This window comes from Notechis scutatus, chromosome 2 (genome assembly GCF_049901735.1).
Source record: "Notechis scutatus isolate UNSWTSFEM ecotype Mainland chromosome 2, rNotScu1.2, whole genome shotgun sequence".
Lineage (NCBI taxonomy): Eukaryota > Metazoa > Chordata > Lepidosauria > Squamata > Elapidae > Notechis > Notechis scutatus.
This window is the reverse complement of record NC_142010.1, coordinates 87,077,010-87,221,188: the sequence shown is the minus strand read 5'-3', so window position 1 is coordinate 87,221,188 and position 144,179 is coordinate 87,077,010. Positions and strand designations below refer to the sequence as shown.

The following is a 144,179-nucleotide window of genomic DNA, read 5'->3' as shown; positions in this document are numbered from 1 at the left end:
GTAGTCCTTGACTTGCAACCATTTGTTTAGTGACAAATGTTCAATGGCACTGAAAAAGTGACTTATCACCATTTTTCACACATACGGCTGTTGCAACATCTTTATGGTCATGTGATAAAAAATCAGTCACTCGGCAACTGGCATATATTTATGGTGGTTGCAGTGTCCCAGGGTCATGCGATCACATTTTGCAACCTGATGCCTTAATCACTAGATCAAACTGATCTGGTCAAACTTTACAGCTGCATTACTTACTGACAGAAATTCCAGCCTCAAGTCTTCTGACTTAATAATGATGTGTATGTGGGGCCTATGATCAAGAAAACAGAACAAGGGAAGGATTAACCTTCCATACACTTCCGGTAATCCTGCCCCAATCAATCTAAAGCCTCCAGAGGCTACTCTGAAGAAAAATGTTACATCTATCCTTGTATCACACACAAGATAGCCCTACACTTCTTATTTGTACTACATGTTGACATTTTGATGGTAATTGCAAATTCTCCCTTATGTCAACATCAGAAACAGTCAGGCCCAGGCTTCTACTGCCACATTGAAGCTATGTTTACACAGGACAGATCTCCTAGAATTGATGCTGATGTTTGTTAGGTTTTTTTTTTTTAATCTCCCAAATTGTGCTCCCTAGTGTGGCCAAGTCCATGATTATGATATAGAAGTTTGATACTTTGTACAAGCCACGTGAGGTTTTTTTTTTCCTGCTGTGATGCTTTTATTATATTTTTGAAAAATTGTTAAGTCGTCAGATTTCCTGCTGGCAGTGAGTAGACCTCAAGCTTAAGGAATGCCATTTTGTATTTGTAGAGAGATCATTTATCCTAGCATCTGAGAATTATTTTTCCTATTGCCTACATCATATACAAAAAACAGGATTTAAAACCCAGTGTTCCACTACAGGGTAATAAAGTTGGCCAAATATTTATGCAGAGAAAGTAAAAAGGAAAAAAAAAACCTTTGCATAATAAGTTGTCTTTTTCTTATGAAACTGTTACTGCCAGTTTTATACCGCCTTTGAATTTTTTTCTGTGGTGCCTAGATGTTAAATGTCTAGCAAAACAATAACTCCCTGAGGGGAAGGATACATACAGCATTTCTGCTATTTCATGATTTTACATTGCATATGTATGTTGAAAGAAATCCCATTGTCTCTAGAAAATTTACCTTTGTTTCATTTCTTTTATCTACATGGTTGCAGATTTCCTGTCAAATTGTCTTAAATCCATCTTGAAATATAGCTGTTTGCTTCAAGCTTTCAAGAAACCACCCATCTCTCTCGCAGAGCCACTGTTTGATATTTAAGCATACATTTTTAAATGAAAGGACAACTTAGGCATCTTTTATGTAGCTAAGGATTTAATGTTTGTGAAATATACTTTTCTCAATTTTTGCTGTGGTGTGATTGACGATGTTAAATAAAACACAGACAAACACACTATGGTTTAGCACAGAAATTCACTATTTTCATCAGCCTGTCAGTTGCATCAAACTTTGCCTCATGTGCTGAGGCCATATTCCTGATGTGGACAGCATTCATTTTTCATTGATTTTAAGGGAGTAAGTAGGGGGAAGTTTGTTTAACTGACCTTCCAAAACATCTAAGCAGGGCCTGAAAAATAATGTTAACCAGCCATCAGATATTTGGCTTCCCTGATTTTAATGTGCTGTGTTGTTGTTATTATTATTAAATTTATTATTATTACATTTATTTGCCACATTATCTCACAGTTCAAAGAAACTCTGAACAGCATATACACTCATGCTCTGGGTTTCTCATTTTAAAACCAGATCTGTACCCAGGGTTTGGTATAATTTTTGAAAATATATATCAGAGCCGAGACCTTTCCATATTTCAAGAATTTGTTTTAATTGTTTTATTTCTGTTGAATCTTTTATTCAATAAGGAACATCCTCTTTAGTTGTATCACTGTAGCTGTCTCTAGTGCCTTTTCATGATACATAAATAATGATGTGAATTTATTTATATAGTGTTCTTGCTATATTGTCAGGTGGACTTAATATTAGCTAAAAATTAAATCAAATTCTGTGATATGAAATAACCAGCTTAATTTTCCACATCTTAAAACACAGCAGGTAGAATTTAGTCATGACTAAGTTAAGCTCCATTGCTTTCTATGGATCACTTGAGCTGTAAGCATGACTAAGCCTGCAGAAATGTATGGTGCTGCTTTCTGTATTAAACTAATAAATGAAATAAGGAAAATTAGTATGGATAAAGGTTTGAGTTGTGAGCACAACAGCCTCAAAGGTATTGCATCTAACGTGATCATTTAGTTTCCCAATGAAAAGTCTTTATCTGTGCAATTACACTCCACTGATTTCAGTGAAATTTGCAGTATAATTCTTAACGCTTTCTACTCCAAAATAAAGGCAATTAAGTCCAGGAAAACTTATTTTCCAGCAAATATGTTAAGTCTTTTTTAGGGGGTTTTAACATGTATTTGCAGAATTTTCCTTATGACTGACCATGTGGGAAATTCAAATATTTTCACAATTTATCAAATTAAATCGAGTGATACAGATACCTTGACTATATTTATGTTGTTTCTTTTGTGTGTGTGTGTGGTTCATGTAGTTTTTGAAGAGCCTGAAGATCCAAGTAACCGATCTTTTTTTTCTGAGATCATCTCTTCAATTTCTGATGTAAAGTTCAGCCATACTGGGAGATACATCATGACCAGGGATTATCTCACTGTCAAGGTGTGGGATCTGAATATGGAGAACAGACCTATTGAGACATACCAGGTATTTTATCTTGATCCTTTGTTTCCTGGGATGTGAATGAATGGTGTAGTAGGCATTAAATACAGTGTGTGAGAGTATGGGTGTGTTCACAACATCCTTAAATGCTTCAAAACCATTTATTTTTTACATGTATTAATTTATTAGCGCTGTGAGATCTTGGATTTGGCCTACACATAATTTACTGATTTCAATTATGTTGCTAATGCAGAAAAAGAAAAAACCAGACTCTTGGTGGGTTTAAGTAGTAAGAGCAACAGAAACCAAAACACTGAAATTAAAACATCCATGATAGAAGTCCCAAAAGTGGTTTTTTTCAAGAGGCAACTGGACTTTCTTGTTTTTCTTTGAAGACATTTTGCTTCTCATCCAAGAAGTTTCTTCAATTCTGACTGGATGGTGGGGAATAGAAGGATTTATATTCCTTGCAGACAGCTGGTCATTTACATTCTTTTAGAGGGCACTTGGAGGCCACTTGGAGGTTACTTGAGGCCATTTGGAGGTTTGTCTGTGTCCTCAGGGTCACCTGAGTAGTGTAAATAGGTGTGGAGCCTTCTTGGAACTAGTGAAAGGACTGTGTTGTAAACTGGAAAAGCTTCTTGGATCAGAAACAAACATTTTCAAAGAAAAACAAAGTCCAGTTGCCTCTTGAAAAAAGAACCTGTGGGACAACATGATCTGGATGACTGAGAATCTCTGAAGACATCCATGAGAGAAACAAAGATAAAATAACTGTTGCTAATAACTTCAAATTCTTGTCCTCTGAAATCTGTGAGCAGAATTTGAATTAAACTTGAACATGATGTTCCTTCCGAGTGCTTCTTTCCTTTTATTCTTTGTGCCTCTTTTTCTCCTAGGTTCATGATTACCTCCGCAGCAAGCTGTGCTCCCTCTATGAAAATGATTGCATTTTTGATAAATTTGAATGCGTATGGAATGGGTCAGACAGGTGAGGAGTTATATACAGGATTATTTTTTATTTCATTTTCTGATTCCTCAAATCCACCCACTTTTATCTTTTCTGCTCTTTGCTTCCTCATCCAGTGCAGAAAATACTTTTTGTAAATGAAAAAAAAATCATTACATTTCAAATTTCATTGAAACTTCTATAATAAATCTCATGACTTGTTCAAATGTCACTCCTGTCATCCAGAAAACTAATATATGACATACGAGGAGCAGCTGCAAGCAATTTGAAGAGAAGTTACTTGAATTAAAATAGCTGAATAAGTACTGCTTATGTCGGGCCAAGCATATAGATCCCAAAAACCTGATAAGCATAGGACTGTTGGTGAAATGAACTGCACACAAAGATGCCAACTTATTAATGTTCTTATGGTACATTAGCATTGGGATGAGTTGTGGGTTTTTTTAAATGACAAGGAACTTGTATTAGCTTACATAAATTAGAATTTCTGAAACTGCCAGGCATGCAAAGCCAAGATTTAATTGGCTCCATTTATGAAATTGAAATGAAATTGAAGTGACCTATATATAGTTGCCTAATTCTTCCTTGGAAACTATGGCTAATGGAATTAGGATTTTTCTTTTTGTCAACATTATACTTTCAGCTATGGACAATTAGAAAATTAAAAAGTAATTTGAATATTGCTCATTTGTAACATAAAATTAAGCATGAAATTAACTTTCCATTGTAATTAGTTTTTACATTTTCAGTCTAAATATTGGCCTGCAGGATTTGTGGACTGGAATATTTCTCTGAGTCCACCAGTCCCAAGAAAGGCCCTAATCTAAGGGATGGTGCTGCACTGGGATCATTCCTTATTTGCAAGCAGCATTCCCCTTGATGTAAATATTTATGAGGGCAACCCAAGCCAACTGTTGAATTTGCTGAAGCTTTTAATTGGATGCATGTATCATCATTTTTTTTTCTGGTAGTTAGCGCTTATTTGATGGATCGCTATTTTGATATTTAACATTTTTTTAAAACAAACATCTTGCATTTTGTGAATTGGAATGAACACACAAAATAATGATAAGAAATGAGATGAGTTCCAACAACTGTCCCCATGCTGCTTACCAAAGTGTGGTCCAATTTAGCTACCTTGCCCAAATATAAATGGAAATTGCAGGAATGAAGAAGGAAGACTTTTCTCATTGCATAAATGCATGAGTTATAACTGGCCTAACTACCAATGGTAATTATAGTCCCCCTTTAAGTTGACATTTACAGAGCTAGCAAATTGCCTCCTGACCTGCTATTCCATCCCACATTGCTTTGGGGTCTCCTCGTAGTGGTTTCCCAAGAAAGGAGATAAAGATAAAGATAGGTTTCTTCTGTCCAGTCATGTCCAACTCTAGGAGGCAGTTCTCACCTACATTTCTTAGCCAAGAGAGTCAACATTGTCCCAAGACATTTCTGTGGTCATGTAGCCAGCATGACTATATGCCAGGGAATGCTGTTACCTTCCCACTGAAATGGTACCTATTTATCTACTCACATTTGCATGGTCTCAAACCACTAGGTAGACAGAAGCTAGGCAAGTAACGGGAACTTACCCTGTTGTGTGGCGCTCAAGTCTCGAACTTGGGCTGTCAGCTTTGCAGCTGACAAGCAAACTACTGAGGCATCATGCATGAGTTATAACTGGCCTAACTGGCCTGGTGGGGATGTCTTAAAGCTGTATCTGTCCTGAAATGGGGTGTGGTTGAGAGAAGTAAGAAAACTAAAAAAGCTATAAATTTCACTTGACGCTGTTTTTCTTTTTGTGTGTGTGTGTGTGTGTGCTTCTTCTCAGTGTCATCATGACTGGCTCCTACAACAATTTCTTTAGAATGTTTGATCGCAATACCAAGCGTGATGTGACTCTTGAAGCCTCAAGAGAAAACAGCAAACCCCGTGCCATCCTGAAGCCTCGCAAAGTTTGTGTTGGGGGCAAAAGGAGGAAAGATGAAATTAGCGTGGACAGTCTGGACTTTAGCAAAAAGATCCTGCATACAGCTTGGCATCCTTCAGAAAATATAATAGCAGTGGCAGCAACAAATAACCTGTATATATTTCAAGACAAGGTTAATTAGAAAGGAGAAAAGATGCTCCTTGGGAATCTAATATTCTGGAGACTAGCAAACAAATGTTTCTTAAAGGGTTTTTTTGGTCCTGTTTTCTTCTCTTCCTTGGTTTTCTTTTTCTTTTTTTTTTTCATCATTCCTCTGCAGACACTAACTGTGTAGAGGTAAACTCTCAGATTCCAACATTTACTGCTTCCCCCCCCCTATATAAATTGGGTGGCAAAGCAAATTAGGAACAGTTGAATTTTAAGTACTGAAAGCAACCAAGCTGTTACTACCACAGTGAGCTTGAATTCTGTATGCTTTCATTTCCCCAGTAGTTGTTGGTAAATTTAGTTCCTTTAAAAAGATAATTTGTAATCTAGAATAAAGGTAAGATTACTAAATTATATTTACAAAAAAAAAAAAGAAAACAAAACTCAGCCAAGGCCATGAAACAAAGATGCATTGTATTAAGCCAGAGATCTCCAAACTTGGCACCTTTAAGACTTGTGGACTTCAACTCCCAGAATTCTCCAGCCAACTATGCTGCCAGCTATGCTGGCTGGAGATTTCTGGGAGTTGAAGTCCACAAGTCTTAAAGTTGCCAAGTTTGGAAACCCCTATATTAAGCTATCTCTTTTTTTAAAAAAAAAAAAATTACTTGGAGATTTTTCTTTTGTTTTACATTATTTGAAAACAGGACTTAGGATTCCTGTTGGTTCAGTTCTTGTAATTGACCATGTACCTTTTTAAAGTGGTATGTTCCTTTTATTAACTCAGGGCCTTTCCAGATGATCATTTATTGTTATCACACAATGAATGTTTTCCTGTAACTCAGTTCTTGTGAGAGATACATCTTCTTTTTTTTTCTCCCAGATTGCACATTGGATTAAAAACAACATAACAGCATAAAGTTGCAGCCTGTAAAAACACTTATCTTCAGGTTTTCACGCCTTCCGCAAAGGACTCACTGCCTTGAAAGTGCCGTGAAGTCTAGGTGCACAACTCTCATTGTCACCTGTTGAGTAGTGTCTGTGACATCAGAGGTGACCTATGAGCTGTCTTCACTTTGGCCATACCATAACCTACTTACATTAGGAATAGGTGAAGACCATTAAAGCCAGACTAATCCACCTAAGGCTTGCTGACTTCCTTCTCTTTGTCTTCTTCTTTTGCATGTAGTTCAGTTCTGTTGACTCTGGTTCCAGCATTGATGCAACTGTCCCTTTTTTAAAAAAAAATAAAAAAACTTATTTTTTAAAATTTAGGAAATAGGTAAACTTCCCCAGTGATATCCCGCCCTATCCCATCCCTCTCAGCAAAGAAGAGATGTTTCCTTTCCACAAATGCAAATTCTCTTCTACTGCGGTTGGAAAGGAGACCGCCCTACTCTTACTGAAGGCAGGCTAGTACAACTTTGTTCTTAAAGGGCAGACAGGCCCTCTTTTCTTATCTGGAAAGAGCCTCAGACAGGAAACAAAAAAACAAAAAAATAAAGGCAAGACAGAAGGAGCAGGGACATTTTGACTCATCGTTCGTGAAGGGGTAAGGATGCTACCACGAGCTGCAACCTGCCGTCAGGATCCCTCACAAATGGTCTCTGATGGATTTGGCTGAGTCAATCCTTTGGTGCCTTTTGATGGTATACAAAATACCTTAAAACACAATGCTTCCAAAACATGGTATTTGCAAACCAAATTGAATCTGAGCTTGCTTCTGCAATTCCTGCAATTTTATTTTTGAGTTTTTCTGTTTGTTTTTATTTTTATTTTTTTTAAAATTCTGATTTGTTTTGGATAAGAAATCTCAGAACAGTTCTCTTTTAATCTCTTGCATGTCATAAATATATATGTGTTGGTAGGGAGGGAAGACCTCCTTTTTTTCCTTATAGTCGTGTATTTTTTAAAGTATTGTTTGTTTGTTTATTTATTTATTTATGCCAAGTGTCATTTTTCCCCTTTCTTTTTTGAGAGTAAAAAACAAAGAACTCTTTTGTTAAAACTGTATGGCTTTTAAAAGAACTCAAACAAAAATAACCACCAAACCATCTTGTAACGCTATTATTATTCTTAGCACTTGGCTGCTTTCTAAGAGAGGTTGCCCCATAGATGGGAGGTATGAAGATTTAACTCAAATAGCTCTTCATCTTTGCATGGTAAACTGTCCAGTTCTACTACAAGGATAACGCCAGTCCTGCCTTCATTTGATCAGTTTGGGAGGCAAAAAAAAAAAAAAAGAGGTGAGTGGGTGGAAGGAAGGAGGGAGGGAGGGAGGGAAAAATCAAATAGCCGATTCTACAAAAAATAAACTTAATTCTTTCTCTAACAAGGCAGGTATTTGAAGATCAATGTGCTTTGCATTTTTCTGATTGTAAAATGGAGGTGATAGCTTCAACTTTTGTGATTGTTGCAGTGAAGCATACAAGAATTCCCAGATACGTTCTCTGCAGTAGTGGAATTCATTTTTTTTTACTACCGGTTCTGTGGGCGTGGCTTGGTGGGCGTGGCAGGGGAAGATTACTGTAAAATCCCCATTCCCCCCACCCCACTAACCTGCTTTCCAGCTCCATACTCCTTTGCAGGGCAACAAAAGAAGACTCAGCCGATCAGCTGGGCCTCAGGAGGCACAGAATAGATGGGGGCTGAGTCAGTCAGAGGTGGTATTCTGAACTACTCAAAATTTCCACTACCAGTTTTCCGAACTATTCAAAATTTCCGCTACCATTTCTCCAAACTATTCAAAATTTCCACTACCGGTTCTCCAGAACTAGTCAGAACCTGCTGAATACCATCTCTGGTTCTCTGGTAGAATGATTCGGGGGGGGGGACCTCACTTATTTTCGTGTTCTGGGCTAACAATGCTTTCCCATTATAAATGAAACTGCCCACAGTTTTCTGAAGAAGTTATCACATCCATGTTGGTTATCCAGAACACTAAAGGGGAGGGGACATGACAATCCTGGGAACAAGAAGAAGCTTAAACATTTGGAACCCAAACTTTTCATTAATATTAGACTGCTTGCAACCTTGTCCTCTCTTCATAAGACTGACCAGGACAGGGTCACGTTGGTGGTTTTTGCCTTGTTTAAAGGAGCAATAACAGGACAAAAAGTATGCTGGCTTTTAAATGTATGGCAAGTAATGGCTTTCAGAAGTAGCCTCTTCTTTTTTTAAAGAAAAATGATTTTAAAAAAGAGTAGGTGGGTCATTTTTCTTTAAAAAGAAACAAAAGTACCAAGCCTAAGTTATGGTACCGAAAGAAACATTTTGTCCAAGATGCTCTGACACAAAGCTACCCATTACTAAAAATAGAGCAACTCAGTTCAAAGATCTGGCACAACCCCAAGCATTGTCTAGATCAGCCTACCCCAATCTGGCTCCCACATTTGAAGAGTGGCAGTTTGGGAAAGGCTGATGTAAATGGAGAACTTCTGACTTCACTTAATCTCACGTGTGCTCCTATGAAGAGAGAATAAAGGTGACATGTTTTGTGGAAAGCAATATCTTTGCTGAATGCCAAAATAATGGAGCATTTAACCCTCTTCGGAGAAGCGCTCAGACAGGATTCTATCAAGGGCCGTCATCCCTCAAGGTTTGTCATCCAAATCTGGTATTCTTATTTTTATTTACTTATCCCATTTTTATAGCCATTCATCTCGGAGTCTGGGCAATGTACAAAAGTGGAATTCTTACAAGGAAGTCAGTGATGGCGCATCAAACATAGTTACGAACCAGGGAAAGCTGTGAATGTTTGCAAAGAGTTCCTCCCACTCTTTGATTTTAGTTCTTCTCATGCATCATAAAGTACCGTTGAATCTCTTAAGCATTTTAAAATACCTTGTCAAACACTGCACAACTCCTGTTAGAATGTTATAGACTCAACTGCATGGAAAGAGCTTACAGGAGAATTCTGTGATCCATTTCATGCACATATTCCCTTGGTGGGCCTGCTGCAATGTAGTCATTCACACTGTGTTTCATCATGCACAACTGGGTCCAGATTGCCTCAGATTATCCTTTTTTTTTCAAGGGTCCCCCAGAGAGTGTAGCACAGGGAAGCACTTAGGGACTATGAAGCTGTTAAATTATTGGACTACAATGTTAAGGAATTCGAAAATCACTCGCATTTACTTTCCCTTATTATCCTATGATAATGCCCAAACTTAATACAGAGGACCTAATCCTTTTCCATGGGCTGGCTTAAAATAAGGCTTAACTTTTGCATTTATTAAAAAGGTTCTTCTTAACGTCAGGCACATTCAACTCAAATAATTTACAAATTAAATGGGCATTTCTGGTACCATTGAGTGGTACCTTTCCACTCAGGTCCAAAAATCTGCTCCACAGTGTATCAGATTACAACAGAGATGAGGACAAACAATATTATCCTTCAGTCTACGAAAGGTCTTCAGCTTTCTTGTTGCTTCTAGGTAAGTCTTGTAGACACTCTAGGAAACAAAAAAAAAATCTGAAGAATCAGGAAGGAGGGAAAAAATAACCCAGGTTATACTCCAAAACTTCCAAGGTAGAAGATTTCTGGTATACTAGAATATCAGTCTAGAATACTTCATAAGTTGGTGCTTTTCAGGAGCTTCAGGACTACAATTCTTGGAATACCATGGAATCTAGACATTCAAGATGTTGGACTCTCAACCTAACTGGAGCTGTCATACTGCAGAAGATGCCAAAAAAAATGGGGGCTGGGAGGGAAAAATAAGTGGATATCATATAGGTCATATGTCTTTTTTTTTAAGTAAAAGTTTTATTGGGTTTTCACAAAACATAATAGAAACAAAACATCTTTTTTTGAGAGCAGCATGATTCCAGGTTATCACATCTCCATACAGATATAATCTCAGTTACATATTCATCTTTGTATTCAATTTCATATTTCATCAATTTTTCAATAATTCTTCCCTTACTTTCCTCCGCCTTATTTTATAATTGTCTCATTCCTTTCTAATTCAATTACATACTTGACAGACAAAAGTACTTGTACTTTTGTCTGTCCTACTTACAATTTAATGGATTCTTTTCCATCATCATCCCGAAAGGGAAGAGAAAGAAGAAAATTCCCTCCCCTTCCAGGCATTAAAAAGCAAGGTTCCCCCTATAATTACCAAATAGAGAGTATCACCTTTATATTTTTAAATTATTATCCTTTCAAATCTCATTAAACATTTATACATTATACAATTATAACATTCAATTTCCAATATCTATTTTATATCATATAACTCTTATCAACCGAATTCCGCTTGGTACTTTCCCTTAACAATACACACTTAATTCTAAAAAAAGAATATATATATATATAAATAATTAATAAAATGATTAATCCATTCAAATTCATCCTATATAGGTCATATGTCTTAAGAGCCATAAGAAGGCAGAAGGTAATCCCAGAGACTATGACTATGGTTCTTAAAGCTATCAATGTGGTTTCTAAGAGAAACCTGTCAACCTATCACCTAAGTGAAAGACTATTCTTGTATGGCAGTATTATAAAAACAAACTCATAATTTCAAATGGCTTATGGTTGTAGTAATTGTGTTACGTTCCACTACTGGCTTTGTTTGTTTAAGAATTGCAGTGAATTTGATGAAAACTGGTGAAACTCAAGATTTTTCAGAGTTTAAATATTGTGTCAAGTTCACATACTACCATACTTCATATAGAGAAACCTGTTAGCTTTTGCTTTATTTCTTGAATTTATACCCAAAATAACACTCAAGCTTACTAACACTGTACAAAAAAAAAAGTGGGGGGGGGGGGACAGGATATAGTTGGTATATACAACTTGCTCAATTAGAAACATGATAAAAATGCTCTACGGTTGGTGAGAGAAGATTAAGAGGAACAAGCTTTCTTGTTCTGCCTGTGATGGTTATATTTGTTTCTTCACTGTTGAAAATTGTTATCTGCACCACCTTTACATCAGAAATTCTAATTTATAATCACACAAATGAATTATTCTTGGTTTTTTTCCAAGTACAAGCCCCAACATATTAGGGGTGCAGCTTGGCTGATTTCCTGAATACAGTACCTGCAATAGTGCATCAGAGATCTTCAAGAAATATATTATGGAGAGACATGGATGGTTTTGCTGGCTGTCTTAGAAAATATAAGAGAACAATGTGGCATGATTCCTCATTAAAAACAGGCACCCAAATCATGACAACTCACAATCAATATTAAGTTCATTGAAGCAAGAAACATTTCTCATCCTAGTTACAACCCCAACAGCTCAGCCTCAGCATTCAATATTTCTGATAACAAGACTATGTGAACCTGTGATCTAAATCTCTGAAAATGGAGAAACCAATATTTTCCCTTCGAGCTTGTTGGGGCCAGTTTCTCCAGATCCCACATCAGGAATGGGTTTCTAAACAACCCGAGACTGGCAGTTCAAATTAGTGGGCCTGACAGTCAACACGTTTTGTTGGTGAAAGAAGTTAATTGTAGCGTTTCTCTTATGGTGTTCATATTCATCTCCTAAAAGGTGGAAATTTGGTTTCAATGTATCAGAGAAAATGAACTCTAATAAAGGAAACCTTGGATTGATTGACTGACTGACTGATTGAGTTGATCTGCACATTGAAAAAAACGTTTTTCAGAGATTGTAGTTCTCTAACCATAAAAGAAAAGCCACTGAATGAAATAAAAAATAATCATTTTTTCAATACAGATCATTATCACAAAACCTTGTGAAAACACAGGCACTTTGTTTTCTTTTATGCTAATCTTAAAACGTAATAAAGAATAAGAACAAATATAGAAAATATTGTATTCAAAATCTTATTTTACCATGACTGAAATTTCTCTATTTGATAACATCTTACATAGTTTTCCTGGCCAATTTGCTGAATCGTTTCTGAATGAGAGTCCTGATATAAAAACTAATTCCACAAGGCACAAACTGGAGATAATCTATGGAGTTTCTTCCTTCAAAATATGATCACACCCAAATGTCCATCACATCATTCCACATCAAAATTTAATGCTCATGCACCTTCTTGAAACTGATAGGGCAACGGTATGCAACAGTATATCCTGAAATAAAAAATGAAGATCATATGTCTTCATTATACAACTTCTTTGATTTCTATTACAAAATAAAGAACTTTCATCAGTAATTGTAGACAGTAGAGAGAGAGATGAAAGAAAGAGAAAGAGAAGTGCTAGATGTGTGTGTGTGTGTGAGAGAGAGAGAGAGATGATAAATATTAAAGTTTTTAATAGGTAACAAGGAATAGTGAAAATGGGTGGCCCTGCTCTTTATATAGCCAAAACTATTTGCATGGCAGGCCTCTATTAAATCAGGCAATTTATCCATATGTTTCTCTAATATGGTTCTGCCCTGCCCTGCTATGCAGCTGGGTCTAGGAGAATTTGCCATGTCTGACTTGCCACAGTCAACTTGGCGCAACCAACTTGCCGTGGCCAAGTTGTCACAGTCAACTTGCCACAGGACAATTCACCATGATCAACTCATCACAAGACAACTTGCTGAAGGACAAGAATTACACTAATATTGAGGAAATAGCAACAACACTTAGCCTTATATACCACTTCACAGTGCTTTACAGCCCTCTCTAAGCAGTTTACAGAATCACCATATTGCCCCCAACATTCTGGATCCTCATTTTAGAGATCTCGGAAGGATGGAAGGCTGAGTCAAAGGAGTGGAATAGAATCATTAAAAAAAGGATGCCAAAGGAGGGACAAAATGAAATGTGAATGATAAAAATTGAAATAATTTTTAAACTATTTTAAATAATTGAATTGTTCAATTGTTCCGTGCAACCACCCTATTAGATTGGATGAAGCTATAAAATACACATATTCTACACTCACCTGTTGCCCTTTTCAAACAGAAATTCCCATGACAGTATATGGGTAGCTTAATTGAAAGCCTATTAAAGAGGCTAATTATTAATTTGGGGACGTTTTTACTTCTGAGTTTAGTGTATAGCTTTCCTGGTACTATCTGGACAACCCAGCTCCATTGTGTTATACCAATATGGCTAAGTCAGATCAAGCTAGCTGCATCAAGGTCTCTCTAACAATGCATTATGTAGATTGCAAATTTTGTTGAGTATTTATTATGCCTCAGTGGCATCCTTCTGTGATGACCCGGGGCATGGCCACAAAGGCAACACAATCAAATAAGCAAGAAGAGTCCCTTTAATACCTCCAACTTTTCCCCCAGTGTCCAGGTTACCTTCGGCTGGAGAAAAAACTCTCCCAAGAACAGTCTTTAAGTGGAGGAAATTTAGTCCGGAAAATTTTTTCATGCAAACTGTAAATAAAAATCCACACAAACCACACTGCAGCAATTAACTTGACAGGGCAGGATAAGGAATTGCAGACTTGAAAGGCCAACAAAACACACACAGTTGGGAAGACTCCAGGAACCCAGATAAGCCTCGACAATAACAGATAACTCATGATTTGCTTCCAACAACTTTGCTGTGCATAGCTTTTTAAACACTGTGTTCCCAGCTGCAGCTCATGAAGGGAATCAGGGCCCTTTCCTCCCCCGTAAACCATGCAACTCACATTGCTCCCTTCTCTGTTCCTCCCTGTGTGCCCTAGGATGAAGAGGGGGTGGCCCTGAGTCTTCCTCTGAATTCCCTCTGCCTTGCTCTACCTCTCCCCTGCTCTGCCCAGCTGGACTTTGCCCTTCCCCAGTTTCTTCCACAGCCAACGGAACCACACTCCCACTTCCTGTCAGCTGTTTGGCCTCCCAATCTGAATCAGATTCAAACACTTTCTGCTGACTGCTGGCTGCCTGCAATTTGGCAGTTTGAATCTCACCAGGCTCAAGGTTGACTCAGCCTTCCATCCTTCTGAAGTCAGATAAAATGAGGACCCAGCTTGTTGGGGGCAATAGGCTGACTCTGTAAAACTGCTTAGAGAGGACTGTAAAGCACTGTGAAGTGGTATAGAAGTCTAAGTGCTATTGCTATTGCTATGCAAATTGGATTATCCTAATTTACAGTGAGCAGGATTTAGGATGAACCCTTCCTGTGCCCAAAGTTTATTTGGGCTACATTCATGGAATATTGAGCAGTATTCCCTGGTCCAAATCGTAAAGAATATCTGGAAATCTGTCTGTTGTGGTTTAAAGATACCCATTGTTTCAACTGAAAACAGTTTAAAAGAAAACAGCAATTCAGTGGTAGAGTATATGTGCAGAGTTTGGAAAATATTTGCTGGCATCCCTCTTTGTTATAAGCCAGCAATCTCCAACCTTTGTGGTTCGGTGGACTAGTAGCAGTGACAGCAGCGGTGGGGGAAAGGGGATGGTTTCACACATGCAAACTAAGTCCCATGCACACACAAATGAAGCTTTGCACACTCACCTGCCACTTGCGTGGCCCAGTTCCCAATGGGCCACTGACTATTGGGGACCACCGTTACAAGCAGCCCAATAAATTGAAGGGACAAGATATTTGAATCAGAGAGTATTGGATTTTATTCAAATGCTCTCTAACGTTCAGTATTGACATTCAACTGCAGGGGGGGAAAAAAAAACCACATAACTTTTATCGTGCATTCATCTTCCTGTGATACTAAGCCATGTACAGTATATTCTGCTGAAGCAAACAGATTATTAGGGTAAATATGCATTTCAGTGAAAAGAAATATTCCTTTTGTGTTTCATGAAACAGCAAAATCGGCTTTTTGTCTCCGTCAGCAAGCTTACTCCTTCCTAAAGGGGAAAAATAGTCACAGGTGTTCTCCAGCTTGTACAGGATCATAAAGAAATAATAGACACCTTCCCCTTCCAAATTCAGATTGCGGTGCCTAAAGAAATACCTGTGCATCTGACTGCCAAATATAATGAGCTCAGAAATTCCCATACAGCATGATATTTACTACAAAAAAATGGCAACAACAATAACAAAAAAAATCCTCAGGAGCCTGTTTTGATGCAGTTTTATCAAATGAATCTGTAAGTGGAACAAGACCGATAATGGCTTGGTTATTACAAATCTTAAAACAAGTTTAATGAGCAACTTTAGGGAGATTGGGCGCCTGGGTGGGGCATGTGTTAGTCAAAGAATTTACAATGGAAGAAGCACAAGAAAAGGCAGAGGTTGGTCTACTTCATTCTATTCAACTCTTAACATCTTCCCTCATTAATGAAAGGGAAATCTATTGTACCATTATGAGGGCTAGTGTAACTGTTTCTTACTCGGGCACCCTATATTGAGAAGGCGGGAGCTTTGAACTTCCAATGACATTCGAACCTTCACTTCTCCCTCATATCTCACAGTATCTTGTGGCTTCTGAGTCACTCTCCCAGATTGGAGTAGTCATCAATACATGCTGTGTTTTTTTCAGGGGTGGTTTAAAAATAGTCCTCAAGGTTACAATAGATTTGAGGCCTTCCCAAATTTGAATTAAAACATTTTGCAAAGTGCTGACATACCCAATCTAGGCAAAGTAGCCCACATGTTTGGAGCATTTTAAAAAAATTAAAACTAAAACTTTACTGCTTCTTATATAAGAGATTTATACTGTAATTGTGACTAGAAACCTTGAAAATAAGTTATGCTGGGCTCCTTGTGGGCAAATGAAAATATGGTATGAGTACAGATGAGTTGGAAAGTGAATGATAGACCATACTTCTGTTTTCATCTTTCATCATCATGAAATATACTACAAAAAATAATTATCATCATTGTGTCTCAGGCAACAACTTTAAAGGAATAATAGGCAATGCTTTGGGATGATCATTTTAAATACCTCTTTATTACATTCTTTAAACTCTATTCATAACAATTTCAGAAAAAAAAAACCTTCTGTTTATTGTACACAAGCTTATTTTTATTCACAGCTAATAAGAGCATCTGCAATTAAATATTGACTAGAAGGAAGGATAGTCCAGAGCTGGATTTAACTCATGCCTACAAAAAGAATTATAGTAACTTTTTCACTGTGCCATCAGAAGGGTGATGACTTTAAGCAACTTGATACATAGGCCTTCTCCAACATAATATTGTCTGTCTTTGTGGTTTTCTTGATACAATGTAGGAGTAGTAACTGTTGCCATCATCTTTGAAGTCTAAAACTATTGTTTTGTCATTTTCATGACAATGATCATCCACTTCTAACATCTTCCTATGTCACTACTGTCTGATATAGGTGCCTGCTTGCATTAGCTGAATGCCTGGGTTGGTCTTCATTCTTTGGATGACCTTATGGGAGTACTTCCTCTTGACATACAATCCTGATGACCTTTACTCATCTCTTCCAGGAACAACCCTCTGTCATGATGAGGCATCAGAGAAGGAACTGAGGAGGGATGTCCAATAATTCTACAATAATGTTCTTACTTTGATTTTTCAGAATAACTAAAAGCTGGGGACATATTTTGGCCCAAAGGATGAGCATGGTTCAAGCCAGTGCTTGGGGGAAACTTTAAACAATAAGTGTATACTTTTTGTTTCCCCAACAAAATGGTTGAGGTCCACCTGCTCATATTTCAAACGTATACAAGAAAAGTCCTTCTTTCAATAATTAAACTTTAAAACAGACTCCTATGACACAAATACTGCAATTTTAAAACCTGACTGAAGCATGGAGCTGGCATTCAACCTTTCTTTCCTCCCTGTCTCTTTCCTCCCTATCTCAGGAATGTAAATGCCCCCATGATGCCTTAAAACTACACCCACTGATTTCAGTACAGGACATTACATATTTTGGGACTCTGGGGACAAGAGCTGTTTTCCTTTTAACCAGACCCAAGAAGAGAAGGTATTCAGAAGAATGTTAAGGATCAGACTAACTTTGGGGATCCCCATGAGCTATCCATAGCTGGCTTATGGATTAAAGGACAGCTGGTTAAATAACAGGAGAATGGCAATAGCAACTGCAATAGCAATAACACAGACTTATATACATAGTACTTTACAGCCCTCCTAAGCAATTTACAGAATCAATACAGCATATTGCCCCCAACAATCTGGCTCCACTTTTACCAGCCTTGGAAGGATGGAAGACTGAGTCAACCTGGAGCCAGTCATAATAGAACCGCTGACAGTGAGCAGAGAATTAGCCTGAAATACTGCATTGTAACCACTGCACCACCACAGCTCTAGGGATTATTGTGAGCATGAAAATAAAGTCATTTGGCAGAAATTTTTGAATGGTCAAATTTTCAGAAGTGAGCACTACTGCCATCTATATTTTTCATTCTACAATTATTCTGCAAAAACAAGCTCTACATGTTTAAACAGAGGCTTGCCAATGTAATGTCACAAATTCAAAAGTAAATGGACACATTTAAGACTTAGGTGGGGAACTGTTTTTCCCCTGCTCATAATTCTGTCTCAGCTACAAGGATGGACACCAAATTTAAATATTCAGTTTAGTAAATTACCTATCAGTCTGTAAAAACAAGAAACATTGGGGATACACTAGTTTCATCCCAATATTCTCACATGGTATTTTAAATCAGTCATAATAGCAATGCAAACATTGTCACCATGTATTTGTGAGGTGGTTTGTAAATTACCATCCATTTATATAGTAAGGCATATTTCTTTTGTTACATTCACAAAATGTGCAATATGTGAAGGTCAAAATGCAAGTCATGAATGAGCCATATAATTAACTGTACTCGGATGAAGAGGCATCAAATGCACTTCCAATGGAGCAGCGTGAGCCACGCTTGACTGTAGAGAATTACATTACTTCAAGGCAAGATTTCTGATCTTGTTCATGCTTTGAAGTTTTAGAAGATGTATCATGAATGGGGGAATAAATTATTGTCTTGAAAAATCATCGTTCCTGAAAATAACAGCTCTTCAAGGATGATGCTCCATGTATTCCTTCTGACCACATCACATAGATACTCAATCAGACTTACAGGTGTGTGAGAAATAATTGCATTCTGGGCCAAGACAGTAGGAATTATATGTCCCATAATTATCAACCATCATAGCCAATGGGAATTTGGGGAATTCTAGTTCCAACACTTGGGGAAGATGGTACCTGGGCTATTCCTTTCCCACACAGTGATTCATTTACTTATAAACCATTAGAAAAGTGAATTATCCAGCAGCAAAAAAGGAGAGTGCCAAAACAGAATTCAAACCATACAAATTTCCATACCTATAACATATGCTACTTTACAAATATTTGCAAATTTAGAAATTATTATCGATCATTTAAAGCAGGACTTCCCAATGACTATTCAAGGCTGTGCTCACTGGTGGCTGATCCTGGATAACACTGTCTCTTCACTAGCCATCTCACCTTCAGGACTAGGGATTAATGTGGAGCTCTACAGAGACCCCAAAAGATTAATTGATCCCAACTGACCTTCCATCCTTTAGCAACTGCTATTGACCCCCAGACATTTACTGACCCTCTTTTGACCTTCAGCTGTTTATTGACCCCTGAATAAACCCATTGACCCTTGGGTTCAATACTGACCACTTTGGGAAACCCTGATTCAGTGGAAAATTAAAAACTATTTTACCAGAGTGAGGCCATGCCAGACCAGAGTTATAGGAAGCAATAAGGAGTGGACTATAGTAGATTCTTTATAATAAGAAGAGACTCCAAGCCATATTCCATGGATAGACTTTAGGTGTGCAGCCACTGAATCCTACTTCTACTTCTACATGCAGGTCTGCCCTTAACTATCACAGCTGCTGTCCTTAACTGTCATAGCTGTTCATGCTATTCTCAAGTGGGATGGACCAGAGCAGGGGTCGCCAAACTTTTGGACCTCGGGAACCACCAAACTCATAATTTAAAATCCCATGGACTACTAATATGAATTTTGACTGATGGTGGCTTGCTGACATTGGTGGGAAAGTCAGTCCCATATTCCAGAGCTGAAGTAGTCACAAAATTGGCCCTTTGGTCACCCTGGAACAGGTCCTCCAGTCCATGGCAGGCCGGTGCATCTGGGTAGAGGAGCAGCTGCTTCAGGATGACCAAAGTGCCAGTCCTGTGATTACTGCAGCTCTGGAATATGGAACTGACTTTCCCACCAATGTAAGCAAGCCACCCCAGGGCAGATTTCCCTCCCCTGCCATTGGTCTTACCTTCCAGTTCCAGCTCACATGGCTCTACTCAAGGTAAGGTTTGCGCTTGGCCAAAGGATGGGGGCCAGCAGGTAGGTGGGCCATGTGGGCAGCACAGCCTTGTGTTCCCACACAGACTGGATTAATTGCTTTGGGGGGGGGGGCACATTTCTCTGCAGACCACCAAAATTTTCTCATGGACCACCAGTGGTCCCTGGTCCACAGGTTGGTGACCACTGGATTAGAGGACCTCCAAGTTCCCTTCCAACTCTGTTATTCTGTTATTCTGACTCAAAATGACATGATGGCATTATACAAACAAGATGCAACCTAGCTTTCCTTCTGCAATTCTGAAATAAGCAGTCATTGAAAAGTAGAAGCGCATGGCCAAGATTAGCTTTGGAGTTCTTGAAGTCTCAGCCTTTGGATATAAAGACAGCCTGACTAAATGGACCAAACCCTACCTAGTCCACAATTGTCGTAGAATTTTTGCAGAAGTCAGCAAAAAGCCCCTGCTTGTACACATTGTACTGGCAATGCATCCAAAAGGAATCTGTTCAGGAAGCAAAGAACCCTTCCTTCAAGGGTTCAAGCAGCCACATTTTCAGGAGCTGAAGATGAAAACCTCCTAGAATGCATATGGGTCAATATAAAAGAAAAAAGAATGACATGGCCATAGGTGTATATTATAGGCCACCCAATCAAGCAGAAAAAATAGATGTCCTTTTTGCCAGCCAACTAACAAACATATGCAGGAAACACACAACAATAGTAATTTGCAGATGATACTAAGCTGGCAGGAATAGCTAACACCCAAGAAGATAGGCTCAAGATCCAGATGGATCTTGACAGACTAGAACACTAGGCCATATCTAACAAAATGAAATTCAATGTAGAGAAAAGTAAAGTCCTACACTTAGGCAAGAAAAACCAAAAGTACACATATAGATTGGGTGAAACCAGGCTCAATAGCAGTAACTGTGAGAGGGATCTTGAAGTCTTAGTGGACAACCAGCTAAAAATGAGCCAGCAGTGTGCAGCAGAAGCCAAAAAAGTTAATGCAATCCTAAATTGTATTAACAGAGGGATACAATCAAGATCAAGGGAAGTAATAATACCACTCTATAAAGCCTTAGTAAGACCACACCTAGAGTACTGCATCCAGTTTTGTTCACCACATTATAAGAACGATGTCGAGACTCTAGAAAAAGTACAGAGAAGAGCAACCAGGATGATTAGGGGACTGGAGGCTAAAACATACAATGAACGGTTGCAGGAACTGGGCTTGGCTAGTCTAGTAAAGAGAAGGACCAGGGGAGACATGATAGCGGTCTTCCAATATTTGAGGGGCTGCCACAGGGAGGAAGGAGTCAAGCTATTTTCTAAAGCGCCTGTAGGCCAGACAAGGAATAATGGATGGAAACTGAATAAGGAGAGATTTAACCTGGAAATAAGGAGAAACTTTCTGACAGTGAGAACAATCAACCAATGGAACAGCTTGCCCTCGGAAGTTGTGGGAGTGCCATCAGTTGAGACTTTCAAGAAGAGATTGGACTGCCATTTGTCAGAAACGGTGTAGGGTCTCCCGCTTGGGCGGGGGGTTGGACTAGATGACTTGCAAGGTCCCTTCCAACTCTGATTATCTGTTATCTGTTAGGAGCGGCTGCTTTGAAAGCAATCCCTGGTGGAAGGTGCACAGAAAATATTTCTATTGGGATTGACAGCCAAGCAAAGAGCCATGTATGAAAGCATGTGCAGGTACATATGCAGTCATTCACACACATGCACACACATTTGTATGGTTTCTCTTTGTGAATTAGCCTGAGCCATCAAAGCTCCCTAGCTTATTGTAGTACAAAAATTAAAATGTGAAATAGGTGATTGAAGCCTAATTTATTATTTTTCAAAATTAACCATATTTAACTCCCAGTGCCAAAAAAAATAATAATGAGGGGGGGCAGAGACCAATATTTCCATCTCTGCCCAGAGGGATGACATGGCATCACAGCCTCCTACATTTTTCAGAGTTTACAAAAATTTAAAAGAAGAATGCAGCTTCTGGTTGTCAAGGAGTTTTCTCCTTCTCTTTCACAGGGTATTAAATCTTACACTAACAATACATATTTTTCAAGCATTAGAAGTACTAAAAGTACTTTCTTTTCAACGATGGAAAATGACACCAATAAAGCTACCCAATGTTATAGCCTTTTTTCAGTCATGCTGAAAAATTATATGAAAAATATGGAGGCCTCTAATGAAATCTCTATGGGGTCAATTTATATTCCCTGACACTTTCTAAAATCAAGCATTCCTTTAAAACAGGGGTCTCCCACCTTGGCAACTTTAAGACTCGTGGACTTCAACTCCCAGAATTCCTCAGCCAGCAAAGCAAAGCAAAGCAAAGCAAAGCAAAGCAAAGCAAAGCAAAGCAAAGCAAAGCAAAGCAAAGCAAAGCAAAGCAAAGCAAAGCAAAGCAAAGCAAAGCTGGCTGAAGAATTCTGGGAGTGTCCACAAGACTTAAAGTTGCCAAGGTTGGAGACCACTGCTTGAAAATGAATAGGCCTTGCATATGTGGGAAACTGACGATGTTTAAAAATATCTGTTGGCTTTCATATGCTCTAAAAAGAAGGACAGGAGATATGTAAGGAAGGAAGAATAGCAATAGTAATAGCACTTAGACTTACATACCCCCCATAGTGCTTTACAGTCCTCTCTAAGTGGTTTACAGAGTCAGCATATTGTCCCCAACAATCTGAGTTCTCATTTTATCAACCTCAGAAGGATGGAAGACTGAGTCAACCTTGAGTCTGGTAAGAATTGAACCGCTGTCAGTCAGCAGAATTAGCCTGTAATATTGCATTCTAACCACTGTGCCACTAGGGCTCTTAATCCTCAAGAATCTGTAATCCTCAAGAACCTGGAAGAACTTGGTTGGATTGGGGAGAACATCCTGTACAACACAGTGAGAGAGAGAGCGCAAATCATGAACTTGGTTGCTATAATCAGTTCAGGTTCAGTGTTCCTGAAGACTAGCTCTCTAATTCTTCATTTCATTCTAGTGAAGCCATTTCCTTTTTGGAGATGCACCCTAAATATTTCAGACTAATACAATGTGAAAGCTGGCTACCTCCATAGCTCTTGACAACCTTTCCTAAAGTTGAGGTGGTTCATCACCCAGTGATGACAGAAATGCAATTAATACTTCTGGTTTGTTTTTAATTTGTGGACTTTCTCATTCTTATCCTTCCTTAACAGAATCTGTCACTGGAGCAAAACTGCCACACCAAGGCTAAGTGACATAACATACAACAAGGATCATGGTTAATTCAGCAGAATGGCTGCACTATCCATTTTAATGCATGTTTCTCCTCATTCTCTCCTCTCCCCTAACTCTTAATCCAAGTTTAAGACCCAGTTGCTTTCCATGGAGAAGATCAGGAAGATGAATTTGGGAATATGAGGCATCTACTATACACAGCCAGAGATGGGAGCAAAAGAAAGAGCTTTCAGCTGATGGAGAGAACTTATCATAATTCACTCTTATCCATTAGATTTCCAGTGGGTTTAGGCTATGTAGCACCTTGTTAAGGCTCCCCAGGGAATCATCTTGTCAGGCTAGGCTGCTATTCCCAATGATATATGCACTTCCCTCTTCCTATTAGACTCTGCATTTCTTCTTCCCCTATCAGAATGAAATGGCAGATTAATGGTTTGCTTTTGCCACCACCTAGATTTAAAAGGGATTGGTTGTTTTCACTGGCAAGTTTTTCTTAGGGTCTATTTATTTGGGTCATTTTCATATGGTTGGAAGGAACCTTGGAGATCTTCTAGTCCAGGGATCCCCAACCCCTGGTCTGTGGAACCGCTGTCAGTCAGCAGAATTAGCCTGTAATATTGCATTCTAACCACTGTGCCACTAGGGCTCTTAATCCTCAAGAATCTGTAATCCTCAAGAACCTGGAAGAACTTGGTTGGATTGGGGAGAACATCCTGTACAACACAGTGAGAGAGAGGGCGCAAATCATGAACTTGGTTGCTATAATCAGTTCATGTTCAGTGTTCCTGAAGACTAGCTCTCTAATTCTTCATTTCATTCTAGTGAAGCCATTTCCTTTTTGGAGATGCACCCTAAATATTTCAGACTAATACAATGTGAAAGCTGGCTACCTCCATAGCTCTTGACAACCTTTCCTAAAGTTGAGGTGGTTCATCACCCAGTGATGACGGAAATGCAATTAATACTTCTGGTTTGTTTTTAATTTGTGGACTTTCTCATTCTTATCCTTCCTTAACAGAATCTGTCACTGGAGCAAAACTGGCTAAGTGACATAACATACAACAAGGATCATGGTTAATTCAGCAGAATGGCTGCACTATCCATTTTAATGCATGTTTCTCCTCATTCTCCCCTCTCCCCTAACTCTTAATCCAAGTTTAAGACCCAGTTGCTTTCCATGGAGAAGATCAGGAAGATGAATTTGGGAATATGAAGCATCTACTATACAAAGCCAGAGATGGGAGCAAAAGAAAGAGCTTTCAGCTGATGGAGAGAACTTATCATAATTCACTCTTATCCATTAGATTTCCAGTGGGTTTAGGCTATGTAGCACCTTGTTAAGGCTCCCCAGGGAATCATCTTGTCAGGCTAGGCTGCTATTCCCAATGATATATGCACTTCCCTCTTCCTATTAGACTCTGCATTTCTTCTTCCCCTATCAGAATGAAATGGCAGATTAATGGTTTGCTTTTGCCACCACCTAGATTTAAAAGGGATTGGTTGTTTTCACTGGCAAGTTTTTCTTAGGGTCTATTTATTTTGGTCATTTTCATATGGTTGGAAGGAACCTTGAAGATCTTCTAGTCCAGGGATCCCCAACCCCTGGTCTGTGGACCGGCACCAGTCCGCAGCATGATAGCAACCGGGCTGCGCAAACAAGCGAAGCCCCATCCGCAAGATGCAGGCAGCATGCAAAACCATACCCCTTCTCGCATATACCCACAGAATGCTTTTTTTAAAAAAAATGGAGGTGGCATTCATTGAACACCTCAGGTCCTTCCGGCCCTTAATCTTCCTTATCACATCCTTCCAGGTTCAGACTTCTCTCTGATATTTATTTATTTTATTTATTTTATTTTATTTTATTTGGTTTGTCAATTGCTTACAAGATAATAGGTATAAGTAAAAACATAGTTATGAATACATGGATACATATAAGAAAAATTTAAAAAAATAAAAGAAACAATAGGACAGGGATGATAGGCACGTTGGTGCGCTTATGCACGCCCCCTACAGACCTCTTAGGAAAGGGGTGAGGTCAATAGTAGACAGTCTAAGGGTAAAGTTTTTGGGGTTTGGGGAAGAAATCACAGAGTCGGGTAGAGTGTTCCAGACATTGACCACTCTGTTGCTGAAGTTGTATTTCCTACAATCAAGTTTGGTGCGATTAACCTTGAGTTTTTTTCTATTGTTTGCTCTAGTGTTGTTATGGTTGAAGCTGAAGTATTCATTGACAGGTAGGACATTGCAATGTATGATTTTATATACTATACTTAGATTGGACCGAAGGTGGCGTAGTTGTAGGTTTTCTAGGTCTAGAATTTCGAGTCTGGTGGCATAAGGTATTCTGCAACGAGTAGAGGAGTGGAGATCTCTTCTTGTGAAATATTTCTGGACTTTCTCAACTGTGTTAATATCAGATACGTAATGTGGGTTCCAGACTGTTGACCTGTATTCGAGTATGTTTTGTATGCTCTAGTTAGTATTGTAATATTATCAGAGAAAAAGCTGCGTAAGATTAGGTTAACAATTCTTAATGCCTTTTTGGCTATGTAGTTGCAGTGGGCTCTAGCACTTAGGTCATTAGAGATGAGTACTTCAAGATCCTTGACAGAGTTTGGTTCATCAACAAGGTCTTGACTATTCAGTCTGTAATTTATTTTCTGATTTTTTTTGCCAATATGTAAGACAGAGCATTTATTTGTTGAGATTTGAAGTTGCCATTTGTTTGACCATTCTGATACATAGTCGAGGTCTTTTTGAAGGGTAGCAGTATTGTCTGTGGTGTTGAATAGCTTTACATCGTCAGCGAAGAGAATTCAGTTGCTCTTAATATGAACACAGAGGTCATTTATGTAGAGTATGAAGAGAGTTGGTCCTAGAACACTGCCTTGGGGGACACCACTGTTGACAGGTACAGAATTTGATATTCTGCTTCTCTTTTATAGCAATAGCACTTAGACTTAGATACCGCTTTACAGCCCTCCCTGAGCGGTTTACAGAGTCAACATATTGCCCCCAACAATCTGGATCCTCATTTTACCGATTCAGTAAAAGAATGGAAGGCTGAATCAACCTTCCAGAGAATCGAACTGCCAAACTGCAGTCAGCCAGCAGTCAGCAGAAGTAGCTTGCAGTACTACATTCTAACCACTGCACCACCACGGCTTAGTGTCCCTCTTTTCAGTTTTTAATCTTATCCTCTTTGTTTCTCTTATCAGAGAGCTCTTTGTGCCACCACACCAATTTCATCAGTTGTCTCCCAATTTTCTTTCTTTAAGGTATTTTTTGGTATAATTTACCCTGCCCTGCCAGCTTGTTCTGCAAGTAGCTTGTCCTGCACTGGCAGGGCAAGCTGTTCTATATAAGCAGGCAGCAAACACTCATTTACACTGAAGACATTACCTAGTTGGGTAATGAAACTTCTGCAAGCAAACGACTAAGCTCCCAGAGCACCAGGAATTCCACAGTATTACAATCTTTGCTAAAAGTTGACCTTGTTCCTGTTGTAAAAGAGTGCTTTTTTGGCTTCCTTCCTCAGGATTAATCTTCCATATTGGGTTTGGCTTTCCAGGAGCCTTTACTGGCTACGATGTGTAGAGAGCAAAATGTTATTATGGTATTATAGAGGAATATTTCATTCCTTTGCTCTTGCTACTTTGCAGCTTCTAGCTGTAATTCTTGCTTGCTCTGCATAACAAACCACCAGGGAAGGAGAAAATGCAGTGTTAGTTTAATTATATTGATGGGAGAAAACTGGCAGCTGTACATTTCTGAAGGATGGGATTTTTCCCCCCCTGCCGTTTCCTTGATATTTTGGATATGGGTTTCACAACATTCAGTTCAAAATGACAGCAGTCACACTGTATCGTTTATTACTTACAAGGAGAGTCAGTAATATATTTCAGAACATGTTATTGTGCATCTTTCAAATTGCTAGGAGAAACAGGATGCATGACTATGATTTGATAGTATATTTCTTATTTAAATAAGGCTGTCTGTGTATCTGGTATTTGCATAGAAATTGCCAAAAGCAAAACAAAATTCCAAAAGGTAGATAGGTGACTAATTTCTAATTTCCTCAGATTTGAAGATTGCGTTTATAAGGATTGAATCTGACATTTTGTTGTGGGGTGGTAGTGTGGGTTGTAATTACAGCACCTATGATGATCTCTGTTGTATGTACTTTGCACAACTCTTCCGAAAACACAACAAAGAATTTGCATGTTTTTTTCTGAAACTCCAGCTTAGCTGAAAATAAAAACACAGTTCACATTTTAAAAAAAATCTATACATATCCACTGCACATATTCGTTTCCATCTGCTTATCTGAAAATTGTCAGAAAAGACAGCTGTTTTTGCACATCACATCTAATTCTGCCAAATAGGAATGGGTTTAGCTATTTACTGATTTCTAGGTGTAGTGAACTGAAATCATGAATGAACTTAGACGAAGTGAGCTTTTTACTTTATTTTTTTTTAAAGCAGATTTAGGATTGGATCTGAACCTTGTGGCATCTTCCATATCTTCTGTGTATCCTGTTATCAAGGAATAATATCACACTTTACCCACAATACAAATTTTAACAAGCATAATATAAAAAATAATCATTAAATAAAAAAACCAAGATCTTGAAAACTATTTTTTTCACATGACTTGCTAGGCTATCACCTTCCCTCATCTTCCCTACTTACTTGTGACCAGTCTGCATATATGAGCAGCTTCCTGAGCTGATAAATATTTCTAATTTGTTCTCTGAAAGTCAGCATTTCAGCACTGCTTCCTGTCTTGATGCTTGTAAACTTGAAATTTTATGCTGTTTTTTTTTTAATTAGGACTTTAGAGTTGGAGGAACAAACAACTTACATTTAATTAAAAATCACTCATGTGCTTCCATTAGCTGAAATGTGCTGAATGCAAGACTCCCAAACGGACCAGGGAACAGTCTGATAACTAGAAAGAGAAGAAAATATCAGACTCTTGTTTTAGGGTAGTAACAAATACATTACTGTAATAGTAAAAGTTTCTCTAACTGCCATATAGCCTTCAAGACAAGGCCTAATGCAATGTAGCCATCCACCTTCCTGTCACTGTTTCTGAAATATTTTAGTCAGCCAATACTTTGAAGTATTATTTACATAATAATGAATAAATTCATTATTCCAATTATTCACTAAAGTAGACTTTCACAATAAAAGTGTCCTACACATTTTTGTCTTAAAGCTCCCAACATCCCCAACCACGTAGCCATTGGCTATCCAACACAGATATGGATGCCATAGTTATTCAAACAAGACAGCATAAAATTCATTCTAATTGTTGATTCACATTAAAATTCAGATTGCAAGGAATGGTTTCCTCTCTTAATATCTTAGTTAAATCAAACTTAATAGATTACTAGGAATTTTACTTTTTGAAAGTTATATTTCAATTGAAAGTTTTCTTCTGGATGTAGTACCCAATGTCATAGGTTGCTTAAATCTACTCTTTATCTGCAGCCAATAGTTTTGTATTAAATAGTTCTAGCTATGCATTTGAACCAAGAACGTACTATAGTATTTTTTAAAAAAATATATAAAATAAATATACTTTAAATTTGAACCATTGCATTAAAACACTTTTCATGCAGTATATAATAAAACTAAAAGTAGTTTTGTCCTACAAGTATGTTCTTCAGTGGAATGATCATCATTAAAACATGATGCATGTAAGCTTCAAAAATGAAGCCTGCTAAATTTTGAACAGTTGGATGAACAGGTAGTATGATAAAATAAAAAAAAACAAGGAGCCCCTGACCATCTCCTGTTACCATAGTTGCTAATAGTGATGTAAATTAGATGATAGATAGATAGATAGATAGATAGATAGATAGATAGATAGATAGATAGATAGATAGATAGATAGATAGATAGATAGATAGATAGATAGATAGATAGATAGATAGATAGATAGATAGATAGATAGATAGATAGATAGATAGACAGACAGACAGACAGACAGAGATAGATAGATAGATAGATAGATAGATAGATAGATAGATAGATAGAGATAGATAGATAGATAGATAGATAATAGATAGATAGATAGATAGATAGATAGATAGATAGATAGATAGATAGATAGATAGATAGATAGATAGATAGATAGATAGATAGATAGATAGATAGATAGATAGATAGATAGATAGATAGATAGATAGATAGATAGATAGATAGATAGATAGATAGATAGATAGATAGATAGACAGAGATAGATAGATAATAGATAGATAATATATGTGGTTGAACAGATTATTTTCCTTTCTTCAGTTTTCTTAATCAATCACAGAATTAAGAAACATCCTGGTTCTTTTTCATTTTTTTTCATTCTTTACAGGGAACAACACTTTTCTTCAAAAATCCAAAGGATTTCTTCAAACCCACCCACACCAATCTGATTGGGATATAAGATACCCAAACAGGAGGCATGCCCTACACTCCAGGGACTATGAAAAAACTCCAGTAGGGAATATAAACAATGCATCTGAATAATATGAAACAACTACAGGCATTGAAATCTATTACTTTTCAAATTAAAATTAACAGATTGGGAAAATCATTGGGGGTAGATATGTAGACAAGAAGGAGGGAGATAAGTCCCATGAAGGTTTGGCAGGTGTGTAGTGGGAAGACTGGAGTGGTGGACAAAAAGAGGAAGAGGAAGTGAAGGTGCTATGGCAGGTGAGAGGCAGGAAGATCAGGCCTGAAAGGAAAAAGAGATGGAAGATGCTGTAAAGATTGGCAGACATGAGGGCCAATAACAATTTTGGCAGCAATCAGTGGGAAGATGGATGAGGAGAAGCCTCACACATACTTTGATGCAGTCTTTTTTGGAACTGGGATATAAATATAATGCTCTTATGCTTCCACAAAATAGGAGACAGAATTAACATACATTTGGGAGGGAGCAATTAGTCTTTCTAAATATTTAGAAAGCGAACTTGATGCTGAAAGATTTGGGAATCCCAGGTAGAGTGTATTCCTGCACTATCCTTGCCAATCTTCCGTATCTGTCAAAAGGACCTGATTTTATTCCTCACTTGAGAAGTGAGACAGAGGGCAAAGTCAGTGATATTGGTTCTGCCATATGAGAACAATTCTTCCAGTCATATGTGAGACAAATTCCCAACTAGTCCTGCAAGTTCAATGCAGCCAGGAATTTCTCTAGCCTCAAATGCAACCATAGAATTAATGGTCATCAGGAATATTTTGCACTATTGGGAACTTTAATTGTATTAGGCATCTGAAACAGCATCTAAGTCATGTTTCAGTCCAAAGTATCCCTGTGTAAAATGCTGTCAGTGCAATTTCTTTCATCTGTATTTTACTCATCAGAAATTAATATGTACCTTAATGAGCTTTACTTGCTGAACTTGATTATCAGTGCAGAATTTATAAACTGAAAATTAGCACAGTGACCCTTGTCATTGGTGTCATTTATTTCTGTACTGCGGCCTATAGAAGATGCTTGGGGTGCTTTGTTCCTGTACTTCTCATCTTCTGGATTATCTGAAGGCCTTTGTTATTTTCCAATTATTAACAACCTTTTGCTCCTCATTTCCAAGAACCAAAATTTATATAAATTACAAGCTAATTCACTAACATGTGTCTCACTGAATTCCCTAGGCAAACAACACCTTTTCAAAGAGGAAGGAAGAGTAGAAACAGAAACCTTCAACGTGCTAGATACTAGAAACAGAATAGTGTTGGAATCTGTTGAATTGTTGGATGGGCCCTATCCAACAACATGAAATTTAATGTGGAGAAAAGCAAGGTTTAACACCTGTGCAGGAAAAACCAAAGATACAAGTACAGATTAGGCAACACCTGGCTCAAAAACAGTAACTGTGAGAGGGACCTTAGAGCCCTAATGGACGATCACTTAAACATGAATCAGCAGTGTGTGGCAGCAGCCAAAAAAGCTAATACAATCATTAGTTGTATAAACAGAGGCATAGAATCAAAATCATATGAAGTATTAGTGCTGCTTTATAAAGCCTTAGTAAGACCACACCTGGAATACTACATCCAGTTTTGGTCACCGCGTTACAAAAAAAGATGTTGAGGCTTTGGAAAAAGTGCAAAGAAGAGCAACAAAAATGATTAAGGGCCTGGAGACTAAAACAAATGAAGAACAGTTGCAGGATTTGCATTTGGCTCGTCTAGAGAAAAGAAGGACTAGAGGGGACACAATAGCAATATTCCAGTATTTGAGAGGCTGCCACAAAGAGAAGGGGTTCAATTTATTTTCCAAAGCACCAGAGAGCAGGACAAGAAACGGTGGATGGAAACTAATCCAGGAGAGAAGCAACCTGGAATTAAGGAGAAACATCCTAACAGTGAAGACAATTAACCAGTGGAACAGCTTGTCTTCGGAAGTTGTGGGTGCTTCATCACTGGAGGTTTTTAAGAAAAGTCTGGACAGCCACCTATCTGAAATGGTGTATGGTTTCCTGCTTGAGCATAGGGTGGACTAGAAGACTTTTTATTTATTTATTTTTGTCAATTGCTTACAAGATCATAGGTGTAAGTAAAAACATAGTTATGAATACATGGATGCATATAAGAAAAATTAAAAACTATATAAAAGAAACAATAGGACAGGGCCGGTAGGCACATTGGTGCGCTTATGCACGCCCCCTACAGACCTCTTAGGAAAGGAGGTCAACAGTAGACAGTCTAAGGTTAAAGATTTTGGGGTCTGGGGAAGAAACCACAGAGTCAGGTAGAGTATTCCAGAAATTGACCACTCTGTTGCTGAAGTCGTATTTCCTGCAATCAAGTTTGGTGCGATTAACCTTGAGTTTGTATCAATTGTTTGCTCTAGTGTTGTTATTGTTGAAGCTGAAGTATTCATTGACAGGTAGGACATTGCAATGTATGATTTTATATCCTATACTTAGATCGGACCGAAGGCGGTGTAGTTGTAGGTTTTCTAGGTCTAGAATTTCGAGTCTGGTGGCATTAGGTATTCTGCAACGAGTAGAGGAGTGGAGATCTCTTCTTGTGAAATATTTCTGGACCTTTTCAACTGTGTTAATATCAGATACGTAATGTGGGTTCCAGACTGTTGAGCTGTATTCGAGTACTGGTCTAGCAAATGTTTTGTATGCTCTAGTTAGTATTGTAATATTATCAGAGAAAAAGCTGCGTAAGATTAGGTTAACAACTCTTAATGCCTTTTTGGCTATGTAGTTACACTGGGCTCTAGCACTTAGGTCATTAGACATGAGTACTTCAAGATCCTTGACAGAGTTTGGTTCATCAACAAGGTCTTGACTATTCAGCCTGTATTTTATTTTTTGATTTTTTTTTTTTGCCAATATGTAGGACAGAGCATTTATTTGTTGAGATTTGAAGTTGCCATTTGTTTGACCATTCTGATACATAGCCAAGGTCTTTTTGAAGGGTAGCAGTATTGTCTGTGGTGTTGAATAGTTTTACATTGTCAGCGAAGAAAATGCAGTTGCTCTTGATATGATCACAGAAGTCATTTATGTAGAGTATGAAAAGAATTGGTCCTAGAACACTGCCTTGGGGGACACCACTGTTGACAGGTACAGAATTTGATACGATGTTCCCAATTTTTTTGTTGTCTGTTTGACAGGAATGCTTCTATCCAGTTATGCAGTTGTCCAGAGATACCATAAGATTTTAGTTTTAGGAGTAGTTTGTCGTGTACCACTGAATCAAAGGCTTTACAGAAGTCTATGTAGATTGCATCTATTGCTTTGCCCTGATCGAGTTGTGTAGTCCATATGTTTTTGCAGTGTAAGAGTTGCAGATTACAGGATAGTTTTTTCCTGAAACCAAATTGTTTATTGGAGAGTAGGTTGTTTGTCTCTAAGTAGAGGATAATGGATTGGTTAATAATTGATTCCATGACGTTACAGGTGACGCAGCATAAGGAGATTGGTCTGTAATTTTCAACTAGTCTGGGCTCTCCCTTTTTGAAGATGGGGATGACCGTGGCTTGTGACCATAGGTTAGGCAAGGAGCTGGTCCTGAAAGATTTTTCAAAGATTATGCTTAGAGGTTCGGCTATGGCAGTGGATAGCTTTTTAAAGAAGTAGGCACATATTTCATCCCGTCCAATGAGATAGAGATAGTTTTAGATTGTGTAGTGCTTTTTCAACATTGTCTTCTGTAAAATCGATATGTATTAGATCATTGTAGTTGTCTGTGGTTCAACTAGGAAATACTGGGCATGATCCATTGCTGTTTATAAATACTGAGCCAAAGAATGTGTTAAAGAAGTTGGCTTTAATAATGTCATCGTTGCAGTCTTTACCATTAGGTCCTTTCAGGGGTGGGATGGACCTTGAGTCTTTTAGTTTATTGTTTACAAAATTGTAGAAAGCACGGGTGGAATTGGTGCGTAGAAGGTTTTCTTCTTGTTTAATGTGATAATTGGTGCATTCAGTTTTTATCTGGTGGCATAAATTTTTGTATCAGCTTTTGAAGTTGGCAACGTGACCAGATTTGTTTTTCCGCCAAAGTGATTTTTTTTTTGGATTGAAGCTTCCTTATTGTTATGGGTAATTTGTTTTATTCTGGTTTTGGGAGTTGTTAATGGTACATATAGTTTGATGACTCTTTTGACTTCAAATAAAAATATGTTGTAATGGTCTTTTACAGTATTGCATCCAATGAATAGAAATTGTCAATCAAGGGATGAGAGATCGTTGTTATTAAGATTATAGTTGCCTTTTTTGAAGTTATAATTGGGGATTCCGTTGTTGTGATTATTTGTGTGTGGACATATGTTGAGACAAAAGTTTATCATGTTGTGGTCACTGTTGGAAAAGGGTTCTTTAATTAGTATTCCGTAAATTGAATTCAAACTATTGCAGAAGATGAGATCGAGGCAGTTGTTAAGTCTAGTGTTGTTGGTTACTAGTTGTTCTAGTCCCAGATTTGTTACTGCATTGTAGAAGTTTGCATGTGTGGGTTCAGTTGTACATTCGTTAAGGGTCCAGTTAATATGAGGTAAATTGAAGTCACCAAGAAAGATAAAAGCGTGTGGGGAGGATGCTGCCCATGTTAGTAGTGTATTTAGCTTGTTTGCATGTACGATGTCATAATCAGGTGCTCTGTAACATAGTAAGAACCGAAATGTGATATTTTAGGACAGTTCACAGACGATGGTCTCAGGAATAGCAAGCTCCTGGGTAACTTGGATGTTTTTTAGATGTACGGACTTTTTATAGAAGATAGCAACACCACCTCCTCTACAGATTTCATGATCTGATCGGTAAACATGATAGTCTATTACTTTGGTAATGGAGTCAGGGAGAGATGCGTTGAGCCATGTTTCACAGACAAATATAATGTTGAATTTAGCCGCATTTAGTAAGAGGAGAAATTCAGGTATTTTATTTACAAGGCTTCTTGCATTGAGTAGCTTGCATTTAAGGCCAGTTGTGGTTGGAATAGAGGTAGTTAGGGGTGTGCGTGCCTAGTTTTGAGTGGTGTTGGATTGGATGGGGTGAGGTTGGATGCAGAGTTGTGGGTTGTGTGACTTTCTTTTGATGCAATCAGCTCAGTAGTCAATGTATAGATTCTTTTCTCCATTGTCTAGACGGTTTTTGAGTTCTTTGTGGAGTTCATGGGAGCGGATTCTTTGCAGTATGGATAAGTCTGGTCTTGAGCAAAGTTTTTTGTGGTTGGGATTGGTTTTTGCAATGGTGTTTATTGTATGAATGAATATGCGTTTGCTGGACTCATTTGTGCATACAACTCTACAAAATCTTGGGGCCATAGAGCCATCATTGTATTTGTACCCAGGGCCATCTCTGATTATTTCAATGATATCTTCCAAGGTCCCTTCCAATTATATTCTGATTCTTTATTCATACAGCATTACTGTGTATGAGAAAGAAGCTATAGTGTTTTCAGGTAGTTTTAGTCGCTGGATAGAAGTGTTATATGATGCTGTCTTTATTTTAAAATATAGAAAGTTATCTTCCTTATTTGGGCCATCCTGTTTGCTCATTTGAGGATGGCTCTAGAGCTATGGCCCCATATTCTTTCCCAAAAGCTAAATTGTTTTTTTTTTTAAATTAGCACAAGGAGGAAAGCAGGTAGAAAAGAAGAAAACAGCTTACTTCTGTCTCAAATCATCCATAGCTAATGAGGAATTGTGATGTACAGAAGAGCTGAGCAAGCACGTGCAAAGGTGATGTTTATGTGTGGTTTTAGGAGAACAATCAGTAACTGATGTGGGAGGGGGAAGAGGAAGGGGAGAAGAAATGGGAACATAAAACAATATTGACAGGCCAGATGCAATAATTGCAGAGAGTATTTTAATTTAAAATAATATAATATATTTTGTAAGTGAAATATGCACCTGTCATGTAACTCCCTGCGGGCATTTGAAGGGTAACATGTATAATTCACAGGATAGCATTAACAGTTAAATGCTACCCATCTTTCCTGGAATAAATTATGTCCATAGCTACAGCCTCCTCCCTGGGGTAAAAGCTGCCTGGCAGATAGATAGCTCGTTCTCTTCAGATGGCAACAAATCATGAAGAATGGAGAGCACATTCCAGAGCCAAAAGGATGTGGGAACATCCCACCCTAACTTCCAGATGCTTGTTTGAAAGAGTCATGCAAACTTGGCCCCATTTCATTAGAAGAGATAAAGTGGGACAGGAAAGAAATCAGGGAGGGAAGAAGGTCTAACAGAGAAAGGTCTGGATGAGACCGACTTTATGGGCTTTTGGTATGATGAGGCCTCAACAATGATAAACATGTGGTTGAAGTAAATTGTGGAAATTAAGAGAGTTCTCACAGACTTGGCATACTTTTGAATTGGCTGATAATCAATTATTCATTTGTTTATTCGAATTCATCCTTTCCCTTGGGGGCTCAAAAGGATATTGGAATTGCCATATCTTTGCAGCGCAGCCTTGAGGCAACATGGTTAAACTTTCTGGAGATCAAGCACAAGTGGGGAGGCAAACCTGGTTTGCATTTTGACTGGGCCTGCACCAAGTTGAAGACTTAACTAAAGTGTCAGGAGAATGTACAGGGTTAATATTGGACTCAGTTAAGTATAGAAGTGGCCTTAAGTTGCACCAAGGATTCTTCTCGATCCATGCTGAGGAGAAGAAACAGCACAATTATTATTGGTGTCACATTATGTCTTCTTTTCTTGTTTTTTTTTTTAAATTAATCTTGTCTGATTAAGAGCTTTTGAAAATGCTATAACTTACAACTACTTTGCAATTTTTTTTGGTTGACTTAAAGAGTTTGGTAGAGATTTCAGTCATATTTTCATAAAGATGCTTTAGCTTTAGTTTGCTAGGAGATGTTTCGCTTATACACAAAGGATTTTGTTTTGTTGTGCCCGTCAGTAGTCTGACATGTGATTTCTTATGAGTATCTCCTTTCACCATCTTCTAAATCCTGTTTCTTAATAAATGTGTGCACCTCCTCCCCTCTGCCCATTTAGAAACAAATAGGTATGCTTTGATGTCTCCAATTTACAAGAGAATTAATGGGTTTTTGGTTCAAGCATAGTTCCCATTGATAACCATGTCTCTCTCTGTTCACAAGTGCTGCTAATATGTTGCCTTCCTCTCTTTCAAACAAATATCTATGTACAATATCGTGTGTGTCTGTGTGAATATGGATATGAAATATGAATTTGTTTGGAGACTGAATAAGCTGTTGTTATAAGCTATGGAATGTACATTCCTGAAAATTAATCTGCCTCCCTAAGCGAAGGGATGAAGTTCATCCTATTGTGACCTCTGGCAAATCTTATGAGTTGATCCTCTTGAATGTGTTAGCTTTCAAAATTGACTTTTCCTTCCCTAAAGTGAATTTCATTTAAACCCCAATCTATTGGACCTTTTCTGACAGCTGAAGGAGTAAATAATATCCATGGTTTTCAAGGAATGAACTGGCAGAGTTATTTCCCTTCAGGGAGTGTTTAGATAATGTGATGCTCCCTTTTTATACTGAGAGGGTGTTCCAGAGAAATGCTGCATGAAAAGATATGGCAAAGTTGCTCCCCCGTAAATGGTTTTATTTTCTCAGTTTGAAGCAGTCAGCACAGATTATTATTATTTAAATGTAAATTAATTAATTTGTTTAGGTAACATAATATTAACATTGTGGAAACAGAACCTTATTTGATAAATTAAACTCAGTTATATATTTATACCAGGGCAAGGATATAAGATAAATGCAGAATCTAATTTACTAAAAAAAAAAAAAAAATTCTGCTCCCAGCCACTTTGTGTCTGCGCATACAAGATTTTTTAAAAGTTGCCTTGGAGGCTCACATGTTTTGTAAGTAGCAAAGCAATGATTAGCATTCCAGTCCGTACATTCACTCTTCTTGCCCTTGTTTTAAGCATGGAGGTTTGGATCCAAGCCATCTATAAGTGGAGATCAATTTATGCTAGAAGAAAGAAAGGACTTGCTGGTTTCTCTTTTACCTATAGCCACTTGGAAAGCTATACCATACTTTTTGGAGTTTACTGGAATAGCATGTGATGCAGTGTAGGAGATGCAGTGGGAAGGAAAACGGACGAGTCTCTTTTTCTGTTTCCTCCAAGGATTGTGTTTTCTGCTGGAGCTTAGTCTTTTCCATAGGTCTGGCTTACACTCCCTTTTTTTGCATTTCTTGCCAATATATTAGATAATCAGCTTGCTGACGCATGGACATGTCCTTTTCATTTATTTGCTATTGCTAATTCTTTGAGACACTTATTTATTAAAAGTATACTAATACTGGTTTTATTGCAGCTATCTCTGAAGCACTAAAATGTAGAAGAACTAAATGAGGTCTCACTGATAATATTAACTCACAAAAATTGATTTTGTGAATCCATGGAGTCTTCTAAATTGAATCATGTTAGAAAAAAACCAACCTCGGCAGAAGCATTTTTTTGGGGGGGGGGACTTGTTTTTTAAAGTTTCTTGGGGCAGACTGCCTGATCATTGTGTGTGGGCTCAATGACCCAGAGAGTGACATCAACAAGAGCCTTAGCAATAGCACTTAGACTTATATCCCGGCCCATAGTGCTTTACAGCACTCTCTGATTGGTTTACAATATCAGCAGTATTTGCATATTGCCCCCAACAATCTGGGTCTTCATTTTACTGACCTTGGAAAGATGGAAGGCTGAGTCAACCTTGAGCTAATCAGGATCTAACTCCTGGCAGTGGGAAGAATTAGTCTGCAATAATGCATTCTAACCACTGTGCCACCAGGGCTCAATTTAATAGGATCAGTTTTGCTGCTTAAGGAGGAGCATCACGCCTACATCATAATGTGCAGTGGGGGCCAGCACAGAAGAGGCTCTGCAGATTGGAGGGAAGTTATTATATGTAGGTAAAGGAGTTCCAAGGTCAATTCCAGAAGAATATATTAGCAAATTATATATTTATTATTGCCTGGAAAAATATATGGACTTGGTTTCAACATTTACACAAGTCTGAGTGGAGGTGATAAATAGTACATTTCTAGCTCCTGGGGAAGAAGGTTGAACTTCCACAAGCAAATCTGGAGGTGATGCCATGACTTCCTTTTATGAAGATCATGTAATATTAAAATTAATATTTGGAGAAAGTACAGTCCTAATTCTTTTGAGTAAAAGGTATGACACCATTGTTTTCTAGATCCTTGATGTTCTCCTCTATCTACATGCCACAAGGACACCTTCGGCTTGACAGAGAGCTCAAAGACCAGATGATGCTTCACCCAGTTGTTTTATTCCTACTAATGGACTGTGCAGCCAAAACCCACAAAGCCTTTCTGGGCATGATGCACAGGCATCTTTTACATAATTGGTTTAGCTGCAAAATAAGCAGATAAATAAATGTTAATGAACAGCTGGTCTCAATAAACAAGATAAATTAAAATTAATAATAAACTTATTCATTTAATGAACATGCTAACCGTATTTTTAAAGATAGGGATAAAAAATGCATGAACTCCTGCAGGGTGGTGAGAAGTCAAGCGAAAGAAATGTGTTTCCAGGCTCGGCAGGGCTACTTTGAGCTACTAGAGAGTGGGCATTTTGCCAAGGCTTGGGGCGGACAGCCAGCTTTCAGCTATGGTAGGAAGAATTGCTGTTCCATCAGTTGGTTAGCTTCTTGCCATCAAAAATATGAAGACAGATGTAGCTTTTTATGTTTTGCTTTGTACCAACATACCTATCCAGCCAACTATCCAAAGAAGGCAGGGCCTACTCCTCTCACCTTTGCAGCCATCATTTCCCTCCATATTAGGTGAGGTTCTTTTACCACATGTCGGAACCCTTTTCTTGCAGAGGTATCTTAGCATCCTATTTATTTATTTATTTTGTTGATTTATTTAGTGGAGCTGCTTTGAAGGCTATCTTTTAAAAGTTATCTTCTATCTAGAAATGCAGAAGTGGTAGATTCAGCAGGGTAACAACACGTTGGTAGCTCAGAAATAAAATCAGTAATGAGGAGTAATGTGAAGAAAAAGCAAGGAGGAGACTATTGGAAAGTCTAAATGAGAAGAGTAGTGGGTTTGCAACTATTTTGTAAGATATAAGCTTGATGAAGCAGGCTTTTTAACTGTGTAGAAAGTTACCCTATTAATGGAAAGTAGACAATTGTTTAGAGATTTTTTACAGTGCATGGAGAGATAGAGGTGATAGTGATAGTGATAGAGATAGATAGATAGATAGATAGATAGATAGATAGATAGATAGATAGATAGATAGATAGATAGATAGATAGGCAGGCAGCGGTAGATAGATAGATAATTAGATGATAGATAGATAGAAAATAGCACTTAAGTCTTATATACTGCTTCACGGTGCTTACAGCCCTCTCTAAGTGATTTCCAGAGTTAGCATATTGCCCCTCAACAATCTGGATCCCCATCTTGCAGCTGTCAGTCAGCAGAAGTAGTCTGCATTCTTACCACTGCACCACCATGGCTCTTTAGATAGAAAGATGGTAATAGATAGATAGATAGATAGATAGATAGATAGATAGATAGATAGATAGATGATAGATAGATAGATAGATAGATAGATAGATAGATAGATAGATAGATAGATAGATAGATAGATAAGAGAGACAGAAGTAGACCTAGACCTAGACCTAGACAAATGTGAATAATGCTAAGCAACATCTGGGAAGATTCAGATAATTTCTTGGGAATACCACATAACCTATACCTGGAGAGAAGACTTTATCCCTGAGTGACCCAAACAAAAGAATTTCAATTAACCCAAGAGCTGAAAAAGAATGGAAAGGGAGCATGGAAAATTCCCCTTTATATATGAATAGGATCAGGTCCAACCAATGTTGACTGTTTAATTTGGAGGCCTCCATCATTTCTCTGAAGGTGGGAAATCTCATTGCTCTCATTAATGTCAACGACTGCATTAGCAAACACTGAGGGGGGAGGTCAGGGTTGGTATTCTTCCTTATTGACACTCTTTTTCCCTTCCACTAAATTAGATTGAGAATAATCAAGACGATGAGTCAAATTTCAGACAAAATATGAGAAGTTCTGGTTCAGTTGTAGCAATTTGCTCACACATACTACTCTTTACTTCCTCTTGTGTTAGTCAAATTAAAATATCATCATAAGTGAATAGGAATATTTTGATCAATATTTTTGAATTATTTATCACAGGTTTAGCTGCCACTAAACAATGCCTAATATTAATTGGTTACTTTGAAATGCAAAGCTGGGCAGAATAATTACAGGAGTCTTGTTTGGTACAACCTCAATCTCAGTATAGATTAGGCTGTTAGTTCTGAAAAATATCATTAATAACTTTGCAAGGAAACACAATCTATAAGTCTTATGTAATTAAATTTAGGACTAAAAAATAATCTATAGCTATTTCACACACTGCAGAACACTTGCACTGTAGGTTCCATCTTAAGAATACTCTATCATATTTAAATCCTGAAAACTGAACCATTGGTTATGTTCCTTGACTCTAAAATTAGAAGGGCTGCATAACATCTGTATCATATTCTTGGTGTGGTGTTATTGGGGAAATTGAGACAAAATTAATATGCCTTTCATTAAACATTCTACATTAGTCATTGCCAAAAGTTTGAGATCCTATGTTTGTTCATTTCAAATAATGAAACAATGTGCTCTTATTTTAAAATATCCTCCCCCACCAAGGAAATACCCCATAACTATTTTTATACCTTATTTTCTTCATCAGTGGATAATCATGATTGTGACCCAACTCACTGAGAGAATACCAAACCAAATAATTTAATTATATATTTAATTATCTATTTTTATTCAACTCATGATTTTAAATTTATAAACAATGGATTGATAGAATCAGTAAACTTGGATAGTACAGAGCATTTACTTATTATGATAAAGGACCTTTAAAAAGAACTGAGCGAGATTAAAAATTTATATAAGATTTTCTAACTGGAAATTGACCTTGGTATCAGAATTACTCAGAGCTTAGGTGGTCCTTCATTCTCGGTCTGACCTCATTTCTTTTTTTATCAGTAATCTGTGAAGAAGCAATGCCATCTAGTGTACCAAGTCATTTTTTCATTGGAAATAAAGGCCAAACTGGCTATAAACAATTGCAACCAAAAAAAATATATGTACAACTCTTCCTTATTTTGGTATTTAATACATTTTATACATTGTGCCTGTGCTTTCATGATTAAATTACAATTACATTAAAAACAGTTAATATAAAAACAAATCTTGAATGATGGGTGAAAAGGAGAAGAAAAAGAGGCAAATTTGTGCATAATATTCATGTAGAAAAGAGGTATGTCTGCTGAAGTGCGTTAAAGATGTGATTGTAGACTCCTCGTGGTTATTGAGGAAGTTATTATACAAGAGAGCAAGTTTCATCATAAAGAAGTTGTAGCATAAGACAGACTCTTTTGAATGATCATGGTGAACAGAGGTGAAAGAATGGTGGTTGCAAGTGATTTAGTAAGCTGATTGGCAAACAATATAATGGCGGGGGGGTCAGATGCAGAGGTCGTATTCAGCAGATTCTGACCAGTTTTGGAGAACCAGTAGTGGAAATTTTGAGTAGTTCGGAGAACCGGCAAATGCCATCTCTGACTGGCCCCGCCCCCATCTATTATCTTCCTCCCGAATCCCAGCTGATTGGCTGGGTCTTCGTTTGTTGCCTTGAACAGGAGAACAGAGCTGGAAAGCAGGTTAGTAGGGTGGGGAGGGAATGGGATTTTGCAGTAACCTTCCCCTAGGAGTGGGGAGGAAATCCTGCCCCTGCCACACCCATCAAGCCATGCCCACCAAGCCACACCATCCCCACTGAGCCACGCCATACCCACCAAGCCATGCCCACAGAACCAATAGTAAAAAGTTTTGAATCCTACCACTGGCCAGATGCCCTCTCAGTTTTCTGGATTCCACTCCAGCTGCAGCTTCTGGACATGATAATCCTACATACCAGTGGTGGGATTCAATTTTTTTTATTACCGGTTCTGTGGGTGTGGTTTGGTGGGCGTGGCAGGGGAAGGATACTGCAAAATCTCCAGTCAGAGGTTCTCCAAACTACTCAAAATTTCTGCTACCGGTTCTCCAGAACTGGTCAGAACCTGTTGAATACCACCTCTGCTACATACAATACATGACAGTAATCTGAATGTCTAAATCTAATTTTCAAATCACTAGTAGCTAAGCTATTAATAAGGTTTTAATAAGAAATTAAAAGAAAAAAAATTAAAAGACTCTTGCTCCTGGGGAGGAAATTTATGGCAAATCTAGATAGCATACTAAAAAGTAGAGACATCCCCCTGCAACAAAAGTGCATATTGTAAGGCTATGGTTTTCCAGGTTGCAATGTATGGCTGGGAAAGTTGGACCATAAGGAAGGCTGAGCGCCAAAGAATTGAGGCCTTTGAACAGTGGTGCTGGAGAAGACTCCTGTGAGTCCTTTGGACTGCAAGGCAATCAAACTGGTCAGTCCTAGAAGAGATCAACCCTGACTGCTCTTTAGAAGGCCAGATCCTGAAGATAAAACTCAAATACTTTGGCCACCTAATGAGAAGGAAGGACTCACTGAAGACGAGCCTAATGCTGGGAAAGATTGAGGGCAAAAGAAGAAGAGGATGACAGAGAATGAGGTGGCTAGATGGAGTCACTGAAGCAGTTGGTGTGAGCATAAATGGACTCTGGGGGATGGCAGAGGACAGGAAGGCCTGAAGGAACGTTATCCATGGGGTTGCAATGGGTTGGACGCGACTTTGCGACTAACAACAACAAGAAGAAATAGCTAAGCTAACAACCACCAGCTAAGTCAGCCTTGTCCAACAAGATGAGTTGCTGGTGTGGCAACTAAAGTTGGTAGTATTTACTTATTTACGTTGAAGTCTGCCATATCAAAAGACTAGGAAGCTGCTTTTGGATGACTAAATGATGCAACAAAGGTCCAATTGAGGGGTCCTTTGTGTTCTCTGAGCTTGCTTGTTTTCTTGCAGATGTTTCATTACATTGTCTTACTGCACTTTGTAAATCCTTGCTTCACCCATGATTAAACAAACCATGGCTTTGGAAAGTGCTTGAAGATGGTCTTTACTTTTTTAAAAAAACAGATTCATCTGGAGCAAAGCTTGAATATAAATGAAATGGGATCCCAGAGAGATAATCATTTCCCATATGATATTTCTCATATTTATGTTAAATGCAAATAAGAAACTTCCTGGAATATTGATAGATGAGAGAATGTAAGCCGTACAGTTTGGAGTAAGTTAAATGATCTCAAGATGAATGTAATTCCCAGGTCACTTTCTATTTTACTTACTAAACACATTTCTAGATGTTATTTTCAAAAGCTTGGCTTCTATGGGGTTCTTCAATTCTGAAGATATCTTTGAAAACGATCTATTATTTTTTATAGATGAAAGCTTTGGTTTCCCAAATCTTGCCACTATAGATATCTTTTGACTAGTACTACATTTTGGATGCCTTTATATAGTACAAATTCTCCTTCCTGCTCTCTTTTTGAATATTCATACATAGCAGCTTCAACTAACTGGACCATTTGGGATTCAACAGGTCAGACACATTCTTGTTAATATCAGTTTGAGTTTGATATCAGTATCAAACTCAAATGAGTTTTTATTATTGCTGATGTTAAGATAAATACTATTTGTCTGTTGCCATCCAGTGGCAGTATTTATAACTACACATTTACTGACATCTCAATTTAGATCAGACATTTTCTGCATCAAAGGCATCTACTGTATTTTCTTAGAAGTGATCACTTAAATAAAAAAACTTCCATAGTTATAGAAATCATAAAAAACTATATGATACCTATTATCAATAAATAAATTTGATAAGCAAATTTTAAAGTCTGAATGGAATCAGTAACTTGAGATTCTCGTTTTGTCTAAATACTAGAAAACTGTTTAATTTAATCTACAAAGTTTTGATAGATTTTTTTAAATTGCAGATTATTTAACTAAAATATTATTCAGATTTATTTGATCCTTTTGTGTTTATATAGAAAAGGGAATCAATAAATACATTATTGGTGAAGATACAGCGAGAGTACGGTTTTATTATAACTTATCTCATGTTCTAAAAGAATTATGTTTAGGAGAATAAATTGCATATACAGGTAGTCCTCAACCCCAAATTTCCCCAAATTGAGCCCCAAATTTCTGTTGTTATGTAAGACAGTTAAGTGAGTTTTGCAATGTTTTATGACCTTTATTAAATGAATCATTGCAGTTGTTAAGTTAGTAACACTGTTGTTAAGTGACTCTGGCTTTCCCATTGACTGCTTATATGGAAGGTTGCAAAAGGTCAATTGCCAAGCATCTGAATTTTGATCATGTGTCTATGGCGATGCTGCAATGGTCATAAGTATGAAAAACGATTATGTCACTTTTTTCATTATTGTTGTAACTTTGGTAACTAAATGAATGTTTGTAAGTCAAAGACTACCATTATTTTTGAGTTTGAGATAAATAATACTAATAGTTATGGCTTAAAATCTTCTAAATTACACACCTATTATTTGGAAATTGATCCTGGGACACAAAAATGGTATCTTGGTATCCTTATTACTAAGACACTGATCCTTCAACAGTGAAAATATAAATTTATGGCCCAATTACTCAGTGGATTGATGACCTAATGTTTCTTATTTATGATTTATGAATGAGTTACAATCATAGTTTTGGTACAGACAATTACAATGAAATATGAAATCTTTTATGGAAATGGATAAAATATTAGTCCAAAATCAATCAGGGTAAAGCTTCTTCATTGAAGTTTATGGACTGCAATCTACTACATGGTTCAGTGCAATTTTAACATTTTTTCCCCCCTCTCCATCAACTGAAGGACCCAGCTGGTTTCTCTGAATCCAGATGCTTAACCATTCAACCTTCTCTCATCCCAAAATAATTAGGTACTGTTATGTTTGAGATGATGGACCAGACCTCACCAGTACTTACTCTTTACAAAAATAGAACGGCAAAACTACTGCCCTCTTTTTAGGGCTGGCTGCTTCCCAATGCAGTGCATCAAGAACCTAATAACCAATAGGGCACTTACTGGCCATAGGCTTGTTTAACCATCATCTGGCTTCCCCTTATAATTTAGGTTAAGAATTTTTAATATACATAATGTCAGCTTCAGTTCATCCTTAGCTCTAAAATGGATGTGACTTACTTTGGCTGGTTTTAAGATGACCCCAAAATTGTGTCACGCAAATGATAAATAATCAGTCACATAATTGAATTAAATCTTCATCTCAGCCTGGGAAAATCTGGCATTCATGCCTGATATATTCCTGTCTCTTAAGCATTTTTTTTAAATGGCTTTTGCCGTAATGTGCTTGAGGCTTGTTTCCCTCATACACCATTACCAGTAGATCATTTTTAATGTTAGTCGCTATACCAGAAATCCCAGCTTTATGGCAAAAAAAAAAATCACAATGAAGATTCCATAAGCAAAATTGTACTTAAATAATTGTCCCCTCTAAATCATGGCTTTTATCAAGTTACTATCAAAACTGCTTTGGATTAATGTAGTATCTTTGCTGTGCCAGTCACTCTCTCTCAGCTAGAGAGTTTTGCCCTTTTTGAAATGAATACCTGAACAAGGTTTTTGCAAGTTAATATTTTGTATTGGAAATCAGCAAATAAAGAAGCCACAAACTGTAGAAAATGAATGTCTTCAAAGGGTTCCAGAGCTGAAGTTCAGATCCTGGAAAGCTTCTTTGTCGCCCAGAATGCTGAAATAGCAGTACAGCTAAGAGGAACAAGCTGTAGAACAGGAAATCTCATCTGAAATGTGCATGGAACTCCCTTTAGGTAAGACCCTTAACCTTATTTTGCAGGATAGGGATATCAAAGTTACAACAGTCGTATCATAATTAATTAGATATTCAAACATCAGTTTTGTAAAGCAATGTAAAAATACTCAAATATTTTAGTTTGCAAGATTTCTGCACTAACACTCTTTAAAATCTCAAAACAGAACTCCAGCTAGAAATTAGACATTTCAGCCAACCACCCCTAGCATCTGACTGTATGCCCAACAAAACAATTTTATATACTATTACAAGGATCACCATTCTTCAATTCTTTTTCTTCACCGGACACACTTTTTTGAGGAGGAGCAGCAGCAAGTGCTGCAAATTAAAAGATACACACCAAACTCCCTCCAAAGGTAGATGAAAACATACCTCAAAATCAAACGCAGAACAAAAATCTGTGTTAAACGGATTTTGTATAATAAAGTTCCAAATGCTATGGCTAATTTCTGCAAAGCTGAATGGTTTGCACTTGTAGCATTGGAATGGAGCTGTGCTGTTTCTCTTATGTTTTGTACTTGTGCACAGTTGCTTTAAGCCTGCCCCTAATTCAGAATATCACCAGAATTAAGAGAGCTTCTGAGCTTTGGTGTTTGCTTCATCAATATCTAGAATGACTTTCCAAATTGTGTTTTTACAAAAACAAACAGGACAGAAATCAAGCACGGTCATTCTGGATTTTACACCAGTTGTGGAAGGATGGTTTTAATTGCTCCACAGGGTTGCTGTACTGCTTGTCAGACTCACTAATAAGCAGTTGGCTTTGTGCTCCCACCCACTGGGAGACTGTCAGTCAAAGCTTCTAGCAGTTATATAGCAACGAGAAGCTCAGTTGAGATCCATATGTAGCAAATTGAGACACCTCCCAGAGGTTCTGTATTATATACAGCATTACCGATTTGTCTTAGTTGCAGTTGAACAAAAGAGGCAGAGCAAAACAAGAAGAGGCACATCAAAAACCTCTGACGCTTACCAGCACAAGGCTGCTTTCAACATCATGAACATCTCTCTGGCTGAACCTCTCCATTATGCAGGGGGCTACCAACCCCAGGACTCCAAGGAATGGAAGGTGATCATCCCGGCTTTCTTGGGGGTGATTTGCCTGGCTGGCTTTGCCGGGAATGTGTGTGTAATTGGAATCCTAGTGTACAATACAAAGAAAGGGAAGCCTTCGGTGATTCATTCCTTGATCTTCAACCTCAGCCTGGCAGATCTACTCCTCGTTCTTTTTGTCCTGCCCTTCAGGGCAGCGGCTTATTCTCAAGGAGTCTGGTACTTGGGCTGGTTTCTTTGCAAAGCCTCTGACTGGTTCCAACAAGCTTGCATGACAGTGAAGAGTCTAACTATTGCTGTGGTGGCCAAGACATGCTTCATGTATGCAAATGATCCAGCAAAACAAGTGAATATTAAATGGCACGCCATCTGTGCAGTGCTGATGGTTACTTGGCTGGTCGCCTTGGGAATCCCACTACCTTTGTGGTTCTGCAACAGCCTTTGGGAGCCAGAAATAGGCTTATCTTCGTGCATTGTGATTATTCCAGCCCAAGCTCATGAGTTTATGTCAGCCTTTGTCAACTTGTATCCCTTCCTAGTATTTTGTGCCCCTCTCACCTTTGCTTTCTTTTATTTCTGGAGAGCATATGGTAGATGCCAGAGGAGGGGGACCAAGACTCAAAACCTAAGGAATCAGATTCGATCCAGGTGCTTGACGATGATGCTTCTGAGCGTGACCATTACTTCTGCTCTGATGTGGTTTCCTGATTGGATATCTTGGTTCTGGCTCTGGCACCAGAAGAAGGATGGACCGGCTCTCCCACAAGGTTTCATGGCCACTACCCAGGTTTTGATGTTTGCCATCTCTTCAGCAAATCCTGTTATCTTTGTACTCATGTCTGAAGAATTCAGAGAGGGTTTTAAAGGTCTATGGAAATGGTTGACACTAAAAAAGCCTCTGTCTCCTACAGAAGATTTGGAGGAAACAGCAGTTGATAACTTGGAGGGAATTCCGAGCAATGCTCCTTCACCAGAGGCAATGACTCCTAATCAAGAGGAAGAACCCCCTTCTGTTCCTGCTACCTCAGAAGACTTGGAAGCAAAGGAGATGCCCGTTTTTCCAGATGTTGAGCAGTTCTGGCATGATAGGGAAGCTCTTCCTGATGCTCATGACAATGATCCTGTTCCTTGGGAACATGAAGGACGAGAGATACCAGGTTGTGATCAGCCAAAGTGCAATTAGGAAGCTAGAAACCAAATTTTACTAGGTTGGATTCAGACATAATCATGTTTAGGGTAGGTTCACTGAAATCATGGGATATTCCTTGGATAAGGCTAACTTTAAAAATCTATTAATGTTAATGGATCTCATTCTAACATGCTTAAATCTGATAGCTAGATTTCTTATTACTTAGGTGATGTTGAATTGGCAGTTGTACCATGCAGAAGTTATTTTCATTACTGTACTTAGTTTTAGTCTTTTCATGCATCTTCATTGTCTTCACATTTGGAAATTTTCAATTATTGTGTGATGCACGGATGCAGCTGTCATTCTCATTACTCTGTTGTTAAAGAGTTTATTATTTAAAAATTACATTGTACTTCTGGATTCTAATTTAAAGTTTCAGAACATTTTAAAAAATGTTAAATTTGCAAAGTAACATTACTTACAAGCTGGTTCTATGTGATCTATATTTAAACTTTAGACATTTGAACAAAGAATTGCAAAGGAAAAGGTATAATTTGATTTTCAGTGGTGAGAATATTTGTTATAGATTTTCTTATCAGTACTACAGAAAATGTATATGAAATATGCTGAAAGGTGGATCAAGTTATTATATTAACTGATAAAACTTTCAAATTGGTAGTTTTTCTATTGCTGTACCTCAGTAATTAACTGAATTTATATTTGTGTTCCAAGGAAGTCAATTCCAATGTGCTGCATAAAGATCATTTAGTAACATAAAGGTTGTAGCTGGCAGTATTCTATTAATTTGTATTTCTGTCATATCAAATAGACAAGGATTTCACATTATGCAATTTAGACGTTTTTTCCAATTTTTATATACATGCACACACACACACACACACACCTGTGAAGTCATATAAACACATACAGCAAAATTAGCGATCTACTTTTCTTTTCTAAACTGTTTAATGGAACCCCCCACCCCACCCACCAAAAACCCCAAGCTGAGTTGTGTTTAATAATTTGGAGAGTAATTAAATGAAGAGCAAGAGGTTGCAAGCAGCTCAAAAATCTCTTGCCCACTTGGTTTATGGTCAAGTGTGTGAAGGTGGCATCTTTGCCTATTTTTCTTGTTTTTTATTTATTTTATTTATCTTGTTTTTTATTTCCATCAGTATTAAAAATTGTGAGAAAAGGCAGTAATCTGTAGCACCCAAAAACAATATTTGTCCTATGCTCCATCCAGCTATTGAACTACTGCGTTGCTCATGAGTGTGCATGCAGCACTAGCAACAGTGCATTTGCCACTAAATATTTTTTTTACTAGATAATAAGGTTTGGTAAGAATGTGTCCAGTAAAAAAAAAACCCACACGCGAGGAACACTGGGGAAAAAAATGGCATCTTCCTTGACATTGCAGATAAACAGCTCTTGACTCATGTGTCATTTTTGTCTCTTGTGAAAGAAAAAAAAAACTATGCAGAGAAGTAAAATGGATTGAACTTCTGGACACACAGGTAGGAGTGCATGAACATTTATTTCATTTTGGACAAAACTCCCCCCCCCCCACCTTGAAACTATTACCTTAATATTCTGATTTCATCTGTGTTGGTTATTATTTATGCAAAGCTTTGTAATTCAATATGTAAATTTGAATAGCCACATGCTTATGTTACACTTTGAAATGCATTTTCTGCACAAATGTCATGGAATCACAGTAACAACTTCTTGTCTTCGTTTATTTTCTATTTTAGAGATATTACCCAGTCATGCCTTAATCTAATTTTAATCAATGAGAAGTAATTGTACTGTATAAGTATGTCCCCACCATTGTACTGTATAAGTATGTACCAATATCTTAGTATTTTGTTGGCCAATTCAATATAACTAAGGATAAATATACAAGATATTACCTAATCAGGCTGGTTAGATTATTTTTTTTAAAAGATAAATCTATTGTCAACCAATTGGACTCCAATATATATCACATAAACATACATTTGTGTATAAGCCCATCCAAGGATAAACTGACCCTTGAATTTTTAATCAAAATGCCATGAAAAATATACCACCCAAGGATAATTTGACCCACATTTTTCATGGTATTCTGGTTAAAATTATTTGAGGATTTGCTTAGACACGAGTACTACTATACACAGACAAGGGCAAGTCCATCTGTGGATAAGCTGCACCCTTTATTTTAGCACCTAAATTCTTGGTTTATTTCCAAGTTTGACGGTTTTTAATATTTTAAAATATTTTTTAAAATATATTTAATTCTAAGACTATAAATTTGCATTGAGAAGCATCTAAACTGAACATTAACCATAGCCCTACATTCACACACACATCATTTTGAGATGGCATATTATAGAATAAGCGAAAAACAATGTTATTGCCATGATTAACAGCTCATTGAGAACCAGAAATTGCTGATGTATTGCAAATTATATGTTGTTCCATCTGTGAAATTCACGATATAAATGTATTCTGATTCATTTCAAATTCAAGATATGTGGTTAAATTAAATTATAATTTTGGGCTAGTTGAATTTCTTCCTTTGTCCATGCCCCAAGTTACTTAGAATTAGCACTTCGAACTATCAGTGAAATTAGAGAAGCTAGTAACAAAGCTAACTATCCTGTAGACACTGTCCACAAACAACTCTTTAGTGCTTACTGGATTCATTTTAGAGGTGCAATGCCACTCAAAACATGTGGGACTCCAACAACGCAAATAAGTAAGAGAATTTTGTGTGGTTGGTATTGAATTTCAATCTTTTGACATCCAGCTTACTACTGATGTCAGACACAAAATTAAAATGGAGTGGAGAAGAGAGAAAGCAAAGCGGGGGGGGGGGTGATTTTATTGAATGACATCCACTACCAAACATGTGGATAATTTCATCAATTATTTGCTGAAGTAATGTGGAGCACTATGGGGGACAAAAACATTGATGATAAACTGCAAATTAAAATTGGAAATTCTGTGAAATACTCAGCAATTGTTTTCTGAAACTACTGCTCAGGAAGAACTAAAAAGACTAAGAAGCTTCTTTCCAAAGTTCATTCTGATTAGAAATATGAGAATATTGGTTATTTGTACCAAAAGTCGTAAGGGTGGCTAGCCAAATCCAAAGGATACATGCTGCCAACCCAGTACATATATGCATATAAAAAAGAGGTCTCAGGCATTCATCAACTATTTTAAACTGTTCAGAGATAAAATTAAATAGAAAGCTTTACAGCTATACTATTAGTATAAGGATTATATGATCTGTAAAGCAAAAATAAGTATATACATCCACGGCAGTTTCAAATATAACTGATTTTCTCCATTTTAATGGAATTTCAGCTGATTATATATCTTTAGAATGTAACACGCAATTACTAATATGTACAATACATATATAAAAAGGGTTGGTTTATTGTTGTTCAAATACATAAACTGAACAATCCCAACATTTCAAAATTAAACTATAGAAACACAAGTTTAACATTCAAAACAGAAACATAGTTTACAAGAAATATCCAGGAAAAAAAAATCCATATTCTAATCCAAAGCAGATAGACATTTTAATAGTAAATAAAAATGTTTTTGTACAACCATGCTGTCCTGTCAATTTTTTTTTTTACCCCTGTGTATTTTCATTTCAGAGCAAAACATTACCAAACTACCAGGCAAAGCCACTTGGGATGTGGAGGAGGAAGGCAAGGGGGGGGGGGATAGAGCAGCTAATCAAAGTAGGCTTGTTAACTAGGTCAAATGGTGTTTATATAATTTGGTCGCTGCACTTTTATTTTTCTTTCATGCTGGATCGGACATTAATGAAGCTAGTCCTGTTTTATGCAGGAAAAGTCACACATGAGTCCAGGTTTACCAAAGGGCATAATCTCACTATGGTCTTCTGCACTCAATAGATTAATCCTCAGAATGCATGACCTTATCTCTCTGGTTACGACATTTGGGGTATTTTTACAATTCTCAACTTCAAGTTATATATCAATCTTCCCATGGCTCTGACATGTAACACTGGAAGAACACTTCCAAATGCTACCAATATCCAAGCCTTGTACATAGATACTGTATTGTTCTAGGATTGAAAAATCACTGGAAATAGTTGCATGGTTAGAATATTTGTCAGTCATGCAACAGAGAAAAAGCATAAATAATGCAAATATTCTCTCTGTGCAGACTGCTTAATGTTCATAAATGTTGCTTCCTGGATGGTTTTGCAATAGGTTCATGGTAATGCATGTGATTAGACCTGACAGATGGCTCATGCAATTTCTTGATTTAACGTAAATCTTTTGCTCAAGAATATTTTTTAATTATTTTGTTGTTCGCCTTGTAGGTTCTGAAGCTGTAGGAGGTGGAGGAGGACCTCTGCGATCTAAGTCATCAACATAGGATACAATGAGTTTTCGCCTTTCCTCTGGCACACAGTCTAGTACCAGATAACGTTTGTCATTCTGTAATATCTTTTCTATATCTTTCAGGTGTTGGTCAGATTCCTGGATTAACTTTTTGGATCTGCAATTAAGTATAAAGATTATCATTATCATCAAATGAGTGGATGTTACACAAATGAACTAGAATTTTGGTAATAATACTTGTGTACAAGCATCTAGTTAACAAGGCTAGAAACCAGGAAACTATGCATTCTAGTCCCACCTTAGACATGCAAGCCAATTGAGCAACTTTGAACCAGTCACTCTCTCTCACTCCAACTCACCTCATAGGTTGCTGTCAGGAAAACAGGAGGGGGAAGGAACATTAGGTAGGTTCACTGCCATGAGTTATTTATAAAAATAATAACATGAGGATTTTTTTAAAAAAAATCTGGGTTTCATTTAGGTAGGACAAGTGTTGACAAAGACACAATGTCTAAGCTATCCTCTCACCTAAAAGACTGCCTCTTCAGGCCTAAAGTGAAGCAAAGTATTAAGAAGGTAGGACTGTTAAAAAAATTGGCCTGTCATTGCTTATGCTCTATACAGGGTTAGGCTTCAGTTTTGAGAGCTATAAGGTTTAAAATTAGCACTAATTTAAGTTGTAAAAATGTAAATAAGAAAAGATGTGTCACATTGTAACCAAACACTAAAAGAAACATAACTTGTTGGTACTCCAGATTAATCTTTAGGATCAAATTAATCTCAAAAATTAGGCAGCATTAGGTTGATTTTTAGGACTGCCGATCTCTTGAATAAAAGTAGGAGAAGGGGAATATAATTTCTCTTGAGAAACACACTGTGTACTGCCATACCATGATGTCATAAGGATGGCTTAAGAACATTAACACTTGAAGAAACTCTTTAGGTTTGGGACCATTTTTTTTACTTACAAGACTGCTAGATCTAATTCAATGGTCACATATAAAATACCTGCCTTTCCTCTTCCATTAAGAAATAAATCCATATTAGGCTGAATATATATTCCTAAATTTTAGTATAATTAAAAATGATTTAGTCCCCACAATATCCAGATACACACACAAATTTCCCTGTGTGTCAAATAAAGTATTCAATTCAATTTCCAGAAATACCAATGTTGAACACTATCAATAATGAATCACTATCATTAACTCATAATCTAGTGCATCTTTATTTTTTGGAAAGGAGGATACTGTAACATATATATACCGTTTCATAAGTGCTTTATAACCCCCTCTAAGTGGTTTACAGAGTCAGCATATTGTGTAACCCCATATTAGTCATTTAAGATAAAAACAATACAGAAATGAAGAAAGCAATTTTATGTACTGTATCATACAGCATACCTGTATGTTATAAATTTGGTCTCTTTCAAAAGTGTTCTGAAATCAGCTTTGGCTGTGATGTATTTGTCTCGGATATATTCTTCAAACTCCCTTTGCTTTTTCTGCATTTAAAGAAATAGAAATAATCACTAGAAATTTCTGCCAGAAGATATATTATCTTGTTGAGGGAAGAACATATAAAGAGGAAGTTGTTATATTTACGTTTAAACAATAAGACAAAAAGACAGGGCAAATCAGTACAAGTTTCTTACTCTGTCACTGGAAGAGAATTTAATGCACCTTGGATCTTCTTTAATTATCTTCTTTACTTCTTTCCATGTTGATGTTAAGGTAATCTAAGAAAAAAACAGAAAAATGGCAGGTTTAATGAATGAAGTATCTAAATTTTAAGTGTACAAGGCCATGAATAAAGGATTATCTGTAACTTAAAAGAGCTGCATCCCCACCTACCCACAATCACAAACCTGTCATACATCCCAGGAAAAGGCATGGCTCTTTAAAGAGTTGCAAACAGGGGCTACACTCTTTCCAAGTCCTTTTAGATTTGTCTGAACTAGCACACCATTAGTCATTGAATAGGATTCGACTATGGTGTCACAATAATAGAATATTTAAATAGTGCAAGATATAAGAACTCCCTATTTGTTAGGCGTGGCCAGCTTCCCCTGCATGGCTTTTACATACACATAGATGTGCTGCTTGTTTTATTACCCAATGTTCCCTTTCTATCTCTCCTCACTCCTTCATTGATGGAAAAGCATAGATGGTTCTGTCAAGAAAGAAATTATAGAAGGTACTAATGGAGCTCACAGATCTATGAATCAGGTAATTGCATGTTGAGCTGAATTTTATTTTACTGTCCAAACCTTTTTAAAAGGATGATAATCTGAGATTATTCATTAACAGTATTTAAAATAAATAAAATGTGAGGCATTTACCTTGGTACTATTTATATTAGTATATGCCACTGCACCTATTGGTAAGTTGTTTTAAGTATAGCGATACATACAGGATCAAATCTATTCCCTCTCTTGCCAGTGATTGGTTCATATATTCCTGAGATCTCCAGCCCTTAAAACACTAAAAGGGAACAAAAAAATGTTTACACAAATCCCTCAACTACCTTTTTCCTATGGTTTAGCTCTAGAAGCAGAAGTGCAGTATAGGCTTGCTCTAATCTATTAGCAATGGTTTCCAGATTTTGTGAATCTTAAAATAATTGGAAGACACTAATTTCTCTGAAGACTGTCATTAAGATACAAACATAAATTGAGCTAAGGAACCACAAAATTATGACATTAACGTCCGGGGAAAATATAAGACGTATAAGCCTTACTGATGAAGTTTCATCTAAAAGTTGCCGGAAATGTTCTTTTTTCTTCTTTGTAAGTGCCTCAATGTGTTCATTAAAAAGTTTTTCCTTCTCTTCTCTTTCCAAAAGGGAGCCAGATTCCCAACGATGATCTTTTCGGAGTGTCCTCCTTGTATCAGACCATGACACATCTGAAGATCGTACCTAGCAGAGGAAAACAAATATTTCATTACCACATACTGAAAAATGCTGATACTATATACTAAAGTAACAGCCAATCTAGATTTGTCCCCCATACTATGCGATTGAGGAATCCATGTTCACAACATTTCAAAAATTACTTTAAATGAAAAACCACACAATAGATTTTAACACAAAGAAACCTCACCATATCAGATAAGAGCGCTTTGAAATTCTGGATAGCTTCTTCTCGTTTGTGCTGTTCTCGTTCTCTATCAATTTCTTTCGTCTGCTCTGAACGAGCTTTTTGAACTTCTCTCTCTCGTTCACGCAAGCTGGCCTCAATCCGTGCTTGTCTTTCCAGTTCTTTTTCTTTTTCAGAGTCTACATTCTGAAATGCAATCCAAAGCACACATACTGCATTTATATTAAGCTAATAGATAAATTTACTAACCAAAATAAATTCAAGCAAAAAACCTTAAAGTACGATGACAGAATTATAATATTTTGTTGTATCTTCTATGGTCTTTAAAAAAGAGCAAAACACAAAAAAGAAAATAGAAAAAGTCTAACATTAATATACTAAATTGATGCAAATATGTCAAATATTCATTAAATCATATAATGCATCAACAATGCAGAATATTATATGAGCTACATAAATTATATAGAGATTTGTTAAAAACTGCATGTGGTACAATCAAGCATTTTGAGAATCCTAAATCCATGACTAAGGAACCATATGTTCCATCAAAATAGCTAAATAATTATAAATTGTTTAATGCATGTAAGATAGTACTAGGCTTGTAGTTCAGGGTGAGCTAAGTAGAAAATACTGTCATATAGTTATATGTTCCTGAAGCTGGGATATGTAGAGCATCACTTCATCAAAATCAAACAAGTACATGAAAAATGGTATGAAGACTGGGAGATAACAAAAAAAACAAAAACACCATTCTTAATGCCAACTGAACATACTGACCACTTACACTTCAAATCATGAAATGAACTAAAATAAGATTAAAACAGGAGAACTAAAGTATACATAGTTCAACAAATGATACACCTTGGTTTCGGAAATAACAAATAGCTTGAAGAAGCAGGAATTTCCAAATTAGAGAACCGAAATGCCAGAACTCATATTTCCAGAGGAAGCACTAGCTTGCATAATTGATAACATTCAGATTACAATGCTTATGATGAAAGTCTTTGGCTGCTAGATCACTGATAGGTATCTCAGAAGGATCTTTTGAGTATAAATTATTTTGGCATTGCTTTAGGGATTACACTGATATATTTCATAATTACTGGAATCTTGCAGAATTTATTGGGCTGACTATTCAAACTATAAATTGTAAATTTCAGGGCCTTTTCAGAAAGTGTTAGAGCATAAATAAACCCTTGGGTCACTATATGAGATTTGGGCGGAGAACTTCCTCTATATATGTACACAAATGTTCTTAATTATTGTTTTACTCTTTCAGAATGCATTCTTTCATTTGAGATTGTTATTTTAGCAAAAATAAAATAAAAACACTAGTCTGAAAATACAAACAATGCTTACCACTAATCAATTGAATTCTAAAAACAGCATTCCACATAACAGTACTTCAAATTCTATACCAATTGATCCAACAGTGAAATACTAAGAAAATGGAAACAGTGCTGTTCACCGGCACACGTACTTTGGCAATTTTTTCAATATACTGTTTAAAAAGATCTTCCCTTTGCGATGAACTATCCACAGCTTTGTAGCGAGGGTCAGTCTCTACTTTGTCCTTCACTTTACTCCAGCGAGACTGACTGTCCAAGTGGTGATTAGATAACAGTTCAAAGAAGTCCATTTTAATCTATGATTTTAAATAAAAGACAAAAGAAAAAAGGGGAGGAAAATAGTCACTTTGCTTTCCAAATATTCCAAAATAATAATAAAAAAGCAACAGACTTACCGCAATGAAAAATTAGTTTAATTAGAAGCTGAGTCATGAGAGTATTAAGAACAGTAGTAATGGCTATGTTTACATGTATGTCAGAGAACTGCTTCAATACTAGATTTCTTGACAAGTTTATACTATGCTGGTATGCCCTACTATTCTGTTTTAGCACTGGTACAATAAGTGCACAAACAAGCCAAGCTGTGAAGACAGGCCCAGCTAATCTATATGATTACTGCAATAGGCCATATATGTGCATAAGAATGAATACATATAGCAACTTTCTGCAATCTGGGTATCATTTGGATAAGTGGAGTTAGAACTTGCGCAATTTTCTAGTTACTGCTGAGAACTGCAGGAGTTTAACCATAATTTGGGTAACTGTATTAACTATAAAAACATCACTGTACTAATCTGGAAGATGCATATATTGGGGAAGGCTGATATAAATAAATCATATAATAAAATATATACATAAGTATTATTGTGCATTTTTCCTCTTTAAGGAAATACAGGGAATGCTGCCTGAGTGTCCACACTTGTACTGAGTTCCTAGAATACATACATGTGCAAACAGTACTTCTGAATACCAGCTATTATTTCACAGAAGCAATATTTGATAGGATATAGTCTTGGCTTATAGTACATTTTTTAATTGCTGCATTTACAGAGTTTCTGGTTTAGGAAAAAAGCATCAACATGTATATAATGAGTAAGTTAATCTTTCATGGACATTAGGGATAATAGAAGCTGTAGATTTAGTTTAAAAATCTGTTCAAAGGTTACAGCTAAATTTCACTGAAGATAATAAGACAATATGTGGCTATCTGACTGAAGATTAAAACGAGGAACATATGTATATTTCTATTGTATTAGAATTTGATAGATTAATCACATATTGCTTTAATATGGATTTGCCATAATTTTTAAAGAAAATATGGGTAAATTATGATACCTTCTTTAATTGGTAAATAACTAGAAATCAGTAGATACATAGCAGAATTCAGCCTATACTGGTGTGTTTCATAAAATAATTATTTTGCAAAAAAGTATAGGCTTTCTTCTTTCCTATCCCATACTCTTAAGAATTCAAAGGATTTTCTTCAACAGAGATGCTTGCAAAATCTTAGGGTCTGTATATTTATGTATATATGCATATATCTATCTATACACACATGCACACACATAAGATACATAATGGATGCTTCTGATATATCCACACTAACTCAACTTTGTATTATAATCTAGCTAAATCAATGAATTATGGGTACAGGAATTTTAACTGCAGTAGAGCAAAGAATTCTTTTTTAGTGCATTGCAATTCATATAGTACAGTTCCTGTATCACATGAATAGCTAATTCACACGTAATAAAAACTATGATCGATGAGACAGGGCTTTTTAGTGAGCTCAGTAATTTTATCTTGTTAATTAGCAAAAGTCACCTTTCAGAACATTCACACATTTTTTGGTACAAGAGAGAAAAGATTTTACAAGCCTCTACATTCAATGAACTAGCCTGACTAGACTATTCCATTTCTAAGTTTCCCATACATCCAGAATTATACAGGGATATTATGATAAAGGTAAATTCCATTTTTAATGCGTTGTAATAATTTTCCTCACTAAAGTGTCCGTTAGCTTTCCTGGGCTTTAATTTCCATTATTCTCAACGATGCTGACTAGAAATGCTGAAAATGTAGTCCAGTACATCCAGAAGTGCAAGGCTGGCAAAAGGCACATTAAGAAAACCAAATCTTGTGCACTTATTATTACCGCTTGATGCAACTTTACTGGTCAATTAAAATTTTAATGTGTGATTCCTTTTATCATTAGTTATAAAGTCTACATAAAGGACATAATACTAATAATGTTTATATTCCCCAATATTGACATTTGGTTATCAGCATAGTATTCTCACATACAAGTACATCAATGAATTTTTTGTAGTAGAAAATCAAATTAAAGAAGAAAATAAATGCCTTGTACATAGCAATTTGGTAAATCGTCTGTCAATCGCAGAAGTATATAATATAATTAAGAAGATTTGCAATATCCTCATTTTTAAAAAATGTGGCTTGGGTCCAGAGATATCTTGTTTTTTTGTGTTAGGCAACTTTATTTACTGTTCTTGATTTCACTGTCCTACTATAGCATTGGGAATCTATCGCACAGAATTGGAAAGGATCCCTTGATTCTCAGATTTAGTTTTTAAACAGAGCATATAGTGCTATAGTGGGAGGGAGAGACCAGGAAAGTGTTCTATCAGCAAAGTTCCACTTTTCTCTCTCTGGATCCAACACAGTATCTATTATTTCAAAGATGAACTTAAACATATAAGTAGTATTGAAATATAAAGCTTTCTAAGCCAGATGTAAGAAAATTACAGCTCTATCCTATCTTTAAAATAAGGATAACTGAGTAGGCACACTCATGAATAAATGCTACTTCTCTTATTTTTTTTATATCAGCTCTTGGACTTAATATACTATGTCGGTAGCCAAGTCAAAGTAAAATTGGGAGATCATTTTAGAAAGACTTGGGATATTACAAATATAAAGTAAATCTTGTCCACCATTCACCCAGCATGTATCCCTGTTTCTATAGAAACAAATCTCTCATCTCCTAGCCCTACACTATTTTTATGACCCTGCCCCAAAAGAGAGGAGTAAAAGGGTCAAAAGCAGTTGCAGTACTCATATCTAATAAAGGAAATCAATTCTGGCAATTAATATTTTAATTTAGTATCATTGCTGAAAGCTCACAAAATTTGTAGTTTTGTGCAGCAGATGTTACTTAAAAGCTGTTCAACTTTAAGATTAAAGGAACAGCAAAGCAGAAATCACACACAGTACACACATCCCTGCTTGGGGAAGAGAAGTGAAGTGTTTCAAATCAAAAGGATAGGCTATGAAATTGTTTAGACAGGTATTAATCTGATAATCCTCTGAAGTAATTCCTTACTTTAAATAAGAGTAAGGGTCACATATCTGAGAGGGCAGCATAATGGGGTGGGTATAATAATGAAGAGTTGATGCAATCTTTGCTTTCTCCACTTTAAATCCTAATGTTTGTTGTAAAGGCAGAGATGTTTCTAGGATATGTGATGAGCACCTCATTGCTACCCTCTCCCCCACCATAAGCAATGTATAGGTCTTCTTTCATATTATCCAAATCCTATGGTTAAGCAACAGAAGCTTTCAATGGAACATCTTCAATCTATTTCAACATAAAAATCTTACTGCATCATAAGCTATTTTCTTTCTTCCACCTTTAATTATTTTCTTTAATTAGAAGATTCTCTAGGAAACAAAATTGGAAAATACCAATAAGCAATTAATCAAAGTGTGCTATTTCCAATCCTTACTTTAAAGAGTTTATGGAGAAATCATGCAATAAAATTCTTTTCTGATAAACTGGCTGAGAAAGCTTCACAACATTGTGGGGCACATTTCTTGTTAACATTTAGCTATTCTTTGTAAAATAAGAAAAGCAAGGCAGAAAACACTGTTGTGTATTTAGAAGGACTGGGTTTTTTGGGGGGGCAGATTACACATTCTGGGTACAACTCTCATCACTTCACAAGGAAAAAAACTGAAAAAAATGTAAAGTACCGGAACTGCGGGAGGCTAAAGTCACCACACAGAGATACCAATTCTTTCCTCACTAGGGAATCCCATAATACTTTGCGTGTCAGTGATTGACAGCTGTCAGACTGAACTGATTGACAGGCCGCACAGCACAAAACTGTAAAATCTATCCACTTGTTACAAAACAGAATACATAAAATGGTTACAAGAGGTTTTGGGAGAAAAGAAATAATTAGTTTCAAATACAAAGATAAATGCAATATTTAACACAAAATATTACTGATGTTGTTCATGCAATATTAAAGAATTTATTGATGATCATGGCTAAGATGCAACAGTAATTTTTAAATCATCACTATAGAATAAAACAAGTAGTTTAGGTTGAAGTTTCAGATTTCACATATTCACCTCTAGACAGCTGATGACTTTAATGTTGTATGAAGACTAATTGCTGTACCTAGCATTTGTCAAGGGACTGATCAGTGGGCATTCCTGTTTTGTTGCTTTCTATCCACTTGAAGGTCTATGTGTTTCCTCCATATACAAGAGGGCTCCCCAACTCTTCAGATCAGAAGGAGGGGAGTACAAGAGGAAAAGAGAATCCACTGATGGGACACTGATACTGTATATATCAACACTAAAGTAAATCGTGACTAAGTTCAATAGGTTTTATTCCTAGATATGTGGGTATATGGCAATGCATCAGGAAATTTTCCATTTGAATCTCTTATCTCCCATAAACTAATATATGAAGCCTTAAGCTAGTCATTCTTACCGAGTTCCTTAATTGCAATATCTTAATAACAGTACTTACATATCCACTTTATAAGGATGAACTGCAGTACGATGTATAGAGCACTTCTGAACAATAGGCACAGCAGGAATAACAATTACAGTAATAGCAGCAAATAAAGAGAATGAACTACAACTACTATGAAATTTATTTAAGATCTATAAGAAAATTATCTTTAAAAAAAGTTGAAAACAGAATGTGTTATTTTAACTTACAAAATGTTTATGAATGACAGATTTTGCATGATATATCACATGTCTTTTTGTTAACAGGAACTTATACTGATTTCAATTAAAGATTAGTTAGATATGTTTTTCCTTCATTTACCCACCTGGGATACTAAACAAAGGTTCTACACATTTTAATGTTATTACTATTGAAAACATTCATGCATCTGCCTTCCCCAGTGATATGCACTTTGTCTCTTGAAGTGACAGTGCAGACAAATGACATTTGGAATTCATTAATTTTTGATAGGTGACCTTTAATTTTGATAACTAGCCAAACTAAAACATATTTAGTGGAAGTTTTTTTTTTTTTAAAAAAACCCAATAACAATAAAACATTAGCATTTAGGCAGGATACCATTTAAAATCTGCCCACAAGAAGGTCTCAGAATCTGATACACAGAACTAAAGATTTTTTTAGCAATAGTTTGATTAGAGTTTTCCAGCAAGATGTGTTCTCCAGCAATTTAAAACTAAATTCTTGATTCTGGAAGAAGGGGTAAACTACTACATCTTCTAGGAAATGATGTTCTTCTGAGCTTAGATGCAAAATTATGAGGCCAAAAGACAGAAGAAAATAGTGAAAATGGCATTTCCAGCAATGGGAACCTGGAAGCCTAGCATGAGTCCCTCTCATTCATACTGCTTTTATGATCTTCATATGAAAATCTTACCTTCTCTCCTCTGGTCTTCGAATCTTCTTTTTCCTTCTTTCTTGCTGCTGTGATAAATTCATTAAACAAGGCTTCTCGGTCTTTCATTTTTTCAATTGCTTTGAAACGTGAATCTTTAGCATGCTTGGCTGCAAATTCACTAAAAGTAGTTCTGTAAAAAATGGTAAGTGTACTGATTTGGCAGAGCTTTCTTAACTGGAAATGTATTCTAAACACATCTTTGTATTCTGCTACAAAGTGTGTGCTAAACACTATTACATAATTATCTTCCCTTCAGATGTACATCCAAGAGGTAAAATATTTATTTTCATGAAAAAAAGGGGCAGACTTTTTTATTTCATCAAAAATCTGCAAGGGCAGCCTTGCATATTTTTGATTTATACAGAATATACATGTAGAATAAAATTTCCAGCAACTGCACAATACTTGTTGAATGGAAATTCCTTATTCACTGGTCCTGAAATTCAAAGTTATGAATTAAAAAATTAGCAGTACTCATTTGCCATCCAATTGTACCAGGTGTGAAATTAGTAGCAATATCTGCCAAGCTTCACACTTTGTCTTCTTGTAGTTTTGCTACAAGATATTCTCACCTTCAGGGCCAGATTCCAAATTTCAGACGTGCAGTAGATATAATACTGCCACTTACCTTAAAAAAAAAACCATTATTGTGCTTTTTCCAAGATCTGATGCTAATCTGACCCCGAGATTACGTGAGACATTATAATCCTATGAATGTTTTCATCACAGCATGGAAATAATTAGACTTGGGAAATCCCGCCTACTGTTGCTGTAGGGTAAATTAAAACAAGAGAAGAATTTGGTAGCTTGTTCTATTATTTAGAAGAGAATTTAAGCCTATGCTAAATAAAATGACCTGCAAAAACTAGTCTGGGCATAAATTTGTAAGCACAGAAAATATAGAGATGACTTTCAAGGAATGTAGGTGTCCAAAGGGACATCACCATTACCTTGAACTAAAATGGGGGAGGGGGAAAGCTACACTATAATGACAAGACATGCAGAAGTTATCCTTCTTATTTACTGATGATCAAAACCGAACAATAAGTATATAGTAACAGATTTGATGCAGACTACTTGCAGTGAAATTCTCCTACTAGAAGAAGTTAACATTTCCTTATTTTTCCTTTTTCCAGCAGCAACCCCTCCTTGATTTGGGCCCTTCCATCAAGGAAAGAAGGCTTTCTATTCACAAAAGGACAAATCAGAGCTAACTTTATGATTTCTACACCCTTTGAAATAAAAACGGCAATTTGGAATTACAGAGATTAAATTATGAAAAAGGACAACTATACTAAAACAATTATATTCAAATTCAGTATTACAGTTATTCCAAATATTAAGCTATAAAAAATTTACAATTGTATTGTATTCCAGAACTTCAATGTAAATATATGCTTACTGATTCAAAATTCAATTCATCTGTGTTCAGTGGAGCTGAATCCCAATTAACAGTATTAAGGATCAGAAGCCTAATCAAAGAGGTCTTTGAGGATAGTAAGTCAATTCAAGCAAAATAAACACAACTGAAAATAAGCCAGCAGATAGCAAAGAACTGAGAGTTAATGCAAACTAATTCCTAACTAGTTTAGGTAAAATAAAATTGAACAGTTCTCTAAAAAAGTAATAATTATATACAGTCTAACAATGTATTAAAGGTATCATGTGTACAATATGACTTATCTGCAGAAACCCACTTGGACATTAACAGCCAACTATAGCCAACTAGCTGAATGACCACATAAGTCTTTCCCTTTGTTGACAATCGGATGGCAAAAGGATCCAGGAATGTAGTTTGTTGAAGTAGGTAAAATAGATTTTTTTAAAAAATACTGTGAAGTATCACCAGCAGTTCTTATAAGGCATTCAGTATTAACACTGTAAAAGGGAGCAAGTCCTCCATTACATGATGTATTTTCTATATTAGGATTGTCAATGGTTAGCTAAATTTAGGAAACATTACAGTAGCCAGGTTTACTAGAGTTAGTAAATTCATCCTCATGAAACAGTCAGGATAAAACTGGGATGGCGGAGGGAAAGAGACTGACTTACCTAGGATTAATCTTTGCTTCTTCCATCGTTTTCTTGAAATCTTCTTTGGCCTGCATTATTTTATTTTTCTTTTCTTTGCGTTCTTCTTCTGCCCTAGTTTTTACATACTGATCAAATACCTGAATAAATAGCAAATTTAATTTGGAACATTATTGCAAGAGAACAAAGCAAAGTCTAGGATTACCTATTTGTGATGATGTAACAAAATATCAAAGAATATATGAGAGACTGTCTCTTACCAGTCACATCTACCCAACCCATTAGAACAGGAAGGCAGGGAATGCTGTGGGTCCCATCCCCAAGGGAGATAAAAAAGGTGGGACACAAAAGAAGGGCCTTCTCTGTGGCGGCTCCCTCTCTTTGGAACATCATTCCCCCAGAGATTAGAACAGCCCCTACTCTAATACTCTTCCAGAAGGCGCTGAAGACGTGGTTCTGCCAGTGGCCTGGGGAACTCAGAGTGGGATGGAGCTCATTAAATGGCTCATGTAATCTTCTGTTGCTGGGGCAGGAGCTGGGGTCGACTTTATTATATTAATTTAGGTGGTTCTTTTTATTAGTTTTATTGTTTTAAATGTGGTTTTATATTTTGTAAGCCGCCTTGAGTTACCATGGGCGAAAAGGTGGCAATGTAAATTCAATAAATATTAATATTAATAATATTAAGGGATCAGTGCAGTGAATCTCAAACTCACTGAAATGAGTATCTTTCAGTAACAACTTTTACACCAAGACATTGTATAAAAAGCAGTTTTACTGCTATTTTTTAATGCGACAAATTATAGGAACAGAAAGAAACCGACTTAAACAGATGTTTGCTTTCAATAAGAAATGCATGTAAATTTATATGTCAAGGAAATTTTCCAAAAGTAAGATTCCAAAGTCAGATTAATGGAATATGCTCTAACAAGCAAATGTTCCTTCCTTCCACTACTATCTGAAAATGTTAAGAGATCCTGACCCATGGAGCAGGCTGCAGAGCTGGAGACCAACATGGAAGCAGACAATCTAAAACCTGGGCAGAAATAATTTCTTCTGTAAGCAATAAATAACTAATTTAATATTTATTCAAAATAAATCCTTAGGCATCCAAAATAAATCCTTAGGCATCCTTAGCAAGCTTGCATAATTGCTTCAAATGCTGTCTATAGTTACCTCTGCACGCATACACATACAAAGAGAACACTCCCACTGTACCTGTCAGTGAAAAAAATATGCTCCGAATGCACATTCATATGAAGAACTTTCAAAACAGCTGTTTACTTTTTGTGAAGGGCACAGCAACTTTGACACTTTGAGAGATGTTTCTTTTGGGTTAATGTACTTGTGAAGTATCTATTTTCATTGCTTTGCACAGTCCTAAGATATATTATTGTTTTTATTATTATTGTAATGAATTGTTTGGGTAAGATGAAGTTATATCTAAGATAGATCATATGATTTGGTAGAAGATACACATGAAACTATCTTGATTCTGAGGTGGCTCTATTAATAACTTTGTGTGTGTGTGTGTGTGTTTTATATAAGATTTCAGTTTGAGATGCAGACAATACAGACTCATCCTCAATAGCTTGTCCTTGTTTTCAACAGGAAAGGGACACAGGGCAGAAAATATCCTGTAGCCAAGAAGGCTCCACGACCCTGAGGACATAGATAAACCTCTCTAAAAGAATGCAAATGACCAGCAGTCTGCAAGGAATATAAATCCTTCCATTCCCCACCATCCAGTCAGAGCTGAAGAAGCTTCTTGAATGAGAAGTGAAACAGCTTCAAAGAAAAAACAAGAAAGTCCAGCTGCCTCCTGAAAAAAAGCACCTTTGGAACAACCATGACCTGGATTACTGAGAAACTCCATAGACATATGTTAGAATAATTTATCCTTCTTTGGAAAGTTTTGCATGTAACTACAGTAATTCAGCATCTTTTGCAATCAACGTTTGTTTGGTGTTTTGATTTATTTCTATAGATATTAGTTTGGTGCAATTTATCTGAAATAAGTTTTTCTTGTTTGTAACTATTCAAAACAGTACCTATATAATTTGTTGAAGGATGAAGCTTCTTGTTCTCAACAGAAAATACTGTTTTAGAAGTTTTTCTCCTTCTTCTATATAATTTAAATTTCAGTCATTTAAAACCTTCCAGATATTAACGAAAGAAGAATAAACTGTGTTGTAAACAGCCTCAAATGTTTTCAAACATTTCAACCTTTAAAAACTCTCTTTTTGTATTTTATTATATGAATATAACACATAATTTGTTTAAAAGACCTTTTCTTTTACCTGTTTCCTTTCCTTGGGGTTAAGAAGGAGGTAACGGGGATCAAAAACAATTTTGTGTAGCTCTTTTTCCCATGTAGAAAAAGCAGAAACCTTTAACAAATGAAGTGGGGAAAAGTAATGATTTTGCAGGCAATTAAATTCAGGCAAAAAGATACAAGTTGTGCAATTCTGCTTGAAATCTACAGGACTTCTATTAGAAAGAAGTTATGGCTGAAATCTTTACAGCAGTTTCATCACTAATAGATGATGAACTGCAGGAAGTCAGCAGAGCCAATTTCCACACTAATTGGCTCTGAAAACTTCTACATAATTACAGAGAACTAACACATATCTAATTACTCATTAAAATGACCACTACTGTGTGACATTTAAAAACTGCTATATCAAAAGAAAGCCTTGAAGTTCCGGTTCTAACTTTCTTTGCTTTCTTAGGTCTCTGCAGAATGATCAGAAATTTCACTTTCTCCTCATAAATTGAAGTACTATGCATACAATCAATTCTAGCATGTAAAAGGGAAGATTCTGAAAGCTCAATAAATTAGATTCTGACATTTCATAGAAAGTGCACCAAAACCAGATGTTTCCTTACAAATATGCTTAGTTGCTTAACCAAAGTGCATGCAGACCTTTTAAAAATGACAATTTTGTTTATTCCCTAACTGCAAACACTATTCATTAATCAAGCAGTATTAAACGTGTTTTGACAATGGTAGTAGGGGTAGATATGAATAACACATTAAATAATTGCCTTAGCACAGCAATATTAATAAGCTTAAAATAAAATTAGTGTAATTATATCCATCAATCAATATAACAGGACCAAGATAGTCACACTTTTGCCCTTCTGGTCCCATTAAAAGTCATAAACAAGAGTGACTAATGTGCTTTGATTTCACACTCAGGTCTAAATCTGACTGAAAAGAATCCAGACTATGCTTCTTTTAGTATTCTGTAACTGTAGAACAATTGTTTTCTCAACAATAGAGGAAAGATTGGAGACCAACCTTTTTCACTATTTATATTGGAGTTGTGATGACAAACTTGTGGCACACGTGCCACAGGTGGCATGCAGAGCCATTTGTACGGGCATGTGAACCCCAGGCAAACTTACCTCACCGCGCATGTACGTGCCTCCCATGTGATGTTCGGCCCTTTTTCGGCCTCCCAGGGGCTTGAGGGAAGCCTCTGCAGCCTTTGCAGCTTGAAAAATAGGCCCGTTTCATCACTTCCGGTATTTCCAGAAATACTGGAAGTGACGAAGCAGGCCCATTTTTCAGCCTGCAAAGGCTGCAGAGGCTTGCCTCAAGCCTCTGGGAAGCCAAAAAGGCATCAAATGGGCCGAAAATCAGCTGGGAGGCACAGTGCAGGTAAGGAGGCATGGGGGATTATGCGCGCATGTGGGGGGGGGATGTGCACTGCCTTCTGGGTGCTGGCACAATTTTTGGCACAGGAGCCCAAAAAGATTAGCCACCACTGTATTAGAGCATATGGCAATTTATGCACCAAAGACAAATTCCTTGTGTGTCCAATCACCCTTGGCCAATAAAGAATTCTATTCTATCTCATCAATTTAGGAAATGGTCCTCACTGATTGCATAAACAATGAAATACTTTGAAAAATTCACATAAATTTAATCTGAGAATTGTTTCTGACCCCTCTTTCCAGGAGCATGTCTTTGAACTGTTTCATTCGAGCCTCGAGAGGGACAATGGCTCTTTCTCGAGCAGCTTTAATTTCTGCCTCCATGGCAGCCTCTTTTTCCGAATCCATGTCTTTGTTATCTTCTTTCCTATAAAATAAAAACATATAGTAGGATTCTATTCATTTATCAAAGCTGTAAGCCACCAATTTCATCAAAACTCATTTTGGACCAATATTACAAGTCAATGATATGTTCTTTATACTCAAGACTACTACTTCTTCATTCTGAGTTCAGAAATAAGAAATAGTTAATTTAGCTTTATAGTCACAGAGAAGTTGATCATGTGCATTCTTCCTTTCATATAGAAACTTACTTCCGCTTCTTTGTTTTAATAGGCTCATCATCATTGGCTTCTTCTAACATTTCATGCTCATCTTTCACTGAAAAAGAAATACCTATTTTTACTCTATAGATCACCATTCAAATGTATTAGTTATGCCTAATTAATGTCCACATACAAATTTTACATTTCTTCCTACCATTTTCCCACAAATGCAGATCTGGTTGTTTTTTTAAGTTCAACTGGGTGTTGATCCCCATTGGATGTGATAGGAGTTGACAGACCAAGTTGTCTGATGTTGTAGGCTGAAAGACTGTGACTAGTCCAAACATGCCTAAAATGGGACGAGAACTCAGTCTTGTGGTTTCTAGCCTGTGCTTTAACTATTCGACCAAATTGTCTCTCTATATCCCATATTATAATTAAATCCCACAGCATAAATGAAATATATCCCATATTATAATTAAAAAATACTATTCTACTCTGGTATCTTAGTATCTTAAAATTCAATATATTTCTTCAACAACATACAGCGCCAATTAAAGTTTAAAAATCCACATAATTTTTTTTTTAAATTTAATCCATAAATTATTCTTTCCAAGATTCAAATCAATGAAAGGACTAATTGATACTATCTTTGAATTTAATTATCACTTGAACAATACATAACTATTTTACATAATACTAGGACCACCAAAGAACCTCAGGCTATAATTTCTTTGGTAGATTATGAGTTTCAGTCATACGTGAGAATACTGTTTATAACCTCTAGAAACTTAAATTATTTAAGACCAAATTACCTAAGAAGCCATCTTTCCTGCATGAACCGACTCAGATGTTGAAATCTTCTGAAGAAAATGCTCTTTACCTTCCTAGCATCTTAAATGCCTTGTGTAAAAGTTTGGGAAAAGGTATTCCCAATAGTTAGACACTTATCAAATGTGGATGATTTGGCTCTGCATTTCTTTTATTTGTGATTTTTTCCCAAACATTCTGGGCAGTGTATAACCAAAGCAACTTCAAAATCAGTGTTATTCTGCAATGAAGGGTTTTACTTACCAGTGCTTTGAAACAGTTATTTGAATTATCTCCATGTAGATAATTCTATTCCATGTAGAGTGTTAACAATAGAGCAAATATGTGATCAACTCAACAATTACTGTAGGTTAGTAACCAGCAAAATCTGGGCAAACCAAACCCCAGACATAATCTTCAACTGTTGCTTGAGCAGAAGCTTTAAATTCAACCAGGGTAACCAATGCTGTTTCTGTCCCATAACATGACCGTGTTTGAGAAAGTTACTTTTAGTACCTTTTATAGATGATTCTCTGAACAGACTTCCATAAAAATGGATGACTGAAGATTGAGCAAAGATTGAGTGGGATGGTTGTTGTTTAATATAAACTATTTTAAATGTATGTGTTACTCTTTTCTCTCAGAGAAGGTTTAGCAATTTCCTGAATCAAGCTGCTCATACTATGCCTGGCTTCCTGAAGGAGCCAGAAAGGACACAGATCTAGTTTACAGCTATTGACAAATAATCTTATTTAATTCCCCAAACTGCAGACCAATCACAACTATTTCTAGTGCATATTATATTATATTCCTTCATATCATATGTAAAATTTAATAAGTAACCTGTCAGAATTGAACAAATAAGTGACTTAGCCTTACTTAGTTTTTTTCCTTCATCCATTCCTTTTTTATGGGGAGGTTCTTGAATAATTTTATCCACATCTGCTCTTCCTATTAAATCATCTGGTCGATCCCACATTGATAGTCTAGTGGTAGGGTTATAAAAGAAAACCCGTTCATCACCTGTCCATACCACACACCTAGAAAAAAGATATATTATATAATTATAGCAGGGTTTAAATAATATTTAATTTTATATGAAAGTTAACAACCAAGAAAATGCTTTTTATTTTTATAGACTATGTAGAGTAGAGCTAACAGTAATCTTAATAAAGTTTTTTTAAATAATAAGTAAAATCTCCTTGAAGTTGAATTCAACTCCTGGAAACATTGTGCACTTGACCATTTCCTTTCCAACAAAATCAAAGTGGCCAATCACCGCCTTCTCCATACTATTGATTTGAGAACAAAGCCTACATACCAGGGAGTACCAGGTATAGGTGTAGTAGCTACAGGTTTTGCTTTCTGAGCAGCTTTCTCTTCTTCAGTCATTTCTTCTTCTTTCGGCTCCTAGATGAACAGATTCCAAGACAGACTATTCAGTGGTTATTTATACAACACTAGCAAAGAAAGAACAATAACAGTTTTTCTCCTATAGAGATGAGAAGCATTTCTCCCACCACCTCAACATGTAATCTGTGAAATTAAAAGCTTCTCTGTTATCTCTACCAAAATACCTTGAATCAAGGGCTGCATCTTCATTAGATATTTTTAACTTTTTCCACTGGAGAAAGGTGGGATTGCAATGAAACATGAAATTAAAATGGTAGTTTCAAACTGCAAGTAACCCTCAGGACTGCCTTTCCTCCACTTACATAGAAGATACCAGGCTGTTGTTTTAGGAAGAAGAAATCCCTAAAGTCCTAACATTTAACATTATTATCATATACATCTGTGTCTTTACAAACTCTATATCTTGCACAGAAGTCACTTCATATTCATATACTAATGATTACATTAATGTAACATAACTTGTGCAAGATCTAGTGTAAATAGTCACAAACAAATAAAAATATTGGATCTGATATATGTGCAATAACAAAAATGCTTTCACAAACATTACAACTATTTTCTAAATTAGGATAGATTAGTTAATTTATACTGAGACTGAATAAAAATTAAACACATTTTTAGAAAATAATGAGTTAGAGCTAAGCCTTCTTTCCATTAATGAAACAAGTTCCCCTACATCTGGAAGGCTTCCAATCCAGTGCCTATGTTTCTACAGATTTCATCACTAATTCACCACTCTTCTGTGAAAGAATGCCAGAGTGCTTCTCTCAATATTTGGTACATTTCAGAATATACCAAATGATGATGAGAACTGATGATCAGCAGGAATTTCTAAGTTCTATTTAGGATTTTTTAAAAATGCCTTTTAAATAACCACTTAAACCAACCCAACTGTTTATTAAAATCTCAGCAATAAACCTACCAAAGACTTAAATTTCATAAAGTCTAAATTCTGTGCTTCTAATATTCACTTTATTTGTACATTTCAAAATATAATTGGCAAGTTTTCTATATATAAAGTACTGAATATGTATTTTAAAATATACTCCCAATATCTGCAATTGCAATATTTTGGAACAAATCTTAACACCATTCTTTGTTTCTTCATATAATCTGTAATATTAAACAATACTTATAAATAAGATAAAATATAAAAACTATGCAGTTAGCATTAGAAACCATCTAAATGGCAGATAAGTTCAATAAGTTATTTCAAAGTGGTATTAGTTTATCTTTCTCTTGATTTCACTTTGTTCTTAAAAGAAACAAACAAACAGATATCAAATTAGACTTTAGGTATATCAGTGCTTTTACCTCCTTTATAAGTTCCTTGATTGGTTCCATTTTGGGTTCTTCCTCTTCTGTTTCCATAGGCAAAGGATCTTCAATGGGTTCTTTAATGCTATCTTTCATCTTTTCTTCTACTTTTTCTAAGAAAAATGTATAATTTCTTTATTTACTTTCCATCTGCTCTACAACTTTTACTTTCCATTGATATACATTCAAACTCATTTTCTGAGCAAAATTATCAAAATCAGCTTTATAAAACCCTCCCACCCCCCAAATTAAAGGCAATGAAGACTATACCTTCAACGACTAAGAATTCTTTAGGACAGAAGTTACATGAAGATGAATGAAAATGAAGAATCTCATTTTCCAAGTTCTGAACACTGCAAGAATTGTAATGATTGTTTTTTTATGGCCTAGTGTAGTTTGGTTTCACCATTTTCAATCTACATAGGATGCAGCTGGTTTTTACTCTGAGTTTTCCTACCCTGTTAAATACCTGGTATCTTAGCTTTTTAAAACCTGCTTCTAAAAACAGATTATTTTACTGAATGAAGATTGAGTTATAAGATTTAAGTTTCCTTACAGGAAAGCACAGAAGAAATAGAACCCAGGAAATCATACATCTATAGTTCTCAAATACTCAGAGGCAAAAGAATACAAGATAGCTAGCTAGACAAAGAAAAAAAATATCAAAATTATGAGACAAAATTATTTTTTTTAATGAAGAGGATTATAGAAGATTAACACAATGTTGGAGAATAGGAGAAAATCCTAAAAAACAGTCTTCAGAATAAAACACCTATATATTAACCATACAAAATGATTAAAAATGTCCAAAGCAAATTAGATACTCAGTATTTGCCAGAGGCAATTTTTCATTTGTATATAGTAGAGCAATCCTTGAAAAAAATTGATTACTACCAATGGATTGACTCCAAATTAACCTTACGAAAAATTTAATATTTTGAAGTATTACTTTTAAAAGTTAATGAATGGAGTTGGCTAGCACTTTATATACATAATATCAATACAGAACTCAAGATAATCACAGGAAAAACATGGTTTTAAGTACTATTTCAGATACCAGATTTAGGACCGGATTTAATTCCTTCAGCCAACTCATTCATTTTTAAATTGCAAAGGCAATGATTCTAGATAAAGGGCTATTTGCAATGACAGTAAATACCAAGTTACATTAAAAATAATATTCAGATATGAGCAATTACATATACAGGAATGAGCAAAGTAAGTCTATTAGAAATGTATACATACAAATTTGCTATATGGAAAATTTATTGCTATGAGGAAAAGTTATTGATGAAAAATAAACATTCACCCCATAGCACTCAGAGAAGTATTACTTTAGCAATACATTTCTTGGGAAAATCAATGAAATACACAAACACAACTTGAGAAGTTAATTTACTTGTTCTAATTAGTAAAACAAATAACATTCTGAAAAAAAGTCTTTTATTAGCATTGCAATGTATTAAAACATCAAATAAATAAACACTTTTATGGTAGTTATTATTGATCAAATTCTTTACTGAAGACATCAATTGTGATGTCACTTTCCCACTTCATGTTAATGCTTTGTTCAGTCCCTCCTCCGCAAATCATTGTTACTGCAATCATTACTCTACCCAAAAAGACATACTACATTTTATAGCTCTGTGAATATTTACAGCCATAAGTCATACATGAAAAACAAATGGCTGCTTTAAGAACTGCAGAATAAAGAAAAATAGGTGTTATTTATTTGTGTCAGTTACAAATTTTTTTCATGGCAAATTGAGATGCTTTGAGAAATAGTGAGTGGCATCAATATTTTTGGCAGTGTCCTATATGAATTCTTCAACAAAGAAGCCAGAGACTTCCAAGATGCATTAGACATTTTCTTCAAACTTCTCACTATCCAATATCATTATAACTGTAAACCAGCAATTCCTCCTTCTCTTCCCTGAACTGAAGGTTATTAATAAGGCTGGTTTTGTTTTTACAAGTACATATTTGGTCTTGAAACCACTTATTGTACACTTGGTTTTAATCTCAGAATCCATTACATTGTTCACTGCAATTTGTCTTAATTTTCTGAACCAACTTACATTGTATACACAAACCAAAACTAAACATTGTACCTTTCTCTTTCAGTTCTTGAGGCTTCTCCCATGTTGATTCTAAGGTCCTATTATTATAGTAGTATGTCTTCCCATCTGCTGTTTTGTACTCTGTCCATTCAGAGACTGCTGTTGCTCCAGCCAATGCAGCAGGTGAAGCGGCAATAGCAACCTGAGGATGGATCATAGGTACAATAGGAGGAGCCATTCCTGGCAAGACACCTACATAAGAAGGAGCAATAAAAAGGCAAACATTGATGAAAAATAACTCTATTAAATTAAAACCACTAACCTAAAATCAATATATAAAGCAACTGAAAATCGAGACATTACTAATAGTAATTCATATATTTTTTCTAAATAGTAAAGTGTGCTTCCAGCAAATTCTAATCACTATCATTCCTTTATTTCACAACCATCAACTTCTAACACAAACTGTAGTCAGCATTCAACACATCATGTGAAGTTGTACCATTCATGCTTTAAAAGTTTTCTAATGTTTACATTAGTTTTTCGCATTAAGCACTTTCAACATCACTAAGAGAAGAAAAATTTAAAAAGCCAACCACTGCACAGTGAATATCAGTAAATATCACTTTTGATGCTTTTTCCTAGTTAAAGTATGTGATCTGCCATGAAAAACCAAAGACAAAATATTCCATTTCCTACCAATGGCAGTAACCATTTATAGGAATCAGTGTTTTTCTATGTCTTTTCAACTTGAACATTAGAAATGTTCCTATTTTGACAGATTGCCTCTTTAAAAGGAAAAATATTTCTACTGAAGATTAACTTTACAGTATTTTATTTGTAGACCTGATCTTTACTTAGAACAGTTTTGGAATACTTAGTACAAATGTAGATAGCTGTTGGGTTAAATAGCGCTAGTTTAATTCAATGAATAATATTAAGGTTTTTTTTTAGAGCTGTGTTGCCAATTAAGAATGTTTCTTTTAAGTACATCAATATAAAGTACTTACGTTAACAAAAATAACAGGCTTGGTGTCACATAAATCTATTTATTTTTAATGAAATACAGGTATGTAGAACAACCTTCATAATATTGGTTTAAAATCAGACATATACATATATACACAAACACAAACACACTAACATGCAAACAAGATCTGGTCACTGTACAAATGGCAGGAGAGGGAAAACCAAGCACTGTATCCCCATAAAGAAAAAGAAAACATGGACATGGAAGAGATTCACATGAATAATTTTAACTTGCAGAAAATCCATACTACAATAATTAAACTATTAATTTTAGTTAATTGGGAGAGTTTTTTGCTGGCTACATGTGAAATCTGTACTTATAAGTATTTTTTGAAAATAAAGATAAATATTCAGTTATTTGGGAAAAAGCAAATAAAAGGTAAAACAACAACATTCACTACCATGCCAACTTACAGACAAAACAGACTAAGATGTTTTTAAAAAATTACCGGTCTTGGTGGTAGCGACTGTCTTTACATACGGGCAGCTGACTATTTGCATCATTGCTACACCTGTAAAATGGACAAGCAAGCATGTTGGAAAGCTGCCACTGTATGTCAGCTACCACTGGGAATCTGAGCAGTATCAATTTCCTGCTAGAAATTTAGCATGCCATTTTTTTCCAATGGCAACAAGGAATAAGTAGGAAGATTTAAAGTCAGTTTTTGATAGTATTTTGTTAAAGACATGCCAGAAAATTACTGGTTTTACAATAAGCTTGCTTTATAATGAGCAAGATTTGGAAGACACCAGTCCTTTCTTTAAAAAAAAAAAATCTAACAATAACCCGGGGGTTTGAACTCAATGAGGACACACTTCTTCACCCCCTTACAAAGCAATGCTATGAGACTAAATCATACTTATTCTGCTCTGTTTACATAATTTTATCAAGTACTTAAGAACAGCTTATACAAATCAATTCTCTTGTGTGTTTACTTTGAAATAAGTCCCACTGTGCTCAATAGGGCTGTTATAAGTGCTTACTGGACTGTTTTATATTTAACAAGAACAGAAAGCTGGTGGTGAGAAGCCAAAATGTGATTAAAAAGTCAAGTATCAGTCTGGAAGGGGAAAAAAAGACCAGATTGAAGGCAAGGAAGTAAACTGAGATAAAGTGATAAGGGTGAAATAAAGAGAAAAGCTGAGTTGATGGCTCATTAGCAGCCTACATTAGCTCTGTCTGGTACCCCTCAAAATTTTTTAAACCTCAAAATTCTCATCTAAATTTCAAATAAGCTCCCCAAAACATGGGAGGTTCTGCTAATTACTATGAAGTAAAGATAACTGAAAAGATCTGGTTAAGCATATTTGTTGAAAGGAACAAAGTTGGTAAATGTTTTATATTTAAAAAACTGATTTGCAGATCACATAACATTAGGCATCCAGTAATGAACAGAGAAGGGAGGAAATTATATACAAAATGAGTTTCCACACAAAATATTATTTAAAGAAGATAATTGCAACAGAGGTATAGTTATTATATCTCCTAACACTTAAAATGAAAAATTGGGACTTTCTGAATCTTTTTCAATATGTTCACTCCCATCTATTTTAGTAAATGAGAAATTAATTTTCAGTTCAAGCACATATGCAAAAATTAAATTAAATTCTTCTCCACAAGTACATTTTCTCCACAACAGAAAATGTTAAAGTATCATTAAATTGATCCAGAACCTGTATTAACTGCTATTTTTTCTAATTGTCTATGGGGATTTCTCAGTTACCAAGTCATTGTTATCCCTAAGGTGCTTTTTCAAACAGCAACTGGATTTTGTTTTTCCTTGAAGATGTTTCGGTTCTCATTCAAGAAGCTTCTTCAGTTTAGAAGTGAAGAAGCTTCTTAGATGAGAAGCAAAATGTCCAAGGAAAAACAAAGAAAGTTCAGTTATCTTTTGAAAAAGCATATTTGGGATATTTTTTCTAATAAGATGCAGAACTTTTACTTCTGTATAAAGCAAAACGGTAAGGGTTTCAGTGTATGCCAAATTGTTTGAACAACTCTGAAAATAAGGCCTATACACTTTTATTAAGAACAAGCCCTTTTTCAATTAGAGGAAATTACACCCACGTACACAACTGTACTTAAAAGTTATTCTTAACAAATATGTATGGAAGACTATTGAATCCATACAAATTTTTTTTTTAAAAAAGCAGTAAGTTTGTCAACTTTGACATACAAATCTATAGCTACCTTTTACAATAAATATTCAAAGGAACAGCAGTTACATTTATACTACCGTGTTTCTCCAACAATACGACCTCCCCCAATAGGAAGACGCAGCATGTTTTCTAGGTATAAAATGAAATTAAGCCCCTCCCCCCAAATTTAGGCCTATTTTAAAACTTGCAAAATGGGGGGAAGGATGGGGGGACTTGCCGTTAGGAGCGCCCCACGGGCAGCAATTCCACGCCACCAACTGCTCTTAATGGGCTATCATGGCAGAGCGCGGAGAGCTCCCTACTCCTGCCAAGCACCTTTGCTGCAGACCCAAGACCTTCAGCGCCCGCCGCTGTTGATTTCCCTTCTGCCCATGCCGCCACCGCGTTTGGAGCTGCCACTTCCACGTTTGGAGCACCACTGCTGTTTGGAGCACCGCTGCCGTTCGGAGCTGCTGCTTCTGCATTTGGAACACCACCGCTGCTTGGAGCACTGCCGCTGTTTGGAGTTGCCATGTCCGCATTTGGAGCTGCCGCCGCGTTTGGAGCTGCCGCTTCCGCGTTTGGAGCACTGCCGCTGTTTGGAGCACCACCGCCACTCCAAACACGGAAGCCATTTCCATTTGGCGGCAGCGGCAGCACTCCAAATGGCAGCAGCACTCCAAACATGGAAGCGGCAGCTCCAAACGTGGCAGCGGAATGGGCAGAAGGGAAAGCAACAGCGGCGGGTGCCAAAGGTCTTGGGTTTGCAGCAAAGGTGTTTGGTGGGAGTAGGGAGCTCTCTGCACTTCGCCATGATCACCTGTTAGGAGCGGCTGGTGGCGAGGCTGCCTGCGGGGCGCTCTAGATGAGGATGCAAGGGGGGGAATTAAGTCACCCCCGAAAAGATGGCCTAGCTGTTTTTTCGGGGCTCAAAAAAATATAAGACCCGGCCTTATTTTATGAGAAACACGGTAGTATAAACTATGCTACATTGGTTTTTCAAAGAGAGCCAGTTTGATGTAGTAGTTAAAATACCAGGCTAGAAACCAGGAGACAGAGAATTCTAATTTTACCTTAGACACAAAGCCAGCTAGATGTCCTTAAGCTAGACCCTCTGACTCTGAGCCCTAAAGAGGCAAGAGCAAACCACTTGCAAAATCTTGCCAAGAAAATTGCAGGAACTAGTCCAGGCAGTCTCCAGGAGTCTGTACTGACTCAAAGGCAAAATATTGTTTATTTAATTATTCAACAGATCAAATATATATATTTCCCTTTAGTATGTGATTAAAAAATAAAGATTCCAGCTTTTATGATAGCAAAAAAGCTTTTAGGATTACAAAAAGTCTAAACTGAGACATCTCTCAATTGTTTATTAATGATTTTATTTATTAGCAAAATGCAAGAATATTTTTCAATATATAAAATGTTCCAACCTGGTATTTTTTCTGTCATGAAACAGAATTCTAACCTGACAGGACTTTAAAGTAACAGAGATTGAAAAAATGTACCACAGTGGCATAAACAGCTGTGCAAAGTTTTTGTATTTTAAATTATTTTAATAGGTGAAATTGAAAACCCTCCTACTTCAGTTGCAAAACTGCTATTCTGAATATCCCAGAAACATTTCAAGCTTAAGGATAAATTATCATGCATGCTGATATTTTAGAGAATACTACTTTACAAAATAGCTACTAGAACATCACTTTGTATCTTATAAAGAAGCCAAGTTCCACTACAAATTCAACATTTTGGCAAGTAGTACAGATTACAAATAACCAGTGTTTCTGAAATGTGACCCATGACACTGATGGTGTCAAAGTATGAAACTGGCGTTGTATGTATCTATTCTAAAAAGTACTTCCAGGTAATTGAGAATGGTTGCAATATTAGCAACATTTTCATAAAAGAGCCAACTCTGTAGTTACATCCATTTTCAAATATATTTCTATGATTAGGTTACTACTTGGAAAGAGTAAAAAAGCCAAGAAAAGCAGCAATGTGTTTATATTAGATTCAAACAAGGAAACTATGCCTGATAGTTTCCCAAAAAGCTAGGACATGAATTTATAATTGGACTTTTAAATCTTGGCTTGTCAAAATACAGTAGCCACAGACAGTAGCTTGCATGCACTTAGTCAACAATAGCTTTCTAGCCTGAACTAGATATTCAGGCAAAGAAAGGAGTGAAGAAACAAAGATTTGAGTAAAGAAATATGTTTATTAACAAAACATTTAATCCCATTAACATAGCTATCTCCTTTTAAGCACAGCTACCTAACAGTTGATTTCATTTTGAGTTTGCAAACTATACATTCTAGTAATTTAAATGGAAGAATGGATAAATCAAGTGAAATTTAAGATACATTATGTTCTACTCTGAAAAGCTCTCTTCCCTGAAATTCATGAGGAACTTATGGCTATAATTTGAGATGCAGAACTAAAGTCTGTATCTCTTTCCCAAGCCTTATGTAAATGGCTTTTAATTTCCCTGTTCTTTCTCTTAGTTTTTAACTGAATGAGTGTAATCTGTTTATATTTTGTATTTTAATTGTTGATTACAAATCATTTTGATATTTGCAATAATGGAAATCAGTACAAAAATATTAAATGGCCAATATGTAATTGAAAATGCTAATAATCTAATAGAGACTTCAGTATGTACAGTGTGTGTATATCTAAATATCTGTCCATAATTGTGAACTCTCTTGGCCAAATCATATCTCAGGAACAGCTTTACAAACGAGTAAAAAGGATAGAATGGGAGCCAACTACAAATGATGTCATGTATTATGCTCTTTTTAATCATGCATTTCACCTGATAATTACAGTGATCAAAATAACTCTTAATGCGTATTCTAAAGTTCTATAATTTATCAACTTAATATTTATCAAGTGTGTGTATGCATAAAGGGCCTAAATTAGTACACAATGCTGAACTACGCTTCTCAGCATCATTCATTATTGGTCATGATGACTCGGGCTGTTGAAAGTTATGATCAGATAATATATGAGTTCAAAGGTTCTTCTGTTCTCTAAATAATAAATGCTGCTATTACCAAGTATAGTTTAAACTCATTTTTGACAATATAATGAACTTCTAAGGTGATTAGTTTAAAACTCTGAATACAGTTTTGTTTAACATGAATACTTTCTTCTACCCATAACAGCATTTTCAATATCTCATTCTTATGTCACAATCCTGCATTGGCTACCCAAAAGCATTTTTAAATTAAATTTAAGACCACTTATTCATAAGCTAAGTTCTAAAGGATTGCAACAGAAAATCACAGAAAAGGTGAATTTCTTCCAATTAGTTGAAATAAATACATTTTAAAACATAAGATGTATTCTGCTCAAGCAAAAAATGTGGCTTCGTTCTAATAAAAATAGATATTGAGAGCTGGGGGAGGATGCTTTAAAATAGCCTATCTAAAAAGTCCAAATTTTAACAATAAATTTTAAATGAAGAGGATTCAGGCAAATTGCATACACAGTGGACACATGGGTGCAAACAAATTGACAACATGGACATGTGGCTAATAAGACAGTCATTGTTTCCCAATTTACCTGGAAGTGGAATAGGCATGCCAGGAAGGGGAACACGAAATGGAGGTACCATTACTGGTGGAAAAGCAGGTATTGCTGCTGTTGGCTGAGGAACTGCATGAGGAACTGCAGGAGGCAGCGTCTGTGGGACTGGCTGGGGGACAGTCTGCACAGGTGTAGCAGAAGGAGCAGAGGTTGAAACACTGACTGAAGGTGTGGCAACTGAAACAGCTGAGCTGGGGGTCTGGTCTTGTGTTGTAGGTGCTGATAAAGAAAACAAACATCTGAAACCCTGAATCATATAATACAAATGGTATATTTTATAGGCTTTACTAAGACTTCCTTGCAAAGCTGGGTATATTTATAAATATATAAACAATTTGCAAAGAGACTGGTTAAGAATTTACACACTTTTTTCATTTTACTAAAAATTTGCTTAACAGGTTTAAAAGTTAGAACAAACATCCTCAAGTTGCTCTATTTTTTCAAAGGCATTTCTGCTTCAAAGAATAAATAAGTATTCTGGGTAACTCTAAAAAGATACCTTATATCCATATATTCATATCAAGAGCGTAAGTGAGCTATACTTCTGAATATAAGTAATACTGAGATTTTTTTCAAATGGTTATATTTCACCTCCACATTTTCTATGTAAATTACCTAACAAACCTTCATAGCAATGGCAAAATGTTTATATGGATATTTATGTTGTTTTACTTGACTAAATAGAAGAATATTTAAGTCACTTAAAAAGTGGATGTAATAATATAAATATATACCAAGATGATAATTTCCCTGTTGCTTAGACTATTTGAAAATATGAAATACGAATCAAAACATTTCAAACCAAAAGGAAAGCAATCTTTCAAGTTTGAATTGAAAGATTGCAAGTTTTAGAATCCTATAGTGCCTCCAGCTGGCACTAAAAGTTAATACTACATTGGATAGGTTGACATATTTCAATACTGTATTACATTTAAGAAAATAAAAGATTGAATGAAATCAGGAAAACCAGCAACTTGGATTAATTTAAGAGTTATTTACTCAATAAGTTATTTTTATATGGATCTAAAAAGAGTAAAAGGGGAAACACACATTTAGTAATTCAGAAGTTCAATGCCTCCCCAAACTGGAAGTGTTTAATTTTTTAGCAGCTCACATGCATTTTTGCCATTTAAAAAAAGTAAATCTAGTTTATAGAAGAGCGTAATAACATTCTCATTGCTTCCATAGTCACAAAAATAAACAATTGTTCATAAGAATTGCCACTTTTTACAAATTGTCTGTACTGCCAAATATTTATCCTTTAAAGTAAGATGGAAAATAAAAGTATACTAAATAAATATATATACAAACTGAACTCTAGTGGGTTTTTTCCTGTCCTCTCCTTGATTTACAGATGGTGAGTAGGAATGAACTCTGGGGAGATGTGTATATGTATATATACATGAAGAAAGACACAAAACCACACTTAACCACTTCACATTAAAACACATACTTATACATCGAAGAAACATGTTAAATTTCTTATGAATCACTACCATATATTCATCATACTACAAGATCAGCTGAATATGGTTAATATACCACAACATACAGCACTTCTCAGAAGCTTAAACCAAGGGTCTTCAAACTTGGCAAGTTTAAGACTTGTGGTTTCAACTCCCAGAATTCCTGAGCTAACATGATTGGAGGAGGAATTCTGGGAGTTGAAGTTTACAAGGCTTAAAGCTGTCAAGTTTGAAGACCACTGGCTTAAACCATTCTTCCTTGAACTGCCATAAGTTTGGAATGCTGCAGAGTCATCAAACTCAGGAAGAGAGGAAGAGAAAGAAGAAAGAAATATATTTGAAGGGCCATAGGGGCTAAACATATGGAAGAATCAAGAATTTTAGCTGTTCTCTATTTTGTAAGCTAAAACAGCGCTTTGGAAACTATTAACTGTGGTTATTTTGGGACAGATAATGATGTGTTTTTATATTATTAAGCATTGTTATTGTTCTTACACTTTGCAACTGGATATGTATGCATACATATAGTTTAACAGATTAGGACTGTCACCAGCTGATCCCTTAATAACAAACGCCAACAGAAGTCAAATATCTATTTGTGAAATATGAAGACTTTGAAGCAAGTAAGCATGCAGGTTTTTTCCTCTCTTGAGCAAAAGTATACATTCCATTACCAATTCAGTTAAGGAATTGAAAGGTACAGTGTTTCAAAGTGTGCTTCAGAGCATACAGAAGTACAAATATAGCACTGTTTTCAACATCTTAAAATAGTCATGCTGTTCCTATGAGCATGCCCAGGTGTTTACAAGGTATTGCAAATCAGTGCTACATTCACATATTGTAGTGGATTTTGAAGATCAGATTCAAAGCACAGTACAAGCCTAGAGATTACTATCACACATTTCCCTACTAATGACGTTGGCTGTAATAAGCAAACAGGGAAATTGTTCTAAAATTCTACTTTGAGGCAGAATTTCACCAATTACATGTTTAAGCCAGCAAGGCATGTAAAGATTTTATTACTTGTATTACCTCAGATTTAGTATCTGTATCAAAAAAATAAAGTTGAAAAAAACCCTGAAAAAATACATTTCCTTTTTTAAAGAGGTTTTTTTTTCCTGTTAAAAGAATAAGATTATTTTAAATGTGATACAAATAACCATAGAGACCGTGGAGTGCAACAATATGCACATAGGATAGGTGCACAACTTAAATAACTAACTCATTTACAAAACTACCCCTCAAAAAAGCTAGATTGTTTACATCCATGCAGATGTACTAAACAATGCTCTACTTAACTGATTAACAACATAAATGATAATCCTATGTGTACCAAAGGCATATACATGAAGACCTACAAAATAATATTGATAAAACAAATTACATAATAAATTATTTCCCATGTTTATAAGCTTCCCCAGCCCTCTATTTTACTCACTGGAAACTGTTTGTGAAACCGAAGTTGCTGTTGTAGTGGTAGATGTAGTAGAAGACAAGCTATTCGATGATGTAGATGGAGATACTGCTGATGCAGGACTACTAGTAGTTGGTGTTGGGGCACCTACAGCCTGGGCCTGGGCCTGAGCTTGAGCAGCTAACATTGGGGTTAATTCAGACTGTTGAATAACTTTCACTCCATCAGGTTTAGTCCACGCTGACTCACGTGTCCGTGCATTATAATAATAAACCTAGGAGAAAATTATATCTTTGTTATTCCACATAATTTTCCATTCATCCTATACTATCTAGCCATAATTTTTAATTTAACTTCAACCTAAAATGATGGTAGTTCGTATAGGCAGCACATAACATCCTACCCCACTCACTCCCAGGATAAGCTCTATTCTACACCCGCCTGTCTTTCTGTAAGAGTCTGAAAATGTGGCTCTGCTGGTTGACCTGGGATCCAATGGGGGAATACCATTGGTTATTAATAGCAGAATGGTCTTACCCTCCTGTGCATTCTGCTCCCTATTTGTCCATCTTTTAACTCATATTACCATATTTTCATTATTTTTATTGTTATATTTACATTTTACACACACACACACACAGAGAGAGAGAGAGAGAGAGAGAGAGAGAGAGAGAGAGAGAGAGAGAATGAGAATGAGAATGTTCTACTGTTGTAAATACCCAGAGTAGTCTGATGGTTAAGATGGATAACAAATAAATTTAATAAAAAAAACTGTTTTTAACTTCTCTTTCCATAGTTTATAAGAATTTAAAATGTGATTTAAAATAATTAAATGTGCCAATTGGCCAATAAAATTGATTACCCATGCCAATCAACATCTTTGAGCAGTGAAGAGTGGTTTTTAGTTATGACTATTCTCAAACATTTAGAATATAAAACATTCCAACAGAATGCATGGATTGAAATTGTTTAGGCTATGCAAAAAAAATTCCATTTCATTTGCTAACATAACAATTACTGTTGTAATTATTAATAGGTATAACTCTGACCTTTCCATCTGGAGTTTTGTTTTCTACCCATATCTCTTCATTAGGTGGCATAGTTGGTGTTCCAGGGGCAGACACAGGTGGCATCCCTGGAGGAAACATCATACCAGGAGGAGGTGGCATAGGAGGAGGCATAAAAGGTGGTCTCTATGAATAGAAATAATAGTAATACATCAAACACTCTTAATCCACTCTTAATCCAGAAGTGTTATTTCCTACAGAAATATGGTAGTTCATGTAAAAGAAACAAGAATATCATGGAAGAGGAAAAAGTAACACAGAACAGAAAAATGCATTTCATATTACAGGAAAGCAGAGCTTATCTAGTATAGTTCCAAAAACAAACACAATTGTTAGCAATTTTTCATAAACTCTTCCTACTTTGATGTATATCCTGCCTTTTATTCAGGAGCTCAAGGCAAGCTCTTCACAGAATAAAACTCAACCAGGATAATATTGCCAAACTGGCAACTCACTTGGAATCTTCCCAGTCAGAGTCTAACTCTGAACAACTGGTCAGATAGCATGAATGTTACTCACTGTGGCCTTATGGCTATTCTTAGGACCCATAGCTTCCCAGGAGGCAATAGGTTATCCTAACCAGGACTGCCAGATAGTTACTGCCAGATGCAAAAAGGGTGAAGAAATAACAGCATTTTCCAGCCCTTATCATCACAAAATACTGTAAGCCAAAATGTGGGCTGTTATCTGTGTTCAGATAGATTGATTGTTTGACTTCTGCAAGAGTGCTCTAAACATTCCTTCTGGTGCTTCATTTCCCTGAGAAACCCAGAAAACCAAGATGCACCTTTGGATCTGCACACAGAAAGAAGTCTCGTAAGAACAATCCAGTCTCATCAACTACCTCAGCATCCACCCAGGCTGCCTACCAGATTCTCAGAGAAAATCCTGACGTCCCATTGGAACTGAACAGTGACGCTACCTCCTGGAGGGAGTAATGCTACCAAACCAGAAGGCAATCAGAGAGTGATCTGTTCATAGCAACAGACTGATGGCAATACTTTCCAAAATTAAACCATGTTACAAAACCAAAACCAAATCTAGCATGTAATCCCACCCCCCATTGATCACACCCTCATTTACTTGGTGCAAGTCCATAATTGACATAGAAGCCATGAACTCCTGGACCATCTTGGACTTAAAATCCCCAGGAGACAGGTTGAAGTCTGGACAATAAGTATTTTAAAATGTAATTTTACTTTATTCATATTTGAATATATTTGTAAACTACTTAGAGACTGTCAAGATTGGGGTGGTAGATAAATTGCACAAATGAATAAAATTAGAAGAGCATTAACCTCAAGAAAAAGTTAATCATTCCAATTTAACATTCCACTAAGACATAGAACTAAAAAGTCTGGGAAATGTGTAAGACCTTCATTACATCAAACCAATGTGGATGTCTGGCAAGCCTAAGTCTCTCCATGAAAGAAATCCCATAACTGTGCAAGATCTTGATATAATCTTTAAACTTTTCTAGAAAATAATTATTTTCAAATAATCCACTTACTCTGTGCATATGTTAATTACTCCAAAATTATATCATAAGTTTTCTGGCACTGATATAATACAATAATAAACACTGTAAAAGTTCAGAGGGAACAATTAAGCAATTGTGAGGGACCAGTCTGCCTGGAAAATACCTCTAGCAGATATGGAAAAGAACATTTTATTAAAACCAAACAGTTGATAAGCCAATAAAAATGAATCAAAAATTAAAGCAAGGTTCAGGTGACAGACCTTAAAAGCACAGTCCTAGTGAAGAAGACCTAGTTGGTACAGATAGTCCTTGACTTACAACTAGCTGCTTAACCACCATTTGACGATGGACACCCTCAAATGTTACTTATGAGCTAGTGCTGAAGTTACGATCACCATAGCACCCATGGTCATAGCACCTTCGGACCGACCAGAGGGATGCTACAGCCCTCCCCTCCCACTTATCCCTTCCATCAGGTCCCACAGCCATGCTATCCATGAATAAGAGGACAAAATTGGAACTCAGTAAGAACCAAGTCTGCAGTTCAGAAAAGCTTTTCATTGTAAATGTATTACAATGTATTTTCAGCAGTCAGAACAATCACACATTACAAAGACTCGAGCAATAAAACCCATAAACCTTTTACCTGTAAATGTGGAGGTCCCATAGGAGGAGGAATTCCTCCAGGTGGTGGCATCGGAGGCATATTTGGATCAAATGGAGGACGTCCAAAAGGAGGCCGAGGTGGTGGAGGTGGGCCTCTCATCATACCAAAAGGTGGTGGAGGACGCATAAGTGGTGGTGGGCCTCTCATAACAGTGTTTGGGGGAGGAGCCGGACCACGAAATCTCAGTGCTTGTTGTTGAGCCATTCTGTCAGCAAACCAAAAGAAAAAGAACTTGTTCATTATCAAAAGGCACTGCTGTTATGCATGTAATGAAATAAACTCACAGAAATTCTCACGAATAATACTGAGACTTCAAACTTTTGGGGAGGCTTTGTTTTCACCTTTTAAATTACTATGAACCAGTAGCTAAGCAGGAATTACTTAGAATGAAAAGATACTATGCAAGTTTCCCTCCTAATGGCAAAGTATCTCAGACATGAGATAAGAATCACACACCCTTCCTACAGATATCAATGATTTCCAAATAAATTATCATAATAACAAGACACCCAACAATATCACAACATGAATGGGTCTGCTAAACATAGCTGCATGAGAATATCTACTTTATATCTACTTTATTTTCACTTGTTAGAGCAGAATTTGAGTACAGTATACTAAACCCAATGTGCAACCTAGCCCTCTGCAAAAATACTTTAGTAAATCTGTGTGTATTCAAATTTTTCAAAATTGAAAATGAAGTTTATAAGGTAATAAACAACAAAGGCACATATTTAATACCTTCTCATTTAAAATTTGTCCAAATTCATATACTTAAGAATGTAAATTCATTATCTGACAAGACATGAAAGATGAACATGTACAGATTTTATTATACTTTTAACATTGGTGAAGCCAATGTGATAGCCTCTGCCCATTTAAACTTCAAGCCCATAAATTATAGTTAGAAATGGGGGTGGGTGAGTGGAGGGAAACAGCGCAACATCTGGTTTGTGGCATTTTAACCCTTCCACATGTCTCATTAGATCTCCTTATGAAGTATTTAATTGCTTATAGATAAGTACAATTCGCTTACAGTAAATATAACCACCCTGAAATCTGATTGGGTTAGCTTTTCCAAAGAGTAAATGCATCTACAATCATAAAAGACAAACATTACATGACATGAACTCTTTGAAAAGATAAGTTTAACTCCTGAACCAAAACTTGTAGAAAAAGTTAGGTTTTTCCTGTTTGTCATGCAGATACAGAATGCAAAAGCAAATCCTCTCATGACTACTAATTTTATACAAATTTGAAGCAAGTGTGTTCTGAAACTTCCTCTAAACCAATAATTGGGGGTGGGGGGGATGGACAGACAACATGACATTCAACTGAACATGTGCCTTATTCTTTCCTATGTTTACACATATTTTCAGTTTAGTTCATAGTAGGCATTTAGAAAAACCTATTCAGGCTCAGAAGAGACAATAGAATACAGCACTTTCACAAAATAAAAACATCCATTACCTTTCTCCACTGTTCACTGGACATAATCATTGCTCAAATTCTGGCATTAAGGCAAATAATATAAGCTAACTGTATTTTATATTGAAGGCTTTTAATTATTGGATACAATATTGCATGCATGGTGCTATAGTCATTGTAATAATGAACAATGAACAAGGTTTGGGTGGGCTAAGCCTACCACAGCTGGCTTGCCTGTAGGTTTTTTCCTTCTAATTTGTAGCTTAGTACAGATAGACCTTGTCTTACAACTTTTCATTTAACAACTGTTCTAAGTTATGATGTCCTTGGAAAAGTGACTTACTCGCTTTTATGTCTTGCATGTATGACTGTCTCAGCACCCCATGATCCAGGCATGAGACAATCAGTTTGTATTTACAACTGGATGCAGTGTCTTGCAGTCATGCGGTTGCAACTTGTACTCTTTTTTTGCCAATTTCGGGGGACGACCCCAACCATTGGGGAAACCTGGATTTGTTTAATTGTGGGGATTTGTTTAATGACCTTGTAAAAATTGTCACAATATTGGAGCCAACTTGACTCACAACTGCAACAAACTACAATGGAAATTCTGCTCCAAACAGTAAATTGAGGATTACCTGTAAGAACATTTTGGTTTACTAATCCCAAATACTATATGCAAACCTGGGTAATTGCAGTCTGCTACCATAAAACCCAAGGCTGCATTCATGTAAGATTTTATACCAGGTTATTCTGAGAATAAGTTTTAAACTAAAAGCTTGGGCAAACTTTTTACTTAAGATTTGCTGTTGGGTAACATATCTTAACCACAGTTATCTTGTCATCCAGATTCAAAACATTGGGTTACTTTGATATAAACTGATTTCTAGCCACCAGACACAGACTGACAAGGCTAAAATAACCATAAGAGACAATTCCAGCTATATTTGCTTTCACTCTTTTTCATTTTTCCACCATGATTCACTGTTTTCAGTGCTCTCCATAATGATTAAATCTCCATGGACACTAACTGTTCACTTGTCACTCACAAAGATTTCTGGAATAGTGACTTATAACAAAATGGCTGTTATACGTCAAATTATTTGTTGAACTGTCTAATGCAGGGGTGTCAAACTCATGGTCCGTGGGCCGGAAACGTCACATGCTGACCCCACCCCACCCTGTGTAGCAAATGGGGAAAAAAGTTCTGATGTGTCATGTAATGCCTTGAGTTTGACATTTCTGGTCTAATACTCACTAGAAAAAAAAACCAGAATCACCTGCATTGTAGGAAAGACATCCTAGGAGTTAAGATTTAACTATAATTTTAATAAAATTAAGGGTGATTTTTTTTTTTGAAGAGGGAAAATTCTCTTATCATTAAAGTATCCTGGTAAACTCTGGATAGCCTTTTTTGCTGCCTACACTAATCATAACCCTATGATTATAGTCCTACGTGTTAGTCTATAATGTTGAGTACCCTCAATTGCATCTTAAAATGCAAAGGGCTTTATTACAACTCACCAATAACTGCACTCCAACATCTTCATGGTTAGTTCCATAAACATACTGTACTCTTGTCTTCTGAAGACCATTTAACATATGGATAATGTTTTCTAACGGAAAAAGTACATTCATTCTAATAAAAGGGAGATTTAGTGATATTTTCTAATGGAAATCCCGGTGCGTTACCTTATCAGACTACCCTAGAGCTGGACCACAGACACTATTTTGCTCCGCAGTCACATGTGGCAGAAGCTGCAGCTTTCTCCAGCACGCGACCGCAACACGAAGCACATCCACAACCCCCACCCCGTACCTTGATCGCCTTTACAAATGAGGAAAACGTGCTTTAGCTACTTGACGGGTTGGAGGAAGAATCCTTGTTAGGAGGATTAGTCTGGGAGGGACCCTCAGACGGAGGTGGGGTATTCGACTATGCCGTTCGACACCCACGACCCCTGATCGTCTGGAGTCGCCATCTGTGCCATCTTCCTGTCCCCCATACCAACGCCTCGCTGCGTCCTGCTGAATGACCCCGGATCCAGTCAGTCTGCGGCTCCAAAGACTTCGGGAAAGTTTGCATCCGGCATTCCCTCAGACTTCTGGGCTGAGCCCACCACCGAAATGTCTAATGCGGAGCCACGTGCCAGGTTTCGGGATTTAACCAGAAGGGGCGAGATTTCCCTCCCCCCACCCACTCCGCTTGCTTGACGAGGTCCCCGCGCCGAGAAAAAAAAACTACCCCCTCCACAATCTCCACCCCCACCCACGGGAATCCAGCCCTGAGGAGAGCAAAACGCTCCTTCCCCGCAACGTTTTCTCTTCCTCGAAGACACCGGATAGCCGTTAGAAAGAAAGAAACAAACAAACAAAGCCTATACCCAAACGACACACTTTCAGGAGCGACGGATAAAGAACCAGGGTCCGGCCCGGGGAGCAAACGGAGCAAATCCTCACCGGAGCTGAAGTGAAGGCTGAAGAGAGGCGGGCGGGCGGGCAAGGAGTGGGGGGGCAACTGAACTGCCGCTTCCGCCTCGCGCCGAAAGAGGGGGGGCAATGAACCACTGAGGAAACAGTGAAGCCGAAGAACGCTCGAGGTTTCGGTGCGTCGTGTGCGCAGGCGCGCGCAGTCGCGCGCTCCTAAAGGCCTCGTGCTGCCGGGCGACTGCTTGTTCCCCTCACCTTCCCGGTGTTCTGAGCGAAGTGATTCAAGCGGGAGAGTTCTCTTTACCTGATTTCATTGTTATACCGTTCCGCTGCACCAGCATCTCCTTCGCCACCGCCGCCAGGACCGCCACCGCCTCCTCCGCCTCCGCCTCGTTCCGCCATTACTAGCAGGCTCTGGCTTTGTCCACGCCCACGGCCGCCAGACCCCTCTGTTCGCTAGTGGCCGCTAGAAATGTCGATCGTAGGACGAAAGGGCTTAACTTCTCTCCGATTGGCCGTGGTCGCCGCCGATTTTGAATGAGAGGCGGAAAGCGCGCGATGACTGGCCATTTTTGTTCCTAGACCGTCAGGAAGCGCCTGTTGTGTGCGCCCTCTTGTGGACCGGTCAGAGTGGCATCACGTGATCAGTAACCCGGAATAGGCCTTTTGAAAGAAAATATAGTGCTATACCAAAATCTCAGAGATAGAAAATGAAGAAATGTATCGTAATCTCGTACGCGGATGCCCGAGATTACATTGCAGCCCAATTTATTACCTTTTGAGGTCTTGCTTTATGTGAATCAATTGTGATTGGTTTTTAAACGTGCCACCCTATTGCTAATTCCAATTTCAATGCTGCCCGTCAGATTCACCCTACTAATTCAAAGTGACGGCATGCCAATTTGCGGCGTTTTAAGAGAAAATTTGGGGGACTTTATAGATTTTTAGGGGGAAAAATGTAAAGAAGGCGTCCGCCTTTATCACAGTCTTCGTACTAACGTCTTTCTTTTTCTTTTTTAATGGTCTCTAGATTTCTGCACGTTAAGGTATTTAAACTGTTATTTCAGCTGTTTCTAGTGGACTTTTATTGCCGGAGCGTTAATACCATACAAACACATTTACGTGTTTCAATTATTTAAAACTATATTAATGAGCTCGTTTAGAGGTATGAAGAGCCTTTTTTTCCTGCTATCTTGATCAACCCTTAATAACTTAATAACCTTGGATTTTGCATTGGATTTCCGTTATGGAGAAAGGAGACAAAAGCGACTTCAGTAGCCTATGTATCCCACAACTCTTATATTTCTGATAAAAAGGCGAGTTTTAAAGGCCACCTGCTGTATCAGCATAATAGCAAATCACATACCAATTTTACTGGGCACGTGGGAAAGAGACGTTTGAGCTGCGGGATCCAATCCGCAATAGCGGAGTCACTTTTAGAGAAGAGGCGGTGATGGACTTGAGAGGGAATTTTTTATTTAAGCGGGTGTTTGTGTCAGAAGGATTCGGTGTATTGTTTCAAGCCTCTGCTCTTTATAGTGTATACAGTAGATAGCCTTTGGGGAGGTATTCGGCGATAGCAGGAATCGCTTTTTCTGCAGCTTTGTTGAAGTTAAATATAGTGCGGGTTATTTAACTTTCAAAAACTATGAGGGCTTTTCCGCACTTGCCGCCTTAAGCTGCTCCACCCATGCCAAGAAACAAGACGGATGGCATACGCATCTAATCAATAAAAGAAAGCAAGTACTGTACAGTATCAAACCTTTTCCATTCCATAGGCAGGATTTTAAGGAAGTGGTTTTCATTGACCTCTCCCTCCCTTAGGAAAAACTGGCAAAATTTTAGTAAATTTATTTATTTTTAAATATATTTTTATAACAAAACAATCCTTCATCTTAAAAAGGATGAAGCTTAAAAAATTAAGAATGCAAACTAAAAATGCCATCTACGGAAAAGAATAAAAATATTTTATGTTTATCAAGTCATTAGTTTACCAATGAATTTGCTACTGTAATATGAACCACAGAAGACATAATTGAAAGAGATCACAGAATCTGTATTGTAATAACATATATTGCTACATCCGTTGGTATAAAATATTGCCATTTCCAAAACAAATCACAGGTTGAAACTTTCATCAATTTCAATGAAAAGAAGAAAAAAAACAAAAAAAAAACACCTTTGTGTTTTATAATTGAAAATCTAAACTGTAAGAACAACTGCAAAAAATCCACAAAAAATATCCACCATGAAACAAAAAACAGGCATTCACTAGTTGAGGTAACTTCAAAAATATTGGCACATAGCAAACAAGGTGGGAGAGGTAAACTTCCTCATAGTCTGGTGTCAGGTACAGGATGATGTGCATTCCTACCTCCAGAAATAGGTAATGGGTTATATTCAAACTAGAGCAACTTGGTGGTGCCAATCAGATTTCTGTGTGTGTAATTTTGTGTTCCAAGATACTGTAAACCAGGGCTAGGCAGTTTGTTAACACCTCCACCATGAAATCTACTTTAATATTTTCCCCCTAAAACAGCCAACCAAACAAACACAGGAAACTGGCATTCTGGAAATTAAAAAAATGATAATCTTTATTTGCACATAAATATTCCATAAGTATTCTTGGAAAATAATGATAGAGGGCTAAACTCCAGTGTTACATTTGAGAATGTACCAGTTCACCTGATAATCTTAGGTATTAGGTTTACAACAGACTGCAAACTTTTGCACTGGTCAGTATGTGCAGACATAAAGTTAGTGAAATTGCTTCCTATCATCCCCTTTATGTTCCTGGGTCAGCTCACAGAAAAAAGAAAAATAATAAGAAAGTTCCAGGAACATAGTGCGGAAGCATTTTCACTAACTTTGTGTCTACACATATTAAACAGTGCGAAAATTTGCAATCTCCATATTGAGCAGTGTAAAAATAGCTAGATTATCTTTACTGTGTTCCTCATATGATTTTTCCCCAAACTATTTGTTTACTTTGCTTATATAATTGTCAAATAATTCATTGCAATTTTCAGTATATTAAACAAAAAATGAGGGGTGATTTTGGTACAAAATCATTGGAAGAATGCAATGACAAACAATGTTTTAAAGGTTGTTAAGGAAACTGTACTTGGCCTCATCCATCTAGTTTCCAGGAGTCAAAAAAAGCTGCCTTTTCATGTTAGAATTGGGGGGGGGGAGCCCTACCCTCTTTTTTTAGAATATCCTGTAGAAAAATTTCTTCCTTTTTCCTGATTTTGCATTGCTAACCAGGATTGTTTTCTAAAAAATGTGTATCTAGCATGGGTGGGTCTTCAGGCAAATCATATAATTCTTTTCTTCCATTCGTGTCTGGTTCTTGGAGACTGCCTGGATATATTCCTGAAGTTTTCTTAGTGGGGTTTTCTGAAGTGGTTTACCATTGCTTCTTTCCTAGGGATGAGAGAAAGTGACTAGCTCTAGGTCAGCGAACTGGCTTTGCATGTAAGGCAGAATTAGAACTCAAGATCTCCCGATTTTTAGTCTGATGCCTTAACCACTATGCTAAATGGCTCTCATATAATAATATAAACAATTTTATTATTTATTTAATAAAAGCATGAAAATTAATTCTCATCTATGTTATTCAAGGTCAGTCCTGTCAAAATAAAATTTTAAGCATAACATCTTTCTGCAGGTTTGAATGAGTATTTTGTGTTTACATGTTGCTACTTTCAGGTTCAAAATAAGAAAACCCTGAATATGACAAATGCAGATATTTGACAATTTTTTAATCAGTATTTTGAAACACTTTCTTTGGCCAGAATAACAGTTTCTGTATAATTTCTCTTGCCAGTTAAGTTTTTTTTCCCTATTCTTGAGTTTGGAAAATTTAAAATTCTTCAGTCATGTTCATTAAACAAATAAATTCTATTTAAGGCAGACATGACCAGGTTCAAATCTTTGGACACATTATAAAATGATATAGAAGTCCATAATGCTGGAAGATGGAAGGAAAGAAAAAAGAATGATATCAGCAAGGTGGATGGACTTCATTACAGAAATCATGGGTACATTCTTGGAAATTTTGAATAACCATTAGGGGACAGATCATCCTGAAGTAAATGATCATCCACTAGGAGTCATGCCAATTTGATAGCACAGAATCATTAATAATCATGGTCTTAAAATAAACAGAACAAGCATACGTCTAATTCAGGGGTTTGTCTAGTCCTACTTAAGCGGTCTCTCCTTGTTTTCAGAATGCTTGTTCCATCCCACCAAAATTATCCCAAATCCAGTCCTGTTTCTTCCTTTTCACTATGTATTTTATTTATTTGCTTGTGAGAGAGTTTTCTTTAAAAATATGCTACATAGTGTGAGAAGACTCCCAGTGGTATCATATGTCAGTTACACGAACTCTTTCCCAGCTGTTTGTTTATTAGTCCATATTTTTCCCAGCAACAATGCCAATGAATGCATTTCTCTATAACCCTAATTCCTCTATAACCCCATAAACATAATTTTATTACATACACACAATTAAAATTTGACCCACTGAAACCATCCTTTTAATTCCTAGCACTTCCTAGGCTCTGCTACATTTTTTGGAATAAATTGCTCATTGGGTCAAGAAATCAGGGCAATGGTGACCAAGATGGAAAGCCCAGCTACACATCTGTAGAGCATTATCAGTTGGAGTTCTTAAATGATAGCTGGTGGTCAAAGAACAATATTCCAACAATGAGTAAATCTTAAAATATATGTTTAGCAAATTCTAATAAATAACAATAGTATCATCGGAGGTAATCAAATTAGTTTGACAAGAATTGAATCCCAGTGCAACATGAATAAAAATTACAGATTGTATTACATCGTGTGTATAATTTTTTTTATTTACGGGTTTTATTTTCATTTATTTTCATACTTCATTTTGGCCACTAGGAGATCCCCTTCATCAGCTTTAGCTTTTATGAAGGCACATTTTTGATAGATATAAATAATAATGCAATCCTTGTTGAAAGACCTTTACTTAATTCACCTATCTCTCTTTATGATTTGTCCAGTATAACACTTGGAAGACTGCATTTGAAAAGACACTCATTTAGTTAAAACCGTTCTGGATAGTTACACGTCTTACATGCATCTGGGCTTTGGACAATTTTATTACAAATCTGATGGTATAGTAAAGGCCAAATTTCAGTCAGTCTTGTTTTTTGTGGGGGGACACTTCTGGTATTTGGGAAGAATAATGTTTGTGTCTGGGCTAGTACCAGAATAACATATAATAACCTCTCTCTCATTTTCCATTAAACAGATATCTAGTACTAAGCAAGCTGAACTTGCTAATCACAAAGAGCTGGGACTTTTTATCTCTTTCTCTCTCTTCTTGGTCACTCTAAAGCAGGGGTCCCCAACCACCGGTCCGCGGACCGGTACCGGTCCACGGAACAAGTCCTACCGGGCCGCTGGTTGCTGGGCGCCGCCATCTTTTTTTGATGAAAAAGTGCTTCCGGTGAGCTTTTCCGGGTAGAAAGCTCACCGGAAGCACTTTTTCATCAAAAAAAGATGGCGGCGCCCAGCTGATGCCGGTACTGGGCCGCGGTGCCCAGCTGATGCCGGTACCGGGCCGCGGCATAAAAAAGGTTGGGGATCACTGCTCTAAAGAATGTCACCACAGCAAATGGCTGCAACTACTTAACCAAACCAAAAGGTTTGTTTTAAGTGGACTCATATCTCATTTTGTTCTGTTGTAGATAATTACAACAGATATTTCTAAAAAAAAAAAAAAATCTGAACCAAGCAATTTAGTTCTATTTTTCTTTTCTTCCAGATGGTCTACCAGTCAATTGATTAAAACAGGAAAAGAACGCTTGCTTGTTAAGGAAACACTAATTCTGAACTGCATTCTCTCCAGTGCTTTTTAACTTAGAAATATGATTGTTGATTAAGATTACTGAAACTCTTCACTGAGTTCTCTTCCAGCATTGGTTTCCTCCCCATCTCTAAATATCCATGTTTTAAATGTTCTCTACTTGCGTTTGGTAAGACACACATATATCTGCACACAGCAATCCTATGTTTATGTTACTTGAAAATCAAGCCTATTGAATATAGTAGGACATTTGTATAGGCTCATAACTTTACCATTGTTGTTACTTTATACCATTGTTGGACTGTACCTGTCATAAGGTTCTAGGAATAGAGCCTGTCCAGCAATAGCATAATGATAGGGAGCACCAGAGGTGGTATTTAGCAGGTTCTGACCAGTTCTGGAGAACCAGTAGCGGAAATTTTGAGTAGTTTGGACCCCTCCCCCATCTATTCTCTGCCTCCCGAGTCCCAGCTGATTGGCTGGGTCTTCTTTTGTTGCCCTGCACAGGAGAACGGAGCTGGAAATCAGGTTAGTGGAGTGGGGAGAGAATGGAGATTTTCATTATCCTTCCCCTGGAGTGGGGTGGGAATGGAGATTTGCCGTGCCCACCAAGCCACACCCACCAAGCCACGCCCACCAAGCCAATCCCACCAAGCCATGCCCACAGAACCGGTAGTAAAAAATTTGAATCCCACCACTGGGGAGCACGATATTCTTGCTACTTAATTTAAAGACCTGTGTTCTTTATACTGACTTCACTAGCAATAATAATTAATTAATCCAGTGTTGGAGTTGGCAGCTTTTTAAACTGATTACAAATTCATTGCTTTATTCAAGAGAAATAAAACAAAACTTATACTTCAAGATGCCATGGGAATGGAACAAATAAAAACTTGTTTCATCCTGCTGTGTTCACTGTGTGATGTAGTAAATTTTCCTTGTAAAAGTGTTTATTTCTTTTTTTATATATAAATTTTTATTGGTTTTTAAAAACAAACATAAACAAACAAAACATAAAAACATCAAGCTATCTTCCATATGTGTACATACAGTGTGCTGGTTGGTTTACAAATTGTTTTGTGCTTCCATTTCGTAGTCTTCAATTACAATTACATTGCATATAATCTCATATTTTCAATCAAAAATTAAATACCTTAGTATCATTAATCAATCATTTGACTATACTTTTATTCATTCATGTTTTACAAGATAATCATAATTTACTTAGTTTATATTAACAGTTCATATTATCATCCCAAATCTATCCTAAAATCATTTTGTAGATATAATAAGAAAGAAGTACATCTTTATATATTTATTATTTTCTAAAAGTCTACATATTTCATTACTGTATTTTATTGTCTAACCATTGATAGAAAAGATCCCAAATTTTATAAAATTGTTTATTCTCTGATAGTTCTAAATGGCTATCAGTAAATGGTGAATGACACAATAATGGACTATAATAATTATTTCTGATTATAGTCCATTATTTGTCATTCACCATTTACTGATAGCCATTTAGAACTGAAATTCAATTTCTCTGTGGCTCAATATTTCATTTTAATGGCTCTATTCTGTTTCTTGTTCATAGTATGCTAAGATAGAATGTGGGGAACTGAGAAATATCTCTGTGGATGTATCTATCTGTATGCTTACCAATTTGTGAATAGTTGGAAGTGGTTAGTAGAAGCACACCAACAAAAGTTGATGGAAGTCAGCACCATAGATGATGTTATTCATTGTACAATAGTTTAAAATATGTTTTTATAAATCACCATTTCTTTTGTTTAATCTAAGAAAGTTGCCCACCTGACTTCTCTGTGCAACTGCTATTATTTATTTCATTTAGTAGATTCTTTTATCCAGCCCTTATTACTTAAAGGTAACTCAAGGTGGTGCACATACCTAATACTCCTGCTGCCTATTTTACTCACAATAACAGCTGTGTGAGATGCTTTATAGATTATACTTGTAAAACAATATTAACACAGATTCTAGATGATGCAAGACAGGATGGGAGCAGATAATGAATCATCAAAAGATGTTAAAACAGCTAAGAAAGGGAGTATGAAGGAAAGCAAGAAAGATTGTGATAATAAAGAGATATATTTATAGGGTAGAAACATTCAGCTACTTTAGGCTATATTTTGCAGCATTTTTAAGAAAGTGAGTAACCTAACCAGAGAACCTTGGCTAATTGTCTAGCTACAAAATTAATGAAAATTGTTTTGAGTGTGTTCTTACACAAGAACATCCTTTGATGTTACTAATAAATGAGTTCTTTTTAACTTGCTCTGATGGCTGATCATCATGCTTTGGCTCCTGGGCAAAAGTTATCAGTAACGTGGGTTTGTAAAATAGCCCCTAGCATCAAATATTCATAGAGTCACAGATGGGAATCTACAAAGAGTTAGCACAGAAGTGGAACATATTCCCAACCATTCTGTGGTGATCATGTCAAAACTTCAAGAAGTACTACTGAATTGTTACTAGAAATAGGTAGATCGATGACATCTGCATTTTTAGAAAACATATAAGGCAGTGTGTTTGCTCACTGCTATTTCTAATGATAGTATATCATGGTATGTCAGAAAAAATAAAGATGGGGAAACCCAAAATAACTCATTCTGTGACAATTATGCTCCTGCAGTGCAATCATTTCCCTCATTTATTTCATATCTCATCTCAACTAAATCTCCCTGGGCTTGTGGATCCTAAATATATATTAGTGTTGAGGGTTGCTACAGCAAAACTCTACATTTATGTGCATGTAATGCAAGAAGGGGCAACATTGTACAGGCTGTGGGCTAGATCTAGATCTAGAGATATCCTTCAAAAAGTAGTTGGCACAAGATTGAAAACTATAATTTAATTTACCTTTAAATCTGATAAAATTAAATAGTTAATGTGACGACTCTCCATTTCATTATTTAATATTTTCAGTACTGTCAGATTAAATATTACAAATTGATTCATCTTGGAAGTTCTGGGTGCTGAACCCAAGGCTTTGGAAAGCCACATGCTTTCTTGGAAAACTGGCTATGAATTGAAGTATTGTGTGTTAATGGTATTTTGAGATCATTTATTTCAACTATAAAGGTGCAACTCTAAGAAGTTTGCAGGAGTATTAAGTGGGAATTCTGTACTTATTCAAAAATTAGCCTTGTCATCTGAAACAACAAAAATCCAGTGTGTAATATTAAAACTATTTAATTTCAGTTAAGAAAAGTTCAGATAAGAAGATTCCTACATTTTCCTATCTTCTCTTATTCTTCCTTCACAGTCATGATGGAGAAAACAATTGACTTGTGATTTGGTCATGGAAAGATAGAAGACAGTTGAAAAAGACCTAGTGGCCCATGGAGTCTGCTCTTTGAGTTTGTTTTTGTTTTCTTTATAGTTTCTTTATTATTTTTAATTATTATTTTTATCTTTTATATTTAATTTTTGTTGGATGTTTGATGGCACAGAATGTGCAAGACCAATTTAACATGAATAACTTCTCCCCTTGTTTTGCTTTTAGCTTTCTTCCCTCTCCCAAAATGATCTCTTAATACTTCCATTATCATCATTCACTGAAGTATAACCTGCAACTAATTCCTACTTTTGTATGTATCTACAGGTGACCAGAGGTGGTATTCAGCAGGTTCTGACCAGTTCTGGAGAACTGGTAGCAGAAATTTTGAGTAGTTTGGAGAACCGGCAGATACCACCTCTGACTGGCCCCGCCCCCATCTATTCGCTGCCTCCCGAGTCCCAGTTGATCGACTGGTCTTCTTTTGTTGCCCTGCACAGGAGAATGGAGCCGGAAAGTAGGTTAGTGGGGTAGGGAGAGAATGGGATTTTGCAATAGCCTTCCCCTGCCATGCCCAGCAAGCCACACCATGTCCACCAAGCCACACCCACGGAACCGGTAGTAAAAAAATTTGAATCCCACCACGGCAGGTGACCCTAATTTATGTGTTTTTATATACATTTGGGGGAGGAAGGGGCGCAATGGCTCAGCAGTTAAAGACAGTGACAGCTGGAAAACTGACACCCCTGGTTCAAGACCTGAGTGCTGCCTGAGGAGGTGAGTTCCCATCCTTCTCCCAGCTCCTGCCCACCCAGCAGTTAAAAGCATGCAAATGCAAGTTGATCAATAGGTAACACTTTGGTAGGAAGGTAACAGCATTCTGTGTGCTTCAGCATATCGCCCTGCTTGCCACATGACCACGGAAATGTCTCCGGACAATGCTGGCTTGCACGGCTAAGAAATGGAGATGAGCACCTTCCCCTAGAGCAGGGGTGGGCAACTATGGCCCTTTTATGAATTATGGACTTCAACTCCCAGAATTCCTGAGCAAGCCATGCTAGCTCAGGAATTTTGGGAGTTGAAGTCCACAAGTCATAAAGGGGCCATAGTTGCCCACCTCTGCCCTAGAGTCATACATGACTGGACAGGAGAAAACTTTACCTTTATATACATTTTAGCCTCTTCAATCACAATTAAACCAACTCCTCCCATTCCTTGCATTCACTTTGTTCCCTAAGATAAGACAGTACCTTCATTCAGATTTATTACATCCTCCTCTTATTTCTTTAGCCAATCAAGACTCCTACCTGTTTAATAAGATAGAGAAGATGTAAGCTAAAGTTGTTGGCTTTAATGATCTCCTTGCCATTTGAAGAATTATCTGAAGATGGTGGTAACAATATTAGTAAATTTGGGCACATAAATCCCAGTTTTAACTAAAGCAATTTCCTGCTATTATATGCAAGCTAGGAGCTCTAACCCAGAGGTTAGTTTACAAACCAACATACTCTTGTCTGCTTCCACTGACATACTGTACACTCTGGATGGCAACCATTTTGCATATTGAAAATATGCATGAAACTTCTGTTTTATCCAAATAACAAAAGTAGACAGCCTACATCTCTATATCAGTGAATGGTCTTAGAAATTTTGCAGGTAGCCCCTCCAAAACTTGCTGCTGAATCATCATTTATACTGAACAGGAACAGGACGTTATTAAGTATGAGAGAACAACCACATTACCTACATTTGATTCATTTAATTCAGCTCGCTTCAGATTAAGTCACATTAATATTTATTTTGACTTACCCATTTTTGAGAGTATGGCTCTTCAAAGGAGTATCAAAGATAAACAGGGTTTGCTTTTTCTTGCCTCATAGATGTCATTAAGACATTTTTTGGCAGAAGCCTCTTGGTTTTTGTCATTTGTTTAGAGTTCTTGTCATTATCAAAGTTCTTTGCTTTAGCTTTCTGGGAATAATTTCCCAGAAATTATTATTTCTGAACTCCTTGTCAAATTGACCTTCAAGACACTGGCATCAATGCACAGAGCTCCTAAGACCTCTGAGTAGCTAGCAATTACCATTCCTTATCAGGAGTTCTGTGATCCAGATCAGTGAAGTTTGAAGTACACTTAAATAGGTTCAGAGAAACTGACATCTTGTCATTTTTTCTCTCTCACACAGATTTCAAGCTGAAGTTTGATGTTGAATTAAAATTTTTGCCCAGGGCTGTCTGGAGGGCCTCTAGACTACAGCAGTGGCAGCATCTGCCATGGGAGACTCACAGGTCCTTTTTCGGACTGTGGCAATCTTTGGTTGGCAGATGAACATGATAAGGATGAGGAGGGGTGACAGATGACTTCTTTGGGAATGGCAGCGCAAGCATCTGCCTCTCCAATTATATGAACACTGCTCTTCAATTTCTAGGATAAAACAGTGTTTCAACTTACATTTTTGATGGTGCTGTGGTCAGCAGAATGGGGAACTAAGTCAGGATAAAGGGAAGAGATCTGCCAGCTGAATAGATTTCTTTCTACCAAACTCATAGATGATTATGCACCTGTTAAAAAACTTAGATTAACTGATGGACTGGCATTTTCCCCAGTATTAAGTTAGAAGAATTTGTGAGTAAACCTTGTAGGAAATTAATTCTGAATTTTTATTAGGAAAGTAAAGAAAATTATCTGTGAGCTGTATAATGCCTCTTTTGTTAATACAATTCTGGGATATTTATTGGGTGCCTCTCATTTTGCAGATCAAACATCCTTTGTGCTATTTTTTTTTTAGCCATGTTAATGCAATTAATGAGTGTCCCCAATAGAATTCATGACAGCTCCATCTCTGGGACTGCAATAAGAAAACAATACAAAGAATGATTGTACAATTTGTACAATTTGTAGCTTGTACAGTTTGGATGATCCATTCCTTGTTGCTTATGTTACAAATAATTTGTGTTTATACGTACTGGATTTAGGTAATGATTAACTTAATTCTATCAGACACATTCTTTAATAAAATCCTAAACTGATTTTCATATAAAGCCGAACAAACAGAAAGATTTCATTCAAAATTCCATTTTTCTCAGAATTTTGAAATGTAATTTCTTATTATAAGAAAAATTAGGGAAAAGCCTATATGCAAATTAATAACAAATGTTTGCCCAAACTGGATACATTAAGAGAGAAAGTAAGGGTAAACCAAAATACTTATTTTGCAGAAATGCACACCAATATATACGATTTTGATATTTAATTTTTTTAGTTTGAAGACCTGAACTTCAGAGATTCACCAAACCGAGAAACACCAAATGAACATTCATAAAATTTTAACACAAATTAGCAGACTCATGCCTGACTCATGACTTATCCCCTGCCCCAAGCAATACTGATTCTAACACTGAACTGACAATGCAATTAATAAATGTAAAGTTTATCTTATAATATAAAATTTTCTTTAGAAGTGTTTTAAGGATGGCACATTGGCTCAGTGGTTAAGATTCTGGGCTTCTTGACTGGAAAGCCAGCAGCCCAGATTTGAGACCCAAGTGCCACATGACAGGGTGAGCTCTTGTCCTCACCCCAGCTCCTGCAATCTAGCAGTTCAAAAGCATGCAAATGTGAGTAAATAAAAAGGTACCACTTGAGTGGGAAGGTAACAGCACTCTGTGATGTCATGCTGGCGACATGACCATGGAAATGTTTTTGGACAGTGCTGGCTCAATGGCCTTGAAATAGAGATGAGCACCTCCACAGGGGCACCTTTTTTAACGGAAGTGTTTTAACCTTCCTGTTATTGTCTTTTAAACTTCAGTTTCTTTCTGAACGACAGTAGACTCCTTGGTTGGCAGGTGGCTTTCAGTGGTCTGATGTAGAGAGCAAAAAAGACAATCTTGCCAAAGATATACAGGAACTATTACCCAGGCAAAAAGAGCTGAAGCATTTTTTAAAGTTCATAACAACTAAATAACATTTGGAAGCAGCTCAGGCTGTTACTTCCTAATTCACTGAAGTATAAGGAGGAGGAAGAGATACTGCATCATCAGGCTTTCCAGGTTCTGTTATTATAGCCAGTGTTAATAAATGAAGTTTAACCTTCCTGTGAAATTGATTTCCTGGTCTGGTTTACTTACATTAGGGCTGACATGTACATTTTGTTCCTTTTCCCTGGCCAATCACAAGCTTTGGAATAGTGTCACAGAGTCCTTCTGACATGGGTTCACGAGAGCCACTCATTCTGCAGCCATGCTGAGACTCCTATTTCATGATGGGATGGCATTCCAAAGGATGCTCCATAGAAGAAAGGGAAATGCTGATGGGAGGCTGCTTCCATTTGTATCTGTGGTAAGATAAATGCATATGAAGAAAAGAAATTAAGGAAGTTTAAAGTTATTGCTACCATTCTAAATACTTCGGTTTCAAAAAGTTGTTTTTTCATTCCACCATACCTTGTTTATTCTGAACTGAGTGAGGTGAGTTTACTTCCCTTCCCCCATATGCATGATTAATAAGAGTTAATGCCATCAGAAAATTTCCTAGTGAAACAACAGAATATTATTTTCATAATAAAGTAAAGTTTCCCTTGAGCTCAACTCAGCTCCTGGTGCTTTCATAGACAAATTCCCTGACATTTTCTAGCCAACAATATGCAACTGTTTTGCCGCTGCCATTCTCCCTCATTTTTTTTACATCTCTGATCCAAATACTCATCAGATCCGCCCTTGCACAAGTTTTCAAGATTCCTCAAGGTTGGCTAGACCTGCCACCTGCTGTGGACCATATTTATAATCATATTTAGTAATTGTATAATATCTTCCAAACATTCCAAGCAGGTAGCAGATTGTGTTAGCATTACTTACACTCAACCATATTATTATTAAATAAATATTTCAGGGTGGGATGGGGTGTTAATGCCTTGCCTGAAGCAAGTGTACATGAACTACGAAGGAAGGAGGAAGAATAATTTTCTCTCTTTTTGGCCTGTTGTCATAACATTCATTAAGTATATTTCTCAATTAAATGTAAATGTAAATATAAATATGTACTTACCAGTGTTTCCTTTTGAAAAAATGTCCTTAAATTTGGAGAAGCCTTTATTTACCATCAGCCAATCCTCTTCTGTTCCTGACACCACACTGTTTAGCATCAGAGAGGCTTATGGGGAGCCATAGTTTTTCAGCGTTTGTCACTGAATTCCTTTCCAATTTTGGAAAACTACCAGAAGTTCCTTTGAAAAATGGTCACTGAGCTGATGTTAATAGAAAAAGACCATTAAAAAGCTTTATGATATTCTGTTATCCTTGTTTTATTCCCACTTTCCCTTTGTTGCTGTTGGCATTATGTGAATTATTGATAGGTCTCGGTGCTTCGGCTCTCCCATTTCCTTTGCAGCATCATTCCTTCTGCTCCCTTTGCTTCCTTCCTTTGAGCAACCAATCACACCACGTCAAACCCAGATCAGCTTAATTAATGCTTGTCAGAGCTGCTGTGTCAGGATTGCTTCTACTCATTGATGTGGGTGACATTACAACCTGCTACACTTGGGGAACAAAGGTTCCTCAAGATGGCTTGCAAAACCACTTCATGAGAAAGAAGTGTGTGTGTGTGAGAGAGAGAGACATAGCTGCCTGCTGCCACCAAGACTTCCCTCATACTTTGAGAAGTCTTCGTCTCTACCAGTATCAACACAGCAGCTTGAAACCAATTTCTCCAGGTCAGTTCCGCTACCAGTTCCGTACCAGATTTGATACTAGGAATAAACCAACTATGATGAGAATTCAGTTTCCCTTCTATAAATAGTAGTTTACAACTTTTGTAATACAATTTTCAGAACACTAATATTTTCTTCATATATTCAATAGGGGGATAATATGGAATTGAAGGATAATAATTGTGTGGCTCCATAAAATGTTCTGATTGCTGAAACTTTTGTGATGAGGATTACATTTTCTGAAATAATAATAAGACTTGGAAATATAACAACACTGTAGTGGGCTAGATCAAATATTTTATTTCTTGGGATTGAAAGTGACTGAAACTTTTTTTTTAATTTCAACAAAATGTTTTAATTGTTCTGTAAAACTCTCTCTAAATGGTTCACATTTGGAGGATTTTAGGTGAAGGTTTGATTCATGATCGTACCCTTACTATCCTAACACACAATCAGCAAACACGGTGTGAAAATTCAATTATTAGTGTCCCTGAAACAAAACAATATGAGGAAGATTAATGTCATGCTGCCTTGATCCACTGGTAGTCTTCTTCCTTCCGGCACTGGTTCAGCTCAAGCAAAGAACACACTTTCCTACAATCTGATGCATTGCCTTTTTAACTAGAGATTGCAAAATTTGAACTTGGAATCTTCTGTGTAGAAGGCAAGTGTATTCCACCAGTGAGCAGCTGGCACTTCCTCCAAATAGAATAGAATATAATAGAATACTTTATTGACCAAGTGTGATTGGACACACAAGGAATTTGTCTTGGTGTAAATACTCTCAGTATACATAAAAGATACATTCATTAAGAAACAAGAAGCATAACGTACAACACTTAATGATAGTCATAGGGAACAATCAGCAATCAAATCATACTAGGAAACAGTCAATGTAAATTGTAAGGATACAAGCAACAAAGTTACAGTCCTACAATCACAAGTGGGAGGGGATGGGTGATAAGGAGTGATGAGAAGGTTAATAGTAATAGTAGTGCTGATTTTGTAATAGTTGAACAGTGTTGAGGGAATTATTTGTTTAGCAGAGTGATGGCTTTCGGGAATTGCTGATCCCAACCACCATATTTTAAATGAAAAATCCCAATTCTTCCTTCAAATAAACCCAAGTTGCTGCTTGTTTGGAAGAGGTTCTGCACTGTGCAGACTCCTTTTGCAAGTTCAGTTCTCACCCTCAGCCATGGGGGTGCGAAGAAGGTATGAGCAGGGGTGGGCTGCTGGGGGTTTGCATGGTTTTGGGAGACCCCTAGCTAAGATTCTGTGCAATTCAGAGAACCCCAAATCCCGTTCCTGGCTGGCCCCACGTGGCCCATTTTGCATGCAGGTAAGTGCAAGGCATGCATGGAGGCTCGGGGAGGATGAAAAACAGGCCTCCTGGAAGTTCAGGAAGGCCAGAAATGGGTCTGTTTCTGGCTTCCAGAGAGCCTCCAGAGCTTGGGAAGGCTGTTTTCATCCTCCTGGAGACTCGAGGAAAGCTTCCAGAGCCCGGGGAGGGCAAAAACTCCCCCCACCAACTAGGTGCAGAAGGTCTAGGCCACACTGACCATGGCCACACCCACCCAGCAACCGGGCAGAGAACCCTTTGCTAAAATTTTTGAAGCCCACCCCTGGGTGGGTATGTAGACTGTGGTGGAATGCAGCCCGGATATCCCAGGAGGGAGGGGCTGCATCCCAGAAGAGCAAGAGACAGCAAAGTTTAAGAACATTTGGTTGGGAGGAAGAGGGTCAAAACAGCTCCTCTCTAGGAGTCCTCAGAGTATATTGACTTTGTTATTTTTCTTTATTAAGGTTTTGTTTTATTATATAAAATACAAAGAAGAGAAGAAAAAATAGGAAATTAAGGGAAGGAAAGGAGCGGTGAAAGGGGTGTGTGAGATACAAGGGGAAAGAAAATAAAAGGCATTGACTTTCAACTCCTCTTAGCACAGTACCAGGTAAAAACACTCTAACCTCAACTTTTTGCTTTTACATATTAATATATAACTAGCCATTTCTATAATGACAAATCTTTCTGATCAACAAAACCAAAGTCAAAGTTTCATTTTTTTCATCACAAGCACAAGATCCAGAAGTGATATTCCAATGAAAACGTATTTTCCTCTTTGAATAAAATAATCAGTTTAACCATTCCTGCTTTATTTAGTCATCAGAGTATATCTTTAAGGTTTTTTAACACGCGCACACAGCACGTGAAGCGCGCATGTGCACACAAAATGTAGTCTCCGAATCAGTAGTAACCGGTTGAATCCCACCCCTGCTGTTAACTGTATATTCACAGACATTTAATAGGCAGAAAAGGAGAAAACGCAGCCCATCATAGTTTGAATTAGTCCTTCTTTTGTTGTGGTTTTCTCTGATTGCTGCCCAGAATCCTTTCTTCAAACTTAGCTCTTCAGTTTAAAAAGACAGTAGTGAGGGGAATATTTGCTTCTCTTCTGACATCCCTTCTGTCCTGGCTTGCCAGATAACCTGGTGCTGCTGTGTTTGCTTTATGTTAGGCTGTAATACAAATAACACTCATTGTTCACGAGATGCCCCTCAGCCAAGCGATTCATCTTCCTTAGTTCCTTGGGGCACTTCAGCTGAGGCGCATCTTGGGAGGAGGTAGCAAGTGTCAGTTTATATGTCAATCTAAGAACAAAACTCAAGAAGATTAGCAGCTGGAAAAAATAAAACTAGCCTGATTTTAGCACAGAATCATGTTGATTTAATTCCATTGATTTTTAAAATATTGGCATTCACATTGGTAGGACTGAATTGAATAATTTGGCATCTTGAAAGGTGAATGCTTAGAACCTTGCAGTATAATGTAGGGCTTTTAATTTCACTTTTCATGGCAGTTATTTGAAACTTGTAAAAGTACAGCCTTTTCACATTTAGAAATGTACTGTATATTCTGTAAGGTATTCTGAGTGTTATGCAAAAAAAAGAAAGTGTCTTCTAAGAGTTTATAAAATTGCACTGGTCCCCAATGAGGGAAGACATTTTTTTTTAATCTCTTGAATGAATATTGAATTAAGCACTTCTTAAAAACCCATAATATTTGCCCCAGGGAGCAGGCTCGAATCTTGCTACGCTCTCCCTAGCTTATATTAGCTAATTTTGGTTCTCTCGTACTCTTTCCCAAACACAACTAACGCCACAGAAATTTATTTCACAATTGATCAACAAATATAGAATCTTTTACTGCTTTGTTGACCTGCTTCTGTAATCGCCTGTTATAACGGTGATTACTTATATGTGTGAAATATGGTTGGAAGTAAACATTAACTTTCCAGAGATGAGGAGGAGGATGCTAGAAGTAGAATAAAGAAAGAGAACAATAGTAATAACAACAAAAAACCAGGCATTAATTTCTATGATTTTTTTCCTTTCCCCAAATCTCATGTTTTTGGGCAGGGAGTGTCAAACTCACGCGACGTATCGGGACTTTTTTCCTCATTGCAAAACCAGGCATAGGCGTGGCCAGCACATGACACATCTGGCCTGCAGGCTGGGAGTTTGACAGCCCTGTTTTAGGGAATAAAGCTGTGATCACAAGTGAAGTCAGGGTGTCAATTATTGTATATCAAAATGGCACTAAAACTCCAGAGTAAGGTTTTGTGAACTGCCTCAAGACTGCCTGTTGCCTGAGGTGGAAGGCAAGCAATTTTACATACAAACTGAGACTGAGATACTTCAGCCCAGCCACTCCACCTATCTGCAGGGCAGGTAGCTAAAGGGTATCTATTGGAATCCTATTCAGTCTCTCAACCTTGGTCTTCAATGTCTGATCATCCACAGTCTGAAGTGACTGAGGTGATGAAGAGGAAAAGAGGGTCATGTGAATTTAGGATTTAGAATGAATGGCAATGAGGTAGGAACAAACAGTGGCTAAAGAAAGAGAGACTCATCTCCATTTGGGGAATCCTTTACAAAATAATAATATAATCATCAAAGGAGGTGAAATTGAAGATTGGTTAATATTTGGCAAAACCTACCTGATAATGAAAGATCCAGCAAAAGAGGGAGTACCAGACAACTACATACAATTTACCTGCTTATCGACAACTTTCAAATTACTAATTGGTGTGGTATCTAATGCAGTCCAACATAATCTCATTGAAAACATGCTTTTTCCAGCTGAATAGAAAAGAAGCTACTCAAATGGTTCCTAATTGACAAGATGATTTTGGAAAACTCAAGTGAAAGAAGACCAAGTTGAATGTAGCTTGCATTCATTACAAGAAGGCATTGCTGTGACCCCACATTCAGTGATTTTGAAGAAAATAAATCTTAGCTATCAAACAAAAAAAAATGCTAATAAACAGTCACATTTGCTTTATAAGGGATGATCTGCAGTTTCATGGAAAATCAGAAATTTAAATTTAGTCATTGATTTAAATTATTTAAAAATTAAAATTAAAAACAAAACATAATAGTTTGCAATACTTTATGTATATTAAATAACAGTGTGTGACTACAGTAGGGGTGTGTGTGTGTATTATACTATACTATATAGTATAAAAATTATACAATATAAATACGTAACTTGTTATATGAGGAAAAAAAAGTTATACGGTAAAGAAGGTCTATGGAGATTCTCATTCATCCAAGTCATGATTATCCCAAAGGTGCTTTTCAAGAGGCAACTGGTCTTCTTAATAGCAGAAGCTTCTTGCATGAGAAGTGAAATGTCTTCAAAGAAAAACCAGAAAGTCCAGTTGCTTCTTGAAAAAAATGCCTTTAGGAAATGAAAAAGAAAAAAAAACATGTATCAAACTATCTAGTGAACAAATGATAGAGGGGGAAAAAGCCTAAGAAAAACACTATAAACTGTACTCCATCATTGGAAACATTTTAAGAAGTGTTTGGACAGTGATTTGTCTGAAATTTGTCTGAGCAGGGGATTAAACTAGAAAACCTCCAAGGTCTCTTCCAATTCTCTTATTCTGTCAAGTCAACTATGAATAGATTTCAGGCTCAATCCTATCAAGAGCTCTGTTGATTTAACAAACAAGCCCCCTCATTCCCCACATGTTCAACTGATCTAGAGTTATTCTTTTATTGTATCATGAGATCATTACATCATCATATAATCCTGGGAGATGGATTAGAGAATGGATCAGCCTTAACATATTTTGGCACTTATTGCACTTCAATGCTGAATTCTGTCATGCTTGTTGGTGCCCAAATTAGTCATTGTAAAGCAGCTCCCTTTTACAGGAGGCTTATGAAACACTCTGGAAATAACTTAGAGAAGCTGCCTTGAATCCCACAAGAGTATGAACCTAGCACCCATATGCACTTTGGTAAAGCAGCTGAATTTTTCCTTGAATTGGGTAATAAATAATTACTATTCTAATTATTATAATGGCAAGCTAATTATATTACTTAAAGAATACTTCCCTATGCATTTATTGTTAAGTTGTGAAATCAGTCAGAATAGCTTCTGCATAAAAATGCTTGGAGATAGTCAAAGCCTCATTGAAATTACACGATGCAACCACTTTTCTGAAGCTAAGCAGATCTGGATTGGATACAAGTGTACATAAAATAAAATATGTTCCTGTCATCAAGTTTACTGTACCCATCTATGCCTAAACAAACGAAGAAAAGGAAATATTTACATCTCATTTAGGTTTTTCATACATAAATGATTTATGATTCCAAAATCATTGGAATCATTTATGATTCCAAAATAATTTTCATTGGGATTGGTGGAAATAACTTCTCTCTGAAGTATTCTTTGTGCAACTATGAATTTAAAAATGCTGAACGTAGCGGTGACTATTTTAAAGCCTCGATGGACGATGGGAGTGAGTTTTTATGCTGTATCAACTGGTGACTGGAATTAAGAACTTCATCGTTCGATCATCTGTGGAGAAAGGATAAAGAGAATAAAAGCCCCCCAAAACAGAACATCTATTATTTTACTTATCTCTAGTTCTGGAATTTACACTTCATCATATACTTTAGTTTAGGTACTAAACTAAAATATTGATAATCTTCTTGTTGACTAGACAAAAATATTATTTGAACTACTGAAGAAAACATATTATTAATGTTGAAGCAGAGAACACTTGCCTGGATCTATTGAGAAACAAATTAGGATGACATCCAATGCCTCAGTATTTAGGAGTCTCCAGACATTTTCAAAACAATAGTCCTTGCATAAAGTTCAACTAAAGAAATTTATCTGAATAAAAAAGAGAAAGAGAATGGTAAGAATGAAACAGCTTAAATAATTATGGGTATTATAGTTATGGCAATAAACATGTCCTTGGAATATCCAAAAGATCAGTTTAGGGACAGATTGTTATGAACAAAATATATCTATAGCGATTGCTAGGAGTCAATACTGACTTGATGGCCCATAATCAATTGAATGTGGTCTAAGAACTGGCAACAGTTCTTAAGTGAAGTAGTCACTAAAATGAAATTGTGACTATGCTTATGCTCTTATTTCAGCTTTCCTTTGTTTTACAGACCCGTGAAGGTCATACATGCATGTTCTGTCCCATCCCAGGCCACAAAGTGAGAGACTACAATGCCACAGTAAACCAGCTGGAAAAACACCTGGACTGAAGAGCCAAATTCACTCCGGCAGTAAATTGTCGTTGGCAGCTCTCCCAAGAAACTCTCCGCCAGACCAGATAGCAAAAACACCTCTGAAGTTTATTTCATTCCTTCATTAGCAGTTCTCCCAGAATAATATATTCACAAGATGACCAGATAACAGGATCACGAGATAACAGACTTAGCAGAATGACTCTCACAGTAACAACAGAAAGAGCCAAAATTCATTCCGACAGTAAATTATCGTTAGCAGTTCTCCCAGAGACTGTCGGCCAGACCAGATAGCAAAATACCTTTGAAGTTCTCTTCTACACAAGCAAATAACGTCTCTTCCAAAAACTCACAGTTTAACAGAATGTTAAGACGACAAGTATGACAGTCATAACAGGTTCCCAGTTTTCACAGTTTGTAACAGAGTTGGTAACAGTTTGTAACAAATTAAACAGTTTGTAACAGTTTGACCCGGACAAAGCTTGTGGGCTGACACACTTCCTTTATGTCCTGGGGTGTGTCCGCTTCCCCAGTAAACCCTGATTGAAACCTCCCCACAACTCCGGTTAGTTTTACTAATTAATCCTGAAGGTCCGGGAGCAAGACAAGAACTCTGAGATTTAAAGCAAACAGTTTCAAAAACTCCCGTAGTCACATCATGTCCTGAGGATGAGTTAGCTTCCTGAATAAAACCTGATTGAAACATCCCACAGCTCTGATAAAGTTTTCTTAATTAATCCTGAAGGTCCGGGAGCAAGATAAGAACTCTGAGATTTACAGCAACCAGTTTCAAAAACTCCCGTAGTCACAACACATGCAAGGTTCTAGAATTGCTGAACCAGTGGTGGTATTCAATTTTTTTTTACTGCCAGTTCTGTGGGCGTGGCTTGGTGGGTGTGGCTTGGTGGGAATGGCTTGGCGGGCATGGCAGGCGAAGGATACTGCAATATCTCCATTCCCTTCCCACTCTACGGGAAAGGTACTGTAAAATCCCCATTCCCTCCCCACCCCACTAATCTGCTTTCCAGCTCCGTTCTCCTGTGCAGAATAACAAAAGAAGACCCAGTCCATCAGCTGGGACTCTGATCAGATGGAACTTGGGAGGCAGAGAATAGATAGGGGAGAGGCCAACCAGAGGTGGTATTTGCTGGTTTCCTGAACCACTCAAAATTTCTGCTACCAGTTCTTGAGAACTGGTCAGAACTGGCTGAATACCACCTCTGTGCTGAACGAATAGCTCTACCTGAGCAGCTGCAGGGAAAGGAGGCTGTCACCAGTCTTTGTAAATGAGGAGTCTGAGCTGTCACCCTCTCTCAGCGCAAAGGCTCACTGTGCACAGAGGAGAGCAGAGCAAAGGTGCTCTCCAACTCCTTGTCAGAAAGGAACTCGCCCTTCCAAACCATCAGCAATGGGGCTGGTTCTGTTTAAGAAGATCAGCAAGCTCATGCCTCTCCCTTCTCAGCAACAGTTTGTACTTGGACTCCTGACTTGAACCCCGATTGCCTTCTTTGACCCTAGAACTGGACCAGCTGACCTACAGCATTTCTACAATGTTTGGACCCTTGGATTTTGCTTGGTCACTCTTGTGCCTGGCCATGCTTAATAGATATCTGGGGACTTGTTTTCTCTACTGTGTGTACATGTGTGGTTGTACTCATATTTCCTGTAATGTATGAATGACTTTGGGGGAAAGTGGGCGGGGGTGGGGAGAGAGATTCTGCTTAGGAAATGATCAGACAAGAGAAACAGAAGCTCCCAATTGTTTAACAGTCAGAGAAAGAAACTCAGAAAGGACCCATCATAATAGATCAAACAGTTAAAAGTGGAGGCACGAAATCTGTGCTTTCAGTCTTGCAAGATTCTGTTAACATAGTCTTATAATAAAGTAGAATTAGTTCATCTTGTCATTTTTCCTGTCTGTTTTACCTGGGAGGGCTGAAATTTCCTTTGCTGCTTGTTTAATTGCTTCAAAAAAAAAAAAAAAACAGTAAAAGTTTGCAACCATCTCTCTGGATGTTTGTGTGTATGTAAGAAAGAACTCAAGAATATTAAAAACCAACCAAGAATTAAAAGCACAGGGAATAAATCTAGACTGGTGGCTATATCTCCAGTTGCATTCGCGATACAAAAAAGATTTAGAGGAATATAGATTTGAATTGGACGCAACTCAATTAGACAAATTATTGTTTGGACCAGAAGAGAAATTACTATTAAAAAAATACAATTATTTATTAAACTTCGACTTAGAAGAGGAGGTAGTAAAAGGGCCAATGTTAGCTTGGGCCAAAAATTTCAGACACAATATTGAGTTAGAAGATTGGGAAAAAATGTGGAACAAAAATTATACTTTAACAAAATCCGACGTATACAAAGAAAATCAATACAAGATGTTTTACCATTGGCATTTAGCCCCAACAAGGCGTGCAAAGATATATCCCAATATAAATCCTAACTGTTGGAAATGCAAATAAGCACAAGATACTTTTTTCCATGTCTGGTGGCTATGCCTGGAAATTAAAAAATATTAGATTAAAATACAAAAATGGCTAAACGAAATCACTCGAATAGAGTTGACGTCTGAATTGTTTCTCCTGGGGATCATTAAGGGTAAATACCCCAAAAAGATTAAATATTTGACTATACATATTATTATGGCAGCAAGAATTGCACTAGCACAAGCTTGGAAAATGTCTAACATACCATCAGATTGTTTAATAATCCGAAAATTTTTCGAATGCACAAAAATGGATAGACTCACCATAGAACCAGGAGTGGGATTCTACCGGTTCTGTCTGGCTCTGTAGAACTGGTAGCTCTGAAGAGCAGCATAGAATCGGTTCTATGTCTGCTGCTGTTTTGTCCCATCCGTCCGCCCGGGCTCTTACCTGACCTTTATTTCCTGCTGTTTCAACCTCAGCTGCTTTGCGTGGCACAGCTGCGGTTGAAAAAGCAGGAAAAAAGGGCTTTTTCAACCTCTGAGCACCCATGCGCAGCGCTGCTCAGCTGTCCAGGAAGCAAGCTAACGACAATTCACACATGTGCGCAAATCGTAAATCACCGAACCAGTAGTCACACTGGTCAGATCCCACCCCTGCATAGAACTGAATAACAAGGAAGACTCGGAGTATTATGCAACTTGGAACAATTGGTATCAATGGATAGAGAGTAGAAATATGAAAAGTATAGGTTAAAAATAAGTTTAAATTTTCTTTTCTTTTCTCTTGTGTTGTATATGTATATGATTAATGAGAACCTGTTGAAATGGATGAACATTTGGAATTTATGAATATAGCCAAGATTTGTTTTTGTACTGTCAGAGGACGATGGTAAATTGTACCAGATTGACTCAACAACTGCAGTGGTTCATTTAACACGTGTGGCAAGAAAAGTTGTAAAATGGGGCAAAACTCACTTAATAACTGCCTTGCTTAACAACACAAATTTTGGGCTCAGTTGAAGTCTTAAGTTGAGGACTACTTGTAAACAACAAATTCCTCTACTGTAGATAACCTACATAACCTAGATAACCTTTAGTGAAGTATTTTGGTGCCTCTATTTCAAGGGTTTTAGCTAAAAGTGACATCGTCTTGTGAAATGTGGTAGTTAGAATGATATTGGCAACAGGATACAATCCAGGCAGGAATCCAAAAATATTTGAGAAGTTTGGCATTGTGCAGGATTGCCTCAAGCATTCTGGCTAATAGCAGTTTTAGAAGACATTCATGTATTGCTGTCTTTCATTGCCAATTTAAACATTGCAATTCTACTCTCTTGTTATCCCATTTTTGTCCTCTTCACTCCTTATCTGTCATTGGGAGAGTTGCGTGGTTTGAACTTTGCCTTCCATATCAAAGAACAGCCACTGTTCTTTGGAAGGTGATATTATTTAATGCTAATTGCAATGTGCTTTATAATTGTTTCTGATGCACACTGCCAAAAGTCAGGGTAGACCCGTAACTCAATTAGGTGGACTAATGGGTGCAATTTACCTTTAGTCAGTACAAAATTGAGAAACCAGTCTATCTAGATACTTTTTTTCACTAATGTATTATTTCACTGATGTATTACTTCCTTCCAGCTGACAGCTTGGAGATCAGAATGGACCAGAGTAAATAATATTAATAATTTAAAATGACGCAAGTGAAGTCTGAGGAAAGGCTTTGGGTAGGCCTTCTACTTTTGAATCTGTCAAATGCCCTATACATCTGATCATTAAGAATGTAACTGAACTTGGGAGGAAAAAAAACCCTGGACAGCTAGGAGCATTTCAAATGTAATGCATGTGGCCAGCTTTTCTCTCTCAAATGCTTCTGGGCCTTCTTAGAAAGCCAAGATGGTGGGTGGCTGAAGCCAAGTCTTCACTTTGAGGGAATCTCAGCTGCCTGGAAAATAGACAGGGGAAGAAAAAGGAGACCTGGGGGAGCAAATGGAGACATTTGACAGTCACCTGGATGTGAGTGCTGAAAATACCAGGCGGCGAACATGAGCTATCACTTTCCTTTCTAAGCCACATCTTCTCTTCTTCTAATAGAGTTTTCTGATCTAGCACTGTTTTTAAAAAATGTAGTCTGGGCTGTGTAAATCATTCAACGCATTCAGGCAAGCTCTGTGCATTATTTTCCCACAGGTTACTCTGAAAGAAATTTCAAACATCAAAGATGAAAGAGATGTTCGCCTGTCTCCCATAAATATTGCAGTCTCTACTTTGGCTCTGCTCTTTCTGCATATGAAAGAAATGCCTGCCGTCTCCTTTCTTGTTTTCTTTTTTAACTCAGATGGTACAGGGGAAGCCCCAAATAATAATGTCTGATCAAAATGTACTACCTTTTTTTATGTTTCTCTGCATCTTCAAGATGTGGGTGAATCCCAGGGAGTAAAATATTTATTGAACATTGAATGTAGAATATACATACTGTGAACCTTATTTTCTCATTTCACTTCAGAGGAAAAATAATTTTTCAAAAAATAATTATGAGAACTAATTGTCAATTATATCAAAGGCAATAAACTTACATTCCACTCAAATTCAGCATTCTACTGGCTGGTCTCCACTTTTCATGGAAGATGGGAGTTTTGACTTTTCTACGTCATTAATATATTATGTATGTTTAATACTATTAGTTCTCTTATATTTATTATGTTTATTGTTACACTTTTTAATATAATTATTTTAGATCTTTCCATTTTTAAATATATATAAGATATAAGCAAATGGAGTAAACCTATAGAGCATGTTTACCCACTTGTTTGAACATAAAATGGCTTAATGGCAGATAGGTCCTGCTAGTGTTCAGGCCTGTACTTTCTGGGTATTTCTTGGCATCATTACAGTTTCCAAATCATTCATCCATGATTCTTTTGTAATTAATCACTTCATTCAATCCCATAACATATACAATTTGTTGCTAGACATCATAGTCGCTGGAAACCATGGCTGCATTTCTGCACATGCTATAGTTAGACAAAATGCTTAGACATTAACAAATTACAGGCAGGTGTTTTGGAAACTATGCCTTTCTTGCTCAGGATAAGAATCAGCAAGAAACTGAGACCAACAATGAGAGAGAAAGAGAGAGAAAGAGAAGGAGGGAGGGAGGGGGAGAGAGAGAGAGGTGATGAAGAGCTTATGCTCATGGTTGACATTTTTAAGATAATTAATTTGTGAATTTCTTTGACTCTCCCTACTTGGAGGGCGGGGAAGCAAGATTTAATTGAATAATATTTATAGCTAAGAACAATAAAAGCACAAAAAGTCAGTAACATCCACATTAATTCCATCTTGCATGTTTGTTATATTTTTCTTGGACCTTCCTTCAGTGTAATGGACAGTAAGGAGCCTTTTCAGTAGTAGCAGCTGGCATATGGAATATTCTTTTCAGAAACATTGGTATCTTTTCAATGTCAGCCAATTATGAGTTAATTTTTTTTAATATACTGTTTTTGGATTTTTTAAAAAAATAATCTTCCTTGGGTTGCTAATGCTGAAAAAGGTGGAAGGAAAGAGAAGATGACCACCAGCAGCAACATGGATGGGCTCCCAGTAGCAGTGAGTGCAATATTGCAAAACTATGTTAGGGATACATCATCATGGAGATTACCTATCTGTGTGGTTACTAAGAGTTGACACCGATCTGGTAGCACTTAATCAATCCATCAAGACTAGCTCATTCTATCTGTTTGTGCTATAATTTAGCCCCTTGGTTTATAAGCAATATTACTAAGGAATTAGTTTTAGTATATGCTGAACCTACTAATTCAGTGCTATCTGATCATACTATCAGCTTTCGCTTGAGAGCAATAAATATTACATTTCAGCTCAAAAACCTCCCAAACCAAACCTCCCTAAACCCTTATTAACTGTCATTGAAGGGTCAGGAATGAAACATGTAAATATGCTTTTTAAACAAGGTACTATGCAAAGAAATTACCCCTCTAAGAAGTGAAAAAAGCTATAAAGAAAAAGTATAGCCTACTGTACACTGTTACTAAATAATTCATTAATTTCACACTGTCCAAATGCTGCACTATTCTGCAGGGGATGGCTAGCTTTCTTTCCCAACCCTTATGTCTCTAGATTGTCAGATGTAACAGTTGGAAAGTAACAGAAGCAGAATAAAAAGTGAAATAACAACAGTAGTGCTCTTAAATAATGTATAAATGATCACACACATAATCTTAACAGTCTTAATGGGCTAACGAGCAATCATTAAGTGGCAGAGATGAAAAGAAAAAAAATCATTAATTCTGAAAACATCCTTTAAATATTTTTCTCCCTGACATGAGTTTTAAATGCATGCCTAATCTTATGTTGCTGCATGGGCAAATGAGAAAATGTAATATGTAATATATGTAGATAGTTTGATAGATAGATTATAGATTTATTCATCATCATCCTTATTATTTCCAGATGTTTCATTCATATATAAATGAATATCATCCTTAGATGATGATGAATAAAAGCTTGACCAAGAATTACTGCACTGTATTCACTGCTTATTCTCTACAAGATCTATTAAACTTCATTCTCAGTATAAGAATTGTTCTTCAGCACCCCGATCTTTTTCTTTGTCTTTGTTTTAGAACTTCATTTATGCTGATGGCAATACGTGTTAGAATCTCAAAACCAGCTAGATGAAAAAAAAGAGTTAGAAACAAACAGAAGTCTGGAAAGTTTTTTTTTAATTTAGGAAATGTAAAGCTCATCTTAAAGGATTTCTTAATAATATTTACCTGTTTATTAATCAAACTTGTACATTATTATTTATTAAATTTGTTTGCCACCCATCTTGCCACAACATGACTCTTATATGCCATAAGTTCTCTTCTTTGCTAAAGTTATACTTCAGATACATATTGGTCCATACAAAGTTTACAACTATAGTGGGGATTGGGAATTAGGGTTAGAGTTATAGTTACGGTGCAATCAAGTCTTCAATCCATTGAGTGAAAGGAGTTGTACCTGTTCCCAATGCTGCAATATTACTTTTTTGGCCAAAATAAGGACATGGGGAATCCATTAATGTTGTTTGGCTGTCAAATTCCAAGTATTAGGTACATATACAAGAGAATACTATCCTATGAAAAGTTTAGCTTTTGTCACACAATTATATTAATAAAAACCAATACTTTCTCCTAAAATTTAATAAGTGTAGTACATCATAAAACGCTATGTTTTAACCAAGAATTATCTGTATTACATCTCCAACAAAGTGCTTTTTCTGATAATCCTTTTCTATACAAACATAATGAAGTCCAGTAAATTCTAAATATTATGTTTGTTGTATAAGTCATAATTCGGGGTCCATTGACAATCTTGCTATAGAAGTTAAGACACTCTCTCATTGTTTAGGCAACATAGGAATCTCTAAATTTTATTCCACTCATTTCTTAGCATCTACATATCAAATTGATATATTGATAACAGTATCTATAAAATTAGTAGGATGTTTTTAGTTTTAAAGAGTTTAACAAGTTGTTCTAGTATTTCAGGTGTCTCAGAAGCTGCAAATGCTGCATATACTATTAATGTTAATAGTATATGTTCTAATGCTAAGTATATAATGCAAATAGTATTAATGCTAAAAATGTTGTAACTATAAATATTGTCATTGGGCTATATTTGAAACATGTCATTTATTTCTTAATACGGCATATATTAAAAATGTTCTTCTTAACGTATACTTTTAAATAGGCAACTATTTCTAATTTCATTTGATATAGATAGAAGATTTTGTTAAAAGGTTTACCATCTGAATTAGAAGGAATACATGTTTTCAGCTATAAATCTAGAATAATATTAGTCATTTTTATCAGATGTGAATTTTTATCATAATATGATTTCTATAAAGTCCTTCCTTAAATCAATCAGATGGACTTTTTTCCCCTTACTCTTATGATTTAAGAATCATTAAGCAAAAAATAACAGGTTTTAATGCTCAGTTCCAAATGATATAAATTGTGAGAAGAGTTTTGGCCATGAGTGAGAACATTAATATTCGTTCAAGGGGAAAAACATCAAACATGAATACTTAGCTCAATCAGGCCACTAGAAATTGACTTAGAAGCAATGCATTTCAAGCCCATGTACTCTTTATGATGGAAAAACGTTGAAGTGCAACAGAAATCTCAGTCCATTTCTTGGGAAAGGAGAGAAGAGAGGATAAAGATACAAAACAACAATGGCTGTTCATCTCATTCACAGAGCAAAAAACCAAAGTTTGTTCTAGATCTCAAAGCAGAAAGAAAGTCAGGGAAGGGAAGGCTTTCAAGAGAGTCATTAGTAGTTAGATCAAGAAGAGACACAAATGATTTGGTTATAAAAGTTCTTAGAAGAGATACCAGTACATTTGTAGATGGGTTTATATACTTATATACATTGAATTTTTCCTCTGGATTTCTCAGAAGAAAGACTTTTCCTGGATATGAGAAAGATCAATACCCTAATCATATCCCATACCCTTGAGACCAATTTGTGTTCTTGGATAATTAAACGTGCTAGCTATTAAACTGGTGATCACTTTCCTGGAAGAGAAAGGAAGAAAAGTAGAGCAGCAGTAGAATTGGCCAGTGAAAGACCATGGCAGCCTGATTTCAGGAATGAATACTTTTGTTGCCAGAGAATCTCAATCCAGATGGGATTCTCCTAAAATGGTTAGATTTATGCTTTCCCAAGGCTAGACCTGAATCCTGATCTGGGATCCTTTGTAGCTATTTCACCACAAGCATCTCAGTAAGTTTCTGTCAGATGAGAGACTCATACTCAAATCTCCTGGAGCCCACACATTACCCATGTGATGCTACCCTCACTTTGGGTCACATTTGTTATTCATTTGATCTTTTTTTTTTTTACTACCACAGAAATATTTCAGATACAGGTGGTAGTCCTCAAGCGTATGACCACAACTGTGCCCAAAATTTATGTTGCTAAGTGAGAAATTTGTTAAGTGGGTTTTGCCCCCATTTTATGACTTTTCTTGCCATAGTTGTTAAATGGATAATTGCAATTGTTAAGTTAGAAACACAGAATCTGGCTTCCCTATTGACTTGGCTTGTCAGAAGGTAGCAAAAGGAGATCACATGACCCCAGGACACTGCAACAGTCATAAATGTGAGTCAGTGGTCAAGCATCTGAATGTAAATCACATGACCATAGGGATGATGCAACGGTCATATGTTTTTCAGCGCCATTGTAACTTTGAGCGGTCACCAAGCCAACTGTTGTAAGTCAAGGACTACCTGAATAAAACTGCTTTAAGGATGGAAAGAAATTTCCTTGGTAGCTTTGCTAGATGTGAAGCAATGAAAGCAGAATGTGGCAAAGCCCATCCTTCTTTTCCAGAGGCCTGATGTGGACTTGTCACCATTCAATCTATTTCCAGCTATAGAACTGACAGGCAGGCTGCATAAATGTTAGACTATGGAGAAAAATATATATCAACTCCCCACTTTCTACTTCTATTGCTGTACCTTTTCCTCCCAGAAATATCCTTGCAATACATCTAACAGAAAGTCCCTCTATGCTTGAAAAAGACTAATGTAGTTATCTCATATACCGCTGTGATACCAGACAAATATTTGGAGTGAGAGTTCTTCTCCTATCACTTCTCATCTTCTTATGACACCAAAGGTGCGTCTATTGATTTCCTCCCCACATTTGTGTTCCTGATTCATTATTAATGGGATCATTTTTCCATCCTTGGAGCATGAAGGCAAATTTCATGTAAAAATCAATTGAGTGAATGCTCCCGATGGCAGGTTTGATTTTCTTTGCTTTCATCTCCAGTGTGTTGTCCTCAGGAGACATAGGTCAAGATATTAGGAAACAACACAGAACAGAGCAGGAAAAAAAATCAATTGTTAGTGGCTTCTACAAAGCACCCTCTTTTGCTTAGATGTGTTCCATGGACTTCTTTTATTTTCCAACTCTCACAGTTAGGTCAAAGTTTATTTTCATATGAGAGATCCTTTCCTGGAACACTTATAGGTGGTCACACTAGATAATTGGATTTTCCAGTTCTTGCATCATTTGTCCAAATACATATTGTTGCCATACATAGTAAGGGCAATAAGTTTAGTAATTCTAGAAAACATTTGTTCCAGCTCACTCTAAAGGAGGAATTTATGGAGAAATAAGTCATTATGGAGGAATAAGTCCTATTGATATCACTTACTATGCAATCTTACACAAGTCTACTCAGAAAATTCTGTTTAAGTTAACTAGGGTTTGTTCTCAGGTAAACTTAGGACTGTGGGCTTTCTCACGCTTACAAATACAGTTAGAAATTCTACTGCAAATTTGAATATTAGCAAGTGAAAATTTGATCATGGTTGATGAAAATTTTGGCAAAACTATTTTGAAAAAGTACCGATTTGGGGCTTCCCTGCAAACGTCTTGTCAATATTAACTGTAGGGCTACAAAGTGCCTTGCATTCAAATATCAAAAAGGTGATTCAAAACATATGGGGATGTTCACAAAGTATACTTGTCTATAAAGAGTATACTCTTTACACTTTTTCCTACATTTTTTTCCTGGACTCATGCTGCTGTGTTGCAGGTACAGTGCAATCTTGGGGGGAAAGGGTTGGGTTTAATAAGTTATAAACAGATTTGTTATACTTTAATCTTTTTTATGCTTAGTTCTGAAGTGATGCTCAACCCTGTTAAGTTATTAAACACTGAATGAACAGAAAGCCTGTGGAACTTATAAGAATTGTAAACATCATGTCAAGGCTTGGAATGTAAAAAGGTTCTTTGGAGTATCCAGGTAAAACTGATCCAACATCAAATGTCTCATATAAACATCACGTTTCATTGAAAAACCCCATGGAACAACAGACAATAAGGGAAAACATGGTTTTAGATGAAAAGTAGTTTGAAGTCTACTAGTAATCTAAGAAGTAGCAGTCCCCATATATTGGATACTCTATGAGTATACTTTATGAGTATCCAAAACATTTGAGTTAAAAATAGATATAACTGCCCTGTAAGTCATTTAATTAAAAAAAAACTATACTGTGTGCCGTCTGGGAGCAAGAGGCTGAGGATGTCAAAAACAAGTGAACAAGTTAAACTATAATAAAGGAAACAAAATGATGAAAAGGGAATATTACATAGTTTTCAAGTCTAGGAGTGGATTCCAGCAGGAATACAGTTTGGTTCAGAGCTGGTAGCAGGAAATCCACTCGTCACCAGATAGGGTGAGATTACAGTGGAGGGCATTTGGCACATTAGCAAGGTATTCTAGAGAAAAAAATCCAGTTTCCTAACCTTTTTTTTTTTTTTTTTTTACAAAGGAATAAGTTGAGAATGGGTCTTCCACACATCCCCGCTCTGATGCCACACACAGTTCATCCTCTCCACAGATTCCCTTGGATTGAAGCAAACAACACTGCAGGGAGCAAGATGCCATTGTTATAGTTGCAATAACATGTTCATCCAATTTCTTGATGATCCGAATCATTCAATTAATGTAGATATTAAGAAAGCATGGGAGATAATGACTTTTTGCTATTGCCAAACATCATTGGCCAAGTAAGTCACTGTCTCCTGTTTGCAGGACTTCCCCTCTTATAGCACAAAATGCCTCATCAATAATCAGGCAACACAGCCTAGCCCTAGAACATCATCATGGACAATATAGTCAGATAAGACTGATGACTAGAAGAACCAATAGAGTTACTCTGTTTCACTTCTGAACATAGGTTGTCTGCCCAACTGAGAAGTATTTTTTAATATTAATTTCAGTTAATATAGCATAGGGTATCAGCCATCAAGACTGCCAAATTACCTTTTATCATGTAAGTGACTGAATTCTTCATTCAAATAAAATATAACCGGCCAGCAAACTGATGCCTGCTATTGATGCAAATTGATGCATCAGTTTATACTGATGTCAACTATTAGGAGAATCATTGAGCAGTATTTTTTAAACCAACCAATCATTGGAAAATATTTGACAGCCCTTACCCCAAACATTTCTACAGAGAACATTTATTCATCTCTGCTTTTCCTTTTACAAAGTTGTATAGAATTTACTCATAATCCGAACTTTGGCATATTATGCATTTTTCAAGCATATGAGACTTGGGGAAATCACCATATACTGCCATCAAGGAAAGGAGATGTAGAGCCAAGTGTAGCAGAAGAGGAGGGGAATACATTACATGAGATTATTGTTTTGTCAGTCAATCCTGAATCTTCTCAAACATTGAAGTTCTCCTTGAGAAGTAATGGCTCTGTTAATTGGAATGCCTTTCTCCAATTTAAGAGGCCAAATTTTCAACATGTTTGTTACCTCCTTTCCTCTATTTAACTACCCAACAAAATTAAATAGTACAATGTAATTGTGCTGGACATTACATTCACAATACAGTCACATACCAGAAAGTAAATTGATGAAGTGACTTCCTCCTAAATGATCCATAACTATCTAGAATATTCCTTTAACCTTAGCTTCCCTCCCTCTTTGTCCCTCCCTCCCTCTCTCTCCCTCTCTCTCTCTCAATTGTGACCACCATCCTAGAATGCACCTGGAATCTATATGAGGCAAAAAATGTTTTTGTCAAGGGTGATGATAATGATGATGTTAGAAGCTGATGCTTCATTTTGCACCAAACCTTTTGTTTATTTAAAGAATGTAAGTGAAATGGTTAAAAAATATAAGTTTATAGGAAGGAACCTTGGCAAATGGGGAAAAATCCTTTAATGCTTAAAGGGCCTCCATTTCACACTTAAATTTAATGACACTACTCAGCACTGTTTCTTTTCGAGACAGTTCATCTGCCTCACTGCAGTTGGGAAGAGAGCCTCCACTTCCAGGTTGTTTCTAATTATATCATCACGCTCTAGCTAGGAGCTTTAATTTTCTCATCTGAGTTTGCAAGTCTTGAAAAATTCACTAGCATGCCAGCTTAGTGTAATTCTTGCTTGGTCTCTGTGACAGAAGAAGGTAGAAGAAAAGGGATATCTTCTTCTACTGCATGATTGAGTCTATGGAATATAATATTTAATGTGAACATCCAGAACCTATTTTATTTCAAAACAGAGCTATCAACATTAAAATATCCTCCTGAAGAAACAACAATTTTAACAACCACAACAACAAAAAAGCTGCATGGCTCATTCATCAGGCCCAGGATCAAGGTGAATGAGCCAAAAGCATACCTATGCAAAGATAAATGGAGATAGGCATTTATCTTACAAGTTGAGAACAAAAATATGGAATTCTGTAACTTTTTTAGGAACTCTGCCTACAAGTCCTAAGAGCTTATTGTTGGTTACAAACTGGTGAAAATTTGTGATAAATAAAAGAGCTAAGATTACATTGGATTGCCACAGATTCCTTTGCTACACTTTCATTATCAGCAATAAAAGACAAGTAGAAACAAGAGGAAAACCTTGTCATGCCAATGATTCAAAAGTTGTGAGAGGACATCTCTCCTGTTAAACGTTTTAAAGTTCAAAAAGAACAGTTCCAATGCTGGGAAGGTATGTGGAATGAATAGAAAAACATGACTTTGCATCTGTACATTCTTTCCTCCCTCCCTCCCTCCCTCCCTTCCTTCCTATCTTCCTTCCTTCTTTCTCATTTACAAACAAGAGTTTCAATTACATTGGTTCAACTAACTGATCGACGAAGTTCTATAATCTTCATGGCGTTTCCTGTTAGTAGTGCACTGTTAGCAGCTTTGAACAGTTTCCTCATTTTGCTCCTTTAAATGTCAGGATGAATTATTTCTCAGCAACAACCCCCTTCTTTAACCCCTCCCAAATCAATTAAAATACAACTCAGAGATTAATTTGCAGGAACTGGGGGAGGAACAGAAATCGGCAAGGCTTTTCATATTGGCCCAAGACACTCATTTTGAATATCTTGATGCCGGAGGCGATTTCGAAATGTGCAGGAATACATTTTGTCTATAGTCTCGTGGGAGGGTGTAGCCTTTGAGAGGCTGCTCTTTGCCTTCTTCCGCGGCTGCCCAAAGCAACTGATTCAGGAGGAGCGGAAAAGGCAAGAGGAAGCGCGCGCCTTCACAGCGGCCATTTACTTAGGAAGCGGCGCGATTTGGGCTTTTACAAACATCCGTACTTAACCTTTCCATCCAGCCGTCTGCTACGCCCGATCCCCTGCCTATTGACTCAGTCAGAAGTCAATCCCCGCGAGTCCAACCTCGCTATCCTTCCACGTCTGTTTTTTTTTTCCTACCAGCTAAACTTTCTCCAAGTTTCTCGTTCTTCGCAGCTAGACCCTTTTTCCCGCTGCCGTGCACTCGGTCTCGAATTCTTCTGCAGAAGAACCGGCGACCATCCCGAACGGATCGCACGATCTGTTCCTTCTCTCGACAGCAGACCAGATCGGGCCGGCGTCTGGCAGAGGCAGAAGGACAAGGCTGGAAAGCGCAGGGAGCGGACCGAGGCCACGTGGCCGCTAACAAGGAGCGGGCAAAGTTTTAGAGGAGGAAAAGCAGAAAAAACGGACTCCTAGAAGACACGTATGCACGCATTCGTGGTTACGCTCGAGATGGAGTGGGCGCCCTCAGAGAATGATCCCCTTTTGCTTCCCAGCGCTTCTGAAACGCAGGGAACCAATCTGGCTCTGATCTTGAGCGAGATACAAAAATTATCTCCATGCCCGGAATGTCTCCATCTCCGCCCTGGAGAAAGAAAAACTGCAGAGCCGAGCCGAACAAGAGAAACCACAGTCAATTTCAGATCACTTTCAAGAGGCTTCCAAAGGCTTCCCAAATGCCCACATTGACTTAGGGTTTAGCTTTCTCCGAGGTCTTCAGTCTCCAAACTGAAGTTACCATCTTCTTCTTCTCTTTCACTTCCTTCAAATGGCATTTCTGTTTCACGGAAACGCGTGGGATTTGGCAATTAGAATCCCATCGGCTCAAGGTTGACTCAGCCTTCCATCCTTCCGAGGTCGGTAAAATGAGGACATAGGTTGTTGGGGGCAATATGGTGACTCTGTAAACTGCTTAGTAAGGGCTGTAAAGCACTGTGAAGCGGTATATAAATCTAAGTGCTATTGCTATTTATCCAAACTGTTCACAGAAGGCCGGTGGGTGGATAGGACTACAGCTCGGTCTGGACCAGAGCTCGGCCTATTCCCAAGGAAGAAACAAGACAAACATGGGGTTTCTTAATATCTTCACAAGACTGCCAAGGTCTTCTCTCTCTGACCGACACCAAAATGACACCTTCCCTGTCTGCCTTCCACACTCCACCAAAAGAACATATTTTAAAATTAATATTAAAGTAAAAAATGTAAATAGTGAGAATCTACTGTGCCCCCATACTTTCTAAATAATGAAGAAGGAAGGAAGGAAATTCTGAAGAGTTTAGTCCAAATTTACCAGTTCTGTGTTGATTACAACAGCCATAACTTCCAGCTAACATAACACATCAGATGGAAGAATGTCATATTAAACTTTTTTTTAATGGGGGAGGACAAATTATTTCTCTCTTCAATAAACATCTATCTGCACAAAACGGGCAGTGTGGTCTACACACATTAAACATTAAGTAAGGTAATAGAAACAGATTATATTTTAACTTAATTTTCTTCTTTTTCTTTTCTCAATTACCATCATTATTGTTACATATTTTTTCCTTTGGTTCTGAAAGTTCAGTTTTCAAAAGGACAGACAACCAGAAAAGTAATATTCCTGTTTAATTCATTTAGGTGCAGACAAACTATATCTGCAAAAGTTTTGTTTCCTCTTCTTCTAGCTAGTGGGCTGCTAACTTTAACAATACATAGTGTTTCTCGGCATTAGGAGAATGAATGGAAAATAATGGAATGAAAATGGAATGAGCTACTAAATGTCCAACAGAAAATGGAATGAGTTAATAATGTCCAATGGCTAATTATAAGTAAAAGATGAGAATTTTCTCATTTTAAAAGTTTTATTTATGTTCATAAATCCATTTTGAAATGATAGGTCCTGGAATAGAGTCTGAAAATTAAATAAATATAACACAGTCACGTTCTATTAAAAATATTAGGGGATTTCCCAGGATTGTTTTAGTAACTGTCGGGAACTGTCCAGGTCCTGAAAGTCGGAAAGCTTGTGTTGGAAAGTTGGAGAGAAAAAGAATTTCAAATGTATGCTTATGTAAGAGTGTGAGAAAAAATCCCAATCCAGGATCACAAGAACATCACAAGAACAAGAGAGAAAGAGGAACGCAAAAGGAGAGAATGAACAAAGGCAAGATTTTTCCAAGTTCTCTTAAAACAAAAGATTATTCTGTATATTTTTTTCAGGCTTTGAGAAATATCTCCTACTTGAGAAAATTAGTACATTTTCCTTATTAACTGCAAACTAAAAGAAAATAAATACTCTATACTATAGGTCTAATTTAATAGTGAGGAATAGCAGAAATAGTTACACTTTATAGAAATAGTGTATATAAAGAAAAAACAAAACAAATGTTCATAATAAAATATAATAGATTTCATTAACCAGGATTATGGTAGAGAAAATCATTAAAAAAAAAAAACCTTACCTGGATTTATTGTTAAAGATCTGGAACAATTATCCACCCTCCACTGCAAAGAGCTTTTCTTCAAATCCTAGTGCAGAGTAGAAGCAGGATGCTGGCAGACTTGCTTTGTGTCCTTTTTATACCATGTTACCCAATTAATATTGCATCAACCTTATTTTAAAATTTCAGAACCCACAATATAATGTAATGACACAGGGGCATTTATTATTAAAGGATATTTGATTGGGGAGAATCAATGGGGCTCTTTGAGAAAATAAAGTGAAACAAGAACATTTGAGAAAGATTAGTGCTTAAGACCTTCATGAACAAAACATAATTACTTGATAAAGCCAGATTTTTTAAAAAAACTAGATAGAGTTGAGTTGGAATTTTATTCCCTGCTATTTGCTAAATGCAAAGGCGAGGTATTAGATCATTGGGCCCTGATCATTAATTTTTAATTGTTTAAGGTACTTCTGGGATTCATAAGCAAAAGCCCCCTTTTGCTTTTAAACAGAATTCCAAATGAGCTTTTGAATGCTTTATTTTTTCTTCCTTCAATGAACTATCACAAAACAAAGTTCCATTGTTATAAAGATGAGTACTGCAGAACAATCAACAGCAACACAATTTGCTATTTTAAAATGGCTATTTTTCTGAAATAGCACATTTTACTCATAAAGGGTTAAAAATCCCTTTTATCCCCTTATTTAAAAATCCAACATTTTTAAAAACTACATTTCTAGATGGGAATTTCGTATTATTTCCATAACTGTTGATAAAACTGATTCACTGGCCTGAAAGTAGATAAAACATACACAGGTTAAATCTGGTTTAAAACTAATCACAACACACATATTTTTGAGAAAGTGTAAACCATCTAAATGAATGATTTTACTGCTAAATCCAGCAGACTTATTATTTCAATACCGATTACTTTTTAGTTTAAAAAAACAACGCCTCCATCTCCAACAAAAAGGGGTTGGAGAAATTGTTATGAAAAACCTGAGGTGGGAATGAAGAAAATAAAATCAATTCTGGTCAAAAAATAAAGCATTTTATTTCAGAAGTTTCAGCATTATTTCTAGGAAAAGAGGGAAGGGTGAGTGAAGTTAATAAAGAAGTGCACAAAATGCCCAAATTACAGTCATATAGAGTACAAAATTTCAGTAGAAGACATTTGACGAGAAAGAAGCCCTTAGTGCAGAAAAAGCTTTTAATTTCTTTTTTAAAGGGGTGGAAGGACAATAGGTATTTCTTTTAAACAATTCCTCTCAAGCAAATACGAGTGCAACCATGCAATTCCCTAGTCCTGTTGGAATGTTTGGTGATCCAGTTAAAAAGTAGAAGCTAATCTGCAAAGTCCATGGAAAGAGGCAGGGTTTTAAGAAGAGAAGGTTTGCTAAAGTCACACTTCTGCAATCTCCTTAGTTGTGTGGATTGTCCCGTGCACATGCAACCCTGACTTTAAAAAAAAAAAGCCATAGAGGTGCTTCCTTTCAACTGGACTGAATTTAATAAATAAGAATAAAGATTGTATTTATCTTAGAGAAGTCAATGGCAACAACCCTGCTTATAGACCATGGGATATTAAAAAAACAAACACTGACATGAAAATAAATTGTTTACTTGTGAAAGTGCTTAGAGTACGTGTTGAGTAAGGATGCTTTTGGTTATTCTAACAAAATGTTTTGATTCAGGGCAGGCTTATTTCAAGTATCCTTTCTTGCCTTCACTTTCCTTTCAAGAAAACAAATAACTGGAATTCCTCACCTCTGTATTAATAAGAATGATCAGACACGCAGTCCAGTTATTAGTTGCACTAAAAACAAAGCTTTTCTTTCTTTCAGAAAGCGTTGGAGCATTTCTGTTGATCTCAGACAGCATGCAGTTGACTAAACAAGTAAAAGGTGATGAATCAATGCAAATTAATCTAAGCTTGAATTCAGTTTATAATTTTTGGAAAATAGTCTTCTGGCCCCCAATATAATCTCAATAAATAATTCTTCATTGTTTTATGGGCACCTTTCCTATCCCCCCTCACACTGTATAAATGTAATTAAGCTCATCTCCAAACAGCATCTTCGGTTATATCTCTTTTTTGCCTTAAAAAAAATAGTACCTTTCCAAGGTCAACTCTTCCTTGCAAAAGCGACAAACGCCAAGACACTCTAGTGCACAAAAACACAGTCAGGAGAATGTCAACCCAGAAGAAGAAATGGGTCGAAAAAGGAAAGGGTAGGGAATAAACGTTTTCTTCTCTTTCTCTCATTTGGGTCAGTCGGTTTCGCAGAGAAGCGTAACAGAAGGCTGGGCAAAACTTGATCCAGCGGCGGATGGCCAGCCGAAGGAAAGGGAGAGGTATTTCATCTCAGGGGCTCGGTTACTTGGTCTGGCGATCCCCGCGGAGCTCTCTGCTAATAGTTGGTCGGGTTTTGTTTTAATCTTTTAGGTAGTAGAACAATGTTTCTGTCTACTGTGTGTGTGTGCATGTGTAGTTGTGTGCTAGGTATAGGTCTCGTTGTCCGACTGGGTGGCCAGCCGGCCGGGCAGGTGGCTCAATGCACCGCGGAGTACTTCATGCGCTTCTGTTTCTGTCTCTGGTTGCAGAACCAGACTCTCACCACGTTTTTTTTCAGGTCCAGCTTCTCGGCGATGGCGGCGATCTTCTCGGACGAGGGTCGCGGCTGAATGGCGAAATAGGCTTCCAGCGAGCGCTTCTCCGGCGCCGCGATAGAGGTCCTCTTGCGCTTCCGTTCGGCGCAGCTGAAGAGCTCGGGCTTGGCGTTCTTTTCCCGATGGGCGGCTTCCGCCTCTTCGAGCCACGCTTGCAGGACCGGCTTGAGGGCAATCATGTTGTTGTGCGACAGAGTGAGCGACTCGAACCTGCAGATGGTGCTCTGGCTCAGCGAGCCCACGCCCGGGATCTTGAGGTTGGCCAGCGCCGCGCCCACGTCGGCCTGGGTGACGCCGAGCTTGATCCGCCTCTGTTTGAAGCGCTCGGCGAACGCCTCCAGCTCCCGAGGATCCGACTCGACGTCGCTGATGCAGGCCAGCCCGCTGTGAGCTAGCGAGACTTGCGAGGCTGCGGAAGAAGGAGGAGGAGGTGGCGGCGGCGGCGGGTGGCTCATGCTAGCCATGGCTTGATGCAGGTGGCCCATGGCCGCCCCCAAGTGGGGGTGAGCATGGGCATGTGGGTGGATTGGCGCGGCCATAACCGCGCCGTGCTCGGCCCCCCCCCAGCAGCGCGGGCGAGAGGTGATCCAGGAGGTCCCCGTCCAGGCCTTGGTGCGCCACAGCATGGTGATGGTGGTGGTGATGATGGTGAACTGGGGCCGAGATGGGCACGGTGGGCGACGAAGTAGAGGTGCAGGGGACGCTGCTCATGGTATGGTAGGTGGTGTCTGGCTTGAAAGGGTGGCTCTTGCTGTGGGAGACCAGATCCACAGCCGCCAAGGCTTCAGCCCGGGCCAGCAGACTCTCATCAAAGCTTCCAAATATATTGCCCTGGAGCTGCAAGCAAGAACGCGCAGAGCGAAGTCAATGGGGAATACTGTCAAGTCTGGATTCAAAAACATCTCTCTCTCTCTCTCTCTCTCAAAAGCAGAGATTCCTCCTCAAAGCTCAGGTCATAAAAATTAATATGAAGTCAGAAGATGCTTTGCTTGAATAGACATGTGGATCTGGGGGGCGACGGGGGTGGGTGGGTAGAGGGAGAGAGAGAGAGAGAGAGAGAGACGCGATTGTTCTGGTGACATGAAAAAAACATTAAGCCGGGGCCTGTCAAAAATGTGCCTTAAAGCAGTAATTATGCTTCATCTACATACCTGCGGGGCTGGGAGGCACACGCGGCGCATCGCCTCCGAGCTAGAGTACTTGGCTTCCTGCAGGGCCGGGTGCATGCCGAACGGCTGCTTGGCGTTCATGCCCATCATCTTGGCGCACCTTGCAGGTAGACAGCCCCTGACATCGAGTCAGGGTTGGCTCTCTGGCTGGCGACTGTCAAAGTGAGCTATTTTCAATGACACAGCTTCCCTCTTCTCCCCACCCCCCCTTCCCCGCGCCTCTCTCTCTCTCTCCCGCCCGCCCGCTTCCATCCCGGCTTCTTCACTCATCTTACACAAGCCGCCTGCTCGTGATGGGACCGGCACCCCCTGTGCGCAGGCGTGCTCGGGCTGGCACGAGGGAAGGCGAAGGGAGCCCCAAAGGTGTAACCTAGGCGGGAGAACCGGGGCCCGCTTTCTCCGCCTCAGCCCAGAAAGCGGAGTCTTTGCCAAACTCCCGGAGGGGGGAACTAACCCCCCCTCACACACACAATCTAATGTCCCTGACGGAAAAGTTTCGTTCCGAAGGAATTAAGCCGGCTGGACTCAATTAACTCCTGCTTCCGATTCCAAACCTTCCGCGCCCTCTTCCCGTCAGCCCCGCGCTTGGCGTAATTCACCAAAAAGGACCCTCCACCCCCGCCCTCCCGACGAGCCTTCCTTCTTGGTTTTTGGCCCGGCGGACTTGAGAAAAAAGGCTCGCCGCTCCAGGCTCAGATGGTGGCGGCGAGGGTGGGGGTGGAAATCAAAGACCCGGGCCCGAAGTGGGAGCTGCAGCCGCGCGCGCTTTCTGGTGCGGCTGCGCTCTAGAACCCAAGGAGTTTATCGCCGGACTGTGGGAAGCTTCTCTCTCGGCCCTGGAGTTTGTTGAAAACCGACGTCTGCACCTTCTTAATACCTATCTAACTCGCGGGGCTGCAATATGACCCCCAAGTGATAAAAAAAAAACTCTTCCCCTTTGGCTCCCCCCACCTCTCATTTCAGCCAGTCCTTCGCTGCCCACGGCCCTGGCGCTCTTGTGAGGATCGAGGGAGAGGGAGGAAGGCAAATATAATATAGTTCTATTCTAGTCCTCGGGGTTTTAGTTTCTGTTCTTCTTCTCGATATATTAAACGAGCGTTGAAGGGTAACAGTGTCCGATGAGGTATAAACTGTATAAACATCTGGAGGCTTTGCAGTCTTTCATGAGAGAGAAGTGCGGGGCAGCAGATCCTCCGGTCCAGCCCGGCATTTTTGCTGTTCAAATCCATATTTTCTTCACCGCATAATGGACATCCTCAACTCCAGCCTATTGGGAGTGAGGCTGTGAGGGACAAATTCCATCCGTGTCCATTAGGACTGCAGGAAAGGAGGACTGTCCCAGAACAAATGTTCCATTTACTGGGGACATCCTCTGCAGATGAACATAAGATTTTCCCACATTGTGAACAGGACTAGTCAAAAGTGAGGTAATTCTGCAAATTACTGCAAATCAAGGAAAGCTTGGACCTTGGAGCCCAAATGAGTCAAGGCTATCCCACTGATAGACTGAAGGAGAGATGTGGCCATTAAAACCATAACTGCCTGAACTGACTGCAATGTATAATTTTTCCAGATTTTTTGTCTTTTACCATTTTCTCTTTATTTCCTAAAGTTGATCTGTTGGCTAAAGGGAGTTGTCTATTTTTCCTTTCCCCCAACCAATTAAGGTGGGCCCATGGACTTTTGTGCTTCACCTTTCTCTTTTAGAAGTCAGCAAAAGTAACCAGAGGCCCTCTTTCTGATGGAGATATCAGCCGGCAAAGCTGCCAGTCACATTAGCTGGCCCAGAGCTCTCAGACTAGAGGAATTGCAACCACCCCCGCCCCTCCCTCCAAAATTTCGTATGGCAATAGGAGAGCAGACTGTCCCTGTCTGAGATGAAATTGGTCTGTGATATTGATGAGGTAACGCTTGATGGTTCAACTTTCCACCGAAGGACTTAAATTCAGCCCATCAGATCAGCACTTAAAGATCTCAAAGTCCAAACTGGTTATGGCAGATAACCAAGGATTAAGCAAAGAAGTGAAGTGACAGTGACACAGGTAGTCCTTGATTTATAATCATTAGTGACCATTCAAAGTTACAACAACACTGAAAAAAGTAACTTATGACTGTTTTTCACACTTACAGCCATTGGAGCATCCCCATGGTCAGTGTTCAGGCACTTGGCAATTGGCATATATTTATTCAGCCTTGAACATTTTACATGCTTGTTACTGAAATAGGACTTGTTCTGTATACTGTACAGTGGTAGATTTTGTCTTCTGTACAGATGCAGGTAGATAAACTCAACAAAACATTCATACAAAGTCTTTATTATTGGTTCATCAGGTATCCTCATAACTCACATTTGTGATGAAGTTCTTCTTAATGTCCAATCCTTTGCATATCTGTCTTGTAGGTAAAAAGATGGTTATCTCCTTATCCCTTTTCTCCCATCTCGTAGTGGTAGAGGTAGAGCAGCTACCACGAGTCCGTGAGTTCAGGCAAGAGTGAAGAAACTTCCCTCAACCCATCGAGGGTCAACTTAGTGACCAATCAGGATTACAGATGAGGTCACGTGACATGGACTACATTTCCCAGGATACCTTAACTACATTTACCATGATGCATTCCCTTAAGGGGACAGCTCACAATTGCTAACTAACTATCCAGTTCCCATACACTGGCTGGACAGCACAGGAATTCTACATGTCTTTGACAGACAAAAGTTTTAAATATTTCAGTTTGCACTTCAATAGTAACTATCAAGTTACACACACACAAAAATTACGCTGCCTTAAGGATCCTGTGCTGTGTAAACTGAAAATGTCTACTTGTAAGTCAACCACTAATAAATATTGTTGCAATTCCAATCTGGCTATGTCAAATTGTGACAAATACTGGTTTGGGACAATACATGATAGGTAACACATAAACACTTTATTGGGACAGGTAACAGTGATCTAATAATGGCAAAATCTAAAATTCAGAGCCCTATACTGGACTTCGATATTAGATAAAAATTATGTTGCTGTCTTTTTATTGGGATATTTTCAGAGATTTACAGTGATACAACTACTTCAGCTTCCCCTTCCTCTGGGAGTGGAAAAATGTAGGCAATTTTTTTACAGCTATAAATAAGGAGTAAAACAATGGTTCATGCATCCAGTTTTGGTCACCATATTATAGAAAAGATGTTGAGACTCTAGAAAAAGTGCAGAAAAGAGCAACCAGGATGATTAGGGGACTGGAGACTAAAACATACAAAGAACGGTTACAGGAACTGGGCTTGGCTAGTCTAGTGAAGAGAAGGACCTGGGGAGACATGATAGCGGTCTTCCAATATTTGAGGAACTGCCACAGAGAGGAAGGGAAGCTATTTTCTAAAGCACCTGTAGGCCAGACAAGGAAAAATGGATGGAAACTGAACAAAGAGAGATTTAACCTGGAAACAAGGAGAAACTTTCTGACAGTAAGAACAATCAACCAATGGAACAGCTTGCCTTCGGAAGTTGTGGGAGCGCCATCACTTGAGACCTTCAAGAAGAGATTAAACTGCCATTTGTCAGAAATATTGTAGGGTCTCCCGCTTGGGCTAGATGACCTATAAGGTCCCTTCCAACTCTGATTATCTGTTATCTGTTATGTTGTTTATTCTTCTGTTTTTCAGTACAGTGGTGTCACACTTTCATGGAGGATGGATTTTGAATCATAGGGAAGGGTTGTTGTTCAGTCGCTAAATCATGTTTGATTCTTTGCAACCCTGTGGACCATAGCACACCAGGCTCCCCTATCCTCCACTGTCTCCCAGAGTTTGCCCAAATTCATGTTCATTGCATCAGTGACCCATTTCATCCTCCCTTTCTCCTTTTGCCTTCAATCTTTCCAAACATCAGGGTCTTTTCCAATGAATCCTCTCTTCTCTCTCTTGGTGACCAAAGTATTTCAACTTCAGCTTCAATGTCTGTCATTCCAAAGTACAGTCATGGTTGATTTCCTTAGGAAGGAGGTCTAGAAACTCTATAAAACATTTTAAAATTTTATTTGTTGCCTCATTTTAGTAATTCCTTTAAAAGATTTTTTTTTAAAAAAAAAAAGGCTGAGAAAACTTATGGAGAAGAAATGGAAACTTTCCCTTCAGCATCTGGCTGAGCTACAGAGTCCCCTAGTAATCAAGAGTGAGACAATAGCAGAGCAAGAACTTTTCACAGAGGCAGGATGCATCATTGCTTTTGTGGCCTTGATGTGATTGTCTAAGTATACTAAATTTTGTGTGTGTGTGAACTCGGTATCCACATCTGTATCTTTCCTGTTTAAGGTCTTTTCAAAAACTTTAGAGAAATTCGGAAACATTGCTGGCTTTACTCAATTAGGTTTGAGAGATTATATGAATGTGCCAAGTTTGTTCAATCTGGTTTATTTATAAATCTGACTAACTTCCAGTCCTCTTTGGCAGAAAACACATTAACATGAGATTCTCTTAACTTTAAACTTTGGGGACAATAATCCTTCCTCCTCCTATTTTCTCAAAAGAACCCTGTGACGTGAGTTTTTGAGAGGTGGGGACTGGCCCAAAATCACCAAGCCAGTTTTCATGCCTAACATAGGACTGTCTACTGGTTTGTAGGACAACACCTTAACCACAACATCAAACTGGCTCTCACTTCTGAAATTTTCCATGGGGTCCTTCAGCTGTAGCAACAGCAGCCATGAAGCATGGCTCTCTATGACTGAGGAAAGTGACAGACCCACAATTGAAGGAGGGGATTGGTACCAGAACTGCAGGCTCTTGTAGGTCTCCAATTTCTAGATAATTTTTATCCAGTGCTTTATTTTACACAGGTGACAGACAGATCTTTGTTGGAATCTTCCTCTTCAGAAGAGCACAGGGAATTGTGGAAGAATGGGACATTTCATTTGGTGGGGAAATGCCATACTACACGCTCAGAAGTTCTTATTTATAATGGCTTCAATTGTTTTTAGTTGAGTGTTGGTCCTCCAAATATTAAGTAAATCCAGTTTTCTTTACTGTCACTTTAGATGCTTTCAACTCTCATTCCTTTCCATTATTATTGGAAGAGGGATTTACTTCATATAATTCCTGCTCTAGAAAGCAAATATATCACTTCCCCAAACCAGATGTTGTAGCTATTCTAAATCAGCATGTTCAAGCAAAACACAGAGGCCCATAAAATAGTCGGCCACATCTGTGCAATCCTAGCTTTATTGTTTATGATTCAGTATGTCCTGACAAACACTCCATTAAGTTTTTCTCCACCACTGAGTTAAAGTGCACTCCACCCAACTTTGAACTGGCATAAAACTGTGTTGGCATGAAATCCCTATCCGGCCCCTTTTGCATATGTTTTGAGTCACTGCTGAAAGATGAGTGTGCTACTTTTACTAGCAACATGGTTGTTTTTCTCCTCTTGATTTTGTTACTTCCTCTTGATACTGCCAGCAGGGAAAGCATCCACCAATTAGGACACTGCAGCAGGAAGAAGAAGAAAGTCTGACCTTAAACTCTGGGTTTTTCTGAGCTGATTTATCTTCTCATCCTCTCATTTGGCCACCTCTCCACATTAAATTAAAATAAAAGAAAGACATATAGGGAAAGGCACCAGGACAGAATTAGATGTGGAGTTGCATTTGCAAGATTTTCTGAACTACAAATTAGTCAATGCATTTTAGCCTAATGCTTGCGCTAATCTAGTCTTATAGTTAGATTGTCTATATATCATAAGGAGAAAGATATTATAAAGAGGGCTTCAGGATATCCCTGGTTAAGAATGTCAATTTTTCTATGTATTTTCCAGTCAGTCTCAACTTTGGCAATGACACGGACAAATCCATGACATTTTCTTGAAAACAATTTTAGAAGAGGTTTACCACTGCTCTATTCTTCCTAGAGCTGAGAGAGAGACTGGCCCAAATTCTTCCAGCTGGCTTCTATGCCTAAGGCAGGATTAGAATTCAGAGTCTTCCAGTTTGCAGCTTGGTACCTTTAACCACTACACCAAAGTGAGCCTCCCAATATATTATATAAACATAATCATGACCAAGGACTAAGAAAAGGAGCCAGGTGATCATGCAGTTTCCCCATGCTATATTTTCCAACTACAGGATGGTATAATAATGAACACCCAGAGAGTTTGGGGAAAGCTTGGTATAAAAAAAGCCTTCTAAATTGATTTGGATGCCACCCAAGCAAGCACTTTCTTTTAACCCAGGGACCAAGGGGCAGAGAGAAATCTGCTGTGACTAACAACTGCTTTCTTCCTTTCTTTGCCCTAGGAGATCAAAAGAGTTCCCTTCCCCTTTAAATCTGCTGGCAGAAGGGGAAGGGAGCCAAGGGGAAAGTAGAAGAGGACTTGATGGTAAAAGAATTCTGCTTTCTTGCCATCACCTCCTATCCCATCAAGCCCAAGAACTGGTCAGGTGGAACATGAACTTGGCTTTAAAAGGCAAAAGGCGGAGACACAATCTCTAGTTGGGGGAACTGATGTGTTACTGCATTGCTCTCTGCCTTGATTTATGATAAAAAATTTAAAAGAAATCATCTATATTTCAAAGGGCTTAAATAGCTGCATGAAAATTTTATCTAAAGTGCCACAGTATTTACAGGCAACCTCATCACACCAGAGGTAATTAATAGATGGATAAATTTCAGTTCCAGTTCTCATTTGCTTTCTTCCTTTGGAAAAAAAAAAGTATATTGTTTAGAAATAAATAAATAAAATTTCATGCCAAGAACCTCGTGTGATCATTTTTCATGTTCAGCATGCCACTTTTAACCAATGAAACAGAGACTTAACCTTCAGAGTTTGGGACATATGAACTCACTTGTTATAGCGCTAGAAGTGATGGGCTGGCACTGTTGAACCACAGGACTGATCTACTTTCTGCCACCAAGGTAATTTTGAGCTTACCACTCTTTCTCAGCCTAACCTATCTCACAGGGGGAAAGAGGAGTGAGGAATACTAATGTACAGCACCCTGAACTCCTGTATAAAAGATAAAACTATAACTCTAACAAACAAACCACCCCTTTACAAATTAAGCTGCGCTTCAGATTAAAAAAAAGAAGTTTCTTTTGAGGGAACTTCAAATCAAGGCATGGTTTTAGGAACACAGTCCAGCAACACCATAAGATTCAATACGATAGCCAACTGGAATATTTCTCTTGTCAAACGTCCGTTATTTTCCAACAGTAAAATGTAGCCATATGCTTTTTTCTCCTCCCTCTGTTTTGGCTTAAGAGTTAACAGTTGAGCAGTCTTTTCATTACACATGTAAAATATTAATGTACGTGATCCTGTCTCTTTTGTCTACACCTTACAAGCAGGGGACTTCAAAGTATAAATAGGGACAAGTTAGAAGTTCAGATGTTTTGCCACCAAGAAATGATATTTATCCGAATAAAGGGGACACTGCAACAGATTTGAGAGATCATTCCATTTCCATAAATTAATACTTATTTTAGAGATGGTGGGAAGAAGACGATGAAACACTACATTAATGAGTGCAGTGATGACTTGTTTGTTATGAACATAATAGACTTAAAAGGTGCTTTGTTTGCCTATTTGGGAGGCTTTTATTCTCTAGCTCAGGGGTCCCCAACCACCGGTCCGTGGACCGGTACCGGTCCGTGGAACAAGTCCTACTGGGCCGCTGGCTTGCTGGGCGCCGCCATCTTGTTTTGATGAAAAAGTGCTTCCGGTGAGCTTTTCCGGGTAGAAAGCTTACCGGAAGCACTTTTTCATCAAAACAAGATGGTGGCGCCCAGCTGATGTCGGTACCGGGCCACGCCATAAAAAAGGTTGGGGATACCGGGCCGCGGCGTAAAAAAGGTTGGGGATCACTGCTCTAGCTCAATTCATATTCAGAGATAAAATTGGTGGTATATAATGGAAGATTCCTCTTATCATGATAATAATGTTTGTAATGGGATCCAAAGTTTGGGATGGATGGATGTTCTGAAATAAAACAATCTTTCCAGAAGCCTGATAAATCTTCTGATTTATCAATAGTCTATTGATAATAAGTTATCAATATGATCCTTATCTGATTGATAACCAATTTGTTGTGTTTCTTATTAAATACCCACCGATTCTCCAGCCAAACAATACTGTTGCAGAAACGTTAACACTGTTGTTGTTTTATACATGTTTGTTGTATGTTCTGTACTGATATTCTTTTAATATTATGAAGTTATTCAAGTATTGTTTGGAATTTGGTGGCCTAAAATTTTAATTAATTAACTGAATGATTGAAAGAATAAGTTTTTGTTTCACTTTTAAATATAATCAATCATTAGAACCTGGGACAGTGTCAAACAACAAGGATGGTAATGTAATATAATGGCATGATTTTATAATAGTTTAATCTATGTGAATATGTTATTAATGCCATGTTACTTTTAACATGAATTCCAATGTATGGAGTAAGAATCAGTGTGTGTGTGTGTGTGTGTGTGTGTGTGTGTGCATGAGAGAGAAAGAGAGGGACTGAGAATTGCCATTTGCATTTGTGCTTTTCTTGTGGCATACCTTTTTGTTATTATTAAGGTTGGATGAAATTATTTGAATTTGAAACAGTTTTTTGAGTTTGAAATTGCTCTGACCTTTCCAGAAGTTATTTGAGAATGAAACAGCTCATTTTCAAACTAAAGCTGGTTGTCAAGATTCAAATTGACTTGTTTTAAGATCAGAAGGTCAGAAATGCCTTTCTCAAACAGGAAAACTTTTGAATTAGGGGTGTTTTCCACATCTTTAGAAGCCCAGCTTCAGTAATGTATGGAAAGGAGATAAGACGAGGAATTACTATTTTGAATATAGTTGGGTTTCATATCTGTATTGACAAAGACTATTAACAAAATCAATATTGTGCTATAATATTTTTGTCAACATTTCTGAAACATAACAAGTTATAAACATGGCTAAATATTGTCTTCTCTCTAGGCACAGTAAGTCATTGGTCATTCCATATGTCAGTGTAATTGTTCCTTTCTCAATGAAAATGTGCAACTTTTTATAAAAAATCTTATAATAGTTACTTTTCCTATGTCAGTTGTTCCATGTTGCTGCATGTGCCTGTTTTGGAAATATCTGCAAACTAGTAGCACTGAATAAAGCAATCCACTAATAGTATTAAATTCTATCTTTCTCTCAGTGTATGGATTTAAATACTTACGGTAGCATCTGATCCAATCAGAAGAATTTAATTAGCTGCCTTAAATATTCCATACCATTGCAGCTGGATTCTTTCCTTCCTTCCTTCCTTCCTTCCTTCCTTCCTTCCTTCCTTCCTTCCTTCCTTCCTTCCTTCCTTCCTTCCTTCCTTCCTTCCTTCCTTCCTTCCTTCCATTCTTCCATGAAAGGAAACTATACTATATTTTTATTATTAATTTTGGGTAAATATATTGCCTTGTAAAGTTAAATCCTGATTTTTTTGCACAAAAGTGATTTTGATACTTTTGAGAACACACTCCTAAAAATGTGAATAAATTTTGGGCTGTAGTCTAAACATAAGTTTCTCTTGAATTTAAAGTATATCAAAGTCATGACAACATAACTTTTACCTTTGATTTGAAAGGCAGATTTTCCTGATATTAAAAAACGGAGAGAAACTGTTCAAGAGATGACATTGCTATTCCATTGTACTATTTGATTGAAGAAATGTCTAACGTTACCCACACTGTCAATTATTCATCAGCTAAATAGCCAAGCATCAATTACCTGGCTTGATTCTCTTATTCATTAAGGAGATTGAACAGCTTAATTTAACAAAGCAAAAGGAAAGTTGCTAAGTTACAGGGACTACCTGGCTGAGCTCATTGCATGTGATGAAACTTCCTAGTCTGGTTGAGAGAGAAATGTATGGAAAACGTCCACATCTGAGTTCTGGGAACATTTACAAAAATCTACAGTCAGCTAATACCGCCTATCATCCAACTGGAATATTCTTGAGAAAACGGGCAAGAAAAACCAGGAAAAAGAATGCAATTTTTAGATATACTGAACCATTGTTTAGAACATAAAAGGGATGCCAGATAATGGATATCCATGAATTATATAATACCTTTCCAGGTGCTTTTTCAAACCCACTTTCACCTGACATAGCAGATGGTCTATAAATGAAATTGTCCAACGGTGTTTAGCTAGACACTCAATGGC

The 144,179-nt window shown here is 37.2% G+C and overlaps 4 protein-coding genes and 1 long non-coding RNA gene across 23 annotated transcripts in view; 2 read left to right on the top strand and 3 right to left on the bottom strand.

Moving 5' to 3' along the window:
* PPP2R2B (protein phosphatase 2 regulatory subunit Bbeta) overlaps positions 1-7,834 on the top strand; it is a 265,330-nt gene extending 257,496 nt beyond the window's left edge. For all 3 annotated transcript variants that reach the window (XM_026688064.2, XM_026688058.2, XM_087955418.1), the window contains exons 7-9: positions 2,612-2,781; positions 3,636-3,727; positions 5,538-7,834. In XM_026688064.2, the coding sequence (XP_026543849.2) occupies positions 2,612-2,781; positions 3,636-3,727; positions 5,538-5,817 (542 nt within the window). In that variant the 3' untranslated portion in view covers positions 5,818-7,834. The remainder of the gene's footprint in view (positions 1-2,611; positions 2,782-3,635; positions 3,728-5,537) is intronic.
* A 39,628-nt stretch (positions 7,835-47,462) lies between these two features.
* On the top strand, positions 47,463-48,701 carry GPR151 (G protein-coupled receptor 151). The gene has a single exon (XM_026685232.2). It carries the CDS (start codon positions 47,463-47,465, stop codon positions 48,699-48,701), a length of 1,239 nt encoding a protein of 412 aa, XP_026541017.2.
* A 3,343-nt stretch (positions 48,702-52,044) lies between these two features.
* TCERG1 (transcription elongation regulator 1) lies at positions 52,045-92,398 on the bottom strand. 15 transcript variants are annotated; one of them, XM_087955405.1, is made up of 21 exons: positions 92,071-92,372; positions 87,888-88,113; positions 85,744-85,887; positions 84,719-84,968; positions 81,791-82,033; positions 76,534-76,596; positions 75,107-75,307; positions 72,993-73,108; positions 71,587-71,675; positions 71,145-71,305; positions 69,504-69,585; positions 69,142-69,277; positions 67,488-67,577; positions 65,209-65,327; positions 63,136-63,286; positions 57,604-57,768; positions 56,127-56,309; positions 55,763-55,942; positions 54,678-54,761; positions 54,427-54,527; positions 52,045-53,180 (listed from the first exon to the last, which is right to left on the bottom strand). In XM_087955405.1, exons 1-21 carry the CDS (start codon positions 92,166-92,168, stop codon positions 52,979-52,981), a joined length of 3,084 nt encoding a protein of 1,027 aa, XP_087811531.1. In that variant the 5' UTR covers positions 92,169-92,372; the 3' UTR covers positions 52,045-52,978. The 15 variants fall into 15 exon arrangements, with proteins under 15 accessions (XP_087811531.1, XP_026543795.1, XP_026543821.1 ...); XM_026688010.2 differs by having other exon boundaries at positions 69,504-69,570; XM_026688036.2 differs by lacking the exon at positions 92,071-92,372 and adding an exon at positions 91,797-91,940 and having other exon boundaries at positions 69,504-69,570.
* A 16,468-nt stretch (positions 92,399-108,866) lies between these two features.
* Positions 108,867-130,517, bottom strand: LOC148132114 (uncharacterized). 3 transcript variants are annotated; one of them, XR_015747604.1, is made up of 5 exons: positions 130,199-130,517; positions 112,705-112,816; positions 112,398-112,495; positions 109,873-109,933; positions 108,867-109,269 (listed from the first exon to the last, which is right to left on the bottom strand). It is a non-coding gene; the product is annotated as an uncharacterized LOC148132114 (long non-coding RNA). The 3 variants fall into 3 exon arrangements; XR_015747605.1 differs by lacking the exon at positions 109,873-109,933 and having other exon boundaries at positions 130,199-130,514; XR_015747603.1 differs by lacking the exon at positions 108,867-109,269 and having other exon boundaries at positions 109,773-109,933; positions 130,199-130,516.
* An 858-nt stretch (positions 130,518-131,375) lies between these two features.
* Positions 131,376-134,192, bottom strand: POU4F3 (POU class 4 homeobox 3). The gene is given in 3 exon segments (XM_026685494.2): positions 131,376-133,372; positions 133,374-133,690; positions 134,005-134,192. Coding segments are annotated over 3 exon segments (1,062 nt in total). The 5' UTR covers positions 134,113-134,192; the 3' UTR covers positions 131,376-132,735.
* Between the last annotated feature and the right edge of the window lie 9,987 nt (positions 134,193-144,179).

Excerpts from the sequence above, each read along its gene's own strand:
- GPR151 (XM_026685232.2), top strand. The coding sequence starts at position 47,463 with ATGAACATCTCTCTGGCTGAACCTCTCCATTATGCAGGGGGCTACCAA.
- TCERG1 (XM_087955405.1), bottom strand. The coding sequence starts at position 92,168 with ATGGCGGAACGAGGCGGAGGCGGAGGAGGCGGTGGCGGTCCTGGCGGC. Across the intron at positions 67,578-69,141 it reads ACATGCTCCTGGAAAGAGGG|GTTTCTGCTTTTTCTACATG; the intron begins GTCAGAAACAAT and ends CATTTGTTAAAG. Across the intron at positions 53,181-54,426 it reads ACCAAATTTATAACATACAG|ATCCAAAAAGTTAATCCAGG; the intron begins GTATGCTGTATG and ends ACTTAATTGCAG.